Source organism: Microtus oregoni, unplaced genomic scaffold, assembly GCF_018167655.1.
Source record: "Microtus oregoni isolate MIOR12 unplaced genomic scaffold, Mior012 000007F_ref0000211, whole genome shotgun sequence".
Lineage (NCBI taxonomy): Eukaryota > Metazoa > Chordata > Mammalia > Rodentia > Cricetidae > Microtus > Microtus oregoni.
Window position 1 is genome coordinate 5,668,856 of NW_024543066.1, and position 144,179 is coordinate 5,813,034.

The following is a 144,179-nucleotide window of genomic DNA, read 5'->3' on the forward strand; positions in this document are numbered from 1 at the left end:
TGTAAGGACCAGCTCTCCTAAAGCAGTGGCACCTTTCACGTCACGTGGTACATCCCTCCGTCGCTGGTCTGTCTAGTTCAGTAAATGAGAAAGTCCTTCTGAAAAAAAAATTCTTCGGCAGTTCTTAAGCCAGCATCTTCAGATAGGTTTAGGTTGTGAGGGAGAGAGAGAAGAGGGGGAGGGAAGGTGGGAAGAGTTAGGAGAGGAGGAAGAAAGAAAACAATGACTCGGTCCTAACTTCTGTTACGCGGGGTGGGGCGCAGGTGAACTAGCATCTAAGGAGCAGTGACACAGAGCTGAACCTCCAGAAACGGTTCGGGGCTGGGGAGGGCGTCACTTACGGGGCTCCAGGCAGGAGGCTGATTTCAGACCTGGTTCACAGCTCCCCCTCCCTCCGAGGACATGACTCCTCTAGGATCTCCAGGAACGTCTCTCTCTCTCTCCTGTGCAACCCAAACTCTTCCGGTTGCAGCTTGTACAAGAAATTGGAAGGTGAGGCGTATATTGAAGTCCTGGCTTGTAATAAAGGAACACAGAAGGGCACTGGGGGATGGGGCGGGGGCACTTGGGTGCCAGTGACCAGAAGTAATTTTGCCAGCAGCATCTCTGAACAAAAAAAGCAAACAAACCAATAGAGAGGCGGTACCCGTAGTTCATAGACATTGCTGGAGAGAGCAGCTTGGACTTGAAAAGAGCATTCTGAACAATACTATAACTTAAGCGTTTGATTTACTGAAATGGCCAATCACCACCGAAACTTTGGGGAACCTTTCAGTTAAACAAAAACAAGAACAAAACAAAACCCACATCAATTTACTGGCTTCCATGGGGGTAGGAGTCTTTACCCAGCATGCTACCTTCACCAAGGGGGCTGTCTGCTCTGGTGTCACCGACCCCAGAGAGAGACTTGATGAGTTGCTCTTCCTGGGTGTCCTGGTCTAGTAATAGTGTATTTATTTGTATCTGGCAGTCACAGCACAGTATAGAGAAAAACACAAAACAATACAACAGCAAAAAAAAAAAATAGACCAAGAAAATATCCCCCTCCACTACTTAAAAATGATGAAAGTTTCCATGAATGCTTCTGTTGTCCAGCGTTCATTGCACGCTGATGGAGTTCTGGTCCTGCTCTAGCTGAGGTTTACTTCCTACAGCCTGATGGTGCATGGGGACTGTTATGGCTTGGGAGGTCCCTAGAGCCTCAGGACCGAGGCTGACAAGTTTTGCATGGAAACACTGATGGCATTTTAAAACTGTTTGCTGTTCTTGTTTACAAAGAGGGTTACTGAACATCCAATCTGAGGTTTCGAAGACACAGCATTCTGAGGATCCATTGGGATGGGATCGCCCCTTTGGTCTGAGGATTCAGCAGAGGTGGTCCATGGAGACAGAAAAAGAAAACTCTCAAGGAACTCAGACCATGAGGACTTGTTACTGGAACCAACTTGAAGAATCCAGTTTGTCTGGTCAACTGCCACTAGAAAAATGAAAAGTACGGCACCCGTGAAACACTCCTCTGGTCACGACAGAAGGGAGAGCCACAGTTCACACCCCCGGAACTCCTCCCCAGAAGACAGATACGCAGAACAAGCAAGGTCGCCCCAAATAGAGATTACTGTGATTACAGCTTGTCTGTGAGCGTTCAAGAAGAGGGTGTTCTTATGATGATAGCATAGAGTCAAAAGTAGGGACTAAAAAAAATGCAGAGAAAGAGATGCAGATTGGATTAGTCCCGGAAATCTTCAGCTCTTGGAAAAGGGAGCCCAGAGAAAGCGTTAACCCAGAGTTCTACTCAAGAAGACCTTCACAAGAAGAAGGATGAGAGGGGTTCGCTGCTCACCTCAAGAGGGGGAGCGTCTGTTCCTCCCGCAAAACTCAGGGTGATACTGGAGATCACAGGTGGAAACGGCCTAGCCTATCAGAGGATGAGCTGGGAGGCCCTGAAGGGATCAATCAATGGTCTCATGAACAAGATCAACATCTCCAATGTAAGTGTGATTATCCAAGACCAAGAGCTCCTTCAAGTAAACAGAGGCAGAGGACTGCTGTCCAGGTCGGTCCTGTAGGCGCCGAGTGCTTCTCCAGTCTTCACTCCTGTTTATGCAGCTTTGGTGGCCGTAATCAACTCAAAACTCTCAGATTGTGGGGAACCAATCCTCAAGAGACTAATTCTTAAGTTCTGGGAAGGATGCGAAGGAATGGTAAGCAACTTTGTCTGACCGCTTCAAAATTTGTGGCACATCTTATTAACCAAAATGTGGCCCATGAGGTTCTGAGCCTGGAGATGCTCACTTTGTTGCCAGGGAGACCAGGACATGAGAGTTCGGGTGAGCGGCGGCTTCTGCTCATCCTCCTTCTTGGGAGGGTCCTCCTGAGTAGAACTCTGGGTTACTACTTGTTTTGGGACTCCTTTTTACAGATGAGAATTTTTTTTTCCCAAATAAAAATAAAATAGTTGCTACTTTAAAAAACAAACAAAAAACCCAGAAAGTGATCATTAAAAGTGGATTTTTTCTTTTTGTCCATTTAGGATATTCATCCTCTTGCTATTTATCCCCCATTCAACTCATAATCCTGTTTAGCTCACTATGATTAGTTGCTATGGAAATTCCCTCCAATGGAAGTGATGCCAACGTGATTACTGAATATATCTTTTCATGAATAATATCAATAACAGACATCAAACCTTACTCAAAGAGGGAAATCTAATTAAAAGATTGAAAAAGGATTAATTCTGAAGATGACTACGGTCAACTTTTCTGATACATTTTAAATCTGTCATCTGCTTTTTAAAATAAGTACTAAAGAAAATTTAAGACGTGAGCTACTTGCCTCCCCGAATTCTGGAGGGCACAGTGGGGATCATCACCATACAGCCAGCGGAGCTGAGTGGGCCATTTCCTATCCGCTTCCCTCACTAACAAGTGCTCTGCCTCGCTGATGAGCGACAGAGTCAACAGGATTTCAGGGCTCGTCACGGAAATGACGCCGAGGAGCAGATTACAAATTCCCTTTAAAGACAAAGAATTTAATATTCTAAAATTTATCCCAGGAATTTAAAAGGTCAAGCCTGTAAACCACCAAGTGAAACAATAGAGAGGAGGCAGCGGACCGTCAGATGAGGATCCCAGAGAGCTCAAGGGGAAATTTTCCTGGGTGGATTCGGTAATTTGTGATTTGAATAAAACCTTTGAAACATTCCATTAAGTATTAAAATCCTCACAATGAGAATATGGCTTGTCTTTAGCACATTCTACATTACTAGACAATCTTTCTCCAAAAGAAACATCAGTGCTTTCTCCTGCCTACTGCTTCTTCACCGCCTGCTACTAACTAAGGAATAAATTAGCCCTCCCAACAATTAGGATACTGTCTAGAAACTGCGCCTTTGCTGGGGGTGGGGGGATCATTTATATTCTGGAAATGAGAAGTAAAAGAAGAAATTCAATTTTCTATTAAAAGGTGCCTTCTGTATCTAATAGCTTATTAATGGTTTATGGAAATTGCTATGGTCTTTACCTATACAATTTTATAACATTACACACATAATGCCTCTGACCCGAGCTTTACAGCTCGATTTAGACAGTAGAGACTGTCTATACTTGTGTTTGCAGCCATGATCGAGGGTCCAGAATGTCTCTGATGGATTTCTGCCTTGGAGCCGGCACTGGCTTGTCTTCTAAACTGGTTTTTGTGTCTGTGTGCTCACCATCAGCTGAACTGTTTTTCCTGGCAGGGGGAAGTTTGCGAGGGGCAGCCACTGGTTTCTGGAAGGAATGCATTTGTGACGACAGCCTGGGATCTGAAGGCGAGGCTGCAGAGATGCTGGCCTGGGTCCTGCTGTCCTTGGGTTGATCTGTGTCACCTTGTGTCTTTATGCTGAAGGGAGGCTGGTCAGTAGGAGGAAGTGGTGCTCGCCTCTTTTTCCTTTTCCCATCAGGGGCCGGGTGGCCTGCCGGGGACACCACTTTCTTCTGGATGACCATTTCGTGGTTGCCATCAAAGACTGCGGCCCACGGGGGTGGTGCGGATTCTTCATCCTGACCAATGAGGAACTGTCCGTTCGTCTCTCCAATTTTTTTCTGTATTATGTCAGTTAAACTTTCAAGTTTCACAGGTGAATCGATGCCTACAAGAATTTTAAGAAGAAACTTCATAGGGAAAAAAATCCAACAGTCACATGTACTTTATCCAAATAAGTTATTATTATCTTCCAAATCAGCATGCTGCTTACAAGGACTATCAAACGCTTGGGAGCATAAATAATAAAAACATGTAAAACTAACCTTGTGAAGAGGGCCCCCAAACAAGGCTGTCATGTACTGTACTATACACTAAATATATATACAACACCCATAGTATATGAGAAATACATAAGTTCCTACATACACAACACAGATGGACACATATAAGCACTTCTTAAATTCTTTAGCTTAAATATTTATTACATAGTAACTTTTCTGTATAACCCTGATTTTGCCCACTAGGAAGTTTGTTATATAAAGAGGGGTGGAGGTGATGAGTCATCAGTTTTATCTGTAGACCTCTGAAGTCTCTGCTCACGGTCAGAGACAAAGACAAAGCAAAACGTGACGTCCCCCAAACCAAAGCCCCAGGGCAAATTGGAAACCCTCACATTATTTTGGTGATAAGAATGCTGGGTAAAATTTTCCTTGGGAAAAATAAAGAAACTGAGATAAATGTCTGCTGATTAAATCTGTGATGTGATATTTTAAAGTCACCACTTGGAACCTAAGATCGCAAATACACACACACACACACACACACACACACACACACACGCACACACACATGCACACACACACACCCTTGCAAGGGCATTAGCAGTGGGATAAACGGACACGACAGTCCAGATAAGCATGCAGCAATCACCCCGTAGGCCACCCTACAGGATCAAACACCAATTCAAAGTGTTGGAAGTGAAATAGAAAAATTTAAGACAGACAAACTTCTTAAGAACTAGATCTAAATAGTTGTTTTTGATCGGGAATGAACACTTCCACCCATTAATATGTCCTCATCAGTAATACAAACAGTGAACAAAGAACAAACCCGGAAAACGACTGAGCGTGACCACATCTTAGATCTGTTTGTTCACATTTTCTGAACCTCATAAAGCTAAGTACTTCATTCTTTTAAGCCTGAAGTTTTCTGCTTGATTGTGAGCATTTGAACTATGAAAAATATGAGTTCATTAATTTTGTATTAATTCATCTATTAAACATGAGCTCCTCCGTCTACAATCATAGTCTTTTTTTTATTATTCAATTTGATTGTGCCCTGAAAATTTTAGCATTTTAATGTCAACAGAATAAGCGGCTGGTGTGTGGACAATGCTGGTTCTGTCGCCCTGCGGCTCAGAAGAGGCAAGCCCTACTTACTCATATCGTGGTACACGGAGGTCGCCTCCTTTGTCAGGAACAAAGGTGGTTTCCGTGGCGACATAATCTCAATTTTCATAAGTTCTTCACAACAATGCTTCCATTGGCCTAAGAGAAAGAAAGAACTAGGCTAGTTTGAAATCTAAACGTGAAGCCATGTATTTCATTTTCCGCCAATATCGTCAGCACAGTGTGTGCGTGCGTGCGTGTGTGTGTGTGTGTGTGTGTGTGTGTGTGTGTGTGTAGGCGTGCGCGGTGTTGGAAATGTATCAATGAAGTCTAGCTTTCAAGAAGCTTGCATATAAACCTGGTACAATCCAGTTTCCAAAGTTGATTCTTCATGAGTGATTCCTTAAGAAAAACAGTTCTGGGGAGAGAGTAAGAGTCCCAAGGCCGTCAGCTAGTGCAACACCACGCACAAGCATCAGCAACCACATTAAACATCGTATTCACTGTCAAAGTGCACACAACTTCCGCTCTGTGTGTTGGATGAAAACATCCAGGAGTCAAGACATTTGAAAGACAAACCCCATTGCAATCCAGGAGTCAGACGGAAAAAGCAATACAGAATTCAAGTCCTCATACAGCTTTAATTTGGAAATTTTAGTTAAGAAGCAAGAATTATTTAATAGCTCAACTATTAAGTTAAAATACCAAAGTGTGGGCATTATCAATGTTTATTTTCATTGCTTCGCTATTTAAAACCTTAAGGTTTTCAGACTTTCTTCTCTGTGGGGAAAAAAAAAAGATTGATATTTTCTGACTTGCATTCTTGCATACCACGTGAGCATCCACTGACGTCACAGAAGTCACGGGGCTCACAACCCCGTATCTCACATCACTAGAAAGGCAGGGAAGACACACTGTATGCCTTCTACGGGTGACTTTTATTTCTTCCTTTTTCAAATAGTCTCAACATGGATATTCAATCCGTCCAACATGACAGTTTTCCATGGCTGAAAATGTTAATGACATTTCAGGTTTACTTAATTACATGGCACATTGTGATAAACACCTACATTTTGAATCCATTACCATAACTAGTTAAGACACATCGAAAGCCTTCGGGGGGGGGGGGGGTGTTACTATGATGCCGATTACCACACAGCAAACCAACAGGAAACAGACCCCCCCACACACACACAGGACAGGGCTGCAAAGGTTCCTCCCCAGGGTCGCAATCCAGAAGCTGGAGCTGAACTCTTACACACTTCCTTCCTTTCTAGATAAATATATAAGACTAATTTTTTTCTTTCTTGTGGCAGTGAAAGAAACATCGTATTTAATGAAAAATAATGATTCATTTGAAATGGACCAGCATTTCTCTTTCCACGTTCTTAGATGCACCATGATTTCTGCACAGGGAGCTGAAGATGAAGTGGTTCATAGCTATACAAGAAACAGCACTAGCCACGCTGAAGATGGGCACACAGCCCTGTCCCACCCCACGTGCTCCTGATGTCAGAGGTGGTTTCACACCGGAAGCATTCTGCCATGACTAAGTCTGTACGTAAAAACACATGATAGCCGCTGTGTTAACACGGGGTAAATATCAGGCAGGATGCACTGTGTTCACATAACCTGCTCTAGAGAGAAGGGGGTTTCCCACAATGCTATGTTACCAATCACACATATTCAATGTGTGTGTAAGCACACATGTGTATGTAAGCATGTGCATGCCGTGGCCTCTGTGGGGGTCAGGGAGACAGCCTGGAGGAGTTGGTTCTGTCCTACCACGGGGATCCTAGGAATGGAACTGCGGTTGTCAGGCCGGATGGTGAGTGTCACTACCTGCTGGCCCCCTGGCTGTCTCCATCACACTACTCATGGTCTCTAGTACAACGATCTATTGTGCTGAGCTGTTCCTATAACTCAGTATTTATAGTAAATGTTTGGGGAAAAAAAACCCTGTCTGTTTAAACATTCTCTCTTTGGTCTACCATTTCTAGCTACTGACTATGTAGAACAAGGGTCATGCCTCTTTTTTAAACTCTCGAAATACTAAAACAGCAATTCTATCCCCTTTGCCCCTCACCTTCATACCATGGCTAGTCCGGCTAAGCACATCGACATCCATCACCGCTTCTTCATGAATCCTGATTAGCTCGGTCTTAGTTTTCCACTCTTAAATTAGGCTAAAGAACTGAAATTTTACTCAGAATATACGCCGTTACCGAAGTCATGCATGCACACACGGTCTGCAGTGACTTCAGAGGAAGAAACTCAGGACAGCCGCAAACCCGGAGGAGAGCTTAGGCCTTTACGACGTGCCCTCAGGATGGTGCTTAAGGAAGACGCCTTGAAGGGCTCCCCCAATTCAATGCGGCAACCACAGGCTTCTCTGGGTCTCACTTTTCTAATCATGAGAGTAAAGCCAAGCAACTTACCTCCTGAGGACCTCGAGAGAAGCATGCAGGGCCCTGGAGCCCCCGAGCTATATTCACACTCATGGCCTGTTTGTCTCCTTCCCAACCTACCCCCCCCCCCCCCCGCACCTGCACAGCAGAGCAGGCCTGGGAACTGCTAGACGACAGCAGGTGCCCCCTCTTTATAGCCGTCCAGAAATCACTCTATGGCACAGATCTGTAGCATTCTGTAGACGTGGAAGACTACCTGACTCCAACAGGAGGCTTACATGGATCAGACGCAGCCACAGTCAACAGACTCCATTTTCAAAGTAAGATCACAGATAACATGCAGGCTGCTTGGTTTATCATTAAGACCAAGAATCTCCCTGTGAGCAAGACTCCCATGAACAGGGAGTAAACCCCGAGACTCTCCCGTACTTTAGGCACCGCACTGAACTGTGCTACTGAGATGGAAAAGGACCTTCATGGGGCTAAAACTCGTCTCTGGATGAAGCAAGAAACGCCATCAAGAAAGATCTGCAGTTAGCCGGTGACTAAAAATGATACTCTTTTGAACATTATGATCTCAGGATGGATGATCGTTATCTGAAAAAGGTTTGTGGTACATGACCAAGGTTTGCGGGAGGAAAACATCCCTGGCACAAAAACTCATTTTAATATCTGGACCACTATTGTCCAGCCCCCCAAGCCTCGTGAACACACTACTAGAAAACATGAATATCTGCTTACTGAGATCAAAGAAATGCTGCCGGAAGGCGCCCATCCATTCCTGAAGGTCTTCTAGGCTGTCCGCGGCAAAGACGTGAGTCATGGCTCGCCCAGCCACAGTGTTGACTATAGAGAAGTGATAGACTTTCCTTGGATCCTTCTCTATGGCCTGAATTTTGGTTTCCTAAAAATTAAGATAAAATTGGTGGTTTATCAGAGAATAGTTCTGAGATGGTCAAATATTTTATTGCTTAGGCACCACATTTATGCAAATTGTATAATATTACGGCTGCCGGTTTGAAATTTAAAATATGTCATTTCAAGAATTTTCAGGGTTCAAGCTCAAACTAGAATGTTTCTTAAAGACATTTTTTATTAAAAGAGCTTTGGATATGCTGTACACATATGGTATGTTCTAAATTACATGTTCTTAGAACATAACTTCCACTAGGATCTCAGCTTCCTGCCTTTAATATATATCTTGAAATAACTGTAAAGCAAGTGTAACATGCCATGGCTTTAATGTGGATTATATATCAATTACATTTCCAGCAGTCATAAAATTCAGCCAGTCAAGTCTGTTTCTTCCTTATTCTGATAGTCATACATATTATAGTGTTATTTGTCAAAGTAGCGAAAATGTAACAGTTTACAAGACAACAACAGGTTTTCTTCATGAACATGCATTTCATACATGGCGCTCCTTGTTAATGCTGACAGCTCAAGGCCCATGAGGGTTTTTAGACATCCCAATATTCAAGTTATTCCTTCAATGTCGAATACAACATTCTACCGTAAGGGCAATGGTCTCATTCCTGCTGGGAAACTCAATTGTTTTTCTGAGTGGTATCAGGTAGGATGTTGCCATGACATTCACGGTGTTAGAGGCCAGGCCCCAGGTTCCAATCGGGCAAGTAGTAACAGCAACCCTGTGCAGTTTAGATGGAAGAATATTGGGGGAATGAAATCTGGGACAAAAGATTCATTTTCCATCATCTGAGGACAGAACTGTCTAGTAGAGACATGACAGGAGCCACAGAGGCAATTCAGAAATTTTCACAAATGTATTTAAAAAGTAAAAATGGGTGAAGTTAGCTTTAGTGGCAAATTTGATAAAAAATATGTTGTTATTTTTTTACAATCCCAGTTAAGTAATCATTTATACAACATAAAATTTTTTTAAAATACTGCTTACTAAATGGAATCCTTTAAAGCCAAAGCCACCAACAACAATAGCCAATCATTCAATCCACCCAACCCCCCCAACCACCACCCAATCAACCATCAACAGCCAACAAAAAAAAATAACACAACAACAACCAACCATGCAATCAACTACCCAACCAACCAAACAACAACCAAGTGATCTCTTTGAAAATAAAATTTGGGGCTGGAGAGATGGCTCAGTGGTTAAGAGCATTGCATGCTCTTCCAAAGGTCCTGAGTTCAATTCCCGGCAACCACATGGTGGCTCACATGTGGTCTGGTGCCCTCTTCTGGCCTGCAGACATACACACAGACAGAATATTGCATACATAATAAATAAATAAATAAATGTTTTAAAAAATAAAATAAAATTTGTTATCATCAGTAGAGGGTGACTGAAGCTCTAGAAGAATTTTCAGGATGCTTCTATCAGCCTAACTGAAGCCTGAATTCAAGTTGGGGAGAGGGGTAAAGAAATATTCTTGTTGCTGAGACTCTGACTTCCCCCAATCAATTTCACTTCAACATGTTTCTGATTACTCTTGTACAGAGATTAAATAGATTTCAACTTCTAAATACAGAAAATGCGATTCTTGGTATATAAGTGTTTTACTTTCCACAAGGTATTGTTTCTAATGAAGCCACTAAGCAGAGAACGATGAAATAGACCATTTATATCCTAAGAAAATTCAAGTTAACAATATACAGATAAATACTATGCCCTTCATTAACTCCAATAGCCATTAAACATTTCTATTGTTTTTAAATATCCCAAGGAAGGGCTTTTATTTGTTTTGAGACAGGATCTCACTACATAGACTTGGCCTGAACTCACTATGTAGACCAGGCTGGCTATGAACTTAGAGAATATTGGGGTAGGTCAAAGATTTTATTTGCTTTTTAACAAGTGAAAATAAAATGCCGAGTTGAGACTAAATTACATTTTATCATCCAGATTATCTGACTAATTGGAAATATTTATAATTAAAGATTGTGTGTCAAAGAAAGAAGGATTTGAACAAGTGAGGCCTGTCAAGTGTTAAAGTCCACTCAAGCTGCTTGTTGTACTGGAGACATCAAAGCAGGCTGAGCCCTGTCCTCCTCCAAAGATGAAATCATAAGAAAACAGCAGGGTAGATTTCAGAACTTATATTCTAAACACTGCAAGGACAGGCAGTCAATCACTCCTAGCAGGGTGATCATACCTTGGCTCTATGCCGTTTAGCAGCTCTGAATGCTTGGGACAGGGTTGAAGAATCAGAAGAGGATCGAGTCATTTACTAAAATTATGAAGCCTTCACTGATTTTGTGGGGAAAAAAAAAGATTGATTTCAGCTGTAACTTCAACGATAATCAGATCCAGAAGTTGGAAAAATACTAATTGAGTCTTTGGCTTTTGAAAAAAATGCTAATTCAGAATGTCAAAGAGTGATTAGGCCTTTGAAGGCAAGATCAGCACCAATAGATGAATGGACACAAAATAGTCAATATTGGGTCTCATACTTATGATACTTGGATAGGAGGAGTGATTTCTAAAAATTTTAATAAAAATCAAAAGGCTAGATGTTTGAACTGTGGTAAACCAAGTCATCTGAAAAGGGACTCTAGGCAAGGCATTTTCTAGGAACGTTTTTTCTAGAGCTAATCCAAAAAGAAAGCCCCAGGTTTCTGGTGTATGCGGGTGTGGCAAAGGCTGGCACTGGAGAGTAATGAATGAAGATCAACATGAGACAGGCAAGGTAACCCTTTGCCATCACAAAACACCTTAGGGGGCCTCTTGCAAGCTACTTGTCGAATTTGGTTCAATCACTCCCTGCCACCACCGGGGAAACTACTCCATAGAGTAATTAAAAGACTTAATGCCTGTTGTGAAAAACAATAAATGACAGAACAACTTCAGTAGCTTAAAAAAATTGAGGGGAGACCATAAAACCATAAAACAAGTATTTTGGCAACTTCTATAAACGATCAAAGACCAAGCTAAAAATACAAATAAATGGCACTGTGGTTGAAGGTTTACTAGACACAGGCATGGATTTAACAATAATTTCATGAAAATCTTGGCATCCAGATTGGCCTCTTCAAGAGGTAAATGATCAGGTTTTAGGGCTTGGAACGTTCTCTCAGGTAAAACAAAGTGCAAGACGGGTCAAGTGTATCGGGCCAGGAGGACAGACAGGAAAATTAAAACCATATGTGGCTGGCAGAGCAATGAGTTTATGGAGGTGTGATGATTTGTTGCAGCAATGGAAGACACAGATTAACATCCCCCTAATCTCAGAAACAAATGAGAAGCTAACACATGCTTCTGAGAAAGATACTAAAAGGTACTATCAGGAACAGTCACCGAGTGTTCTTTCAGAGGCACCAACAGCCCTACTTTTAAAAGGGTTAACTGTCAAACCCATGTGGGTGGAACAATGGCCTCTGACATCAGGAAATTTACAGACACTAGAACAAGCTGGTACAGGAGCAGCCAAATGATCAACTGAAGAATCGACCAGTCCCTTGGAATTCTCCGGTATATGTCACTAAAAAGAAATCTAGGAAATGGAGAATGTTAACAGATTTAAGAGCCGTAAATAAGGTGATTTGGCCAATGGGCTCCTTAGAGCCTGGAATTACTCTGCATTCTCTATTACCTATAGGATGGTCTATTAGAGTGATTGATTTAAAAAGACTGCTTTTTTTTTTCTTAAAAAACTAAACCTTTATAAGAATAGGAGAAAAACTTGCCTTCACAGTGCCTTCTTATATTTCCCAGTCTGTTTTTATCAGTAGAAAATTTTCCACAAGGGAAGTTAAACAGCCCTACCCTGTATTAATATTTTGTACAACAACCATTGGAAATAATTTGTAAACAGCTTCCTTAATCTATAATTTTCCATTATATGGATGACATCTTACTAAGTGATTCAGACTCAGATACCTTAGAAAACATGTTTGAAGAGGTAAAGAAAATTTTGCCTTGCTGGGGACTACGAATTGCTCCCGAAAAAAATATAAAAAGGATATTCTATTAACTACCTACGATATAAAAGAGATTACAAAAAAAATTCAACCATAGAAAGTACAAATCAGAAGAGATCAAGTACGAACTCTTAGTGATTTTCAAAAATTGCTGGGAGGTATTAACTGGCTACAGACCACAGTTGGACTGACAACTCAAAAACTAAGTAATTTATTTCAAATCTTACAAGGTCATAAGAACTTAAATAGTCCAAGAAAATTATCAATTGAGGTTGACAGACAATTGGCTTTGGTAGAAGAGAAAGTACAGGATGTACACACATGTGATTGCTTGGACCCAGGGTTTGATTGCATCCTGGTCATACTACCTTCTATGTATTCTTCTACAGGAATTTTTATGCAGGGACAAGATAATATCTTAAAATGGATATTTTTTTCTTACCACACAAACAGATTAAAACATGAAAGATCTATGTAGAAAAGGTTTCTGAATTGATTCTGAAGGAAAAATTGAGACTTTGTGAATTATCAGGAACAGAAATCGTGGTACCTTTCACTAATGCTGAATTTCCATCATTATGAGCAGAAAATGAATATTGGGAAAGAGCCTGAAGTAATTTCTTGGGAGAGATTAACAAATATCCTAAAAGAGATTTTATTTGATTAAAAAAAACTAATTGGATTCTTCTTCACATTGTACGAGGAATACCAATTTCTGGAGCCCCTACATTTTATACTAACGCAAATAAATCAGGAAAGGCAGGTTATAAGTCAGTAAAGTGGCTCAAAGCCCTCATGATTCTGCTCATATATTGGAGCTATATGCTATTCTCATTGTATTAGATTTTCCAGAACCTCTTAATATACTTTCAATATGCAGAAAGTTGTTTTACATATTGAAACCACTGAACATATTCCAGATGATTCAGAATTAATTTTGCTATTTATTCAATTACAAGAAATAATCAGACATAGAAACCATCCCTTGTGTATACCACATATCAGATCCCATACATGTGTCTACCAGGCCCTCTAGTACAAGGTAAAAACGAAACTGATCAGCTATTGGTAGGAAATGTACTGGAAGCCTCAGAATTTCCTAAGAAATACCATGTTAATAGCAAAGGCTTGAAGAAAGATATTGTTTTTTATTACTTGGCAATAAGCCAAGGAAGTTATAAGGACACGTCCTACTTGTTCTTTGAATAACAAGTTCCACTACCTGTGGGAAGTCATCCAAAGGGTGCTCAAAGAAATGAAATTTGGGAAATGGATGTGTTTACTTTGCAGAGTTTAGAAAACATGTCACACGATCTGTGGTAACTGGGCTTTCTAAAATTCCTGATAAATACAATAGTTAAAAGCATTTTTAAAAGAATTCAATATAATCTATCACACCACACCAACTAGAGTTATTGATTGGTTCAGCAGATACATTATTGAGACGACTGATGTATAGGAGGGTGCTAACCAGACAGTCATGACGACAGGAACTCAGTGCCCAGTACACAGGTGAGTGTCCCGTAAGCGCCTGGAACTCTAGCCCCAAAGGATCAGATGCCTTCCAACATCATGACTGCACACAAGCACAAACATGGGTACACAAGCTCAAAAGTGAGCACGCACGCGTGTACTCCCACACACATACACACTAAATAAAATCTAAAACCCACCATTTGTTTAGACTACATTTTATCTTCGTTTATGACTCCACATTCTATGGGACAAAACAAAAGGAAATCTTGGCAGAATTCCATTTTTTTTTTTTACCACACAGCTATTGAATGCAAACCAACTTAAACACATAATCATCTGCAGTGTATCTCTAGTCAAAATTACTTAATCTGAATGTAACAAACCAATTAGTCACGTACACCTCCCTCCCAAACATGGCCTGCACTAAGTAAAAAAAAAAAAAATGTCAGTGTCACAAAAGAAAAACAAAGGCAGGATAGAACATGATTAGATAAAGGACTTAGTGCCTAAGGGGCTTGGACCAAAGAAATAAATCAATGAAAATTAGATATGTCAGGGACACTGGGGCAACCCGCTGTGTGTACAGCAATACAGTGTCAGAAACAAACTTCCTACAAGTGATGTTGTTATGGTTATACACAAAAGTACCCTTGATGTTAGGAGAAAGATGCTGTTTGCAACTGATCTTCAAATGATGCAGAAAATAAAACAATAATCAGGAGAAAGCACATTAACAGCAGAACACCCAAAGTACAGATGAAAAGGAGTTCCGCCTGGCCAAGGGCATAGGTGGCTAGCGTGCTGTCTCAACCTTTGTGGGAATTTTCCCAAGTACTAAGAGGTTAAAGAGCAAAACAAAAAACCATATGAGCAAAACAAAAATACAAAGTTGGCAAATAATGAAAAACTATATGAAGTCTTCATTAATAAAATTATATATTCCATAAACCCAATTTTCTAAACCAAGATAAATTCATTATGTTTTAATATTGAGGCATTACTTATTTATACTCTTAAAGAATAGCCCTAAACTTTACTTTTTTAATTAAAACTTTATTATGAAGAGCTTGCGAATAAATACATTAAATTAAGTGGACTTAACTACGCAATAAAATGTCCTGCTACAGAATTCCCTGTGGGTAAAAACCAAAAATTTCTCAAGATGGGATAGACAATAAGACTGCTGGAAAAGATGACAGAACGGAATTCAAGTCCACACAGATCAGAAGAAAAACACAAATGCCACCCCTTCAAGAACTAGGCTGCTGTGTGGAATCACAGGTGACTTCATGCTCCTCTCCAGAGCAGGGCATGGACAGCTGGACAGATGTGGCGGCTCCCATCCGGCCACACAGTGCAGCTCCCCCTCTCTACGGGGAAGTATGGAAACAGATAAAAACAACTGGAACTTGGCTACAGAAACATCACTGGAGGAATTCTAGGGAAGGGTGCTGTCAGGAGAGGGTGGGGCACGGTAAACACGACCCTTGGCAAGAGATAAAGTTCAGACTGCCTGAAGAACGGTCCATCCTGTGCTCACTCAGGTCCCTGCAGAATTTATGCCAAGGATGTGTAACTGGGTCACAACCCTACTTTGTTGCCACAGACCTGGATAAAACCCGGTGGCAGAGCTTCAGTGGAAAGGTGGAAGTTCAGCAAACACCCTCACCTGCTCAAAGGGCACTGCCAGTCTTTCCTGGCTGGCAGAGGTCTGGACAACTGTCCATTCATCCCACAGGTAACAAGAAATGCATAGGTCTTTACGAACTCATCTGAATATTAACTAGAAAGAATAATGCCATAACACAGGCTGATGATATACATTTACATATCGTCCCTTAAATTCACAAAAATATACCTTTTAAGAAAAACTTTCAAAGTCTATTTATTCCTTTGCCTCTATGTGTATGTCATGTGTATGCTTGTGCCTTTAAGAGGGTCAGAAGAGGGTATTGGATCCCCTGGAGTTGTAGTTACAGGTGGTTGGTGAGTTGCATGATGTGACTGCTGGGAACTGAACTCAGACCCTCTACAGATGGCAGAAAGCCATCCCAACCAATCATCTAAGTCTCCAGTTCCCACAAATTCCATTGTGGGGTCTGGGCTGCAAAAGCTGTCTGCTAGCATGCATTTCCACCATGATGTGTTCTTAGGGAAGAGATGGTGTTCTGTCCCATCAATAACCCCTAGCATGCAAAGAAAGAATGTTCAGTTAGTAAGGCATCTGTCTCCACAGTCCTTTCCTCCATTCTATGACTCCACGGATGTCAAGAACATACGTCAACACAAGCGTCATGCACCGCCGTGCCCTTGGGAATGCAGCATCTAAAATGTCTGGGCCATGGCTCAGCGGTGCGGTGCTTATCACAGAAGAGCAGGCTGCTCACGCTCACCTTGTCAATGGAAACCACCAGAATGGGCTCCACCTTCGCTTCAATCTCTTCTGGTCCGTAAAAACAGTGGAGTTTACCCCCTCTCAGAGCACAGTACAGCCTTCTCCAGCCAACCAGACCTTTTACTGTTTGCTGGAAATTAAAAAAAAGTCAAGAAACCATCAATCTAAGTCACTACCACCTCGACTCTAATCTCAGCTCGGTTTTTACATAATCAGTTAAGGCTTCAGAACTTTTAAAATGTGACGGAATTAGCCATTCATTGGCTTGACAGTAAGGCTGAGCACCCCAAATCCAAGAGTGGGGAAGTCTAGAATTCTCAGAAGCATTAGGCAAAATGAAGGTAATTATTACCACACAGTTTTACACACACAAAATCATAAATCAACACAGATTTGGGAAAGCTAGCCTATTAAAATCTAGTGCTTAGAATTACACAGCAATTCATCAAAGGGCCCGGGGAAATTATAAAAATAACTCTCTCTGTACTGAAAATAATTCCCCTTCACTTCTTTCAGAACACTAGAAAATGGTGACTACCTGCTAAGAATGCAAATTTTCTTTCCTCCTAATGGAATCTTTTAGAAAAAAAGAAGCTATTGATTCATCGAAGCCCACGATTAATTATTTACTGAATATAAATAACTCTGGCTATAAATAAATCAGGAGTAAGTGGTACAGAGGCAGCTCTGGAAGCCCAGAGGCCCAAACTGCGCCAAACGCAGGCTGCCAGAGGGGCCTTTATGGGAAAGGTGCTGGGCAGCCGGAGTAGGTTTCCACACGACAACCGTTGCCAGGGTCCTGTGCCTGTGGGAAGGGTGACCTGAGGGAATTGGAGAGGCAGCTCCTTAGTGAGCCAGACTCCAGGAGGCCCTCTTCGGCAGCCGCTCTTCCCACCCCACACCTTCCGCAGCTCATGTCCGGTAAACGGTACAAAGGCTAACATTTCCAGAAAGGCCGCTGGAGCAAGAGCCTGCGTAGTAGGTGTCTAATTAGCACTCCGCAGCTGAAGGACAGATGTGAGGTCCTCTACCTGCTCGTTAAGGAATCCCGCAAATGCATCTTCGGCCATACAAGCAGGCTGGGCCACTAACCGGCAGCACACGTTGCCATACAAGGGGAGCCAAAAGGAACAGTCCTCTGGTTAAGGAAGAGAGGGAGGGAAAAAAAACAAGTGATAAATATACATTTAAGATTGTTACACATTCCAGAGTTTTCCTTTCTATGTTTCTTTCCCTTTATACAATAACATTTTAAAAGTTTTACATCGTGGCTCATCTACCTGAATTCTGTACTACTAAAGGACACGGGAGCGTGTGGAGAAGCCGGGGCAGGCCCAGACCAACAGTGTGGCCAACTGGAGGAAAGGTGGCAGCATAGTGACCTTTCGTCTCCTGACCTCAGAAGTAATCATTCAAGGGAATTCTTCAGAGTTTAATAGAAAATAGTCTAATAAAAGTGACTTGTAGTCACCAAATTTCATTTCTTGCTCTAATTTTCACTATAATTAGCAAGGTGTGCCTGTAAGTGGAACATTATTTCACCCGAGTTAAAGACATTTAAACACTTCAGCCCAACTTCTTAGCCTTCCCCTATTGAACAAGTAATCACGAGCCATGAGAAGCGGCCTCCAGTGTGAGCCTGCGTGTGCGGGCAGGGAAGGAACTGTGAGGTCTGCGCCCAGTGATGGCACCAACAGGATGAAGAGGGACAGGATGAAGGGGAGGGAGGGGGAAGGAGGAAAGGAGGAGGAGGACTGGGGGAGAAGGAGGGGGAAGAGGAGTGAGAGGAGGGCCACCAGCATCAGACATCAAGAGTTTCAGCAAGCCGGTTAAGGGGAGTTCACACCAAGGCAGAGCTTAGCTACAGCTCTGTCTAGCCTAGAAAAAGCAGAAAGAGAGGTGTGCACATCCCTGAAGTGACGCCACGAAGGGTGGCCAGGTGTCAGGAGACACAACCAAGCCAAATAAAGAGTGACCATGTTCCACGGGCTACCCAGCCACGGGGAGCAGCGAGAAGACTCCGTGACGCAGTGGCTGACCAGCGTGGGAGCACTAAGCCTAAGGGAGGAGAAACCAAGGTTCCCCCATCAGGAATGGAGTGGCCTGGAAAGTGCACGGTGGGCTGGAATATTCCAGGATATTCCAGGGGGCAAGAAAGTGCTCCCAGAGAGGCCTTAAAACGATACGAAGCCTCTTGAATAGCTACGTCTGCAACAAATGCAACATCCAACTGAACAAGGACATCGGCACAATGCGATGCTCTGACTGACGGGAAAGGAACCAGCCCCCAACAGGCAGGGAGCAGAGCCAGAAAGACACACTCGAGTCACATAACGAGCCAACACCCAGCAAACACAAAGGAGGGCAATCCTACATCACCAGCGGTTCTCTCTGAAGATGCCAAGTTGGTGAGAGTCAAGAGGGAGGCTTAGGAACAGAGCAGAGGCCCTGCAGCCTTTGGACAGAACACCCCCAGAGCAGGGCAAGAGGCATGGAGTCTGCACACTAGAAAGGGCCTCGCGTGCTGAGGCGGCTGGTGGCGATGACACGGCCAAACGGCTCAACAGAATTTAATACATGCTACGATTCTTGGGGTTTGTAAAGCATGCGGTAAGCAACTTGGTATCATGTGTTTGTGTGCAGGGGGAAGATCGAATGAACCTGCAAGTTTCTTGTTCGTTTGAGATTATTTTTAAAAGTTCTTTCAGAAAGGGACAGAAACCTACAAGATGGCATTCCTTTGGTGCAGGACACAGTACAGCAGTAGGCATATCCCTTCTACCCATACGGAAGGAAAGCATGGGTAATTTACTCTGGGCATTGGGGTGTAAACATATATCCGGCACATGCTGTCACGTCAGGCTGTCTCACATCGACAAGGATTTTAGGATGCTCACTACACCCTGATAACTAGCTGTTGGCTGCAATCACTATTTACTTAGAGCCTTAGGAACCCTGAAAAAATACTGGTTTGGATAAAAATACAGTTACTTAGTGTTCTAGTTGGCTTTCTGTTGCTGTGATAAGCACCACGACCAAAAGCAATTCAGAGCAGAAAGGCTCGTTGCAGCTTACACTTCCCGGTGCTGGCCCATCGCTGAGGGAACTCAGAGCAGGAACCCGGAGGAATGCTGCTTACCAGCATGCTCTCTGGCTTCTGCTCAGCTCGGTTTCTTATACAGCCCGGATCTCTCTCTCTCTCTCTCTCTCTCTCTCTCTCTCTCTCTCTCTCTCTCTCTCTCTCTCACTTTCTAGGTCTGTAAAGAACCTAACCAGGACACTGGGCATATACTAAGATACATGGCAGCCGAAGTTTAGTAATCACTCAGGGGGAAAAACCAGCCTAAATAAAGAACAGAAACGAAAACTAAAATGGATTCAAAACTTGCCTATGCGTCAGCCTACTTTAGACTACCACCTTCCGGGACAAATCCAATCTTTTTATTAAGACCTCAGTAAAGGAGACCTGGGAGGATACACACACCTATACAAAGCACAGTGATTCCACAGTGCACACACAAAGAAACAAGTGGGAGTCACCTTTCCTAAAACAAGCAGTAAACAAAATAAATACTCAACACAGCCAAGTGTCTCAGGAACACATAAATTTTGTATATAGGAATTTCAAATTTATGAATGGCTGATGTTGTAAATATCTGTAAGTTGCTTACTTTTAAGTTAGAATGTAATTCCTCAAGACACAGAATCATAAATGATTAGGTTCTCAGACAAGTCCATAAAGTTTGTGCAATAAATAATATATTTGAACGTGACACACCACAACTAATCATGTTCATCTCATAAGATGAGTTCAGATTTCACACGAGGGAGGGAAAATCCTTCCTTCCTGCAGTATCCTTGAGGGGCGATGCCAGACACAGAATCCCTTCCTATAGCATCCTTGAGAAGGGATGCTGGGTGCAAAATCCCATCCTATAGCATCCTCGAGAGGGGTTGCTGGATGTAGAATCCCTGTCACATCCTGGAAAGGGGATGCAGATGTAGAATTCCTTCCTGCAACATCCTTGAGAGGAGATGCTGGATATAGTATCCCTTCCTGTCATATTCTGGAAATGGGATGCGGATGTAGAATCCCATCCTGTAGCATCCGAGGATGCAGATGTTTGGTCCCCAGCTCCACATACTCAACCATCACCTGCGATTTCTTACCAAGGCTTCGATAACTCCAGATTACTGAGGAACAGCAGAGTCACAGCTTCTCTGTGCCTCTTGCAAAGAAAAGGACCTCCGGGACACTCACTCAACATCTGAGCACTAATTCTACACTTAAAAACGCCACCTCTCTCAGGCAGAGTTGTCATGTGTGAAATACGTGCATGGCATCGACCATGAGCCTGGCACATGCCAACTGCCTCCGATTATATCCCAGGGCAGCCTCACTCCCGTAGTCCACTCTGTCCACGTGGCAAGGCTACTCTCAATCCTAGTGCCCAAAACATTTGTCAAAATACTTAATCATTCCTTTCTAGCCAAAGGGCACACGAGGACAGGATGGACAGGAAATGAAAGTGCCACCGACGGCTCATAAAAATGGCTTTCAAAAGTGAAGTCAAAACTGCCAGCCCCCAAGACATGAAAGTTGAGTAGTCCCTACGGACACACGGAACATGGGGTAAGACCAGGTCAAGAGACGAAGCCCAAAGTCTCCTGTGATATTTAAAAACAAACAGAATTATGTTCTACATCAAGAACACACCGATTACGGGAATGGAGTCCGACTATTCTAAAGCTTTTACACTGTCTGGGGAAAAGAGAAAACAGGCTCTTTCTGTTTACTTTGGTGATTACAAATTTAAGGGTAATTTCTACGATATTACAACATAATGTGTAATTTTACCAACAGAGGAAAATTTGAATGATAAAAGTAATTACCCCTTGTTTGAAGAGGCAGGCCTATAACACGAAAAAATGCATGTTTTGAAGTAAAAATAAAAACGCGGTTTAAAAATTATGTACAACAACAAAGGCTCAAATTAGACAAAGCAAAATCGAATAGCCAAGAAGACTGGAATGCAGAACTTGACTCGTCCATACCTCCTGCCACACAGACTATGCACACTCACCTTTAATAACAAATTATTAGCATGCTAGTAAATAAGGCAGATGGGGCTATTTCGAGAATGAGCATTAAAATAGAGAAGATAAAAAGACGTCAATACGAGAAATAGATTGGGGGCAGACAGAACTGCAGGAGCTGTGTGATATAAAGTATTGAAGGAGATTCCGTGCTCATAAAACTCATATCCAGGCCGAGTCCACAAGGACTTGTGAAAATACTTTCTGGAAATGACTCAAGACACAGGAAAGCAGAGCCTGCAGCTACCTGAAGACAACTCCGTTGTAGGGGCGTGGCAGCGCACAATATGGGGGAGCAAACGCCCACCACCAAGAGGACTTAACACCTCTGTCCACACACGGTCCAAATCCTAGCATCTGGGGAGGGACATACAGATGGCAGAGCCATGAAAGACCAGCAGGGAAGCAAACACAACCCATGTTGGGACTTCCACACCCATTGTTCCTAGGGGACGTGCTGCCAGTGAGGAGAGCTGTGTAGAGATTCCCCTTAAAAAGGTTAAATCACATGTTTCACAGCCCATCACCTTTCCCTCTATTTTTGGTAAATTTTATTACAACTTTGCAAAGTCACCATGAAATCACCCATCCCAGGAGCATCGGGGCCTCTGGCCTTTACAGCCAGAAAGCACGAAGTAGCCGTACACACGCTTCCATTCCCTTTCCCCTAGGAAATGGATGAGTGTGGAACTCAGCTCCTCGCCCAACACTGCTCTGTATTTCCCACCCCAGGTACAGCTGGCAATGCGCTCACAGACCTTCCCTACCGCCTGAGCTTCTTAGACACATTCCCATAAATTCCTTTCAGAAAAAAAAACCAAAACAATGAAATTAGCATTACTATCCAGGTGGGAGTTAAAATGAACAGAAGCCCGCTTCCTCCCTGCCCTCACTTTCTATCAGCAGAAGGCGTGGCTTGTCCTGATCGTTAACTTTAAACCCAGGCACATCCGACTGTCAGCCAGCAGAACCGAGAATCATCAACTCTGAGTCACAGAGAAAAGGGCACAGAACACTTCAATTTTTTCTATTGGGAGTCAGGGTTAGCCACAGCAGCAACAAGAACCCTTTATCTTTCTCCTCTGGGGAAGAGAGACACAGGGTGGAGAAAACCCAGACTCGTCCATGTGTACATTTGTAAAGCCAATATCCCCTCCAGGGGAGCGCGCTAAAATTAGGAGTCACCGTCACCACAGGCACACACCCAACACACGTGATTAAATCACACACAGAGTACTCACCATTGCCGTGAACAGATAGATTATGGGTCTTGAAGCAGTCTCCCACACTTTCCAAGGTCAGGGTGGCATGAGCTAGCAGATGGTACTTCGCACCCCTGAGAACGAGATAGAAGGCATCCTTAAGTATTCTTACGTGCTGTCTCTATGAGGCCAGCCATTCAAGTGTCCAGCAAAATGAAAACAACAAACAACCTGTTCTTAGAGAATAGGGCAAATGACTCGGACGACATTTCTCTAAACACACACAAGAGGCCCCAACCAATGGCAAAGCCATGTTGAACATTTCCCAGGGTCAAGCGACCACAGAAAGGTACCATCTAATGTTTACTGCTAGGCGAACTGACCACCATGAAAACAAATCTGGGGTTGTGGGTACGGAAGAGAGGAACACTGCCTGGGGCGAGGAGGATATAGAAGCTTGCACAACTGCCAAGCGGAGCAGAGGGCAGCAGCTGTTGAGAATAATAATACAGTGGTTCCTCCAAAAACTAGGAAAAAGAGACCATCCCAGGGAGATCCAGCAGTCTGGCTTCTGGACGCACACCCACACGGACAGAAAAGAAGGACGGGAATAAACACGTGAGCACTATGTTCACAGAGGCATTACTTTGTAAGACCTGAAAGGCTAAAAAACTTAAGTGTCTATCTAAAGTGCTGGCTTAGTGGCCGCACATGAATCTACTGGTATTTTAGTTATCATCTGCCACCCCATAGTCCCTCAGTCGGCACCCTGCTGGCTACTTAAACCGTGGACCTGGTGGGGGTCCCATGCCTCAGCTCTGCTCCGGTCACAATATATAGGTTTACGAAGTCTCTCGTTCTATTTATCAATAAGACGTGGGATTCAAAGGCTGGGGTGAAAATCTACGAGCTCAGAGGCTGAGTAGCAACTAGCTGGCCTTGCTTTTTGGCCACAACACACCATGAGACACATCTCTTGCCTCGTTCTAGAACCAAGAGAGCTCAAACTCTAGTCCCCACCCGTTCCTTCCTGTGCATCTTCTCTATCCAAATTGTTGGCTACTCTATGGTCAGTTTCCACCTAGGAATGGATAAAGGGCATCGACCTACCTATCAATCTACCAACCATCTATCCAAAGATTGTAAAGAATTATCCAACCTTCAAAAGAAAGCAAATTCTGACACATTTTACATACATACAACATGGATGACCTGTGAAAACATGATGCTAAGTGAACTATTTCTGTCACAGAAGGACACATCTCATACGACTTCACTTCATCCCAAGCATCAGAAGCAGTCAGATCCTTGGGTAGCAGAACAATGGCGGTGAGAGGCCGCGTAGGGAAAAGCAGGGGGCAGGGGTGTTAGTGCTGAAGGGGTACAGCATTTCAGCTCAGGAAGATGAAGAAGTAGTAGAGACAGTTGGTGGGGATGGTCACCCAGAATAGCAAAGTAAATCTACCTTATACCTCTCAACTGTGTTCTCAAAAACTGCTAAGACAGTCAATTTAAGTCACATACAATCTGACATAATATGAAAAAGCTCAGTTATACAAGACACACACGATGGTACACCCCATGTTCTCAGCATGTTGGACACAGAGCCAAAGACTGTGATCCTGAACTCCATGGTAGGGTCTCCCCATCCTCACATTTATATATCATGATGACAGATTTATATCCAATACACATTATTAATCAATTTAGCATCCTTATCACTTTATATTTTGGCAATTAGAAAAACCTGTAAGCTTTTTAATAACACAGATGTCTCAGTGAAGGGTCTCGTTTGCTCTAAGCACATTTACTCAATCCCTATAATGTGTTAGCTAAGTCTTGTGCTAGGTGATGGGCATTCAGTTGTCAGTAAGATCCAGTGTTATGTTCTGGGTGCAGGCAGGAGCGGAAAAAAGGGAACAGACAGCAACAAACACAAATAACATACCAGCAACTTCTAGCGGTGCTAAAACCTTTGCTATGACAGGAACAAAGGTGAGAAGTGCCATGCTAAGAAGGTAAAGTAGAGAAAGCGTCTCCGTGTCTCCGAGGAAGCAGCACTGATGCAGTCACAAAGAGGTCTCAGGGCTGGAGAGATGGCTCCGTAGGGAAATGACCTGATGTGCCAGCATCAGGACCCATGTGAAAATCAAGCAGCACATGTCTGTACAGTGGGATCACCCTTCTGTACGCTGCGAATAGATGTTGCTCTCATTGGCTGAGAATAAAAGCTGCTCGGACCTATGCCAAGGCAGAATATAGCTAGGCGGGAAAGCTAAACTGAATATAGGGAGAAAGAAGGACCGAGTGGGGCTGGGGGAAGGACACCAGCCAGGTGCCCAAGAAACAAGATGCCAGAAGACTGGTGACGCCACAGCCACGTGGCCATACACAGATGAGTAGAAATGGGTTAATTTAAGTGTAAGAGCTAGTTAGTAATATGCCTAAACTATAGGCCAAATATTTTCTAATTAATATTAAGCCTCTGAGCGATTATTTCGAAGCAGCAGTGGGACCAGGAGAGAGAGAGAGAGAGGAACCCCCGTTTATACCTCTGCACTCTCTGCACTGAGTGGGAGAGAAGGGTGGATCCCTGGAGGTTACTGGCCAGTAATGCTACCTGAATGGGGAGCCACCGCGATGGGTGAGCTCCAGGTTGAGTGACAGACCCCAAAATGAGGTGAAGAGTGATCCAGAGACACCCAGTATTCACCTTTGGCTGTGAGAAATGCACGGAACGCATGCATGCATACATATTCCAGACCTGGATGAGCAAATGATTCCAGAAACTGAGGAGACATGGCCTGCACAGGGAGAGCTGGGAAAGCAACTTCAACGCCAAAAGGAAAGCAGAAGTGTGGCTGGTACCCATGGGGGCAGGCTGAGGCTGGACATGCAGGCAGAGGTCAGAAGGCACTGGGCTTCGTGAGGCCTAGAAGGAGGGTGGGCTTCGTGAGGCCTATGAGGAAGGGGAAATCACTGCAAGTTGAGAGGTGGATAATGAAACCTAGAACTAACTGGACTTTCCAGGACAAAGACCCTCTTTAACCAAACCCTAGCCAGGCTTCTTTGGAGCCTTCTGTTGAACTGGGTCTCAACCTGGGCCTACATAGGCTGCGCGAAGAACTGCACACTGGTCCCAGCCCACCTCTACAGACGGGTGGGTCCCTGTCTCCCAGTCTGTTTGGACAGCCTCACTTGCTGATGTCCCAGCTGGTAAAACCAGGTAAGCTGCACCCAGACCCACTCAGGACTCCCCTTGGGGCTGTGTGGCATTTCCATGTCCACGACTCTGAGCCCTAGCTCGTCACCCCCCGCCCCTTCCTTCCCCCCCCCCCCCCGTTCAAACCCCTCAATATAAATTAGAGTGGAGAACCATTCTTGCTGGCTTCTGCTCCCTGAGCAAGAGTAAACTGTTAGCACCTGCCTTGACCACTTTATTTCCTGCCAGCTTTGTCTGACAAACGCAATCTCCTTCCTTCCGGCTGTGGACTAGAAAGGTCTGGCGTTTCTACCTGCAGCGTGGGGAGCAGAGGCTGTCCGGTCTCACAACTAGCACACTTGCCGGAATTCTTAGACAATATGGCGATGAAGTTAGTAAATGGTTATAGAAACTGAATTTGGGACTGGGGTAGTGTGGCTCAGTGGTAAAGTTGTTTGCCGAGTGTATTCAATGCCCGGAACAGGACCAAAAGAAAAAAGAAAATTCACATAAATAACAACTGTATTTTCTATGCCAGTAACCTCAGTCTTATGAGTTTTCATGGTTTTATTATTTTTCTCTCCAAGTGCTGAGGAGTATGTTAAGGGTACATGTGTGCACACAAACCCCGGATAACCCGGGGAAAAGACAGGTCTGATGGGAATCTTTCACTGTGTCAGGTGACGTTTCACAAACTTAGCTCCCACTAAATCTTTGATGGGATCTCTATAATAATAATATGCACACGTTTAGCAAGCACATAGCATTCTTTACTGGAATCTCTGCAATAAAAAAATGTGCACACAGCAAGCGTACAGGGATGCATGCACGTCCTCTAAAACAAAAGGATGTTCCATAGAAGGTTTTCCAACAAAATCTCTTTTTTAAAAAAATTATGTTTTACATTTTGTGTGTGTGAGTGTTTTGCCTGCATGTATGTCTGTGCACCACGTGCATGCCTGGTGCCCACAGAGGCCAGAAGGGGGCATCAGATCTCCTGGAGCTAGGGTTGCAGATGGCTGTGAACTGCCTCGTGGGTGGTTAGGCATTGAACCAGGGTCCTCTGCAAGAGCAGCCAGTGCTCTGAACCGCTGAGCCTTTGCTCCAGCCCCTCCCTCGGCTTTTCATTTTGTATAATCCTTACGGACCGACCAGACTAATTTTTAGCACACAGTGTTTCAGGTTAAACTTTATGTAGGAAAACTTGTTATTTTTATTTCCATATTTCAACCTGACAACGTCATCAGCGTGAGGCCTGAGTACAGTTCTAGAGGGTCTGAACAGGACATCAGATTTACACACTTAGGTCACTGCGAATCATATCACCACTACTGAAGCCACTAACCTCATGCTCTGTGTGAGTCAGTCTGCTAGCACTGCCTGTTCCATGTGGGCTAGCCTCTGCTAGCACTGCCTGCTCCATGTGGGCTAGCCTCTGCTAGCACTGCCTGCTCCATGTGGGCTAGCCTCTGCTAGCACTGCCTCGCACTACGCACGTTTCCACGGAGCCTTTCATAATTAGCTTTCATTTTCCCCTAGCATCTACGTAAGTTCCCCCTACTCCTGCAAAATTAAGGAAGCACAGGAGACAACTGGAGAATGAACCCAAGGAACCAAAGACCACAAGCACAAGGAGCGCGCTAACAGCACACAAGGCTGCCTGCTAATACGTCGCCAGCTGTGTGGTAACAAGGTGTGATATATGACGTGCGCTCCCGAGATGCTCATTTGTTTTATGGAAGTACATTGTTGAATACTGTAAGCGCTTTAAATTGATAAAGCAGTATCATTTTCCTTGCGAGAAAGAAAAAGAAATAGACTGCCTATCGGTGATTGAAGGCAGAACGTGCTGTCTTTGGGAGAAAGATCGCTGACAATGAAGTAGAGTTGTCTGCGTCTGTCACGGTGGCTGCAACAGTCAGCAAGGAAGAGTGAAGGCGAGCGCTCTCACAAGGGAAAACTGAAAAATATGTAATTATATTAGGTCGGTGAGGCTAAGGGAGGCGCAGGAGGAGGATTAAGGTGAGGAGGGGTTAACTTGGGTGAGCAGGGGAGAGGAAGCCCTTCGTGCACAGTCAGGCTTGGGCAGAGACTTGGGTGGAAGCAATGAGCCATAGGCAGAGACGGCAAGGCCATGGGAGTGAGGCCAGGCATGGCTCACACACCCAGGACTGTGCCTGGGCTATTGTGAGGGAGCAGAGCGATGGCACCGGATGTCCAGCGGGCCAGCAAGGGGCAGAAGCTACACACAGCACTGGCCGGAGTGCGGGATCAAGAGCCCAAACTGTTCTGAGTGACACAGGGAGAGGCAGCTGCTACGGTTGTGTGGAGGACAGACCTCGGGGACTGACGTGAAAACAGAAACGTCAACTAGGGTGGATGCAGGCTGGGGACAGTGAGGAAGGAGGTGACCTTCCTCACGACCTCTCGAAGCTGACCCAGTGTGAACACAGCTCAGGAAAGAACACCAGGAACAGCGCCCAGGCTTTGTGTTCAAGCCACCAGGAAAAGGGACTCACTAGTTGAGATGGGGTGGACTGAAGGGGGTTAGGTATGGAGTTGAGTTTGGAACACTCAATTTAATTGCCCGTTATTGGGCAGGAGGGCAGTAGGTGTTGTGTCTAGAGGCAGAAGACACCGAACACCAAAATTTGGGAGGGAGTTTTCGGTACCGAGATGAAATTTAATGAAAGTTAGAAAACCAAGTAAAGGCCAATGATCAAACACAACCCCTTGGATTGAGCTGAAAAGCAGTGATCAATGGAGACAGGCAAGGAGCACTCCCTAAGGTAGAAGACGAACCACGACAGCGGGACCCAAGAAGACAGTCAACGGCTTACTTCACGGGCAGTGACCAGCTGGGCTTACACCAATGAGCCAACAGCAGCTGGGGCAGAGGGTGGCTGCCTGGATGACCTCAGCAGGACTTCCTGTAGGCTGGGATGGAGGAAGAGATAGGAATGAAAGTCAGCTAAAAAGATTCAGGAGAATGGGAGAAGAGGAAGGCGAGACAGGACTATGAAGACTGTTTCCTCAGCCAAGAGCTGTGGAGGACCTGCAGAAGGTCGATATATTTGGGAAATAAAAGAAAAGAAAAGCTGATGGTTCGGGGAAGTGGAAGGGGGAAGGGATCCATCTCAGTCACCGAGAAGACAGACCAGTGGGATCCGGTGCTCAAGCAGATGAGCCCTGGACAGAGAGAGGCAAGAGAAGCAGGCTGGTGGGTCCGACGGGGCGAGGACGTGCGAATCCACCGACAGTCAAGGATACCAACAGCATTCGAAACACAAGATCAGCTCTGAGCAAGAAATGGAGGGGTAGGGAAGAAAGCAATTATGCAAAATCCTTTAGGAGGTAAAGGGAGACACTACAGCAACTAAAGATCTGCCCAGCTGTACCGAGTGCGCCCATGCGTCCATGCTCACTTGGAGCAATCGGAAGGTGGTAGAATAGGCAAAAATTATACCAAGACTGAATTACAGGCTTAATTTTTTTCTCGGGCTTTGTATTAGGCTGTTCTCTGATGCTGTGACACATACCACAAGAAAAAGGAACTTGGGAAAGGGTTTATTCCATCTTATAGGAAAGGAAGTCACGGTAGGAGCCCGGAGGCAGGATCGGAAGGAGAGGCTTTGGAAAGGGGGCAACTTATTGACTTAATTCACATGGCTTGCTCAGCCTGTTTTCTTATAGAAGCCAGGACCGCATGCCCAGGGGTGGTGCCACCTACACTGGGCTGGGTCCTCCTACATTAATCATTAGTCAAGTAAACGCCCCACAGACTTGCTTACAAGCCAGTCTGATGAAGGTATTTCCTCAACTGCAGCTCACTCTTCTTAGACGACCCTGGCGTGGGTCATGCTGACAGGAAAAAAACAAACCAAAACAAAAAACTAACCTGCACAGGCTTTAAACCATGATCGTGCCCAGAATCCCTTTCTCCAAGTACTAAAAGGTAAATGCATAGATTATTAACCTCCAGGTTATAGAAAGGGAACACCTAAAAATAACATGAAAAGGAAAAGTACTAATCAATAATCCCTTCTAAAATGGGTGTGCTAGAATCCAGCCAACAGACGATATGGCCAGGGACAATCATTGGCTAAACACCGTGTGACTTCAGAGCAAAGCGGTGTGTGTGTGTGTGTGTGTGTGTGTGTGTGTATGTGTGTGTGTGCGCGCGCGCGTGCAGCCTAAGTAGGAACAGGAACACAGCACAGGGAGGAGCTTAAGAGCGTGGGAGGAAGATACTGCCCAGAGCACACGGCATCCTCTCCGAAGCAGCCGGAACACTAAACTTTATTACTATTATTTTTGTTGTTTGTTTGGCTTTTCTAGATCCTAGTCCTTAAACTAGTGCCACTTTCCTGACGAGTGGTTGGTGTGGTTAAGCGGCGGTAGCTGAAAACCACGGCTGCGTATCAATTGCCGGCAGAGGTCTTGGTACGGTGTCTGCTTGAGAACGGCAGAACTGTGACCACTTCCTTTCCTTAAAGACCTGCGAGACAGCATCTCTGGGGTAGGGGTGAGCAGGGTGGATACTCTCAGCGCACCTGTGCAGATAAGCGCATGATGTTCAGAGAATGTGGCAGACTTGCTGGTGGCTAAGATGGGGCCCCTGCTATGCCATGCTGTCTTCATGGCTCTCTTACAATTAGCTTACAATTAAAGGGCTCGTCTCAAAGGAAACAAAACGTAGTAGCCACGTTTTACGAGATGCAAGAATCCTGAGGGACAAGCAAGCTCTGAGGCCCAAGGGCCTTCAGGACTGACCTGCTGCGTGGTCTTTTCCAAGGCCAGTTCCTCAGTGAAGTTCAGAACCTATCTTAGCTTTCACACCCTCAAATCTTTTAACAGTATTGTTCCAAACCACAGATGCCCCATTTGTGCTGGAGATGTGTTAGGAGCGTTGTTTTATACCTGCATTCTGATTTAATTTCAGCACAGTGGCTTCTTGCGGTATTTCTTTTCAGTTTATATGTGCAGTGTTTCACCTGCTGGTACATCTGCGTGATGTGTGTGTGTGCAGTACTCCCAGAGCCCACAAGAGGGCGTCAGGTGCCCCAGAACTGGGGTCAAAGACAAGTGTTGGGGCTAAAGGCTACTGGTGCTCCTAACTACGAAGCCAGCTCTCCACGAGTAACTTGTTGTTGTTATTGTTTTTTTAATTTAGTTTGTCTTTTAGTCAATTAAATTATCACAAATGAAACTACACGCTTTGACAGGAATTTTTTAAAGCATGTTTAAATTACAAAGAACATTGTCCTAGCCACCGAGAAGCAAAAAAAAAAAAAAATTCAGCTGTTAGAGGAACTGGCAAGATCTAAAGAGATTTCAGTAAGCCTAAATCCCACAGATAAAAAGAAAAAATGAGTCACATCGGGGACATACTTAAAAAAAAAATACCAAAAATGTTCACTGTCTTCTTTAGCCCAACAATACCATTTTATGATGGTATTTGAAGTCGCTTCATTTTTAGCCCATGACTAATTACATGGGAATCTTCCAAACCAACAATGATTTCATTCTTCAAGCATGCTGGTCAGGATAACATTTTGTTTCTAAAACACTGCACTCATTCCCTTGCGCCAACCCTAACACCAAGTTCCCAAAAGTTTAACCAGCTACATGTCTTTTATCAAGTAGGCCAATTGCTACAATACTGGGGCAGGGGCGGGGGGAGGTCAAGCAATATGAAAAATAATAACTACTTAGATGGTAGTGGGGGGGTGCATTCTTGTCAGGAAAAAATAGCTATATTTGGTCACATACCATCTCTTAGACACACTATTTTATATGCACTCATTTTGGTTAGAGACTAAATAAGACCTGTAGTGGGGGCCTCAACACTGAACTTGATCTGTGTTAGAAACGTAAAACTGTATCTTCTTGTGCTCTCTGAATACCAATGCTCTCTTCCCAAGGGCCAGAGTGAACATTTGAGGCACGCTGTGGGTTGTGTGTGAGCCAGATACTCTTCAGTCAAGCCTGAGGGCTGAGCAAACGCTGGTACTCAGAGAAGGTGACTGTGTAAAATGCCGTCGAGGGTGTTATCACATCTTCTGACGATCGGAGTAGTATAAAATAATCAAGGTTTCCTGGAACATGTCTATAGAAAAGCTTAGCACCTGAATTCAGGGGCAAAGCGTGGAGGCCAGACGTGAATAGAAGAATCAAGATGAAGATGCTTTGTCCCTCTGAGTGATAACGTAACAAACAACACGAGACGGCCAAGAAAACCACCAGGCTTCTCAGAGAAATGCAGGCTGGACAAAGGGTCTAGCCTCATCTACATCATCTTCTGTGAAATTACAAAGGGGGCTGGCCATGAAAGCACATGTACGTTGTATGGTGTCATGACAAGGTTTTAACTGGAGAGCTCCTGCAAGAATTCAGAAAAAAAAAACATGGAAAAAAAAACAGTAACAATAACGGAAAAGTGCAATTATTAAATACCTATCGTATACAAAGTCCAAGAGTTAACTATTGAACTTCATAATGATGATTCTATAAAATTAGATATTATTGCATTATTATTCTCTTTGTGTGGGGCAGGACAAAGAGTATATTAATCTGCCTTGGGTCACACAAGCAGTAAGTGATAGAAAATTTTAAAAAATTAAGTTCTCATGGCCAAGCAACAAAGTTTTCAAGTGTTTAGAACTAGAAAATTAAAAAAAAATTAAGTTCTCATTGTCAAGCAAGAAAGTTTTCAAGTGTTGAGAACCCTGTTCATTGTCACTTGATTTCAGGATAACCGAAAGCCCCCAAATGTCCCTGAGAACAAGGGCTGGGTCTAAGCACCCCTGCCTTCCAGGAGAGGAGACAAAGGCCCAAGGGTAAAGTCGCAGGCAGGTGCAGCTGGAAGAGACCCGAGTGATTCTTCCAGTTCCTAGACAACGGCGCTCTTAAGACACGCCGCCACAGTGCTGGGCAGCTACCCCCACAGTCTCTTTCCATTCTAAGGTGTCCTAATCTGAATGTGGATTTACGTAATCTCTGTAAAGAAGAAAAGCTTCTACTACTGTGGTGGTCTGAATGAGATGTCCCCCATGTCTAAGGCCAAACCACCTGAATGCGCCTGATCTCGTCTCATCTCGGAAGCTAAGCAGGGTCGGGCCTGGTTAGCACTGGGATGGGAGATGTCCCCCAGTCTCTAGCACTTGAATGACTTGTCCCCAGTTGGTGTGGCTGTGTTGAAGTGTGTCGTGTCACTGAGGGTGGGCATTGATGTTTTAAAGCCTTGCGCAGTTCCGGATGCACTCCGAGATATGAGCTCTTGGCTTCCTGACCCCGCCTGCGTGCCTCTGCTCGGCCATCGTGAGCTCAGACTCCACAGGACTGCAAGCCCAAACAAACTCTTCCTTCTACAAACTGCCTTAGTCATGGTGTGTCATCACAGCGACTGAGAAGTGACCAATACAAATACCTTGTGACATGTGACAGAGTTGAGACCCAATCCAGCAAACGCCCGACAGGATCCCGGTGTAAATAAATCTCTCAGGGAAGAAAAACAAAGGCCCCCTGCCTCAGTTTTAACATCTGTCTTGAAGGAATTTTTTTTTTTTTTTTTTTTTTGGTGGGGGAACTGTTTCTCAGACCTCAAATTGAGGTTTACTCATGGATCATAAAAGCAATTTAATGCCTCAGAGATGGATGGCATTTTGGTAAATCCAAATGAACTATAATAAGAAATATACCTAATACTTTATTGCAAACACCTAGTGTTAAGAGCGCTACCCTTTAGGCATGTGTGCAGTCAGTCATGCATGCGGTACAATTCTTGTTCCAGTCTCTATCAAAACCATCAAACAAGCAAACAAACAAACAGAAAAGCTGAGCAGTGGTGGCGCACACCTGTAATCCCAGCATTCAGGAGGCAGAGGCAGGTGGATCTGAGTTTCAGGCCAGCCTGGACTGCAGAGCAAGTTCCAGGACAGTCAGGGATACACAGACAAACCTGTCTTGAAAAAACAAAAACCAACCAACCAACCAACCAACAAAACACACCTAAACACCACAGCGGAAGGCCACCAGGACACCTGGCATGGGAAGCATCCTTAGCTCTATCTTGATGACTGAGGTTACTGGGATCAACACCTAGAATATCTCATGTCTGCAATTACAGAACCGTCTTGACATGCTGAAGAGCCAGCTTGATTAGCCATGCAAAGAAATTCCAGGAATGTGCCACCTCAATGCTTTCCCAATGAAACACAGACACAAGACTGCGGAGAAAAACACAATGTTTCAAGAAAGCGCACAAAGGAAGTCAGGGCTCTGGGCAGAAAGGCCGATGCCCAGCCCAGCAGGAAACAACACAATGAACAAGGGAACAGCCAACCTGCAGCCTGCGGCAGCAAAGATACTCCAAGGGCCAGCATGTGGGAAAGACGGCATGCGTCATTCTGAAGGCTTTATCCAATAGAGAAGGGAGAACGAGAACTATCACAAGAAAACACAAACGTGTGTTCAAATAAAACATGGTCCGCTTCCATGCCTGTCACCAACTCGCAAGTAAGTCTAAAACCTGATAAAGTGTAAAAGTCATATAAAAGCTGAGTTTCTTTCTCTCTTTCCTCTTCATTGTCTTGCAGTGGCAGCATTGCCTTCTCTGCAAGACTGCTGTCTTGGGGAGAAAGACAGAGCAACTGAACAGGACATCTATACCGTACCCCCCTCCCAAGGCTCAGAAGTCATTGTAGAAGCCCGGGTGAGAAGCGACCAAGAGCTGAGGCAGTAGATGAACACAAGGAAAACAGCTAAGGATGCAGCAGGACTGCTGCTCACAGGGACTCAGGGTGGCTGTGACAGCCATCACAGACCAGATCCCAGCACGGAGAGGAAGTGGGACACACGGCCCACCGCTAGCCGTGGAGCGACTGCAGACTGTCGGCTGCTGGTGAGAAGAAAGACGCTGCTCTCTAAAACTGTATCCCCTGATCAATCAACCAGGATCCACACATCCAGGAATACTGGGGCAGCACAAATTGGTCTTGAGTGATTTGGAGGGTTAGGGGGGCACAGATTGGATGGGTGAGGAGTGGGGGACGGGTCGGGGGAGAGCTGGAGAAGAGGGCAGAGGACCAATCTCATCAACACATTATATGTGATGTTCAAAGAAGTAATTAAGAGGAACAAACGCAGAACAAATCTAGGGATCCATTGCATTATAGTCTTGACTGAAACAATGAATCGTGGGTAACAGCTGCTAAAAGCCTCAGCTAGAAGACAGGCAATCAGCTTTAAAATAGACACATCAGGCTGGAAACTCCTGAACTCAGAAGTGGAGCGGTGCCTCCTACAGAGAAAAATGCAGTGAAAATATTTCTAACGAGATAAGAGGATCAGAGCCCTAAGGAGAATGAGCCAACCAGTCCATCAGATCCATTACGAGGGGACAGGAAATACAGGAGCACAGAGATGCAAGCAGCTAGATTACAAATACAGGCACCCTACAAAAACCTGCTTTCCTCAATAAGTAAGGCCAAGAAAAACCAGCGATGGAACTGGATGAGACTAAAATAAGCCTTAAATTTGGACTCACTCAAATGTGTCATTACCCACTTTGTTTGATCCTGATTTGTACAATCACACCTCAAAGGGACTTTTTCAGGAATGTACAATTTGAATATAGACTACCAGGTTACATAAGCATAAGGACTTATTTTTAAATTGTTAGATGTGATAAAATACCGTATTGGTTTCTTAAAGCGATAAAACATTTTAAATAAGAAAGCACAGCACACGTAAGAAATCCAATTAGCAGAACGTCAGGAAGTGGACACATAAAAGCCCCTTCTGGGAAAAACAGTTCGCCTTTCTGGTAGACGTAGAATTCCAAACACCTACAAAGCAGGTCACCTGACTTTCATCCTTCAGAAGACGGGGCTAAGGCCATCTCAGCTAGGTAAAGACCACGCAGCCGAGGCTCCCTTCTCTTTCCAGATGCTGCACCGCTGGAAATGCAAACGTGCACACTCTAAGGACCGCACTCTGCCACAGCACACGCGCTCTATCAGAAAGCTTACGCGACGGGGCTGGCGAGCAGGCACGCCTCTTGGTTCTCTTCCTGGAGCATGGAACTTATCTTCCTTCCTGCAGCTTTACTGATGGATGTCTTCAGCTTTTTAGCGAGCTTTTTGGGGGTGTTGGTTATGGAGGAGTCCTCGGCACCACAGCTGTACACGTCGATCTTTATCCGGAAGTCCGGGCCCGCTTCGTGGCTAAGCACAGGAGCAGTTAGAATGCTGGGAGGCGAATTCAGTAGACGCTAAAACTAACTCACCTTGGATGTTTTTACGATAGTAAAAAAAAAAAAATCAACATTTAAATCATATATAAAGGAGATGCAATTTCCACAGTTATTTAGTTTCTGAAGAGCTTTAGAGGTTCGCTGTAACTTTTAGAGCTGTTAGCTTCTAAACTAGAGTCTTGGAGATTTGGGGAGTGACTTCTTTTTTTTTTTTTTGGTGAAACACTTGCCAAGCACGCATGCATACCTGGTCAGGCATGACCTAATCAGTGAGCTGTAGGCCAGCAGAAGACCGTCTTGAAAAATACAGCAGAGAGGGCCCACTGTTGTCCCCTGGTGTCTGGATGCTTATGCATTAACACCCCACAGACATTCACAGCACACACAAGAACATGTGTGTGTGCACACATACACAAGACACGCAAGCGAGCACTTTACTTCACTTGAGCCAACACACACAGGCACAGTACTTAAAAAGCGTGAACACGCTGGCTTTGCTGTTTTTCCCTCACAGTCCTTCACCACCAAAATGTGAAAGTATCTATTTATATTATATCTGGAATTTCATGAAACATCTGTCTCTCCTGAACAGAGTCCACGGAAACTCCAGTTCCCATTTGTCCTCATACCCAGTCAGTCCACCGCCTCACTGCGGCCAACAGCCATCAGCATTCCACTGTTTGGTCAGAGAGAGAGAAAGGCCCACAAAACCAAGAGAAGGGGATAGACTTCACAGCCTGGGGCTCCCAGAGGACAGGCACAGCCTTGATGAAGGCTGTGGCTTCACAAACCATGCCTGAAAGGAGATGGGACCGGAGAGGCTTTTATTAAAACCTATTCAGGGCCGGGCGGTGGTGGCGCACACCTTTAATCCCAGCAGTCGGGCAGCAGAGGCAGGGGGATCTCTGTGAGTTCAATGCCAGCCTGGTCTACAAGAGCTAGTTCCAGGGAGGCTCCAAAGCTACAGAGGAAACCTGTCTCAAAAAACAAACAAACAAACAAACAAAAAACCCAAAATACCCTATTCAGAAATTCTCCAGTTTGGAGATGTTTTGGTTGGTAGAGGCTTGCTTACCAAGCATAAGGGCCTTAGTTTGGGTTCCCCCACCCATGAATCAGATGTGGTAGCCTGTGTCTGTAATCTCAGCAGTTCTTCAGCAAGATTGGAGGCAGACCCGGGAGACACCCCGGGAGCCCGTGGGCCAGCTTGTTTGGCATATGCCAGAAAAAACAAATCCTGGCTCACACTAGGTGAAAGGCTCTGGGCTACCCTGGAGGTTGCCCTCTGACCTCCACACCTGCTGTTTCACAACTGTCCTCATGCTCTCCCACACAAACATGCGCACAAAGAAAACAAACGGATAAATCAACTGTTTAGCAAGCACAATATGTCGGGCATTACTCTTTCTAGGCACAATCAACTACCATCAACACAGAAACCCAAGGTGTTGTTACTAAGAGCAAGACACACTTAGGACCGCATCCATCTCCAGACGTGACCGGAAGACAAAAGGGAGTCAGTCATGGGGCCTTAAAATTCAAATGGCCAATCTAGGGTTTGAATAAATCCAAGGACCAACTTCCAGATATTTTTATAGTTTCTTACTTGGCAACTTCCAAACATACAGTATTCCTGGTAATGAGTAACAAATGTCAATATTTAGAAGAAAACCAGAGATTCATAAATATTGAAGACTTATTAAAAACAAGCATCATAACAAAAAGCACATTTTTTAACATTGAGAACACTTGTCAGCAGTTATTTTTAGACCAATTTGAAATATTTACACAAAAAATACCAATAAATCATATGCTGTCTTCCAAGTCATTTGTATTGTTCTTCCTGCGGGGGGAGGGGGGTCCATCTAACTTTTGTCTTTGTGGCAAAAAAAGCAAACAATGGCCGAGTGATGTGAAGAAAAGAGCCAATTAGCCAGTGAGTGGGATAATTTTGGCAAGAAACAAAATATCATTAGCAATGTCTGAAAATAGAAATGAAGATAGAGAGATAATGAAGGAAATACACTTTAGCCTAAATTCTACAAGAACTTGGGACACTTCCTGAGGCGGGGCATCACTGGATTCCTTTGGCTTAAACGCAGCTTATAAAATGGCCCGTGTTGCTGCTAATAGCCCAGGGTGCCATGTTGTTTTGTCCTATACAATCACGCTGGGGACACCAGCACGGAAGCCACAGATGCTGTCTGTGGCCGTCCCGTCGGTGTTACCTGACTGGCAAAGGCGGGCCTCTGAGGTCTCAAGGGTCAGTGGACGTGGCAAGGGGCGGGCGGCTGGCTCCACGTGAGCCGCCCCACTGCTATTCCCACTCGATAGGGGAATGGCATCTTGAAAACGCCCAAGAAACAAATCCCACGAGGCGACGGCAGAGTCTTTGAAGGAGAGGACAGGAAAAACTCATGGTGATTAGAAATGATCTCCGGGGCTGCCCAAGGAGCCGTTTCTGCCTCTCTGTATGATGGCCATAATACAGTGAGCCTGCGCAGAGCAGGGCCGTAAAACAGTGCTTTAAGATGGCCAGGCTGTTCACTGAGTCCGTGAGGAATCCACTGTAAGGGAAAGAATGGCCGAGCACCATGCTAGGCACTTAGAGAATGGCTTGGAAGCAAACCTGCTTCGCTACTTTAGTTCTCGTGTCCCTAAACTTCCTGTGAAGTTTTAAAAAAAAAATCAGCTTTATGCCTAAATTCACTGTACAGCAAACATAAAGTGAAATTCGATTATATTTATAGCTTGGTTAATGATAGAAATATAAATATTTATAAAGAGTTTATCAGAGCCAACAAGCCAACTATTTGCTGCTTATATTAATTAGAAGATTTCTATTTTATTCTGAATCCAAAAAAATGTATCTTTTAAACATTTAAAGCTGTTAATGCTTTGAAAAGGATCCAAGGACCATCAGGATGTGGGCCATCAGAAACCAAAGACAGCAGTCGGCCCTCCTTTACCGATAAGAAAAAGAGGCAGGGGCTGGAGAGATGGCTGAGTGGTTAAGAGCAATGACTGCTCTTCCAGACGTCCTGAGTTCAATTCCCAGCAACCACATGGTGGCTCACAGCCATCTATGAGACCTGGTGCCCCCTTCTGGCTTGCAGGCACACATGGAAGGAATGCTGTACACATAATAAATATTTAAAAAAAAAAAAAAGAAAGAAAAAGAGGCAGACTTCCAAGTTCATTCTTTACAGATGAAAGATACTTACAATATGGTGACGTTGTCAAAACATATATCTGTGACTGTCTGATCCACAATCACCATGTCGGTGTCAAACACTTCGGCTCCCATTCTGAATAAACAAAAGATGGCGTAGCACTGTGTGCCTAAAGGAGAGACAACGGTAGAGGAGGCCATCACAAGCAGGACAAATCAGGCCCGAGATGCTCGCCTAGCACGCACGCACGCACGCACGCTGAGCACTGAGTTGCCATAGCTCCGGCCACGGCTTCCTGTGTTTGCAATGGTCCCTCTCCCAACTCAAACCCAACCTCAAACGAAGGACCAAAAATGAACATCAGCCCCGCAGCTTCCTGAAGAGATTCCCCAGAAACCAATCTGATCACTAACCAACTCGTGCCCCACCAGGAAACTAAGCACCGCACATAATGATTCCACACCTAAGGAGGTCCAAGTCTTAGGAGAAAGCGACTTTTAAAGGCGGGAACACCAGCAGCAGCCAAATGTCTTCCACCGCGCTGAAAACAGGAAGAAACCACCTGAAAGCCCCAACGACCAAAAGGCAGGCAAAGCAATGAAAAGTAACAGGAGACACACAAAGTGGGACTAAAACAGGGGGACACAAAAACAGAGCTGCTAGGCCTTGCGATTTGTTGATGCTCTAACAAATGCCAGGGGATTAAAGAGCTGGTTTATTAAAGACTAGCCATGATTTCTTCATTACTGAGAAAATGTAGCTCTTCAGGAAAAGTTTATTCTCTGCAGTAAGCAGGAAGATTGACTTAATTCCCACATGCCTTCCTTGGTGAAGTAAATTATATGGCCTAATTGAAAAACAAACACTAACTTGATTTAAATTCTTCATATTAAATTAATTATGCCTGATACCATTCATCTTTTGGAATATGAAGAATAAAGCCACAATAGACAAGACAGATAAAGGACTATCGGATCACTCGGCTTTGCCTCGCCCAGGCAAAAGAGACATCTGAGGTTAATGACCGTCATCCAAGCAATACACAGACTTGTGAAGACTGCATACAGCCAGTAAAATAGAAGGGGAAAAGAAGATCACATCTAGTTAACAACCTCTCATCACATCCTGTTAAATAACCCAACAAAGCAAAGCCGAGACCTCACTCCAGACAGCTGTTTAGTGTGTGTGGGGGGGGGGCTACCTTCCTCCCCCACCTCTCCACCTTGAGCCCATCACTCAGGTTCCCATCAACGAGGGAAAAGTGTATGTGGTATGTGCCATCTACTCTGAATCAGGAAACTGGCACGCAGACCCCTAATCGGAAAACAACCCTTCACCAGCACCGCGCTTACTGCCAAACAAACGGCAGCGCCATCTCTCAGTGCCGAAGGAGTCTGTCCTCAGAAATCACAAACTGGGATCCTGTGCGCTAAAGGAAACACTTCCGACTATGAATGGAACCCATACGTACGTTCTTTATTACTGAAGTGATCAGAGTCTTTCCACATGAGTGGGATTCGGATATCTGCAAAGGCGGCAGAAAAAAAAAAAGACAATTATTTTGATAATTTTTATTTCACCATGATGTGAACCTCTGAATTCCATAATAAACAGTGCCTATCAAAGATGGAATATACACATTTTCTAGTTGTTCACAGCTGGTTTATGAAATATTTTGTTCTTGTATGTATACAGGTGTTTTGTCTGCATCACTTATGTGCCATGTCTGATGGCCACGGAGGGCAGAAGAGGGCACGAGATCTGAGGTTGCAGGTGGTAGTGAGCCCTCATGTGGGCGCTGGGCCCCAACTCAGGTCCTCTGCAAGAGTAATACATACTCTTAGCCACCTCTCTAGCTCCATAGGTGATAATTTTAGAAGTTATTAAATATATGTAAAATTCAGGGGTATTTGAAATAAAAATTCATTCTTTTAATTTATGATTTTAGCCCCACGTCTATGCCTTTTCCTCCCCGCTCCCCGGCTTTATGATGCCTCCCTTAGCAGCTATGCCATTCTGAGTCCACATCTGTCCCTGGTCCAAACACATCACGGATGGAACCAAATCATTAATCAGCAATTATAGATCCCAGTGCCAAACGTGCTAGAATTGCTGTCTTTCGGAGGCATCCGATTGTCACTGGTTTTTTACCATTTGATCAAAATCCCTCTCAATTAACTTAGGAGCTCAAAACATTTTTACACGCCCCCCATCCCCGTGTGTGTGTGTGTGTGTGTGTGTAGGTCAGAGACAACTTATAAAATTTGTTTCTCTCCTACCATGTGCACCCCAGGAATTGAACTCTGATCATCAGGGTTGGCGGCAAGCGCCTTTATCTGTTGAGTCCTCTCATTGGCCCAGGGAACTAATAACGTCTTCGATATTTTATCTTCACATAGCGTATTTACTTTTAACATTTTCTCTAACCTTGGCTTTTGGTTTGAGGGCTGGAGCTGGGGTCCACAGGCTCAGCAGAACCTCCCACTGAGCTAGCCATGCCTGCAGCTCCCACACTAACATTTTAATTACGGTTATTCTTGTATATTTAATGCTTGAGGGTAGTTGCTGCCTTGTTGTAAATTACACTTTTTTTTTCATTATATTCTGTAGCACGTTATTGCTGGTTTTAAGAAAAACTACCACTTTTTATTTATTTATCCTAAATCCAGTCACATTTTATTGAATGCTTTAATTCAAGTGTCTCAGTGCCTCCCCTTAGGTCACATCCATCTGCCATCCATTAGCCTCGAAAAGTCTCCAATCTGCCTATTCATTTTCAATAGCTTCATTTTTCAGTCATTATTTTAGCTACAATTCCAGACCAGTGTTAAATTATGTTGACATAATAGACATTGTTATTTTGTTCTTGATTTTAATAGGAATGTCTTTGTCTCATAACTCTAACTCGGCTGATGGCCTGTCAGGCCTTGCTTCACAATGGCTGCCTCCTTCCCTTCCACGATGGCCAACGGTTTCTCACTGCAGCTGCCCTGGCTGTGGTGTGGCAGCCTTAACTATTCCCACTGTCATGGAGGGACCCTGACCACGCTTCCTCAGGTGCTTCCCCACAACCAGGGTCAGTCCTGCTCCTTCTCACGCCTCATCCCAGCTCCATACAAACCTAGGGAGAGCGAGAATTTCCCATCCGTTTCCCAGTTGGCCATGGATTCCTCAGATAGCAGAGGGTCCAGCTCTGACCGACAGAAACAACCACCCACCTGGGTTTAGTTTATTGTACTCCACACCTTTGCTTTTCCTGTATCCTCATTGACAGTTTACAGAAACTGAGACTGCCTACACAGCTAGCGAACCGGAAGTATCCGGTGCCAGCCTGTAATTTGGTTAAGAGAAAACTAGGGACTGGGGCGACGGCTCAGGGGTTGAGCACTGGGTGCACAACCACAGTTTGGATCCCCAGAACCCATTACAAGCAGGATGGCTGTGGCAGCCACCTGTAATTCCAGCCTGGGGCGGGGTGGCGGAGGGCTTCCCAAAGAAAGTTGGCTCTAGAGATTGTCATTGCTAGGGACCTGTGAGTTTGACTGACAGACCCTGCCTCGAAATTAATTAAAAAGTGGAAGAATGACTGAGGATGACTCCACCTCAGGACGCGTCTACATACATGCATGCATTTGCTCACGTCTACATACATGCAAACATGCATCCACACATATGAAAATGGGAGAGTGAAAGCACTGCACTTAGTCGCTGAGTGGGGAGCCGGCGAAAACACAGGGCGATTGCCACAGGGCCACTGCTTGCTGTACAAAGCATGCGGGCGAACCCACTACTTTCATAGTTATGAAGCTCTGGCCAGGGGAAGCAGGTACAAGAAACTCAAGGTCTGTCTTGTTTATAGCGCAGTCTTAGAAACATTCTGACCCTGGGCTGCCAGTGTCCAGCGAGCCAAGACCGTGCTAATGGCACATGCATCCCATCCTCTGGGTTTCATTTCCTTAATTTCATTTAAAAAAATGTCTTGGGAAGAAAGACTATGTTTTGGGGAAGACGACCTTGGGTTTTGTACAAAGTTATCTGCGATCATGAAAAGACCCCTCCCCCACACGTATACCTTTTTTTTTTTTTTAAAGGATCCCTTCTAAATGCGGTAAACAAGCGCTCTCAAAAAGACAGCAGATGACGGCAATCACAGAGCTCACACGACAGGCCACTTACCTCATTTGCCTACAGAGTAGAGCCTTACTAGAAAGCAAGGGAGGGAGAACAATATTTAAATGATGGTGGAAAAAAAACTCCTCTAAAGATCTACAACAGTTAATCTACGCGTGCTAAACTGTATTTAAACAGAAGATGTCCCATGTTTGGCAGCAAATGGACACAGGCAATGTCACGGGCCTTGTGTCGGCCGCACACTGGAGACCAAGCATGAACGCCAGTAATCACAGAACCAGCGACAGGCTTTGGCGCGGCTCATCTAATTCTCTGGAGCACTTTGGGCAATTTCTCCAATCAGGTCCTAAATAAAATATCTGTTCTCCCGGCACGGTAACTTGTGTCTAGCCATGATTGTGACCGACGGAGGTGGAGAACGGTCCCTTAAGCGGCAAGCCCGGTGGTATAGCGGCTGGACACTCTACCTTAAGCCAATGGAAAAGCCAGCCATTCCTGGAGGCCAGCATAGGACACGCTGCTTTTCTAGGGTGTGCTGACGAGATACCTGCCAGCCTGCCATGCTAATCCTGAGGCATCTCTACGCCATTGTCTTGGATGGCCCTGCCATTTTGGAGAAACTGAGACTACACAGCCTAAGCGCCATCTAGTGGCAAGGCGTCTTCCAATGATGCGGACAGGAACCATGGTTCCAGCCTCAGTGATAGTGGGAGGGTTTAGAGATGAGCAAACAGATCCTGGAGAAAACACCACAGTTTCACAACCCAATTAGGTGTCTCAACCAAGGCGTGTGTTAACAAAGGAAGGAAAAAAAAATCTGCCTAAAGCACGTGACTTGTGTAATGGAAGACAGAGCCAGAAAAAGAACTGGGGCAGAATGGAAAACTTGGCGGGGCTGGGGCAGTTTGGTTTTTACAAGCTGAAAGTGGTCAGTCATCTTCCCAGCATTCACTGAGCAATCACAGGAGCCAAGCCCAGGGACAGCGGCTTTGATATAATGTGATAAACACGGACCCAACTCCCATGGAAACTGTATCTTAGAAGATCCGTAAACAGAAAAGGCGGGGAGAGAGAGCTTGTGGGTTTGCAGCCCACCTTGGGCACCTACAGCAGGCAGGTCACTCGACGCGCCTTCTGCACATTCCACAACCTGAACAGAGGGCAAACCTGTACCATGTCTGTAAGGCGCAAGTTTCCCCCACACTGCGATGTTCCACGCGACTTCAGGGAATAATGGTTAAATATTTAGAATATATATTCTGATGGAGGTATGAACAATGGAACGGAGAGACCGGAAATACCGAATACACGAGGCCGGCAACGCCAGCCACTCTACGGACACACCCAGCAGCACCGCCAGCACCCACAGCCTACCTGAGAGGGCGAGCCTCCCTCTGCAGGGTCTTCGTTCTTTGCTCTCACAGTTCACGTCGCTGTCAAGAGAAACACACATCAGCACCAACAAAGGTCTTTCTTAAAAGAAGCGACGGTTTCAAGTCTTTGGCAAACAGCTGAACTTTAAAATAAATATACACCTATGAATACTAATAACTAATGTGGAGTATTTGCCTCAAAAGATGTTTAGTCGACAGCTAGCTACCTTTCAGGGAGTTTATATAAACCGTTCAACTTCCTAATAATGTGTACTTGGTGACACTCTGATGGCGGCTTTGCTGACCAACTCAACATAATGGACAGTATTGTTCCTGTCCCTGGGACTGCAATCACAAAACCTACATTTCGAGTCTGTTGGCTGCACTGGCCTGAAGGAGTCAGGTGTTGCCTAAGTCAAGCTGTGGGCTGCTATCCCTGAAGAAAGCCCCATCTCACCTTTGGCTATAATTTCTATGCAGGTGGCATAATATCTCATCTCTCCTAAGTTCCAACGAACAAGCACACAGCAGATTAGTATGAGAGAACAGAAAGCAGAGAAGGAAACGGAAAACCTCTTTCAAGGACATTCTGAGATGTAAGACAACCTCCCTCCCAAAGTCAGGACTTCCTATCACTCAAAACAAAATGAGACACCATTCAAGCTGAAGATCGCGCATTCAAGGCCAGCCTGTGCTACCCTATGAAGACCCTGTCTCACACACAGAGCAAGGGAGGGCGAAGTGGCTCAGTGGATAAAGGCGTCTGCAGGCAAACGTGGGGCCTGAGGTTGATCCCCGGAACCCACGTCATGCAAAGAAAGAACAGATGCCTGCCATGTTATGATATAAAAATATTCTCAAACTATAATATAAATCTAATTAACCATAAAATTTTGCAGAATTAAGTCTGTCTTTAAAAAAGGAGAAAACTCAAACCTCAATTTTCTGAAGCCTCAGTCATTTTCAGTTTAAATACTCTCAAAAATGTTACTTTGGGTGCAAAAGTGGGATGTTTTCCCAACTCATCCAGATTAACCATGAAACTGTTGAGTAAGGCTGTTTGATTTAGTTAAAGATGCCTGAAAGCTGCCACGGTCACATCGACTCTGAAAGCTGCAGTTAAAGAGTCAACCTGAGCAAAGGGCACAGGTACAAACAGTGCACCTCCTCCAGGCAAACCAGGTCACAGCGCTATCTTGGTTAAACCTGCACACGTTAATCTGCTTTTCAGAGCCGAGGACCAGACTTAGGGACCAGTGCTCTACCACTGAGTCACTTCCCAACCCCTAAATGCTAATTTAAGAGATAGACACATAAAAGACAAACTTGACTTTTTTATAGTGTAGGTCCAGAAACTGAGCAACAGAGGGCGCCAATCTGCCACTCTGTTGCTCAAAAATCCATAAGAAAATGCTCTGGGTAAACACAGCTCGGCCTGTTTTATGTTGTTACATATGGGGGGAGGAGGGGCTTTAAACACCATTTCTGTGCCAAAATTGGTGCTTTGTAACAATAGCATAATGATAACAATATTTTACATTTTCTTAATGAAACAGTTACAGGATTCTAAGTGGTATTTGAAAGTATTTTATAAGAACCTCCACCTTTTATGCAAATAAAAACTAAAACGCCCAGAAATACACAGTGCAGAATTTAAAGCCTAAAACTACAATGTATGATGGTGATAGATTCATGATGCCCTAGATTATACCAAGTGTGATACAATCAGCCCCTTTCCATAGACCCTCAAGCTGTGTAAAATTTAAGAAATAATTTCAGCAGAGTCTTTAAATACATGTTTCATTACAGAACTACAACAAGCACTGATTTTTTTTTTCTTACCATCTAGGCTTTTTCTTCTTTTAACTTACAGTACGTAAGCAATAAAGTCAGAGACTGGAGTGTGAAGACTGGCAATCACAGCCAACTCACAGGGTTATTTCGGCACTATTAAAAACTCACAATTATGTTGAATGACACACATAATTAAATCCTATAAATGACTCTAATTAGCATTATTATTTTTTTCTTACAAAGCCAAATAAAGCATTTCAGATTTTTAAGTCGAGAAGAGATGGGATGGCCGGGGTGGGGGATGGAGGCTGAGGGAGGACAGTGTTAAAATGTGAGCTCTGTGAGCGTGGACGAGTGCCTCACCCAGCACAGCGCCCCACCAGGCCCTGGGCATCTGGGCCTGCTGCTGAGAAGGGCAGGAAGCACGGGCATCCGGGGAGCTGACCTGGAGTCAAGCTTTGGGCTTCAGCACCACTTCCCTCAGTGAGTGGCTGAGTGGCTGACTGCACCCACAGAGAGAGGAGGGCCATATCTCGTTAGCTTCTGCAGCTGCTGAACCAATTGACAACTCTCATGTGTCTGTGGAATTCTTTAAGGTGTCACACAAACGGATGCCTGCTTTGTGAATACAGATGTGTGGGTTCCAGGGTTGAGCCGAGGCTCAGGGAGAAGACACACTGAGTCATTTGCTCACGGATCAGAGTCTAACTGACAGTTCCTGTGACAGTCATCTGAGACTTCCTACACAGCCCATTAGAGTCTTCACGTCAACCAGAAAAACAGGGTCTCCTGTAACGCCCGCCAGCAGCACAACCAGGAAATGGGCTGCCACAAATGCCACTGTCTTTGGAAGACATGAAAGGCAACTCCTGGAGACCTCGTCCCACACAGCTAGGTAACCATTAGCTGAAGTTACACTAGCCTGGAAGGAAAGAGAATGTGCATAGAAGGCTTGAGAAAGCTTGTAGAATACTGATACTAAACCCTGGGGGGTTGAAATGTACTCAGCTTCAACCATTGTTAATACTGTGGAGGAGAAAGATGGGTGGTGGTGCACGCCTTTAATCCCAACACTGGGGAGGCAGAGGCAGGCGGATCTCTGTGAGTTCGAGGCCAGCCTGGTCTACAGAGCAAGTTCCAGGACAGTCAAGGCTACATAGAGAAGCCCTGGCTCGGAAAACCAATATGTATATGGGAGGAGAGAGGCATGAAGTATGAGTTTGGCATAAAAATAAAAAGAATGCAGTTAACCTTAAGAACCCCAAGAAATATCGTCATGTCCAAGAACCAGAAAACCAACCCAATGTCCCCAAAGCAGCATTATTAAAGGTATGGTCCACTATTCCAAAAACAAATCACCACTGAGTAAGAAACCACGGAAGTCCTTTTAGCAATATCCCACTTAGACCTCCAGGGTCTTGGCGCAGGAAAACGTCACTAAATCATTAAGGACAACAATAACAATCACCAAAAAGAAACCCTTGCATCCAGATGCAGTCACTGCAAAGTCAAGAGTCAGCTGATAATAGTCTAGCAACCACATCTTCACAAAGGAGAGAAAAAACAACAACAACACTTGAATGCAATACTCCAGAATGAATTACATGCAGTTAAACAAGTCATCGCACATGCGACAGAGGAGGTGGGTGAGGCTGCGGGAATCCAAAGGCCAAGTATTCAGAAGGAATAAAGCAGAGGCAGACGCACGGTGAGAAGGATGAAGAACAGAACTGGAAGGAGTAAGGCCGGTGCTGGGATCAGCATCGGAAAGCAAATTCGGGATGAAGCTGGCAAGAGAAAGAACCAAAAAAAGGGAAAAAAAATTAATTGAGTGCTACGAGATCGCAAGGATGGGCACAGAAGACAGGGCCGGTGTCCAACATGTATGTAAGTGGCAAGGGTTCTAAAGAAAAAAAGTAAGATAAAATTAACAGTTTATTTCCTGAAATGAAAATTTTCAGTAAATAAAAGAATTGTGTGTGTGTCCCTACCTAAGCCCAAGAGTCCACCTTACACACATTCAGCTTCAACATTAAAAACAAAACAAAACAAAAACCAAATAAACATTACTTTCAGTCTCCAGGCAAAAAGGCCAAGCTGTTTACAAAGGAAAAATAATTAAATATTAGTCAAAAAAAAATATCAAGACATGGAAGATTTTCAAGACTCAAGGGAAGAAATTACAGCCCGAAAGTTTGTAATCAGGGAAGCTGCCCTTTTAAGTAGCAACTCTAAGGGAAAACACTTGTTTATGCAAGAATGTGAAGAAGAGAAAGAAAAGCCACTCAGGTGTGGCATTTGCTAGCTCGTGACAGCACTGGCCAGCACAATGTTCGAGGTCATTGGCCAGCACAATGAAAAGCAATGCCTGTTATACTGTGTAACAGACGGGACGACTCAAGTCTAGAGCTCAGGTGCAGATGGTCGTCTTGAGATATAAATATTATCCACTCTACCAAAATAGAAATATCACAATTCAAAATGCAGTGGAGAGGGCTGAGAGAAGTTGGTAGAGCACTCGAACACACGTGAGGACCTGAGTTTGTAACCCCAGCACTGGGGAGGTGGACGCAGTAGGTCTCTGGGGCTCACTGCCTAGCCCATTCTGGCCTAACAGGAAAGCCCCAGGTCAATGAGAGAGAGACCCTGTCTCAAAAAACCAAGGTGGAGAATGCCCAAGGAACAGCTGGGATTGACCTCTGGCTTCCAGCTGCACACTCACAGGCATGCACGGAAACACACAAAAATAACAGAGAGCAAAGGGAAAACAGGATCGACTTAGTATTTTTTTTATATTTATTTTATTTATTTATTATGTATACAATATTCTGTCTGTGTGTATGCCTGCAGGCCAGAAGAGGGCACCAGACCTCTTTACAGATGGTTGTGAGCCACCATGTGGTTGCCGGGAACTGAACTCAGGACCTTTGGAAGAGCAGGCAATGCTCTTAACCACTGAGCCCCTCGACTTAGTATCTTGACACAAATAATAAACAAAAGAATTGCTTAAAGCAGAAAAAAAGAAAGCCTGAGAACCCCCAACGATACATGGTATTGCCACTGCTCTTGGTCACCCACCAGAACCTGACAGTAAGATCCTATTTCTAGAAACATCAGGCATGGATCAGTCAATTTGTTCCTGACCAAGCATCCCCCTAACCACTGGCTAGCTCTACAAGCTGCTGAGAGCCAGGGCTATTAACGGTCTTAACCAGCTGTGAACTTGTGAGCAATTATGACTAGCGTAGGAAGCTACACCCATGGGTGCCACAGGGGCATGGATGTTATGGGGATGAATGCTATGGGGGTAACTGACTTTCTACTGGATTTAACGTCTGCTCTGCAAGAGGAGAGTCATGCCCGGGACCGTAAATCTGGCTAAGAATCCATTGTTCAGGAACTTGGGGCCCTGGTTGTGAACCTACTACTACTTTGCTAAATGGACATAGTATCTGAGAGAAGTTTCTTTTTGCAGTGCATGGTGGTGGTGAATGTAGTAATCACAAATTAAAGTGCAGAGATTAAGTGTCTGCACTGTGCTCAACCACAGGATATATATATATATATATATATATATATATATCTCACAACCCCTCTCCCGAGGCTCAGGAATCACCCAGAAACGGAGGGAGGAAAAGACCGCTAAGGTCAGGCAGGACCCAAAGCCAAACAGTGTCCTCTGGACAAGACAGGACCCTGCACTTATGACCTCATGGTAGCTAGTAGCCATGGTTGCCTGCACAATGCTTGCATAAGATGAAGCCAGTCGACATTCCAGCACAGAGTGAGACCTGCCCGAGCTCAGGAGCTGCCCTGCCAGCAAATGATGCTTCTGAGGGGAAAAGAATCAGTTTTTATTCAGGGCGTGGCCATGTGGGCCAACCGTAGATGACCACACCCATGATGGCAAAGACAGCAAAAAATGGAGTCAGGTGGTTAGTAAAAACGGGCAAACTCAGAAGTCCTTGATGGAAGAATTTTAGCCAATGGGGACTGAAGGGAAAGAATCGAACAACCCCTGTTTACAAACCTCTCTGCAATAAGCGATTTAAGCGAGGAGTAGAGATGGATGGTTAAGCCACTGACGTCGAAGCTTGCGGGATAATATACTCACCCAGTCCCAGCACTCAGACGTCACTTACAAAAGGCAAAGAGGGGAAAAGGAGACAAGAAGCTGATGTCAGCTCCATTTGAAAGAGGTTGCGTGAGGCCTTCAGGCACAGGCCTATAATCTAGCTGCTGGGAAGGCTGAGGCAGGATCCCTGTTCAAGGTCCACCTGGGCAACTCAGTGAGACCCTACTGCAAAATAAAGAGAAGAATAAGAGCTGAGTAGGGGGCTTAGTAGTAGAGCTCTTGCCTACCAAGTGCAAGGCCATAGGTTCAATCCCAGAGGACCCCACAGTCAACTTCCAGCTATAGTAAAGAAGAGATGGAGAAGGCTCTAGGACCACTTAAGGAAACTACCAGAAAAGTGCAGAATGTAGGGTATTTATAAGTATTAGTGTCTAGACTCTTCAAAGCATTAACGAAGGGGGAAATTTTAGAACAGGGGAATTAATAGAAACTACAGGGATGTAACCAAGTGCACTGCGTGAAACTAAATTAAATTTTAGTGGGAAAAAGAAAACCCAGACAAACAAAAACCGTGACTATGAGGAGATCTTGAGCCACTGGATAAACGTGAATATAGAAAACTGTTAATCCTGTGCATACAACCATATTCAGACTATGCGGAAGAAGGTTCTTAAAGACAGATGCATGCCAGACTGTTGAGGTGCGCATGCCCCACTTGCAAACTCCTTTCCAAATGCTTCAACAGAACACTGTGTTCACACGCACACGGGGAGAAGGCAGCGGAGGAGCAAATGTGCGTGCCACGAAGTTAATGGGCGTTTATCTGCGAAAGAGTTCAAGATGAAGAAGTGGTTTTTCAAAAGGCAGAAGTAGGCAAACCGGGACCCTGTGAGCAGCAGGAGGCAGTGAGAGCCTCGGAACACGAAAGAAAACAAGGGGAAGCCACATGCAGCTAACTGCTGTCCCAGTGAACCCTAATTTTCACTATAAACTCAGGAGGAGAACCGGGCAAGTGGTTTCCTCCTCCCAAACTGCAGAGTGAAGACTTTCTGCTCTCAGTTCTTCCAAACACCACTCGGGTAGACGGAAGTTAAGTCGGTGCTCACAGTGCAAGTGTCAAAGGCTTTAACAAAGTGCGGCAACTTGGCCATTTGCACCAGCTCTCGGTGGCGGTTTACAATACAGACCATGGGAACATGGGAAGTGAAGACCCAGTCAGTGGTAAGCTCAGAGGAACTCATTCACTCCAGTCATTTCAGGGACTGGGGACACTGCTCAGTTCAGAGCAGGTATGGTTCTTGCAGAGGGTCTGAGTCAGGTTCCCAGCACCCACCGCAGGGTGCCTCACTACAGCCTGTAATTCCAGCTCCAGGGAATGGCCTGGTACTGTTTTCTAGTCATCAAGGGCACGTGTACTCATGTATATACACACCTACACAAAATTAAACTAAACCTTATTTAAAAAAAATCATTTCCTGCCAGGCATGGTGGCACATACCTGTAATCTCTGCACCAGGGAGGCATTGGCAGACGGGATGCTCAAGGCTAGTCTGGTCTACACAGCAGGTCATTACACACTAAGGTCCCGACTTTAGGAAGCACACACAAAAGCTATTTCATTATTAGATACTAGATCACCGCTGTGTCTGTGCCTCCCTGTCTTAACTATTTGTGTTAAAATATGGTTATTTCTGTTACTTAACTCAATCCTCTGCTTCCATGCAATCTCCCCAAACACTATTACATGGCAGATTCTTTTTGCTTAAAACAGTAAGAGGAACTTTTTAAAAAGATACACGTTAAATCTTGCAATTACTTGACAGTTTTGAGAGGTAGGAAGAAGGCTGATTTCAGGTGAAAGTGGGAGGATGGGGTGCAGGGTGTACGGAGCCTTTGAAGTCCTCAGGTCCCTGGCCTAGCTCTGGGAGCACTATGCACCCTGGACAGGCTAACAGTCCTGGTTTCCAGATCTTAGTGAAGATGGGCAGCCCAGGGCTTGGGGGCCAATCCCAAACCTGACCTAGCGTCTGGGTTGTCTGCTGGTAAACCCTACACAGATCAACACATCCCTTCTGTGTCCTCTGCAGCTCGTCCTTCACTCTAAGCTTGCATTTGCTATTTCTTTTGGGGGAGCGGCTTTGTTCCTTCCTCCTCATCTGGTGGGACTGTTTTTCCTTCAGTCCACAATATCCAGTTCACATTAGATGTTCCTCAGACACACCACGGCCCTCAGATTTGATTCTGCTTTGAAAAAACCTAGAGCAGTGGTTCTCAACCTGCGGGTCACGGTCCCCAAACCAGCAGAAAACGTAGATATTTAACTTTACAATTTGTAACAGTAGCAAAATGACAGTTATGAAGCAGCAATAAAAATAATTCTATGGTCGGGGGTCAGCACATGAGGAACTGTATTAAAGGGTCACAGCATCGGGAAAGTTGGGAACCACTGCTCTAGAGTAACAATGTAATAATTTTTGACATTTTATTGTAAGATTTTAGAAGAGTTAGACCAGTGTCCTTCTCATTAAAATGGTATATGTATATACATTTTTAAAGCTACTTTTTCTCCCTCAGAGACTAAACTAAGGAAGAGACATGGTATCTAAAGGGAACACGTTTGCGACAGATTCTTACTGAGAGACCCTGAAATCAAGCCTCTATGAACAGGGAGTTCACCCAAGGTCCAGGAAAGACCTGGCATTGTCTGTGGGATAGGAGACAAATGCACCAACTGTTCCACGAGGGCCATGTGGAGTGACAGAGACCTCAGGACCAGAAACTAACCAAAAGCCCTGCTGGGAACTCGTTGGCAACACTTCTGAGAATGCTACTCCCTTCCCTGGAACTTGCTTAGCATAGGAAGGGCTGTGCTTGTCTGTTGGGGGTTCCTTCCACTTGTGCGCTTGTAATCTGTGGGCCCATTCAATTTATCTAAGTTGCTGCTAGTCTTTGAGTGTTTTTAAGCAATTAATTTTTGAAAAAAGAGTTATTTTTATTTTCAGGCATGGGTGTTTTGTATGCACAGATGTATATGCACCACAGGCAGGCCAGGAGCCCAAAGGAAGCCAGAAGAGGGCACAGCATCCCCTAGTACTCGAGTGACCTATGGCTGTGAGCAGCCACTGAAGCCACCTCTCTAGCACAGCAATTAGTTTCTTAAAGACAATTTTCTATGGATTTCATTCTCTCCATCTCTGCCCTTTTTAAAACGCTCTTCACTTTCCCACACTGAACAAGGAATTGCTCCACGGAAGTGGCTGTTCAGTGAACGCACTTGAGGCTATCCCGTTCACACAACCCTTATGCCGGCTGGCACTTCCACGCTTGCCATTAGAAGGTTTAGTGATCTGACATTTTTTTACGTCCACTTAAATGACACCGTGTCTGCTATTCAAATGCCAAACTACAGTAAAGTGTAGGTATACTTCAGCACTAACCGTCTTCCAGTCTGACTTGCAATCTGTTCTTCTAACTTCTGGAGCTCCGCCGTGTACGCCTCTATCCGAGCATGGCACACCATGAGGTTCTTAACTGCACGTAAAACCTGGTCTTTTTTTGTACTCAGGGAGAGCAGCTTCCATATTCCTTCTCGCATGCGGATTTCTAGGTCTATTTTCTCTCGTATGCTGCAGTCCTAAAATAGAGAATCGTTTGTATGAGGTAGTGATCGTCTAGAACTGCATTTAAAACAGGCAATGGGGAGTGTACTAGACATTCATTTATTTTCATATCATTCCAAGAATAAAATAAGAGTTTTGACTTGTCACACTATAAAAATACAGCGACTTTAAAAAGTTATTTGCCAAATTCTTAAATTTCTTTCATTATAAGGAATTCTTTCCAACATACTGGCTAAACAAAACAGAAACAAAGCTGAGAAAAATAAAGCTACTATTAGCACCATTAGCATAATAGAGTTCTCAACATTCTTGTCTACCTAGAACCCTAGAATGTGCGGTTATTTGGACACAAAATTTTGCACATGTTATTAATTAAAATAGGGTCACACTGGATTAGAATGGGTCTCAAATCTTAACAAGGTCATGTAAAGATACAGATTTAGGGAGAAGGCTAGGAAGACACAGACACACAAAAGCCACATAAAGACAGACACAGAAGCCACATACAGACACAGAGGCCACGTAAAGACATACACACCCCAAAGCCGCGTAAAGACACAGAAACAGAGGCTGTTGGGGAATATTATTTTCATGTGTGTGACTTTTATGCTGCATTTGTTTAACTCTGTGAAGCTGTGTTACTGTGCCTGTCTAAAACACCTGATGGTCCTAATAAAGAAATGAATGGCCAATAGTTAGGCAGGAGCAAGGATAGGCGGGGCTGGCAAAGTATAAATAGAAAGAGGACATCAGGGGCCAGGCCCCCAGCCAGTTACGGAGTAAGATAGAAAGGTATACAGAAACAGAGAAAAGATAAAAGCCCAGAGGTAAAAGCTAGTCAGGATAAGTTAAAAAAAAAAAAAAAGCTGGCAAGAAACAAGCCAAGCAAAGGCTGGGCATTCGTAAGCAATAAGCCTCCGTGTGTGATTTATTTGGGAGCTGGGTGATGAGTCCCTCAAAAAGCCAAAAGAGTAACACATCCCATGAGAGGGTACATCACAGACATACAGAAACATGACAAGAGGACACACACAGGGCTGGTCTTCTGAAGACACACAGAGAGAAGGCCCGATGATGGCAGACACATGAGGAGACCACGTGAAGACAGATGGAACACAGGAGGTCAGCAGCAGCAGCCAGAACCCAGAAGAGGAAAGGAAGGGTCTGCAGAGGGCAATGGTGCTATCCATATGATGACTTCTGACTTCTGGCCTCCAGATCTAAGGGAGGATGTGCTGATCATCTGTTATGTCTGTTACAGCAGCCTTAAGAAATACACAGTAAGCAGCTGGGGAAATGACTGGGCAATGAAGAACCAGGCTGCTGCTGCTGTTGCTGCTTCTCCTCTTACAGTGGACCAGAGCTCAGTTCCCAGCACCCACATCCGGCAGGTCAAAATTGCCTTCTGCTCCAGGGCAACTAACACCCTCTTTGTTCTATGGACAAGCACGTACCCCCTACCCCCCTGCAAAACACAAAAATATTTTTAAGTAAATAACTGAGCAACAAACTACAAGCATGCACAGATCGTGAGTGCTACAGGAGGCTGAGGGACACTGAGTGCACCCAGGAAAAACTATCTGAAAGAGCAGACAACTGAATAAAGCAAGCGAGGGAACAAAATGTAGAAGCCAAGGCTAGGAGCTCAGGGCCAGGAAAATGCTAGAGGCCTCGGCTGCCGGGACAGAGACTCAGCTCTGGATGGGTTTATTTTGGAGTCACTAAGAAATGTCTTTGTAGTTTAGTTCTGGTTCTTGGTCTTTTGTTCTCTTTAAAGACAAGGCAAAGGGCTCGTTCATATCATTAAAAGTCCGTAAACAAGGTGCGCAGTTCTCAATTCACTTTGTAGAGACTGTAATACGTGAAGGTCCTCTTTATGTACAAATACGTAACCTATTTCTGTGTCTATTTCTAAAAGTGATGATCCCAGGTTTGGCAGTAAAAACTATTGCTTTCTTATTGTACTGGAATATCAGTTTAAAAAGTGTGAAGGGAATCTAGCGATGAAAGTGGCGAACATTAAAAGGACAATCATTTCATAAGGAAGAGAAGCAGCCAGTGAGGAGAGCTGACAGTCTATGACGAGCATCCCCAGAAGCAAACCGCTGGATGCTTTGATTTGACTCTCTCCAAGACTAATCAGCTGAGACATTCACACAAGAGGACTATCTGATTAATTACCCTCAGCCATCACACTGTAGAATCTACATGCTAACTTCGTCATGTAGTGTGCACTGACTCAAACTGGGGCACCGCATAAACACTGTTCCTTGCCGGTCTCCTTTGCGCGTGACTGTGTTTCCTCAACTCTTACTTTGTCTGTGTACGACTTGTTGGCCCAATGACTACTCTCTTTCCATGCCTTCTGCAGTTAACTGTAAAAAGCGTCTCTGGGACCCGTATGTCTACAGTGACCAACGGCGGCAGGCTGGTGAGCGCTGGCAGGTGCATGCTGGGAGCATCTAAAGCTGGAATGAGCCGCTTTATGCCACAGTGCAAATGTAAATAAACACCAACTGGTGCCTCAAAACTCAGGTTTGCCTGTTAAACACAGCAAGGAGAGAGCTGACGGAGCTGACAGAGGTCCTGAAAGCTGGCTACATCTGAGGATCAACTGAGGCACAGAGAAAGAGCCGTATTAAAGCACCCGACCCCATGGTTCTCAACCTGTGAGTTGTGACCCCCTTCAGGGGGGAGGGGTCACATCGGATATCCTGCATTAGATTTACATTAGGATTCTTAACAGTAGCAAAATCAGTTATGAAGAAGCAATGAAATAATTTTAATTTTATGGCTTGGGGGGTCACCACATGAGGGACTGTATTAAAAGGTTGCAGCATCAGGAAGGTTGAGAACCGCTGACCTAGTGCTTTAGTGGCTCAGATGGACAGCTATTGTGGGACCCTCAAGTTCAGCCATCATAAAATTGCAACAACCCGAAGGAACCAGCAGGGGGACACAGCCACACTACTTACTAGCCTGGACTCCCTGGCCTCTGCCTGATCTATGAGGAGAGCCTTTCACTGTCCTGTCCTCAACAGTTGAAAAAGACTCAAATAATTACAGAGGCTTGGGAAAAAAGAGATAAGAACTGTAAATTCCAAACAACAGCTTATAGATGGGATTAAGCTAATGTTCACTAAGGAAATGAGGCATCTGGGGCAGTTATGACTGGAATTTCATCTTTTACAGCAGGAGTTAGCCAACGAGGGCCCGGTTGATGCCCGTTTTTATAAATAAAGTACTGAATTATACTAGCTCATCCTGGCTGTGGCTACTTCCCAACCACAGTGGCCGAGATGAGAAACTTAGAGTGTAGTCAGCAAAATGAACAATATTTACCATGTGGCCTTTTATCCACTCCAGTGGAAATACCCTATAGTCGAGGACCCTACCTTCTTTGCCAGGGCTCTTCCAGCAGACAAAAGAGGAATGACACACAGGGTGAACTCACTGCTCAGTGCATGCACACGTTGGCTTTGAACACTCTCAGTTAACAGCGTCCCCGATGGCAGCAAGTCTGTGTTTCCCACACAAGTTGTTAGCACACAAACAGTCTACAAGGAAACCTCTGATCAACACCACTAACCGGCTGTAGGCAAGTCATGGTTTACAGCGCCAAAGATCAGCCTTCACTGAATAGGTGCACGTGGTACCGTTGGGGAGACACTGATGTCTGGGGCGACCCAATGGGAAGGCAGACTGTGGAAGGAGGGCGATGCACTGAGCAAACAGAGATGCTGACTGTTCTCCAAGAGGACCGAAGAACTAAAACCATCACCTATCACTGTCTGGGCCCAGGCAGAGTAAAGGATGACTGTGGCCAACGAGAAAGGATGCTCTGTGTGCACCCTGCTGGAGTGTGGGGAAGCGGGTCCAAGAAGAATGAGTTAGTCCTCCTCTTCCTCTGGGTTCCGTCTTCTGAATAAGGGCCTGCACGGCCTGCATAGAATCAGGTCAGACAGACACTCCCATCAATGTCCTGATACGATAAGTAGTTAAAGTTAGCCGCTAAGAAGGAATGGACAGAGCAAAGCAAAAACACGGACTAGTTGGACCCTTTAGAAAGTAGAAGATGAGGGCTGGAAAGATGGCTCAGCGGTTAGGATGCTTGCCTGCTTGCCGTTCAGAGTCCACAACGTGCAGCTCACAACCGCCTATGACTCCAGCTCCAGGGGATCCAGAACCTTCTCCTGGCCTCCCAGGTACCCCCACACACATGTGCATATACACACAAACATAAAAAATCTTTAAGATGCGTAAAAGTAGAATTGGGGAACTAGGGAGATGGCTCACTGTGCAAGCATGCGGACCTGAGTTCACCCACCGAAAGCTGTGCCCCTGAAAGCCCAGGGATGGGGAGGGGAGGACATAGATCCCAGGCTTACTGGCAGTCAGTCTAGCAGAAAATGGAAAGTTCTAGGTTCAATAAATATTCCTGCTCTCTCACACACACAGAGAGAGAGAGAGAGAGAGAGAGAGAGAGAGAGAGAGAGAGAGAGAAAGAGGGGGAGAGAAAGAGGGGGAGTGGCACACACCTTTCATCTCCACCCAGGTGTGGCAGAGGCAAGCAGATCTGTGATTTCAGGCCAGCTGAGCCTCCTCTACATAGAGTTTCAGGCCAATCAGGGCCTACATGATGAAAACTTGTCTCAAAAACAAACAATAAAAAAATAAAAAACAAACAACAACAAAAATAAAACAGTGGAGAGTCATAATTTATGAACGCACCAATGCTGACTCTGGCCTCCGCGTGTATGGGCCCAGACAAGCATTAACTTGATACACGTGTGCACACAGAAATCAGAGCTAGAGCAGCCGTGTGCTGCCTCTCTAGAAGGCAGAGGGCCTGAACTTGATCTCTAACACCACAGAAAAATGATAAAGCAAGTGATCAGGATCACAGAAGAGAGACATCTGAAAAGGCTTTAAGAGCCAGAACAGCACAGAGACAGACAAAGGCCTTATTGTTGAAAACAAGGATGGGGTGCTTGGTAAAAGGAGAGAAACAATCCATAAGTAATTCTGACTGAAATCACTGCCTACCTACTACCCTGTAACTATGCCATGCTGGCAAAGAGACCAAGGGGACGGTAAAGAAAATTATGCTGGAGAGGATGTGGGCTAAAGGAAACACTCCTGCATTGCTGGTGGGAGTGCAAGCTGGTACAGCCCCTTTGGATATCAGTATGGCAGTTTCTCAGAAAATTAGGAAACCACCTACTTCAAGACCCAACAATACCACTTTTGGGTATATACCCAAAAAAATGCTCAATTGTGCCACAAGGACATGTGCTCAACTATGTTCATAGCAGCATTGTTTGTCATAGCCAGACCCTGGAAACAACCTAAATGTCCCTTGACTGAAGAATGGATAAAGAAAATGTGGTACACAATAAAGTACTACACAACAGAAAAGAATGACATCTTGAAATTTGTGGGCAAATGGGTGGATCTGCAAAATATCATACTGAGTGAGGTAACCCAGACCCAGAAAGACAAATATAATATGCATTCACTCATAAGTGGCTTTTAGACATAAAGCAAAGTAAAAGCAGCCTACAATATACAATCCCTGTGAACCTAAACAAAGAGGACCCTAAGAGAAACATACATGGATCTAATCAACATGGGAAGTAGAAAAAGACAAGATCTCCTGAGTAAATTGGGAGCATGGGGATCAAGGGAGAGGGTACAAAGTAAGGGGGTAGGAAGGGAGGGGAACGGAGAAAAACATAGTTCAATAAAAACAATAAAAAATATTCTCGGCTACACTAAGTAAAAAAGATTTGAACACATTTTACATGGCTAAAAAAAAAAAAAACCTCTGAATTTGTTTGCAACTCAGTGTCTTCCCCTTTCCCTAGTATTTGTGCAAGAATCCACGTTTAAACTTCTATCTTCCTGTAAAGCTAAGAGAGTGCCATTTGAGCGTCCATCCCGCCGCCCCCCACAATTTGATGCACGCCCACACCTGCACAGCTGTGCGGGACACGGGGGCGCTAATAGCAACCCGGGCACCCGTTCACGGGCTATCACCTCGGCTTTGCAAGCCTCGGGAGGACCGGCAGGTGAGAAAGGCCCCGGTGTCCTTCTCCAGCCCCGGCCTGTCTCCTCCTTGGGTGCAGCCTACGGGCGTGCAAACCCACGCTGCACGCTCGGCTCCCGAGCTCTCACCAGGCTGCAGCTTGCCAGTCCCCCGACCTCGCTCACCTGCTGTGCAGGGAGGCTCCTCAGCAGCCGCCCCTCCATCTCCGTGCAAGTCGGGGACAATTTGAAAAGCGCGCGCCGGGCTGCAGCTGCCGAGCGCACCAACCGCCCGGCCGTACCAAGTCCGGGCTGAGGGGGAAACCCAGCCCACGACGCCGCGCAAGCGCACTAGCGGCGCTGAGGCCAGGGCCGCCAGAACACGAAGGAGACCCGAGGGCTCTGAACAGACCCTCGGCAACAACCGGCTTTAAACGCGGGCGGGGCCTAGGAGGGTGGTGGGCGGGGTCTGAACAGCTTGCCAGCCTGGATGGGCGGGGCTTGAAGGAAGAGTACGTGCCTGGGTGGGCTGGACAAGCGCGCAGGTGGGCGGGGTGGGGTTCCTGTGGAGGCTTTCCCTGTAGATTTGAGGTAAGTTTTCTCCAGCATCTTTAAAAGAATGATTGAACCCCATAGATGATGATGTTGAAGATGGCTTCAAACATGTCTTCACGCAGAGATATGCTCTTAGTACGGCTGGGGAGACAGACAGTACAGCAGACATTTTTGTGAGCTCTGTCCCTGGGTTTTTTCGCTTCCAAAGTGGCAGCAAACAACCAGAAGCCTGGTTGTTGGCACAGTCTTTCCTAAAGCCAGAGGACGGGGAGATGCCGAAGGATTGAACTGGGGGCCTCAAGCATGGCAGGTCTACCACTGAACTGTCCAGCTCAAACACTAATTTTAATTGAAGGGTGTATACACCCTTGTAAAGGGTTTAAAATCATCCCTTAGCTTATCGTGTTCAGGAAATGTTTAGGGCTTTGGGCATTTTCCTCCTGAGAGAAGACTCTGCCAAATCAACCCTCCTACCTCACCTCATAAATGGCTTTGGGCACTCTTCCCTCTGTGTACAGCCTGACTGTATATTTATTTACCTAGAACTTCCCCTATTGGGTTTGTTGTCCTAGTGTTCCACCTATGTTAACCCTTTGTGGACTTTAAATTATATGGTCCTCTTCCTCACAAGCCTCTTTGTTAAAGCAAATTGGAAGATGTACGGCTTAAAAATAAAGCATGGACCAGTGAGATGCTCAGCAAGTAAAGGTGCCTCATGCCAAACCTCCTGACCTGAGTTCGAAACCCCAGGATTCATATAGTGTATAGTGGAAGGTACACACACACACACACACACACACACACTCCTTCCTTTCAAGTGGATAATTGCCTCGTTGAGGTCCTCAGGACTAGGTGATTCCAGAAGCTACCCAGTTAGGAAGGTGTGGCTCTCATATTAGCAGCCTGCAATGACCCACAGTTGTCAGGTATGTGAAACTCAAAATTACCAACACTCAACTCACCCAGTTCCCTCCGAACACAGGCCTGAATTCCACTGTCATGAGGTGCCCCTTGCCCTAGCGCTCAGCTCCCTTGTGGCACTACTTTGGGGTGTAATTATCCTCAATGATCGTGAGCTGCAGGAGCCAGGCATAACACCTGACTCACAAAAGAAGCAAACACAGAGAACATCTTCAGGCACACGCCAGCGTTTGCTGTGTAACACATACAACTCTCAGACATGGATCAAAATACGTGCCAAGGGCGGCACCTTGGAAGAAACAAAAAGATGACCAGTTTCAAACTGAACACTGGTGTGTTTGTGGATGAGTACTGTAGGTGTGATAATCCTAGGAAGAAGTCTAGAGAAGGCCATGTTTAGTACTTGCAGTAGACTGTGGATAGTGGCTGTTGAAGACCTTTCTCTTTGTAGAAGAGATGATGTGGGCCTATCCCCTTCTTAGTCATCGAGGGATGTGTCCCGGAAGTGCTTAAAGGCTTACCCTCTAGCTGGTGATTAGAGTAGCTTAGAATAGGATTTCTGTTTCCTTATTTATCCCCAGGTCCTTTCTGGTTACTGCTAGCTTCATCAAACATAGTTCTCTTTGATGTCTGCAATGTATACAAAAATAGAACCAGTCTCCGAAACGCCAGAAGGTGAAAGAGTGGTGGCTGAGGATTTGCCCTAGTTGGCAAGATGCTTGCCTAGCCTGGCAAGGTCCTGAGTTCATTCCCCAGCACACCGTAACCTGGGCATGGTGATACATGCGGGTCATCCTTGTACTCCAGAGGTAGGGGCAAGACAATCAAAAGTCTCAAGTTATTGTTGGCTACAAAGTGAGTTGAAGCTAATGTAGGTTACAAGAGATGCTGTCAAAACTAAAATAAAATAAAGAGCACACAAGTAGTTGTATTAACTTGAGAATTTATTTATCTAGCAATGTATTCATTGTACACCTAGAAGAACATAATAAGTACTTTTTTTTTTTCTATTCGAGGGCTAAATTGAGGCATCCTTCAACTCTCTTTCTTCTGGCTCCCCCAGAGATGTTAGATACCCACCCACCTTCCCAGGTTTGCTTCAGCTGGAGGTTGAATAATGGGATCATTTCAGTACTAATTACAATATGGACATTATTTATATGAACTACAACAAATGGAGGTTAATTCATAATTAAGTGGAAAGTGATAGAAACAAAGCGATCAAGTAAGACAGTAAGTGGTGTTAAAAGTATATTTTCCTATATTATTCTTCTTAACTTTCGCTGCCTGGAATTCACTGATACAATTCTGCCTATGCCTCTAGAATGCTGAGATTCAAACACATCCCCCTGCACCCAGACCCATTGCTTTTCTTTTAAAAAAAATATAGTTTATTATAGAACAGGCAACTCTTGCTAATCTTTATTTCATTCAAGACCTTCAAAAAATTCCAATTTGAAAATTATCTTGGAGAGTCAGTGAGATAGCCTGACAGTAAAGGAGCTGCTTGCCAAGCCTGAAAACCCAAGTTCATTCCCTAAGACCTACACCACACGAGGACAGATCTGACTCCCATAAGTTGTCCTCCGACCACACACAGGTTGCTGCTTACAAACATTCACCTTATCCTCACAATATACAAGCTAACTAACTAATTAATAAAAAATAAATACTTTTTTTAGATTTAGAGAAAATTGTCTATAATTCAAATAATGAAATTAAAATAAAATGTAAAGAGGAGAGATGTGTGTTTGTATTATGTACAAAAGAGAAGGAAAGTGGAAGGAGGGAGAAGAAGGAAGAGAGGAGAAGAAATGATGGGGAAGAGAGATAGGTAACGATGCTAAGCAAAGAGGTTTTTTTTTTTTAAAAAAAAAAACATAATCTACAAACAGCGGAAGCATCATCTAATCTTACAAAGGATATAGGATGCTGAGTCTGAGGACTTAGCCCTGCAGTTCTGGGAAGGCTGCTCAGTTTCCTTACCTGTAAAACAGAACTGCTAATAGCTAGCTTGTCTTTAAAGTTGAGACAGTGACAGCCAGTTGAGATAAGATTTCGAAAGTACCCTATAACTGTCTCATTCTACAAATACAGGCCATGACTCATAAAGGAAGGACACACCAGTACCTCAAGTCAACCATTTTAGACCCAAAGAACTCTAAGAGTGGATTAGGAAAAAACATATATATTTAGAAATATTCAACATATATCACCTACCACTGACAATATTGAGAATATGTGTGAAGGAGGTGGGGATGGGGGATAGGCCTGCCTACAATCAGCTGTTCTGAAAGCTAAGGAAGGATTAAAAGTCTGAGGCCACCTGAACAATTTAGCCAACTGGTCAAAATAAAAAAAAGGGTTTGGGGATATTAGCTCAGTGGCAAAGTACCCAAGAAACATAAGACCCTTAGTTCTCTCCCCAGTACTGAAAATCAATACAGTCACAAAAATCCAGCTGGAAAATACCCAAAATGTGTGTCAGACGTAGAGCATTGAATCCATACATAAAATAAAATATAAGTATTACTTAGGTCTATTATTAGTCTATCAACTGCAGATGAAAGATTGAGGGGGATAAGATTTTACGGTTAGTAAGTTGATCAATACTAATTCAATAATGCTAAGGTTTGGAAGGTAGGAATTTGTCAATACAATACTTTGGCAGAGACAATGTAAATGTGCCTAATCAGTTGAGGGAGAAAGTAAAAATATAAAGTCAAAAATGTATGTGTGTCTATATATAAATTCTTCACCCATAGGTATATATCCTTTTCTTTTAAAATATACTTGCAAATCCGTACTGGCAACATTGTGCTTGTAATAGAAAGATACCAAAATAACACAAGTGTTTATTTCAGGAGTGTGAATAAATTATAGCACTCTACCCAGATGACACACATCTTTAGAAAGGAATGTACCATAGCCGTGTCCTATCTGGGTAAACTGGTCTTTCTCAGAATGAAGGAAGCTAATTTCAGAAGACTGCAACTGGATATAATATTTTTGCATTGCAGCCACAAGAGAACTGAAGCTGTATTGTTCGTTGAAACCCACGTGATAAAAGTCTACATTTCACGCAGAAGAGGATGCTTTGGAGGGTATGTGTTTGAAGCGTTTCTCAAAGGCTCGAATGCTGAAGGCTGGGGTTGGCAATAGTGTTCGGATTAGACTGGGGGCGCTCTCTCCTCATCAATGTACCAGTCCATTGATTAATTTGAGGGCTCACCATAAGGTAGTGAAACCTTTAGGGGATGAGGCCTCGTGAGAGGACATAGGTAATTGGAGCATAACCTTGGTGCGTTCGGTTACTCTTCTGCTGCTGTGATAGAACACCGTGACCCAATGTGTGTTGGCTACGGTTCTAGAGGGTAAGCCTAGAATGGCGGGGTATGCATGGCAGCAGATGGCTGGAGCAGGAAGCTGAGAGTAGATGCTTCAGCTGCAAATAGGAAGCAAAGAGAGGGAACTAGAAATGGAACGAGGTGACCCAAATGACACTGCATACCCTAACACAAAAAGAGCAACGTTGGGGAGAAAAGAGTTTATTCAGATTATAGCTCCCGATTATAGTCCATCATTTTTGGATAAGTCAAGGCAAAAACTCAGGTAGCTAGTTACTCATGTCACAGTCTCTGTGAGTTCATATGTGCATCGGCTCCGTTCTGTCTAGAAGGCCTTGTTTCCTTGGTGTCCTCCATCCGCTCTGGCTCTTACAATATTTTTGTCTTCTCTTTTGCAAAGTTCCCTGGACCCTGAGGGGAGAGATTTAATGGAGAAATCCCATTTTGGACTGAGTGATCCAAGGTCTCTCATTGTGTGTACATTGTCTAACTGTGGGTCTCTGTATGTATTCACGTCTACTGAAAGATGACATTTCTCTGATGAAGCCTGAGTGAGATGCTCATCTTTAAGTACAGCAGAGTGTCGTTGGAAGTCATTTTATTGCTAGGTTCCTTTAGTAGAACAAGTAGTGTTTGGTTTCTCCTAGGTCTATTGTCTGGATCGATCTCAGATGCTTGACCACCTGAGTAGTGTCAGACATGGGTTCAATCTAATGAATGAGTCCTTTGTTGTTGTTGGTAGTGGTGTTTTGTTTGTTTGTTTTTTGGGATAGGATTTCTTTGTAGCTTTGGAGCCTGTCCTGGAACTAGCTCTTGTAGATCAGGCTGGCCTTGAACTCACAGGGAGTGAATATTATTTCTATGTTAGCAGTCATCATGAGATATGTTGATTGTGCAGAGTTCCTGCCTCTGCTTGTGGCAGGCTTCACAGACCCTAGGATGGGAGTTCTTTTTTCTTTCATCCCTATAATTTCCTTACCTTTCTGTCCTACCTCATGAAGTATCCGTGTGAAATTTAGTGATAACAAGTGGAATTGGCCAAAGTATTCACTTGGCAAAATAATGAGACAGTTTGGGGACTACCAAAGTTTGTCTTGACATTTGATCTATTTCTAATACTTTCTTTTAAATCTGAAAGCCTGGGCAGTAATACTTGGTGCAAAACAACTGGCTATGTATCCCACAGCTTTGGTACACTGGGGAAGTGACTATCCAGAAGAAGTCCCAAGAGGATGAGTTCTCCCCAACCGGGGGCAAAGTTAAAAATACTATTGTAGAATATTAGTTAAAGGTATGCTACATTCTTTTATGCTGTGGAGGAATATTTATTTAATGATGCAAAGATTTGCTGTAATCCTTTATGTTGTATTTGTTTAACTCTGTGAAGCTGTGTTGCTTTGCCTGTCTAAAACACCTGATTGGTTTAATAAAGAGCTGAACCGGCAATAGTTAGGCAGGATAGAGAAACAGGCAGGAGAATAAACAGGGAGAAGGAGAAAGGGAGGAGCTAAAGAGGAGGAGAGAGGACTCCAGGGGCCAGTTGCCCAGCCACACTACTAGTCACAGAGTAAGAAGGAAAGAAAAGAATATAGAAAGGTAAAATCCCAGAACCCAGAGGTAGATGGAATAATTTAAGAAAAGCTGACAGAGAGTCCGGTTTTATCCCATGCTTTTTCAGTCACAGTCCAGCTGGCCTTGGTGAGCTCCCAATAGATCAGCTCCACTGTCTCAGTGGGTGGGTGCACCCCTCGTGGTCCCTACTTCTTTGCTCATGTTCTCCCTCCTTCTGCTCCTCATTGGGACCTTGGGAGCTCAGTCCAGTGCTCCAGTGTGGGTCTCTGTCTCTATCTCCATCCATCACCAGATGAAGGTTCTATGGTGATATGCAAGATATTCGTCAGTATTGCTATAGGATAGGGTCATTTCAGGCAGGTCATTGGTGCTGATGTTGCTATAGCAATGAACCAGGAGCTTAATGCTTATGTTTATAACAATGAAACCCAGATGTGGAATTGAAGAGGAACCCTGCTGCATTCTAGCATAAGTAATATTGACTCATTGAGACATAAATAATCAAAAGAGAAGGGATTTGTCAATTCCATAAAAGTGGGAAAGTGTGTAAGGTTTCAATTTACACAGATACGTCGCAGGAAAATACAGCAAGGTGAGCAATAAAATTCTCTTGTTCTTAATGTATTTTACATTAGCATACATTTTGGGGGAGTGGAGTAAAGCACATATTTTAGGAATGGCGCTGTCCACTTTTAGGCAGAGCCCCTCCCAAATCAATAAAGGTAATCTAGAAAATCCCCCACAGACACACCCACAGGCTATCCTGATCTAGACAATTCCCGGACTCTTTTCCTATGCGGCTCTATATTGTGTTGTTTTGTTTTGTTTTGTTTTTTCGAGACAGTAAAGTTAGCAACTGGAAGTAACAGTCAGATAGCCCAAAGTGGGAGAGGAAGAATTTCAGTGTAGCGTTAGCTCAGCTACCTAACAGCCATTTGGCGGACCATTCCGCCTCTCTAAATCCCAGTTTATTAACCTACAATGTAGAAATAAAAGCCCTCCTGTCTGCTCGCCTGGCTTGTTTTGGGTGTGCCGTCTGGGTGAAGGTGTTTGAGAAGCATAAAGCATGGGCAAATACTTGCCTAGAGTGCCTCCTGCCACTTGGAATTGTGGACTTCATATGCTTAATGCCAGCCTCACAAAGAAAACACCAGAGAAGCTACAAACCTCATGGTCTGTGAGATAACTGTGGAATGACGGGCTTGAAATCTTCAGCACCCAGGGGAGCTGCCGCCATCCGAAACATCTCAAGGACCACTCATGCCCTCTCTTACAGCCCAACTGCTTCAAGACGCCTCGAAGCTTTCAAAATCCTAATATAAGTTAACAATTTGACCAATAAAAATAAATCCAGAGACTATTTTAGAAAATAAGAGTTTATTTCAGTGTAGAAAATATTAGCTTTTTATGCTTCGTGATGGCAAAGTGATCATGGATCTGGCTTAGCTACCTCAATTTCTCCAGGCAAGCTCACTAAACCACTTCCAGCTCCAAGTGCCTTTCTTTTCCGAGCCCCTGGAAGGTTGCTCCTTGTCTCTCAGTGAGACCACCTAATTAGAAAAAAACAAAACAGAGTCTTGGAACACGCCTTTTCGGATATTTTGTGACCAACGTAAGAACGGGAAAACATGCCATGACTTCTTATAATAATTTGGGAGGCTGGTTAGCAGGCTCTACCTTGGTGGCAAGGACTCTAATCCCATCACATCACTTCTACTGTCAGCAAGAGGAAACACTGGGCCTTGTGACATTGTTGTTTTTGGCTCTCCATTTGCTGTGATGTGAATGTCCAAACAGGTCAGACAGGGTTCCATGGTAGCGCTCGGAAGTGCTGTGCTGATGGGCACCACCGTAAGGATAAGAATGGATAATTACATACCAAAAGACATGCGCCTCCTCTTATTAAACGCCTGGGATGGATTACCCATCTCTGTCCTTTCTAGTTTTGCATTCGGAAGTCTAAAAGATCCAAATTGTGGTTTTGAGCTGTCTATCAACTTCACCGGCCAGTTGTGTTCGAATAAGCTGTTAAGTAATTTTCTCTTAAACTTATGATCTATATTTCTTTTTAAATCCTGAAAGCTGTGCTTTATTTTTTTTTAACAGAACAGTACAACTTACATATTAAATAACACTGTAGGATAATTCATACAGTTTTTAATGGAAAGATAAAAAAGAGAAATTTTCAGGTTACAAACACCTTCCCACCAAAAGAAATCTCTTTTTCTTTTTAGAGTGATTGGGGTCACCGCGGCAGACGTACTCAGTGGCTCGCCATGCCTAATTCCTATTGTCCTAAAGGCCAATGGAATTAAAAGGCAAGCCCAGCTTTCGAAATCACTGCCTCAAAGGAATCATATTCTTTTGAATTACAGAATGGTTCTTGCTACTTCAAACCCCAGAGAGTCGAATCCACTCATCCACCACAGGCAGGGGTGTGTGGTGTGGAAGAGGGTTGGGGGGAGGGGATTTGGGGGGGAGGTAGGAACCGGGGGATGACCCACAACTGGAAGTAGGAAAAACTTAGCTTTATCTCCCCTCCGAGTTAAAGTCTGAACTCTTAAAACTCCCCCCCCCGCAGTTAGGCCCTGGTTAGCTGTTTAAGTGATGTTTTAATGCACACGAAAACCTGCCTTTTAGCTGATCTCTGCTCTGATTCCTTTCTGCCAACTTACTCTGCTGTGAACGTGACGATTTCAGTTTTTCAAAGCCTTTCTTGGTTACATAGAGAAAGGTGACCATTCGTTACTAACCGACACATTCTAATTTCCAGTTGAACGAAGTAATCCAAGACTAAAATGGCATCTAATAGCGACGTGGAATTTTTCATCCCTTGTGGTCCCGGTTCTGATCTTTGGAAACGATGTCTCTGTAAGCTGAAGAATGTAGTTGTCAGATAGTGTCCTTTATTGCTTCGTGTCCCGACAGTATCTCAGCATTAGAGTTCCCTTTGCTGTTGTGCAGACTGGCAGAGCTCCCTCACCCCCTGCAAGCTTAAGGAGTCCTTCCTAGTGTGGAAATTCCATGGTAACCATACCCTTGATGGACATTTGAAAGTGTTAAGCCAAAGCTTTCACAACGTTACCATACTCTCAGATAAGCAGCAAAGAAATAGTATATGAAAAAGGTCAAGAGATTTCCCTGCTAAAAGACTTCCTTCCCAAAGTACAGTATCTTTGTTGAAGTGAGCTTGGCTGGCATTTGTTTACAGGAGTCTTAGTTCAAGGTAATTTTTAAAGTATTTTTTCATACTTGTGTGTGTGTGTGTGTGTGTGTGTGTGTGTGTGTGTGTGCAGGCTACAATGTGCATGTGGAGACCAGGAACCAGGAAATAACTTGTGGAAGTTGGGAGTCAGTTCTGCATTTCCATTATGTGGGTTTTGGGGATCCACTGCACATCCTAAGGCTTGGAGACCAGTGCCTTACCTATGGAGTTTCTGGCCACTAATGCATACTTCTCTACACAAAATATTTCAAAATATGCAGAACTACACATAAGAAGCATGTCCCACATAATTTAAAATATTCTGTGTATGTAGTAACCATCCCCCGCTTTCTGTTTGAAAGTGTTATTAGGTACTCTTAGTATGCTACTTGGGCAATTACTAATGATCTTCACAAATACTATAAATTGGTAACTCTGTTGTCTATCGGGGTAATGATGAAGCCTCTGACATCTTCTAGCGCCATCACTGTATCACATAAGAGAACATTTCAGGACATGTGCTGATATGGCCCCTTGGGTGGCAGCGTCGCCTGGAGGGCCTGGATTGGAATTTGCTCCCCCCAGGAGCATTACCTCCCTGGGACCCTTGTCTTGCGTTCTCGTCTCTGCTGGAAGGCTGGAAGGCTTTTACTGTGGCTTCTTTTCCCTCTTGGAGGTCAGGCAGTTGAATAAGAAGGAAAGAGTGAAAAAGAAAAGATGCACCATGTGTAGTAACTTCTGTGTCTCTTGTGTTTCGGCCTTACATACCTGTCAGTATATTTGACATTTTTTTTTTTTTTTGATCTGCTAGAACCCAGAGGTCAGGAGAGTCACTGGTGACATTTTGTCTGTGACTACTACGGCAAAGCATTGCCCATCAAAGAACAAATATATTCTCTCGTCCTCTGACACAGGATGTTTTTTCTTCCTTGCTGATAGTGGCAACACTTTTTGGGACCCAAGCAAAGCACTCACTTTTAAGACAGATCTTGAACAATAGTCGCATCTGTTTCTCCGAAGCCAGTAAGGCTCAGCACCGCAGAATTCATCCTCAGCTTTGAGTAGAAAAAGGGCATTGTTCGAAGAACAACCAGACAGGCTTTCATCTGCTCGACTGCAAGGCTTTAATTTTTCAGATATAAAGTATAATAAAAAGCCTTGCGGTCCCCTACCCCCAATTCCATTCTCCTATAAACTGTGTGAAATCCTACATGTTGAACTAAATGGTTTTGAGAGCCACCGTTTCTTCCTGTGGCTACACTGTAGATTTCAAGCTAACAAGATGAATATCAAAAGATTGCGTTGCTCTAGGAACAATGTCGGATATCAGAGTAATTTGTTTAAGAAATGAGGTAACATGTCTGAGTCTGTTGTTATGGCCAAGATATTTATGCCTATAAGAATAAAGTTATTCATTCCAGAATGGTAGCAAGGCGTCTTTCATGGATCATTAAGATAACCTATGTCAAACACTTGGTAAAATTATTGAAACCATTTCAATATTAATAATTTATTATAAATATCTAGCAAGAAAAACAGTAAACATTAATTAATGATCAATTAGATAGATTCTTTCTCTTGGCTCTCTCTCATTTGACTTCCTAATAACCAGTCTGCCTTTTTTTCCTAAAATAGATCAATATGAAATGAATCCAAGTCATCCCATACTTCCATTTTCTAATAAACTGAAACTCTTTAAAGAAATTAGTTATTCTCTTGCAAGTTGTTAACCCTCCTGGATGTTATAAATCATGTTTTTATCCCATAGATTTTGCATACTCATTTTCTCTTTAATTACTGCACACTAACCCAATAGTTCTGGGCTAATTTTATTAGGTCTAACATATTTTTAAATGGATTTATTCTAAAATTAATCGTATTTGACTTTATAGTACAAACATCCCCTCGTTACACTACTGATTATGGGAGACTAATTTTCAAAATCTTTAATTAAAAGCATAACATGGAGAACATTAATCTTTGATTGCTTAATCATCTTGGCCCTTTGTTTGCTTGTTTGTTTTTGACTCAACATTTGGCACACAGAGTTCCCATTAATTTAAGCTAGAATCTGGGAGACTGAGAATCTGATTCTTTGGTGTTTTTCCCTAGCACAGGACCCAAGTGAGTCTTGTGATCTAGCGCATTACATGGGGCATACATTGGAACAAGAGTAAGACCTTCGAGCCTTCAGCATATTGAAGAGATGCTGGGCCTGTGACAAAGGATTAGACCTCTCCTGTGAAAGCCACGTTCATGCATCTGTGTAATTTACCACTTCATTTAGCAATCGCTAAGTTATAAGTGGATGTTAAAATGCGGGAGAAAAAGGCAAAAATAACTGCAGAACAAAGAGAAGGAGTATCGTTATCCTAGAGACACAATTTGTTTTGAAAAGTTCCACCATCCAGTTACTTTCTCAATGTACAGATTATTATTCAGCTTGATTGGGGTCTATTCTTCCTTCACTTCTGCTACCGAAAAGTCAGTCTTATTTCTCCCCAATGGTTTCAGCGTGGTAGTTTACACACCTATCATAGTTTAGTTATTTTTTGACAATAGTACAAACAAGCTAGAAGCGGCTCATCTCTTTGAGTGTCTTCTTCACTCTTTCAGCAGACTCTGCATTGAAAATTGGAACACAGTGCTGGGATGGTCCTGCGTGTTTGTAATCCCAGCCCTCAGGAGGTGGAGACCAGTGTGGGGGGGGGCGTCCTGTAACTAAGGTTATTCTTTGCTACATGGTGAAGTTGAAGCTAGCCTGGACTACATGAGACCTCATCGCAAACAAAACAAAATAAAAATAATAAAATTGAAATCTCTGGACAAGGGGAATCTAGAGAGATTACTCAATGCTTAAGAACACTGACTGTTCTTTCAGAGGACCTGAGTTCAGTTCCTAGCACTGACATAGCAGCTCACAACCATTTGTAACTCCAGTTCTAAGGGATCTAACATCCTCTTCTGGCTTCCATTGGATACCACACATGTGGAACACAGACATATACTCAAATACACACCTATGCACATACTCAAAAATTTAAGAAAAGAAATATTTTTGCTTTTATAATGGTATTGTTTTCAAAATATAATAATCTTTTCCATAGCAGTATGATATGAAGGAAGAAGTAGATACTTGGAAGAGAGGACAACAGCTAGTGCTTTGTATGTTTTATTTAATGTAATCCTCGCAATGCAAAGCAGGGAAATCCACAAAAGGAAAGTTGCCATTACAACTTACATATCCTGCCTGGAGCTGCAAGCAGATCTATCAGATTCTATTACCAGCTGTGTCGCATTTTCAGATAGAATCGAATGGGGTGGCATAGAACAGATCTCCATTTGTTAACGAGCCTGTCTTGCCACCCAAGCTCTGGCTTCCCCAGAATACTAGCACACAGCATTCAGCCAAGGTCATTGCCACTCTGCAACAAACATGGCCTTTCTTTCATGTCTGAGAACTCACCAGAATGGCAGCCATCATCTGTACTTCCAGCCACGTTCTGACCACAGTCACTCAGGTGGGTAATCTCTAAGAGCGGGGACAGGTCCTCTGTAACTCCCTTCTCCTGTGACACGGGTTCATGTCAGCAGACACAGGCAAATTCATCCTGCCTCTACCCAGTGGCAAAGTGGTTGTCACATTTCTTTTTAAGGTAGTATAGAAACATCCCACTCTTGACACCAGTTTCAACATGAGTCTGTATGTCTGCTATAAAGAACAATTTAAGTAATTTAAAAGTTATACAGAGTTATCTTTTGGAGCTGGAAGCCTGGAGGTCCATGGCCAAGTTGTAAGCAGACTTGGTGTCTATCGAGGATCTTTCCTACAAGCTGTGCTTTCTCTCTGTTCGCAGATGCTGACAACAGAAAGCATCTCCTTTTTTATTTATTTTACAAGGATGTTAACTCTGTCCACAGAGATTGAGCCATCACTCACTTCCCCAAGGGTCTCACTTTAATACGATCGACTCAACTCATTGACTACTAGACATGAGCTGGGAAGGTAGCCATCAACATTCAGACTATAGAGATTACGTTGATTAAAAATAATGGACACTAAACTGGTATTTGTATATTATGGTTGTAAAGGCAATTGTAGAACAGTTAAGATGTGCACATTTCTGAATCAGCATTAGAAATTGTTAATAAAATTCAGACTTATTCAAATTAGAAAAGGAAACTACTGTTTTGTTTTGGTTTTTTTCAACTAAATACCTTGCAATGCCAGAATGTTCTTTTCTTTATTTCATTCAATAATGATTGCAGGGGTAACTTGACTCCTTAATCTTGGGACTTTTAAGTTTATATATATATGCAGATAGTTCTCCAACCTAGGTTGGTTTGTTTGAATTTATAATCCTTCTGTCTTTATCTTCTGAGAGGTGGGATTAGAGTGATAGGCAACCATGTTTGGCTCCAAACTGGGTTTTTTAATGACAATTTCACAATCACTTGGAAAATATCTAAAAGGTGAAATTTAAGTGAAATATTTAGAGTTGATGGAATAGCTCTCACTCTGCCACCTTAATAGAAGAAGATAAGGGCTTGGCAATAGTGTTGTAGGTTGATCAATAGATCCATTCAATGGATATGAAAATGCATTGTGGTTGTCTCTGTATACTTAAAATAGTAATTAGTAACTTAAATAGCTCTTTCTTTAAGAGCTAAGCTGTTATAAAGGGGATAAAGCCTAAACGTGTTAGAAAGGCATGGAGAAGTATTTTGTCATGTGCTATTGTGACAGCTACAATGATTTAAAGAGGATAATTTAATGGGTTCTCACACCTGTCATGTGATTTCAACACTATCCACCCACATCCAATCTTCTTTCACTCCCTCCCCCAGCCCTCGCAGTGTATCCCGAACAGCATATCCCTCCCTCTGAAGTGCTTCAGTGGGCTCTCAGATAGACAAATGTTTTTATAAAAGACATTACCTCAATCCCATAATCCGAATAATATCTTACCATCAGCTACCTGGTGAGGGAGTGCATGCTTCTCATGCAACATCATTTTATCCTTCATGGGTTTCGGGATGAAAATACAATTCACACATTTCAAAGGGATAACGTCTCTCTAGGAAAATAAAACCAAACAGGTAATTGGATCTGCAGTACAGCTCTGATTCGAGACTTTTTGATTGTGTCTCTGTACTGGCTGGTTTTGTGTGTCAACTTGACACAAACCAGAGTCTTCATAGAAGAAAGGGCCTCAGTTGAAGAAATTCCTCCATGAGATTCAGTTGTAAGGTTTTTCTCAATTAGTGATTAAGGGGGCCGGCCTAGCTCATTGTGGGTGGTGACATTCCTGGGGTAGTGGTCTTGGGTTCTGTAAGAAAGCAAACTGGGCAGTCAGGGGAAGTAAGCCAGAAAGCAGCTCCCTTCCATGGCCTCTGCATCAGCTCCTGCCTCCAGGATCCTACCTTGTTTGAGTTCCTGTCCTGCCTTCTTCAGGGATGAATAGCAATGTAGAAGTGTAAACCAAATAAACCCTTTCCTCCCCAACTTACTTTTTTTTAGTCATAGAGTTTTGTCACAGCAACAGAACCCCTAATTAAGAAAAATTGGTGCCAGTGTAGTAGGGTATTGTTTGTGACAGAACTGACCATGTTTTTGGAAGGACTTTGGAACTTTGGGCTAGAGGAGCCATTGAGTGCTAAGAGCTCTCTGTGGGATGTTCTGTGGGAACTTGGAAGATAGGAATATTGAGAGCAGGACAGAGGATAGAGGCCTGGCTTGGGAAGTTTAAGAGGGAAGTTTAAAGACTCTGTCAGGGCCTTTTGCTGGTTTGATTTAAGATTCTGTGGTTCTTGTGGGCTGGGGCTGAAGAACCAGCTGTGATGAACAAGATACCAGAACTACTGATGTGAAATCTTTGAGTTATTGAGACAATTGTTGATGGTCAACTGGAGCTAAGAAATTAGTGATGATTAAGGAGAGACCGGCATCGCTGAGGTGAAATCTTCTGGGAAGTGTTTCCTGAGAACACAGAGAAGCTGTGTTCCAGAGGTGGTCAAGGTCATGCCTTGTGCTGGTATCCGGACTTGGTAATGTAAGAGGTTACCCAGGTGGTACCGGTTTTAAAGGCATGAAGGGGTCATGGAGAGCAGCTGAGACTTGGCACTGTGAGAGACCAGGAGAGGCCATCGGTGAAGGTGCAGCCTCGGTGGCAGTTGAAGGCTCAGGACCGAAGGGGCCATATAAAGAAATTGAGGCTTGGTACCATGAAGAGAGCCTATGGGAGGGTATTGGTGAAAGTGCAGCCCAGTTGCAGCAGAAGACTCCATACTTTTGGAGATGCCAGCACCATGGGATGATTGCCAAGATCAGTAGCAACAGTGGAGTGGAGCAAGTCAGAGCAGAGAAGAAAAGCTGTGTGTTCTACAAAGGGTGGAACTGGAGAAGTGACCCAAGATCCTTGGAGGAACCCAGAAAATCATGGGAGAGCCCCAGATAATTGAACATTGAATTATTTATACTGTTGCAATTTGGTTTTGCTTTGTTCAGATTGTGGCAGTACCCTGGTTCTTCTCTCTTGAAAAAAAAAAGTTCATCTTTATTGTTAAAGGAGCCCACAGATGAAAGACTTGAACTTCTTTGAAAAGAGACTGGCTATTTTGAGGACTGATATTTTAATGTGTTTAAATTTGTAAAGCCCGTGGGACTTTTAAAATCATGATCTGTAATGTGAGGTCTTGGGGATGAAGAAGAAAGGAAGGAAGGGTTGTGACTTAATAGTGATGTGTTCATGTCAAGTTGGCAAGGGGTCTGTTGTACCGGCTGGTTTGTGTGTCAGCTTGACAAATACAATGTAGAGTCATCATAGAGGAAGGAGCTTCGGTTGAGGAAATGCTTCCATAAGATCCAGCTGTAAGGCATTTTCTCAACTAGTGATCAATGGCCATTGTGGGTGGTGCCACCCCTGGGCTGGTGGTCCTGGGTTCTAGAAGAAAGCAAGATGAGCGAGCTAGTAAACAGCTCCTCTCCATGGCCTCTGCATCAGCTCTTGCCACTAGATCCCAGCCCTGCTTGAGTTCCTGTCCTGACTTCCTCCAATAATAGACTAGGATCTAGAAGTCTAAGCCAAACAAGCCCTCTTCACTCCTGTGGATGGCATTTTCTTTGGACCAGCAACATCTCCCAAATAATGACATGGAGTCTTCTTAATAATTATGAATGCTTGGCTTTAGCTTAGGCTTTCCCCACTAACTCTTAACTATATTAACCTTTTTCCATTCATCTACATTTTGCCTAGGGATCTTTTTAACTTTCTTTCATTCTGTATGTCCTACTTTCCTGCTTCCTCCGTGTCTGTCTGACTGGCCCCTGGAATGTTTCTGGTGTCTCCCTGGTATCTCTTTTTCTTTTTTCCTTCCAACCCTAAATTCTTCCTCCTACTTACTTTCCCTACCTGGAAGTCCTGCCTATACTTCCTCCCTTGCTATAGGCTGTTCAGATTTTTGTTAGACTCATCAGGTGTCTTAGGCAGGCAAAGTAAAGCAGCAACACCTCTTTACATAGTTAAACAAATATTCTGCGGCATAAGCAAATACAAAGCATCTTTACATAGTTAAACAAATGCAACACATCTTTGCATAGAGATATTCTGCCACACTCCCCTACTGGCTTTTTGGTCATGGTCTTTCATTGCAATAATAGAAACCCTAACTTAGAAAGTCTCCAAACCACCTATACTCTGAATTTCTTAAATATTGGTATGAAAATTGCAAGTAATAGTCTTCCATTGGAATCATTTTTGTCCCTCAGGACAGTGTCTCAAGGCATTTTTGGTGGTCACAGAAGGGAGAGGTGTTATTGACGTGTAGAGAGGAAACTAAATGAGTTGTCAAGACAACTCTCTAAGACTTAGACGTTAAGGAAATGCCATAGGGCCTAAGGAATTTCTCAGCCCAAAGGATCATCCTTACACCTTGCACAAAGATCCCTTAGACAAAATCCCACTAGGAATCATCCTTACTGAAGTGTCAGTGGACCTGAAGTCAATGAACTTTTGAGGCATGGTCAACCTGAGCTTTGACTCACTCCAGCCTCCCCCCGCCTTTTCAGTTTGTTGACATATTTTGCTATTCTTCAGATTTTAGGTACTAATTGACTAACATCAATTTTAATAATTTCACAAAACATTTCACTTTGTGTGTGTGTGTGTGTGTGTGTGTGTGTGTGTGTGGTGTTGGGGAGAGTTATGTGCAAGCCTTGCAGGTCCTCATGGAGTTCAGAAGAAGGTTTGGTGCCTTGAAACTGGAGTCAGGTGGTTGTGAGTTATTAACTATGGGTGCTGGGAACTGAATTCAGATCTTTTATGAGGTCAGTGTGTGTTATTAACTGCCGAGTCATCCCTTCAGCCCCTAATTTTTAATTATATTTCAGCATAGGAGTTGAAATACATCACAGGTGGAAAAACTATGCCCCAAAGTGCAATTAGAACTAACCTTACCTCTTCCACCAAATTATGTTTTGACTAAACTAAAATAGTCAGAAGTTGATATTCTCAATGAAATTAAGATTGGGGTATATATATTGGGGTAATGTAAGTCTCATTTTATGTACTGCTTATTCCAGATTAGTTCAGCTAGCCCAATAAATGTCTCCTGGTAAAACCATTATGAAAATTGAGAAAATGTGGTACTTACAAAATTATCTGCAATTTTTTTTTATAAGATTGGTGTGAAAGGCAGTAAATGTGCCTCTCACATACACAGCTATAATTAAAATGGAAAATAGCAGCCATCTGTCCTGTCTTTTGAAAAATAAAACAGCATTATTTAGGAAAAATGAAAAGGTTATCTAATTTCAAAATGATTCAAGTCATTAAAAGCAAGTCACTTAAATTACACTAAAGAAATACATTTTTTTCCTAGGATCAGCCAAGATTACTTTTTTAAAATAAATGCTTAAGTCCTAGTATTCCAGTCTTCAGAGAACAGCTTTCAGTTCAATGCTTTCTTTGTAAAACCATCTAGTTTTTTGATGTGTGTGTGCATGTATGTGTGTGGTGTGTCTGTGTATGCATGTATGTGTGTATGTCTGTGGTGTGTATGTGCATGTGTGAATGCATGTGTGTTGTGTGTATATGTATGTGTGGTTATATATTCAAGTGTATGTGTGTGTGTATGCATGTGTATGCATGTGTGTGTGCATCTGTGTGTGTGTGTATATATACATGACATGGTGTGCATGTGGAAGCCAGAAGACAGTTCTCTTCTTTTACTGTGTTGTCCCTGAGGATCAAACTCAGGTCGTCAGGCTTGGTGGTAAACACTTATCTACTCAGCTATCTCTCTGGCCCTTAAAATTATCTTTTAAAAGAGAAAAAGTGGCCAATAGAATGGCATACACTTAGAGAATGTGTAGTGGGTAAAAGAACATGTTGTTCTTAAACTCAACATATTTTGAACTCCAAGATTGGAAACAGGATAAGGTGAAGAACCCTATGAAATATGAAGTAATTCTACTTTGAAATTACACCAAAGCTCTGGCTGTGAGTTAAACAGCTCAAATATTTTCTCACTACATGTGTTAATGCCTCTGCTCAGCCTACATTAATGCTTTGGTCCACATATATGAATGTTAAAAAAAAAATCACCCCTTATTGTGAAAATGAACTTGTGCAACTATGTATTTATATGACGACAGTGTCTAATTTGTAAAAGATTGCTTTTGAAATAGTTTTAAATTTGTAATAAAAATATAAATTTAAAAATAAAGTATGGTGCTACATATGATTGGATACACGGGCCAGAAACTTACCTCCAAGAAAATTAAATAGTGATTAAATAAGAATCCAATGACCAACCGTTAACACTGTTAATGGTCTTCCTCCATCTATTAATACGTTCCCCTCTTGCTTAAATAGCTTGACTTTCACCATGGAGATGGTAATAGATACATCAAAGTCAATCGAGGGTAACAAAAAGTTGGTACAAAACTTAAGAATAGGAAGGATGACAACCGAGTGGTAGGAAGTGGTGACAGTAGTTAGTATACACCAGCAAAATGAGAGGGAGAAGTGGACTTGGTTAATCCTAGTGCCAGCTCTACCCGTCTATCCAAGAGTTCTCTAAATACACTGTAGGCAATTTGGGAAATAGTGAGAGGATAGCCTTTTACTGAGTTCCTAAGTTCTTTTCATATTTAGAATCTAATTATTTTCATTTATTTATTTAATGTATGCATATGTATGTGTGTGTACATGTGTGTATGCACATGCAGGTGACCACAGAGTCCAGAAGAGGGTTCAGATGGCTTGGAGCTAGAGTTACAGACTGTTCTTCCACGTAGGTGCTGGGAAACAAACCTGGGTCCTCTGCAAGAGCAGCAAGTGCTCTTAACCGCTGAGCCATCTCCCCTGCTCTCGAGTTTCTACCTTACAAGTTCTTGGCACAAATTTGTCTAATTCATATGACAGAGACCTAAAAACGCAATGTTTCATTTGCATGAATTGTGTAATTAAGTGACAACTGGCCCGGTTTTCTAATTATTACTGGAAGAGATCTCCTGAGTGCAGCCACCGGGAGTCAAGGAGATGGTCATGTTGGGAGCACATTCGGAAGTGAACAACATCTTTGATGGTGACGTCCTACCATTTCCTGTCAGTGAATCCCCAGGAATCCCTGCTGTTAAAGTTCAAAAGTGAATTTGTAGTCATTTCTGGGTTACCTTGCTTCTCTGAGATATAGTTTGGTAACAGTCAAATCATTAAAACTAAAACTCAAATTATCTTGGCTTTCTTTTCTTAGATAAGGCTTCTGATATTCATTGATTTTCAGTGCCCCAGTTGCTAGGATGTTTGTAGGTAGGTGTGGTATGTGGAATCTGGCTTATTGTGCCTTTACTGTGCCCATATACTGTATGTATGTATGAAGTATATACAGTGTGGTCATAAAGAGGGAGTAAAGGGACAGAAGCTACCAAGGTAGATTAAATATGATCAAAGGTTTCTCCCAGGGCGGTTCCCATGGTGACAGGTTCAGAATACAGGTCAGATGGTAGTTCCTCTGGACCTATCCAAAAGCATCACTTTTTCTTTGAATGCCTTTCATTTAATAAATTTTGCTTTATTCTTCATCTTAACTTTTTTGACTGTGTCATTGAAGTACTTTGCCAGGTAACCTCTTTATATATTTAAAATTTAAATTATTCTAAAATTCTGTCCCGGTGTTCATGCAAACCTGGAACACACCCATCTTGATCAACAGCACCTTGGCAGTTGTATGTAACCATGAGCCATCTCCCCAACCCTGACAGATGACATCTTGAATTTCATCTTAGAAAACATCTTTCAAGCCAGGCGATGGTGGCGCATGCCTTTAATCCCAGCACTCGGGAGGCAGAGGCAGGCGGATCTCTGTGAGTTCGAGACCAGCCTGGTCTACAGAGCTAGTTCCAGGACAGGCTCCAAAGCCACAGAGAAACCCTGTCTCGAAAAACAAAAACAAAAAACAAAAAAAAAAAAAGAAAGAAAACATCTTTCACTATAGACCTACACTGGGTAGTTTTATTTGTTTTGTTTTTGCCAACTTGACACAAGCTAAGGTCATCTAGGAAGAGGAACCCTCAACCGAGAAAATGCCTCAATTAGAACAACCTATAGGTACGTCTGTAGGTCATTTTCTTGATTGGTGCGCAAGGGCCCAGGAGGCTGTGCGTCATGCTAACCCTGGGGAAAGCGGTCCTGGCTTGTGTGAGAAAGCGGATTGAGCTAGTTATAGGGAGCAAGCAGTAAGCAGCTTTCTTCTGTGGGTGCTGCTTTAGTTCCTGCCCCAGTTCCATGCCCTGACTTTCCTTCACAATGGACTGTGAGCTTCACTGTGAGCTGAAATAAACACTTTCCCAGTAGTTGCTTTTGGCCGCAGAGTTCCATCACAACAATAGAAACTAGGACGGACCTGAAGAGGATCCTGATCTCCCTATCTCGATTTTCTCACTACTTTAAAACAGCATCCACAGCTGCTATGGGAATTCTTGTGTCTACGAAACTCAAAACTTGAACTTGAGAGAAAAGTTAATATTTGTTGGGTAAACATTGGGAGATGTCAGGCCTGTGGCTTAGCATTTTTGGTGCCAGGTATTTCTCGTTAGATTCAAGAAATTCCACCGAGGAGAGAAGTCACTTAGCATGCTTTAGTTACTCTTTCAGGAATTAAATTGGGAGAAAATAAAATGAATTATATTAAAAAATTGGAAATAGTATAGATGCAGTCTTCCACTAAGGGTCTGCTTGTTTCAAAGTTTGACGGCGGAGGTATAAGAAAACATCAATGCCTTAAATACTAATGTTGTGGCACACTGATTTGAAAGCACTCATTGTGACAGACAGTGAGAGCAATGGAATTCCTGTTTCCATGACCAGGAAACTCATTTGGAGGAATAATGGGCTGTCTCTGAATTCTAACGTAGAAATCTATGAAAGGGCAAACACAGCTTATTTAAAATGTATTTGTTGCGTTTTCTTTTATTGGGAAATTTCAACCTTTTATAGATGAAGCCAAGCCATTATTTTGGAAGACAAGAATATTCTTCCTTCCATTGAATTAACTGGCCAGTCAGCCACATAGTCAGTAGAGAAAACCCGGTAGCTTCCTATGCAGTGCAATGAACAGAGCTCTGTGGTTTAGCACCAGGCATAAAAGGAGCCTTTCCCCTGCTCTGGCTTCCACAGCAGTGGGGGAGTTCTGAGTTCACCACTGCACTGATGTGATGGGTTAGTGGATGAAGTGCTTGCCTTGTAAGTATGGGGCCCTGAGTTCGATCCTCAGAAACACTTGTAATCCTAGCATGTGGAGACAGAGACAGGAAGATACTGGGGCTCGCTGGACAGGCAGCCTCACCTAGTTGGTGAGTTCTGAGCCAGTAAGAGATCTAGACAGTTCTTTTTTTTAAATTGATTTTATTGAGGTATACATTTTTCTTTGCTCCCCTCCTTACCTCTTCTCTTCCCTCCCCTCCCCTCCCCTTCAACGCTCTCCCATGGTCCCCATGCTCCCAATTTACTCAGGAGAACTTGTCTTTTTCTACTTCCATATAGATTATTAGATTATTACATCCATGTATATCTCTCTTAGGGTCCTCATTGTTGTCTAGGTTCTCTGGGATTGTGAAATGTAGGATGGTTTTCTTTGCTTTGTGTCTAAGAGCCACTTATGAGTGAGTATATATATTTGTCTTTCTGGGTCTGGGTTACCTCACTCAATATGATTTTTTTCTAGATCCATCCATTTGCCTGAAAAATTCAAGATGTCATTATTTTTTCTGCTGTGTAGTACTCTGTTGTGTAAATGTACCACATTTTCCTTATCAATTCTTCGGCTGAGGGACATTTAGGTTGTTTCTAGGTTCTGGCTGTGACAAACAAAGCTGCTATGAACATAGTTGAACATATGTCCTTGTGACACGATTGAGCATCCTTTGGGTATATACCCAAAAGTGGCAGTGCTGGGTCTTGAGGGAGGTTGTTTCCTAATTTTCTGAGAAATCGCCACACTGACATCCAAAGGGGCTGTACCAGCTTGCACTCCCACCAGCAATGCAGGAGTGTTCCCTTTACCCCACATCTTCTCCAGCATAAGTTGTCATCAGTGTTTTTGATCTTAACCATTCTTACAGGTGTAAGATGGAATCTCAGAGTTGTTTTGATTTGCATTTCCCTGATGGTTAAGGATGTTGAGCATTTCCTTAAGTGTCATTCAGCCACTTTAGATTCCTCTGTTGAGAGTTCTTTGTTTAGGTCTGTACTCCACTTTTATTAGATTATTTGTTCTTTTGATGACCATTTTATTGAGTTCTTTGTATATTTTGGAGATCAGCCCTTTGCCTGATGTGGGGTTAGTGAAGATCTTTTCCCATTCTGTAGGCTGTTGTTTTGTCTTGTTGACCATGTCCTTTACAGAAGCTTTTCAGTTTCAAGAGGTCCCATTTATTAATTGTTTTTCTCAGTGTCTCTGCTACTGGGGTTATATTTAGGAAGTGGTTCCCTGTGCCAATGCATTCAAGTGTACTTTCCACTTTCTCTTTTATAAGGTTCAGTGTGGTTGGCTTTATGTTGAGGACTTTGATCCATTTGGACTTGAGTTTTGTGCATGGTGATAGATATGGGTCTATTTTCATTTTTCTACATGTTGATATCCAATTATGCCAGCACCATTTGTTGAATATGGAGCAACAGTTGAACTCGACTTCTGGCCTCCATATGCGTGTGCTCAGAGTGCTTGTGTGCCTGTGAACATATGGGGACACACACACACAGAGGATCTAATTTGATTGTCATACACTTGCCGTTACTATCTGCTATCAATGGAAAGGAAGCTAAAGAAGGGAGAAACACCATGAACAAGCTTCCCTAATTGTCAGAGAAACATGGCTCTGACCATGTCAAAAATATCCATATCCCTCAGTAGACAATGCATGGATGTGGATCTGAAAGCCCCCAAATTTATGCTGCTAAAAGTACCGTTCCCTGCTGGACAGTGGTGGCACATACCTTTAATCCCAGGGTAACAATTACCTAAATTGTTCCAGTATAATAAAAACTCAGGAGTCAGAAATTGAGATAAAGATATTTTAAATACAAGGAAAGTGGAGAGTTGATTAACCTATGGAATCAGGCAGCACATTTTCAAATCACCTGTCCTATGAAAATATTCATATTCTATGTACAGAAAGCATTCTTAAAACTCAACAGCAATGGTTGGTACAATAACTCAGTGGGTAAAGACACTCACAATCAAGAATAACAACCTAGGCTTTAATCCCTGAACCCCATATAGCAGAAAGAGAGAAAACTGATCCCCCGAGAGAGAGAGAAAGAGAGAGAGAGAGAGAGGCATGTTTGCCCACACTAAAATTTTAAATTCTCAATAATGAGACAATAAGTTCCCCAACTAAAGAACAGGTTACAGACTTGAATGTTCACTTCACCAAAGAGAACATATTTGTAAAATGTGCTCGTGCTAAGAGCTTCAATATCAATGGAGATGCCAACCTAAACTACCATTCAATACCACTTTAAAACCACCAGTCCGGTTCATAAGGCCAAAATCAAGGGCTTTGCCAAAATCCAAAGCTAACGAAGTTCAGTGTGGTATGCTACACAACACAACTGCTCTAGACAACTGTACAAGAGTCTTCCAAAATTAAACATTTACTTAATACCCAGCCCATGCATCCCAATAAAATGAAAAGATATTTTCACCCCTCCCCCACAAAACACACGCTAATGTTCATAACCATTCTCTGTAATAGCAAAACAATAAAACTCTGGAAACAACCCAAGAGGGGAACGTGTAAACAGAACTAGTACCACCATCCAACAGTGTAGCGCATGTAATAAAAAGAGCAAGGACTTGATTCGCACAACCACTTGGATGACTGTCAGAAGCCTGGTGCCAAGCGAAAGAAATACATTTCAAAAGGCTGCATGTTATGCGCTTCTGTTTACGACGACTTTGCCACAAAGGAAGAGGCACTAGCAGTAGAGGTGTTTTGATGCTCGCCTGAAGATGCTCCCACAGAGGGACAGTATGAGCAAGCATTGGCGCTCAGGAATTGTGCGCATCCTGGCTTCCTCTCCAAGGCTCAAGACTGTAGCTCTGGAATGATATGGTCTGGTTCTAAGAACTGGATAAAGGAGGCCCCCAGAACAGATCAAAGCATGGGACTAGGTCTGCACACGTGGAGACTGAGCTTATGTGGGAGATGGCCTGGGAAAGCAATGGAGGAAAGATGGCTATGTCACTCAACAGCACAGGGACAGCTTGAGTATCCATAGGAATGAAACAAATCTTCAAACCTGCTCTCAGCAAAGCTTTCAGAAACTTCACATGCAAACGTGTTCAAAACCTTAGTGGGGGAGTGTCTTAGGTGGGGTTTTGTTGCTGTGAAGAGGCATCATGACCATGGCAACTCTTACAAAGGAAAGCATTTAATTGGGGTTACTTACAGTTTCAGAGGTCCATTGTCAGCATGGTGAGAAGCATGGCAGTGTGCAGCAGATGTGGTGCTGGAGAAGGAGCTCAGAGTTCTACATCTGTATCCACAGGCAGCAGGAGGAGAGAGCCTCAGGGCCTGGCTTGGGCTTTTGGAACCTCAAAGTTTACCCTCAGTGTCACGCTTCCTCCAACGAGGCCACACCTACTCCAAAAAGGCCACACCTCCTAACCCTTCTCAAGTAGTGCCACTCTCTTATGGTCAAGCATTCATATATATGAGTCTATGGAGGCCATATTGTTATTCAAACCACCACAGGAGAAAACATTTTTAAACAAATATGAATCCAAATGACAATCTTCATCATGGTTACATAATGGCAAGAAAATCAGAATTAATCAAAATGTTTGATTATTGTTGAATGTTTAAATTATGGAACATACCTATACATATGTAGGTATATATGTACACAAATATCTATATCTATCTATATCTATTTATATCAATATCTATGCTTTCTCTTTCAGCCTCTACCTACTCCTGCTCCTTGACTGTTATGAACTGGTATTTGGGATGCAGGTCATTACTTATCTAAAATTCTGCAAATACACATGTATATGTGTACCCATGGATGTATACATGTGCACATTTGTGTGCTTGTGTGCCTTAGTACACAAGTACACCCACAAACGTACTCACACATAGCCTGTAGATCCCGACTGCTTCTCTATAATCTAGGAAAAACAACTGGGGCTGTGGGTGAGAGACAGCAATGGATAGCAGAGCCCCACCCCCTGCTCGTGTGGAACATCTGTTTCGTTCCGTTCAATGGAAAATCAGACCCACCGCAGCAAGGCAAAACAAATTCTGAGCTGTAATTGAGTCGTTAAGGATCAAAAAAGAATAGTATACTCTGAAAAGAATTTTTTTTTTTGTCTTGGAATGTTGGTTGTTAGGAATTTTGTATGAGACAAAATACCTTCGTCCTACCATCTAACACTGAATTTTACAACAGAGTTGGAAGTTTTATACTCATTTGGTTTTAAAATATTGGACTGGAGGGAGGGCTGCGTACTAAAGAGAGCTTGCTGTTCCTGCAGAAGACACAAGTTCAGTTCTCAGCATCCACACTGGGTTGCTCACAACTGTCTGGAAATTCAGGGGTCTACCACCACTCTGGCCTCCTCAGACTTGCACACACATGGAACATGTGTGCATGCATGTACACACACACAAAATGAACATGCTATCTTCTGCTTCCTCTTTGGGTTGGTCAACTCAAGGCTTCAGTAAGACTGGATGAGTGAACTGGGAAAGTGGGTTGTTTCTTCCTCTTCCTCCTCCTCTTCCTCTTTCTCTCCTCTTCTTCCTTTTCTCCTCTCTTTCTGGTTGCCCACAGATTGACTGCGTGTTTTACCACAGGCCTCCCTGTGTACTTTCTCTGAATGACTCCCCAAGAGCCTTTCCCTTGCAGGGCAATACTGTGGGCAGTTCCTTATCTACCTTAATCTCCCTGCTATGGAGATTAACACTATTCTATATGTGTTAAAAATAGTTTTCTAAAGAACTCCAAGAGAAACATATATAGATCCCCCTGGGAAGGGGAAATAGACAAGATATCCTGAGAACATTGGGAGCATGGGGGTAGAGCAGAAGGGAGGGTGGAATGGGAGCAGGAGGGAATAAGGGGAGAGGTGTGAAGAACTTGAGGGAACAGGATGGTCATGACAGAGGAACAACAGAGACTGAGCACATGGAAAGAGATATCTTGATTGAGGGAGCCATTATGGGGCTAGCAAGAAACCTGGCACTAGAGAAATTCCCAGGAATCCACAAGACTGACCCGAGCAAAGACCCTAAGCAATAGTGGAGAGTGTGCCTGAACTGGTCTTAACCCTATAGTCAGATTGATGACTATCTTAAATGTCACCATAGAACCTTTATCAAGCAACTGATGGAAGCAGAGGCAGAGAGTCACAGTGGAGCACTGGGCTGAGTCCCAAAGTCCAGTCAAAGAGTGGGAGGAGTGAGAATACAAGCAAAGAGGTCAAGGCCATGATGCTCTGAACTGTATTCTGAAAGCTAATACTTAAAAATATATCTGCTCTCAAAGAACACACACACACACACACACACACACAAGGGAGGGAGGAGCAAGTTAATAAAACCCTTAGTGAAAGGCCACAGAAGAACTGAAAAGAAGTTTTCCTTGAAAATAGGTATTAAATAGGTATAAACCAGGTATTAAAGGTATGAGCCACGTTTAATCCCAGCACTTGGGAGGCAGGGGGAGGCAGATCTCTGAGTTGGAGGCCAGCCTGGTCTACATGGCATCCAGGGCTATACAGATGAACCTTATCTTGAAAAAACAAAACAAAAAAAGAAAGAAAAGAATGAAAAAGGAAGGAAATAAAGAGAACCAGGCTTGTGGAAGAGTTATATTTGTTTGAATTTTGTGTGAAGTACATGCTAGTTTTTTAACATTAAAAGAAATACATGGACTGTTTGTGGTACCTTATGCCTTTAATCTCAGCACTTTAGAGGCAGAGGCAGACAGGTAGATCTCTGTGAGTTTAAACCAGCCTAGTCTACACAACAAGTTTTAGGTCAGCCAGGGTTACATAGAGGGGACCCACCCCCCAACACACACACACACGCACGATCACATACACACACACAAGGATTAGAACATGTTTAGAACAAAGTATCTAGCAAACCAAGAATTCTAAATGTTATTTTTCCTCTGAGAAAAGTCAACTGTAGAAGACGTCAGAGTCTATTGGGAGCAGCTTCTGAATGAGACAAACAGCTAATATTTGAGAACAAATGTCAGTTAGGTGGTCCTGAGAGGGATCAGGTCTTTAGAGACAGATCTCAGCTCCCTGGCTCCAGCAGTGGCTGTGCCGTTTGCCCAATGCCAGCCCCTTCTGAGGGCAAACAGGCGTTTGGATCCTACTGGAGCTTAAGGGTAGGAAACAAACTCGGCAAAGAATTTCTGTAGTGTTTGCCATACTCAGCAAATATGCATTGAATTTCCACTCTGCAGAGGGTGCTAAGATGAACTCAGAGTGTGAACTGAATATACTTGTATTCAACTTATTTCCTCCCTGCGCTGTGGACTTGCAGCCAGGTTGGAGAGAAAGACAATAAACAAGCAATGTATGGAAATACCAACCATAATAGGTATTGTGATGAAATATTCAGTGCCAGGGGATGGATGGATGGATGGACTTTTACTCTTACACTACCCCTTTATTTTGCCCACAATATAGTAGGCACAAAAACCGAAAGTCTTATCTTTTCTCCCGCTGTGAGAAGGGAAAGGGTTTCATGGTAGTAAATGGGTTGAGTCCTAGTTCCCCCCACAATACTGAGGCTGTAAAACTGACAAACTTCCTCTGCCTCAGTTTCTAACTGAACCTTCCCGCTCAGAAAAACAAAACAAAACCAAGCTTACCCGAATCGGCAGTTTCCCATCCCTGGTCTCTGGTGCAGGAGATTGTACAAATACTGTTTCAAGATGCAAGCAGGCTGGGGTCACAGCTCAGTTGGTACAGAGCTTTCTATTTATAATCTGGGGTCCTGAGTTTTGATCCCCAGTATCTACCTAAAAGGCAGGTGTGGTAATGCCCTTAGCATCTCAGAGGTGTGAAGAAGAGATGGGGGAACCCCAAAAAGCTGGCTGGCCAATCAGTCTAAATGACAGGAGGAGTTCTAGCTCAGTGAGTGACCACATCTCAGAAATGAAGCAGAGAGATGGGTGGTGGTGGCACACTCTTTTGATTTTTATAAGCTCTACATTTTTCTTTACTCCCCTCCTTTCCTCTCCCCTCCCCGTTAACCCTCTCCCATGGTCCCCACGCTCCCAATTTACTCAGGAGATCTTGTCTTTTTCTACTTCCATGTAGATTAGATACATGTATGTGTTGAAATAAGAGTGGCGAGGCTGCGTCCCCGGCACCCAGCCGCCCGCATGGCTAGCTCTAGCTTATGCCCCAAAATAATTACACGGAAACTGTATTCTTTTAAACACCGCTTGGCCCATTATATCTAGCCTTTTCTCAGCTAACTCTCACACCTGGACTAGCCCATTTCTTATAATCTATGTAGCCCACAAGCTGGCTTACCAGGAATGATCTTAACCTGCGTCTGCCTGGAGTGGGAGAATCATGGCGACTCCCTGACTCAGCTTCTTTCTCCCAGCATTCTGTTCTGTTTACTCCTCCCACCTATGTTTTAACCTATGAGGGCCAAGCAGTTTCTTTATTGCTTAACCAATGAAATCAACAGATTGATATATAACAGTCCCACATCACGTCCCCTTTTTCTGTTTAAACAATAAAGGAAGGCTTTAACTTTAACATAGCAAAATTACATATAACAAAACAGTTATCAAGCAAGAATTACAGTTACAATATTTATATCTATTTTATCTTTTATCATAACTAAGGAAAACTATATCTATTCATTCTTCAACTCCATCAAAGACTCCAGAAAGATATAATACTACCTAAGTAAACAAGAAATCCAAACTCTAGAAATGACAGAGACATCTCGCTGCCTGGACAGTCACCCAAAGTTCCTCTGCACTGTTGGGGCATCCATCTTCGGCCTATAGGCCCATAGTTTCCAGCAGACATTTCCATGAAGCAGGAAATTCCAAAGGCAGTTCAGTCACTATCTGCTGTGTCCTGCAGAATGTCTCGCAGACTCTTTCATGAGTCATGAACCCCAAAAGACTGTCTCACCTTTAGGCAAGTTCATCAGCCCTCTCTCTGTGGGTTCTCTGTGTCCATTTTATGCAACAGTCCAGGCAAGAGCAGTTTCTTGCCCAAATGGCTATCAAACTCCATAAGGATCCTCTTCGATGTCCATCTTCTTCTTGAAGTAGATTGGTGCTGCCAGGAGCAGAGTGTCTCATTGTCATGAAAAAACCCTAAGTTATTAAAACATTAAATAGCATATTCCGTAGTCTTTGAAAGATATGAAGAATGCCGATCTAACTGAAATATATATCTATATATCTAGAAAATCTAACTAACATGACTACAAACTTGACTATTATTAATGATTATCCATTAACAACCTATATACATTACATTTTTAAATGAACTACACAATCACAATACCTTAATAAAGATCAAAAATACATATACATATAACAAAATTGACCTTAAAATCCATACCAATGCAAATTATTCATACCTATATCATTTCCCCCTTTAAATGTAAAAGAACATTTATAAACAATATTTTGGGAACATGGGCGCAGTTTTTTCACTCCAATCTGCTTCCTGCTGAATGGGGGCGCTGTTAATCAGATCATTTAGGGTGTAACCTGTGTGCCAGGTTTATCTCAATTGGCAGTTGAGTGAAGTAATTTTTTGAGGGTGTTCACAGGAACTTTTCAGGAGGTCGTGATCTATCATACCATATCGGGATAGATGCAATCCACAGGGTCTGGTCCTCGGTGAAAACAAAAGAAGACCCTTTCCAAAGCATCATATCCTTAGACCCAAATTTTGAAATCGTAATACCCTTATATCCATTCTGGTTCCACTTGGCAGCCCATATAATGAAATGTCTCTCTGTACTTAGCTCCTTCACAGTCAAAAATTTTAAAGAAAACACAATGTACATAATCCAGACTCTCTGTGAATTTTCCATTTTTATGTGGCTTATTTTTATTTTATTTCTCTTAATCTATAACTATCTGTATTCTGTCTCTTTAAAGACTTTACTTTTTTTTTTAAAAAAAAAACCATTAACTTTATTTTTTATATTCTTTTTCTTCTCTCTCTCAAGCCTACGTACATTCATCCAACAGTGTGACTCATTTAGTGGTCTGAATCTGTCCTATTGTGATTCTGCAATTTTATACTATCCAGGAGCACTTTTGATTTGCGCCTTTAAATCATTAGGCACTTAAGAATCTAAGCTGTGACATTCCTAGATCAAAAACAGGTACTGCCTGCTGGCCCCGCCCAGTCCAACATGGCGGAGCCGCTCTGTGCCTCTGATCCTTGCACATTGCACCATTAGCATGGCGGAGCTGCTTGTGCCTCTGAGCTGTGGCACACAATGTCCCCCTTTTAGGCATACAGCAGTCTAGTTGCCATCAAACAAATCGTAGCACTTTACTCCAAATGTTCCATTCAAAAGCTCTGTCTCCCGCAGGAGCCAGACAGAGATTGCAATGGCGGCACAGCCCAGAAAGCCGGCATTTTAAAACAGCCAGTTTTTTCCTGCTGCTGAGTCAGGAAAATTTCAAAATGGAGGACGTACATACCATTTTGTGCTAGCTCTGGGGCTTTAATTCTGAGACTGGGTGTGCAGCACAGAAATTCTTTTCATCCAAGTTACAGCCAAATCTGACATGCAGAGCACTGCACAGTCTGAAAACACGCCATGCCCTTCCGCCTGCCTAAGCCTGATTCGGCTGTCTGCCCAGGTGCAGTGGGGAGCATGGAGCCATCAGCACAGTCTCAGAGCACTCTCCTTCCGATCCCAAGCAGGAACACAAACATCCAGTCCCATAAAAATCCATTGAAACGCTTTAAAGCCAGAGTTCACGCTGGCAGCACAGCCCCAAGAAGCCGCGTTTTAAAATGACACAGCGTTTTTTCTGCTGCTGATGCCAAATCAGGAAATCTCTCTATGGCACGCCACCAACAACGAGCAAAACTCTGCGTTAAACTCTGTTTTTTCTCTGTTTAAAATTAAGCTCTCTCAGGTTTTTAAGTGGATTTAGCCCATCACGTCTAGGCGCCACCCAGTTGAAATAAGAGCAGCGAGGCTGCGTCCCTGGCACCCAGCCGCCCGCATGGCTAGCTCTAGCTTATGCCCCAAAATAATTACACGGAAACTGTATTCTTTTAAACACTGCTTGGCCCATTATATCTAGCCTTTTCTCAGCTAACCTCGCACCTGAACTAGCCCATTTCTTATAATCTATGTAGCCCACAAGCTGGCTTACCAGGAATGATCTTAACCTGCGTCTGGCGACTCCCTGACTCAGCTTCTTTCTCCCAGCATTCTGTTCTGTTTACTCCTCCCACCTATGTTTTAACCTATGAGGGCCAAACAGTTTCTTTATTGCTTAACCAATGAAATCAACAGATTGATATATGACACTCCCACATCATGTATGCCTCTCTTGGGGCCCTCATTTTTGTCTAGGTTCTCTGGGATTGTGAAATGTAGGCTGGTTTTCTTTTTTTATGTTTAAAAGCCACTTATGAGTGAGTACATATGATATGTGTCTTTCTGGGTCTGGGTTACCTCACTCAATATGATTTTTTCTAGATCCATCCATTTGCCTGAAAAATTCAAGATGTCATTATTTTTTTCTACTGTGTAGTACTCCATTATGTAAATGTACCACATTTTCCTTATCCATTTTTTGGTTGAGGGGCATTTAGGTTGTTTCCAGGTTCTGGCTGTGACAAACAATGCTGCTATAAACATAGTTGAGCACATGTCCTTGTGGTAAAATTGAGCATCCTTTGGGTATATACCCAAAAGTGGCATTGCTGGGTCTTGAGGGAGGTTGTTTCCTAATTTTCTGAGAAATCACCACACTGACATCCAAAGGGATTGTACCACTTTGCACTCCCACCAGCATTGCAGAAGTGTTCCCTTTACCCCACAACCTCTCCAGCATAAGTTGTCATCAGTGTTTTTGATCTTGGCCATTCTTACAGGTGTAAGATGGAATCTCAGAGTTGTTTTGATTTGCATTTCTCTGATGGTTAAGGATGTTGAGCATTTCCTTAAGTGTCATTCAGCCACTTTAGATTCCTCTGTTGAGAGTTCTTTGTTTAGGTCTGTACTCCACTTTTTTTTTTATTGGATTATTTGTTCTTTTGATGACCAATTTCTTGAGTTCTTTGTATATTTTAGAGATCAGACCTTTGTCTGATGTGGGGTTAGTGAAGATCTTTTCCCATTCTGTAGACTGTCATTTTGTCTTGTTGACTGTATCCTTTGCTTTACAGAAGCTTTTCAGTTTCAGGAGGTCCCATTTATTAATTGTTTCTCTCAGTGTCTGTGCTACTGGGTTCCATATTTAGGAAATGGTCTCCTGTGCCAATGTGTTCAAATATACTTTCAACTTTCTCTTCTATGAGGTTCAGTGTGGTTGGCTTTATGTTGAGGACTTTGATTCATTTGGACTTGAGTTTTGTGCATGGCAATAGATATTGATTTATTTCATTCTTCTACATGTTGATATCCAGTTATGCCAGTACCATTTGTTAAATATGCTTTCTTTTTTCCATTCAATATTTTTTGCTTCTTTGTCAAAAATCGGGTGTTCAAAGATGTGTGGATTAATATCTGGGTCTTCAATTTGGTTCCATTGACCCTCCTGTCTGTTTTTATGCCAATACCAGGCTGTTTTCAGTATTGCAGCTCTGTAATAGAGTTTAAAGTCAGGGATTGTGATATCTCCAGAAGTTCTTTTATTGTACAGGAATGTTTTGGCTATCCTGGGTTTTTTGCTTATCTATATGAAGTTGAGTACTGTTCTTTTGAGGTCTCTGAAGAATTTTGCTGGGATTTTGATGGGCTTTGCATTGAATCTGTAGATTGTTTTTGGTAAGAAGTGGCACACACTTTTAATCTTAGCACTAGAGAGGAAAAGGCAGACAGATCTCTGTGAGGTTGAGACCAGCCTAGTCAACAGAGCCAGGTCCAGGACTGGCTCCATGTCTACCTGTGGAGGCCATAGGTAGACATGTCTACCTCCATGGGTTGACATGGACTGGCGTGCACAGATTAGCACTCTTTAAATAAAACAACTCTTTTTTGTTTGTTTTTGTTTTTTAATTAATTAATTTATTATAAATACTGTCTTATGCTGGCATGTATACCTTCATGCCAGAATTGGGCACCAGATCTCATTACAGACTGTGAGTCACCATGTGGTTGCTGGGAACTGAATTTAGGACCTCTGGAAGAACAGCCAGTGCTCTTAATCACTGAACCATCTCTCCAGTCCCACAGTAGCCATCTTAGATACACACGCACACATGCACACAAGCACTCACAATGACATAATGCTTCTAGCCAGAGCCACAAGCAAGTCAGCTTTCTTTTGGGGAGATCCATAAGTATATGTTGTTTCATATTAATTTAAAAAATATTTGCACGCACACACACACACAAAGTCGAGTGCGTGTGAGTGTGTGTATGTGTGTGTATGTGTGTGTGTGAATGGACACCATGGCACATGACCAGAGCTCAGATTTTCCATCTTGTGAGTCCCAGAGATTAAAATTAGGTCATAAGGTTTGGCAGCAAATGCCTTTATTGGCTGAGCCATTTCACGGACCCCATACTAACATTTTAAAGGAGGCTCTATGGGAAAGAAACTAGAAGGGAAAAAAAAACCTCACAAAGTAGATTGCTTTTAAGGGCCTTTTATGTTTTTTTTTTTCCCCCAGTGCATAGCAGAGGCATAATCCACTACTCGTCATCATTTATTTCCATTCTGGAGATAATGGCAACAAGTGCGGTGACGGCACCGCCCGTGTCACTGAAGCCACCACGATTAAACTCATCAGGAGATGTTTTGCGAGATATTCTTGTTTACGTCTCATGGATAGGACAGCTAGCCATTCATAGAGAATAAAAATGAATTCTCACGAGAATTCCAGCTCGCTATCGGACTCCATGTTAACAATGCCAGAGAAATGAGCTGTCTCCACTGAACGGAGACAAAACACGTTTTTAGTTTAAATTAGGAGCCATGAAATGTGACGCTCGTGGATGAATTGCAGATGAATTTACCAAAATTGGAGTCATTTAAGAGGAGAGAGGGAGCTGAAAAGATTGTTCTTGCAGCTTGGATTCTCAAAACTTGCAGCAGATGCTTCCTCTATTTAAGCGAACATGAAAATAGAAAGTTTAAAATATACCTTTTGCACCTTCAAAAATGAAGACTACACTGTGTCGGCGGGTGATTGGCAGCAATTTGGCTTTGTGCAGGCTCTGCAGCTGACGTGCCTGGGAGGTTGGATTTGGGGGTCTGTCTTGAGGTGGCTTGGCTTGTTGTTGCTCATCTTCACAAATCTCCTCAAAAGCCTATTTCTGTTTGGAAACTTCTCTCTCATTCCCACTGGGGTCCAGTTTGAACTTTTGATGGAATGTTATATTTGATGCTACCCGGAACGTATGACGTTTTGGGGCATCTCTGGAGCTCCCCCTAGACAAAGCTGAAGAAAGACAAAGTTCATGCACTTTGTTAAACGTGTCTTGACAACTTGACACAGCCTATGTTGTTCTGTGCTCTTCTATGCATGACCCTGCTGTCTAAGGAGGAGGGGTGACTCAGCTTCTGGGTTACTCTAGTATGCTGCTTTCCTTTTTCTGGTTGTGTCAGGGTTTCACTGTGTAGCCCTGGCTGGCCTGGCCTTGAACTCAGGGAGATTGAGCTCAGGTCATGCTAGTCTGGGGAAAGTGTCTTTTCCTGACGAGTTATCCTACCAGCCTAGGACTCTTTTTCTTCCTCCCTCCCATGTTCCTCTCTCCTTTTTCCCTCCTTCTTTCCCTCTTTCCCTCCTTTCTTTCTTTTCATATCCTAGTTTGAAATTTTCACAACCAAAAGGAAAAGATGTTGTCATAAAAGAGCAAACCATTGTGACTTTTGATTCCATCTCTTAAGTGCCTGATACCGCTCTCTTATATCTTTTTTTTTTTTTTTGGTTTTTTGAGACAGGGTTTCTCTGTGGCTTTGGAGCCTGTCCTGGAACTAGCTCTTGTAGACCAGGCTGGTCTCGAACTCACAGAGATCCGCCTGCCTCTGCCTCCCGAGTGCGCTCTCTTGTATCTTAACGCTGTGTGGAGTAATGGCTCTCTAACTTGCTGTGTGTTAGAGCCTTTCATGAGGGTTAACAGTTCAGCATGGTTTCTCTGGATTTATTTTACTCATTTCTCTCTGTTTGCCTGATGGTATTTACCTGGACAATGAGCTAGTCTGGAAGACTGAAGTCAGCTTTACTCTATCTGTGTGGTTGGCTGGGATGGCTGACTAAGAATCTTGCATCCACAGTGATTGGTAACCCAAGGGCCTTCCTAGGCTTTCACAGCAAGGCAAACTCAAAGGCGGTCAGGGTCTCACACATGGTGAATCAAGGCTCCAAGAAGAAAATGGTCCAGGAAACAAGGAAGAGGATGTGTGACCTTCAGTGGCCAAGTCTAGGATGCTATGTTTGAGCATCCCTTCTGCCATGCCCTACTGGCTTAAGCTGTAACAAACTCAGCACCAATAGGACACGGGAGAGCAGAGACTCTTATCTACTTATCTGTATCTCAGGGGTGCAGGTTCTTGAGCTCAGTTTGTCTTTCAAGTTTATGAAACACCTGAAAAAAATCCATGACTGGAGAACAAACACCTGTGGGCTGGAAGAAGAAGAATGAACACTCATCTAACAGAAGTGATGTCTGACTCTGAAAGTCCTGTGAAAAACATTTCAAATATGGACTTTGCTTACACTATGGTCCCACTTTTAGATGGCCAATCTCTCGGTGTCTGCATACTTGAGCAAACCTACTTCCAAACAAACTAGAAGGACTTCAATACAGACAGAAAGGAGTGGTGTCCTGGAGAGAGGATAGTTTTTCCCTCCTCCCCTGTACCCCTCCACCTGCCTGAGGTAGCCCCTGAGACACCCCTTTTACAAGCCTCACACAAAACCTTCTAAATATCACCGTGTTCAAATTCACATCTTGAAGGTCCTCGAGAAATGGAAATGGCCACTACCTCCTTAGACAGCCGGACTCCAGGTCCCACCTGTAGGTGGTGAGGGAGAGCCCTCAGTGGTGGCTCAGCCATTCTGACCTTCCTGTAGCTTTAGCAGAAATTCTGCATTGACTTTCTGCCCCTCTTCCCTGACGCAATCCCTCTGGGCTGGGGACCCACGACTCTGCGTTTTAAAAAGACTACTGCTCTACCACCAACCAATCCATCTTACATCTGCCAGGAGAGGACCTGGGAGGAAAATGGTCTTTGGAGACCACTATTCGCAATCAAATTTTGCGAACAGGAAGTTGAGGAAAAAAAACATCATCTCACATTTAAGCCAGATTGTTAAGGGGTTGGATAACGTAAAGTTTCTTTACATCCACCAGCTGACCCAGTCGAAATGGATTCTAGAGGTAATTCCGCAGGGCTTCCTGGGGAGTGGCGATAACAAACAATTTCATTTGCTATGGTGTTAACTTAGACAGTGAAACAGAACAAACGTCTTTCTCCTAGAAAAGCAAAAATTTCTCGCGAGTCAAAGAGTCCTTGAAAGAGACATTTGTTCTAGGATCACTGGAAAAATTATGACGCATCGCCAGATTAGTAGGAACTGACGGAAGGCTTTGTTCACATAAATATAATTCACATAAATGTCAATACTGTCTTCTAAGAGGTAAAGATGATTTTTTTTTTAATGTTTAAGGGCTGGAGAGATGGATCAGCTGTTAAAGGATAAGCTCACAACAGCAACAACAACAAAGACAAGGAAGGTATTTGAAAGGTTTGCAGCCTAGTTGCTGTCTAATTGAATCAGCGCTCAGTTCCAACTTTGCATTCCCCTAGAACAGCACTACGCTGTTTTCAATAAATATTTTTAACTGAATGTATATGGAAATGAGCGTCATCATTTTAATCTTGCCTCATATTTGCTTAATAATATCAAATGATTAATTTTGTAATTAAGGAAATGGAATTGATTTGGGAAAGTTATCACACGGTATTCATGGTTGAAGTAATCGATATTTTACTGTGACATTTACCCCAGTTTATTAAAAATTCCTTCAGCTGTTATTTAAAACAGCAGTCCCAAAATGTGGTGCAAGAGGTTAAAAAAAAGTCACATGGATAAATCATTTCTGTAATATGGAAGTGCTTGGAGAACAAAGTATGCACACTGATAAGCTTGGGTTTGAACTTCAAATACGACCCAGATTCAAGCTCTTAGGATTTACTGTTGTAACAGGTTTCACCTCAAGTTCACTTGCAGACTTGGAAAACAAGGCAGAGGGGTTTTGTTGTTGTTTGTTTGCATTAGTTCATCTTTCTCATCGCTGTGACAAAATGCTGGACAGAAGGAACTTCTGGAAGGAAGGACATAAGCAGAGGGGATACAACCCATCATGACAGGAAGTCATGGCAGCAGGAGGTGGCGGGTCACTAAAGCACACACAGTTGGGAAACCGAGAGAGATGAACGTGGGCACTCAGCTTGCTTGCTTGCTTTTTCTCTGTTTTTATTTAGTCCAAGATCCCAGTCTGTGGTATGCTACTGTTATGAACCATTACATAAATATCTGATATGCAGGATATCTGATAGGCCTCCCTGTGAAAGGGTCATTTGACTCCCCAGAGAGTTCGCAACCCACAAGTTGAGAATCGCTGAAACGGAGGGAGAGTACTTTTGCTGTCTTACAAGTTTCCCACTCAGTGACTTCTGCTAGCCTTGCTCATATGAGCATGCCACTTACCCGTGTTAGTCACTTCCTCTCTGTCCAATCTGCTCCACAACCTCCACCACCCAGGAAGTATGCCGATAAGCTCTGGGTTGCTCTTATTCACCGTGAAGGAGTAATTTGAATACTGATTAGTGTTTCTTGGAGGAAGACAAACAAGAAGTAAATGATGGTTGGCCGACGCTGTGTGAGAGTCGTCAGCACACCCAGCTATGATAGTCAAGAACAGCGCTCCGCGGCCCTTTCATCTGGCCTAGTTAATGAGGGTGAATCGTTACCTTGCTCCGTGTAGAAAGATGTTTTCAAGATTTAAGTGAAGTGCACGTGTGTGTGGACATGTGTGGGGGTGTCTGAGGGGGCCAAAAGAGGGCATAGGATGCCCTGGAGCCCTGTGGCTACCTTAACTTTGGCTTCCAGAACTGTAAGGAAAAAATTCATTTCTGTGACTTGAGTCACCCAGTCTGTGCCAATCTGTTGGGGTAGCCACAGGAGACTTCACAGGAAGCCAGGAGAACTCACTTGTGAGGGCTTAGCTCTGCTACAGCAGAGACAGACAACATGGAAGCAAAAGGGCTTGATTTGTTCCCATAGCAACAAGTTACAAAACAGTAGGTAAAGGCTATTCATGTGCCTAACTATGTTTAAATGTAGCGGTTGGTTCCTGTTTTGGTTTCTCAGTCTGTTTTCCTCCTCTTTGAAGGAGTTCACTGCCGTCATCCAGTCAGCACCTGGCTGAGGATGGCTCACGTCCCTGTGTATACTCTGAACAGCAAGAAGAGGGGAAAGGAGAGGATCGCAGATCCCTTCCGTTCAGAGAGGAAACACGGACGTTGTTCATACACTTTCCATTTCCATTTGGATGGGAACCGAATAGCCACACTCAGCTGGGAGGATGCTGAAAATGCAGTCCTTATTCTGGGTAGCACTGGGTAGCACAAACAGATGAAATTTAATATAGTCAAAGGAGACAAAGATGGGGAAACTGAGCGCACAGTGGAAGCAATGACATCACTTACATGTTGAGAACAGTAGAAAAAACTAAGACTGTTTCACAGGTGAGATTTTTGTCAAGCCAATGTTTTCAGTGCATCAGAGAGCAGAGATCGGATACTCTGAAGTTATTGCAGTTTGCAGGGCATTGGTTAGGGGCTGGAGGGATGGCTCAGTAGCTAAGAGTACGTGTTGCTCTTGTAGAGGATTCACGTTTAGTTCTCAGCATCTAAATAGGGCAGCCCATAATTCCCTAACTTCAGTTCCACAGGATCTGATGCCCTCTTCTGGCCTCTGGGAGCATCCCTCCCACACACAATTAAAAAGCAAATTAATCTTTTAAAAAAAAATAGATAAAGACTTGGTGAGCTGTGAAACCAACAAAGTATATCTGTTTGGGCAGACCCAAAGATAAAAATAACACAGAGAAGCGAATAGTCTCAGAAACCTGTGAGTTACCATCAAGGGTACGTGGTGGGATTCCCAGGGCTGAGAAGTGGGAGAGAACGCATGTCGTCAAGAAACTAAGAACAGAAATGTCTCAGAGCTGACGAAAAACATTAAGCAACAAAGTGTGACGCTCAACAAATCCCAAGCAGGATCCATTTAACGATCCCACACCCAATCCGTCAATGTTAATCAGTCAAAAGACAAAGAGAAATTTAAAAGCAGCGAGGAGACAGTGACTCATCTCATAAGAAGAACTTGAAATGACATCGAAGGCTGGGGGTGGACACACTCAATAAAAGACAGACTTGCTAAGGGAGCTCTGTCAGAGAGGCGGCATTCCAGCCTGCGCAGGAGCTGGACTGCCAGGTCCCTAAGGGACCGTGTGCTGCTACTTGCAGGCCACCTAGAGCTCAGGATGATTTTGTACGTGCTCCCCTGACACACAGAAAGGCTGCAGCCCAAATAGCAGACACTGGACCCAGGAGACAAGCCACCCGCTTCATCTGGCTTATCCAGCACACACGATGGATGAAGCCTCATGCTGTGTTTATTGCATGGGGAAAAGGCTTATAAAGAACTCTACCAAGCCTTATGAGCACACACTCATAAGGCTGATTTGGTTGTGAAATAACACATTTATGGTACAGGGCTGTGCTTATCCTACATGGGTTTGTCTTTAGGCGATCTGATTCAGACTTCACTCTAGAAATTGAAAGTAACCGAGACATGTGTGTTTGTAGGTTTTGCTGAATTTGAAAAGTTTAGTCATGACTTCGTATTCCTTCTTTCTTTGTTTCCACTCCCTTCTGGGACTCCAACAACGCAATAACTGGTGCTTATCCATCTCACAGGTCTCGGAAGTCACGGAGAGTTCTTAATTCTTGTCCCTGCTTTATATCTGTGTATTTTACATAACTAGGTCTTTATGTTCACTGATCTCTTTTTATTGTTGTGTTTAACTGTAGAATAGCTTTATTCAGCGAGTTTATATTTCATGTATTGAACATTTCAGGAATAAGGGTTATATTTGGCTTGTTTTATAATGTCTGTACTTTTCCCCATTATAGCTGCGTTAAGTCCTTGAGTGTTTAGTCTTAAGGCTTCGTAGTCTTTAAAACACCAACCCTACCTTCTCATGTGTTTCTAAATCTGTTTCTGCTATTTCTCTTGGTTATCACATTTTTTCACTCTTCTTATGTCTAGTAAGTTTTTCAATGAATGCTGAGTACCATGAGGGTTAATTTCTTAAGCATCTGTTTTTTTTTTTTTTGTAGCCGTTTGAATAAAACATCCCCCATTGGCTCAGGTATTTGAACACTTGGCCCTACTTGGCGGTGATGTTTAGGGAGGTTATGGAACCTTTAAGAGATGTGGCCTTGAAGGAGGAAGTACATTTCTGGTGGCTGGCTTTAAAACCTTGCCTCCAGTTTGTTCCCACTGCTTCCTCACTGTGGTTGAAGCTGTGTTCTCTCAGCCTCTGGTATCAGCGGCCTGTGGGCATTCCTCCTTTGCTGTTCCAGACTCTCCCTCTGGAACTGTAAACCAAAATCAACTCTTCCCTAAATTGCCTTGGTTATGCCGTTTTATCATATAAACAAATAATAATTAATGCACTTTCTTGTGTTTAAAACTTGTTTCAATTTGTTCAACCACATGTTTAAATTGTTTGCTCGTCGGCTTGGCTAGTTTGAGCTCTAACACTTTAGTAGAGTGGCTTGCAGTAATCTGTACTCTGAGGTTGCCTTAACCTCACTCCTGAGACTTGATAATTTTGATGTTAGTAATGAATTCCCTGAGTATTTAAATGAATTTTTTTTTTTAAAAAAAACTCCATTCTGGAAGTCTTAAGCGAAAAATACCATCCAGTTTTATATAAGTTCTGAGGATTCTGAATTTTTTAGCATCCATATTTTTCCTTTTTTTTTTTTTTTTGGTACAATTTGGCCACCCCATTCACCTAGTCTCACATGCCAGTCAGCATAACTGTTAACTCTTTGTGTTCTGTCAGCTCCTTTCTGGACCTTTGGTCTTCGCGTCACAGTGGCCTCAGCCTGCTCCAATCCCAGCATCCTGTCTCCTTAACCCAGTGTTAAGATTAACTCAGGGTTCTCTTTTTCTGGAAAGAATCTCCAGACTGGAAGCTGGAGACCGGTTAAGGATTACATCATCAGCCTCTCCATCTCTCCCTCTCACAGTACGGCCCCGCCGTAAACATCTGTAAACACCAATGTGCTGGCTAGTTTCATGTCAACCTGACACAAGCAAGCAGCATCTGGGAGGCAGGGGTGTGAACTGAGGAAAGACCTTCATGGCCTTGTTGTGTAGGCAAGACTGTAGTTCATTTTCTTAGTGAGGATTGGTAGGTAATGGTAATGGCTTAGGCCATTGTGGGTGGTACCCCCTGGGCATGTGGTCCAGGGTGCTATAAGAAAAACTGAGCAAGCCACGGGGAACAAACTAGTAAGAAGCACTCCTCCATGGTCTCTGCTTCAGTTCCTGTGCTGAGATCTTGTGCTCATTTCCCTCAATGATGGAGGCCTGTGAGTTATAAGCTGAACAACTTCCTCCCCACATTGGTCTTGCTTATGGTGTTTTATAACAACAATGAAAACCCTAAAACAAATAATTTCTCACATTTTTGTCAAGTCCAAAATAGCAACTCCCTGTTATTGTCCGCTATGACTAAGGAGTTGTTCTGTAATACTAATATATGTCTGTAACTGAAAATTTAATTTTAAATCCAGCCCATCTCAGACTGTTTAAACATCACAGGATGCAGGGGCAGGTGGAATTCCTGGCTGTGAGGTCCTGATTCCTCTCATACAGCTTTTAGAACCACTTCTGTTGATCAGAATGCCTATGGGACAATGGGGGTGGTGTTAGACTTCCTAAACACCCAGCCTGCAGTAGCAAGGCAGGCACATCCAAACTGCTGTAAACCCTCCCAGGGAAAAAGAGGAACAGGAGAAGAAGGCAGAGACCACAGGTTCATGGGAATTCTGAAATCCACAGTACAACACGTTGCCAGGTCATGTATGAAGATTCGGCTCCAGCGCACCTTGCAAATGGCTCTCTCTGGCACTTCTCCACTCTCTGGACTCTCGATTCCATGTAGCCTTTGGTTCACTCTCTGGATTTAAGTTTCTGTGACATCTTTGAACCATTCTTTGGATTTCTGGTTCCATGTTCTTTGGTCTACTTCATATCATATTGATATTGTTCTATCTTTGGCCCACTCTCTAGATCCTTGGATCCATGCTATCTTGGATCACTCTCTGAAATCAAAGACCTTCTGCATTTCCTGTTGTCTGGATGCCTTCCTGCCCAAGTACAATGTCAGCGAGTGTAATTCTGTTAACATTTTTGCCTGAGCCTCCCTAGAGTTTATGAACGGAAGCTCTACTCCTCAGAGTCTTTCTTGGAAGAGCCTCTCAGTCTGAGCTGTCTTCCGAGTTTGGTGAGGTGGTATAACTTTCAAATTCTTGCACAACTTTTTTTTTTCTCCCACTGAACAATTCCCTGAGGCATTGCTTTCCACTTCCCCCAATTCTTCACAGAGAGTCTTACAGTTCCACCATCTGCTTCATCGGCAGATCATGTTTTCCCTGATTGTGCCCTAGATTGATAAGTGCCTGAAAGTTATTTCTTAACCTCAACATTGTTTGCCATCTGTAAACTCTTGGACTCAGAACTGCTTTTGATTTCAAAACTAGCACACCCTGGATTTGAATCCGTGTCAGTTCTTCTAGTTTCTCTCTGTACTTGTCTGTTTCACCACGAGCAGCCAGTAGAAGCCAAGCAACACACTTCACTCCCTGGCTTAAACTTCTCTTAGAAATCGTACTACATTTAATGGCTGTGTTTTCCATTTTCTATGCTACCCGGGACAACAATACATCAGGCTTCCCACTACTCTACAATAGATGTCTTCTCTTTCTTTCCTCGCTCCCAATAACATTTTCTCCACTGTAATTTTTTACCACATATCATCAGCTGCCACCACCCAGACCCCACTAATGGTCCCCAACAGCACTCACATTCACCAATCACCTCCTCCTCAACTTCTATTCAGGTTTTCCAAATGCTCAGTATAGTGGTTACTATGCCATTGCTGTGATGTGCACTCCCACACAATCATAGACAAACACACATGTACAAACACAAATAATAAATCAAAGAAACCTAAGAATGATGAAAAGATATGAAAAAATTAGCATGAATTAATTTGCCTGGAAGGATGAAATGGAAAAATACCTAGAAAAATGCAAGTTTGTTGTTTTGTTTTTCGTGGGTTTTTTTTTTTTTGAGATAGGGTTTCTCTGTCATGGAACTAGCTCTTGTAGTCCAGGCTAGCCTTGAACTCACAGAGATCTACCTGCCTCTGCCTCCTTAGGGCTGGGATTAAAGGTGTGCACCACAACCGCCTGACTGAAAAAAAAATGCATGTTAACAAAGGATGAGAAATAGAGAATACTTTTGTATGCATTAAAAGCACTTGCCTTTCACTGGGAACTCTCTGAAAGAGGTCAGGACAGGAACTCAAACAGGGAAGGATCCTGTAGGCAGGAGCTGATGCAGAGGCCATGGAGGGGAACTGTTTATTGACTTGTTCCCCTGACTTGTTCAGTTTGCTTTATTATAGAATCCAGGACCAGTAGCCCAGGGATGGCTCGACCACCATGGACTGGGCCCTTCCCCATTGATCACTAAATGAGAAAATGCCTTACATCTGAATCTCATGGAGGTGTTTCCTCAGCTGAGGCTCCTTCCTCTATGAAGACTCCAGCTTGTGTCAAGTTGACACACAAAAGCAGCCAGTATAGAAAGTTCAAGATTAGATGGGTTTACTTGTAAGTTCTTTAAAAAAAAGTATGTAAGGAGTAACCCAAGACTTCCACAAGATTGTTTGTTACAAAAAAAAATAGAGAAAAATTTTTTTTCTCCTATGTCTTTTATGAGACAAATGCAACTTCAGTAAACAGCTTTATCATCTCTTGTAAACACAGACGTGAGGATCTTTAATGACATCTTAGACATCACTTAGACAAGTGAACCTAATGATATAATGATAGATAAGTTGAGGGCATTCTAGGAATGTAAGATTGGGTTAACATTTAAAAACAAAGATGACCTCACTACCATGACCGAGAGACAGGTTGTGTATGAATATCTTAGTGTAGGTGAAATAGTCAGACGAAATTTGCCCTGCACTCCGCTTTTCCATAATTCTTTGGAAACTAGAAATCAAAGATCACAGTATTTTTCTCTCATGTATCCTGGGCTGGCCCCAAACTGGTTGTGGAGCCAAGGATGACCGTGAATTTCAGGTCCTACTTCTGCCACCTCTTTGTGCTGGAACTCTGAGTATGTGGGTTCACTGAGTTCAGTGGGTGCTGGGGATGGAACCCAAGGATTTGTGTATGCGAGGTAAACACTCTACCAAGCTACATCTCCATCCCCTAACATTTAAAAATAATGAACATTACAAAAATCCAGTGGTATATCACGTCCAATAATGAAATTTTGAAGATTTTTCTACATGGACTGAAATTGACGTGGGTACTAGCTATCATGCTTACGTTCAGCATTTAACAAGAGGTTCTAGCCATGACAAGAGGTTCTAGCTATTTAAAGAATAGGACATCTGGAAGGAAGAAACCATGCTGTCATTATTCACAGACATCATCCTTATGGTAAGAAAATACAGAATAATATACAAACTATTTGAGTTAATAATTAAATCTACAATGGGACTGAATACAAGTTCATTATTTTTTAATAATATGTATTTTATTATTAAAAATAATGTGTCTATGTGCTTATCTCTGTGTGGGTATTGTGTGCGAGTCTTGGTACCCGCAGAGTTCAGAAGAGGGCATCAGATTCCATGGAGGTGGAGTTAGAAGCAGTTGCAAACCACTTGCCGTGGGCACTGGGAACTGAACTTAGATTCTCTGCGAGGACAGCACATACATGCTCTTAACTTCTGAGCCATCTGTTCTAGTTTTTTTCGGCTGTTGTTGTGATAAACCATTTGGACTGAACGGAAATCGGAGGAGTAGTGTTATTGCATCTTAGAGGTTACTACTATCCTTCATCCAGGAAAGCCAAGACAGGAACTTAAGCAGGAATCTGAAGGCAGGAACCATGCGGAACACTGCTACTGGCTTGCTTTCGGGCTCATGTCCAGCTATCTTTCTTACACAGTTCTGGACCCGCCACACTGGACTGGGCTATCAATCATGCTCTCAGGTCCACTGGCCAATCTGATTTGGACATGTCATCAACTGCCATTCCCTCAGATGACTCTAAGCTGGGACAAGTTGACAGCTGAAACTAACTAGGAAGTTATGTCTCCAGCTCTTAATTTATATTTTTCTATACCATCCAGATGCAAACAGAAAATTATATTTTATTCACTTATTTTTCTACTCATACTGGGGATTTCTACCCAAATTAGGTCCTCACACATACTATTTGCAGTCTACCACTAAAGTACAGTCCCAGTCCTGAAAGTTAGATTTTTAAACAATATGATTTATGATATCAAAGTAAAAATTACATTTTGTTAACTCTACAAAACCTGGCTTCACTGCAATGTTGGCAATAACAAATGCAAATGTCTGTTTGTTTGTTTGTTTGTTTGAGACAGGGTCTCACTATGTAGCCTTGGCTGGCCTAAAACTCACTACGTAAACCAAGCTGACCCCAGGATCAGAGATCTGCCTACCTCTGACCTCCAAATTAACCATGTGCACAACCATGTCATGCATGGAAGATACAATTTTAATTCTTGGAAAGTTAAAACATTATAAAGATTTAGATATTTTTGTTTAATTTTTGTACAGTTTCATGCATGTGTATGACATATTGTGATTGCAGTCCCCCAGATTCCCCTCTGTTGGCCCCTTCCACTCCGGCTGATCCCTTCTTCCCGACTTGTATCTCTTCGACTCTCAAGTGTTCTGAGTCTATGGGGTCTTACGAGGTAGCCACATCTGCGGTGTGTTTATATCTAGAAGGCAGCTTTTTATAGTATCCCTCCCCACCCATCATCTGGCTCTTACGATCTCTCCATCCCTACTTCTGTGATGTTTCTGGAGGCCTGGAGGGGAAGCTAGAGATGTTCCAGTTAGAGCCGAGCATTCGATAGTCACGTATTCTCAGGACTTTGAAGTTTCATATCTCTGCATGTACCACCTCCCACTACAAAAGGAAAGCTTTTCTGGCCAAGGCTAAAAGGAGCGTGAGTCAATGGGGGTATAAGCATAAATATTTCGGAGGCATAGGGTAGTTTGGATCCATGTCCATTTAGAGTACCGTCAGAAGGACATTCGACTCCGCTACTGATCTCTCTAACCAGTGAGTTTACAGTACCTAGAACGTTTACCTTCCAGCGGTGAAGGTCTCAAATCCAATCAGAAAAGGTTAGTTAGCCCCCGAACAATCAGGACACCAGTGAGCACATCTTGCAGTAAGCTGGATATTTTATTCTCTAGATCCATCCCCAGTGGCTCACTTCCTTCAGCAAGGCCCTAGCACCTAAACCTCCTTAAATAGCGCCATCAACTGGGGACTGTGTTCAGATGTCTGAGACTACAGGGGCATTTCTCATTCAAGCTACTATAACAAGGATGTTGGTGCCTTTCTTCCCCAAAATAACCCGTGAAGCCCCTTCTGGCTTTATGCTTGTTAGTGGGCAGAAAGGAAGTTTCCGGTCTGCTTTGTCTGTATCCTGCATCCCAAGTGTGTGGTGGCTGGAATGTTTAGCAGCAGAGTCTCACCATCCAGTTCTGGTAAATGAAGATGTTAATACTTTTAATTAACTATAAATTACCTATTATTTTTCATTCATTATAAATTAACTAAGTAATTAACCTATAAGTTTAATATTAATCCAATAAAATTCCATAAGGAACGGGGAGGGCAATAAGTAACATCTGATTCTAAAATTCATATAGAAATGCGAAGGGCCAAGAATATCCAAAGCAATTAGAGGGGAAAATCAAAGCTGGCAGATTCATGATGAGAACATAACCCATTCTAAAGAGAGCATCAGGATCAGCACAAAGTTAGGTGAACTAAGCAATGAATCAGAAAGCCTACACAGAAACAGTCACTGACTTGTGAGAAAGCCTATGATGTATTGGAGGAAAGAAGTATACTGTCAAAAAAAAATTGCTGGATAAGTTAATTCTAACAAAAAAATTGACCATAAAAATACCATTTCCAAACATTATTGCTCATTACTTAATAACAGACGGATTGTAGATCTAAATGGCAAAAATGACGCAAGTTTCTAAAGGACACATGAACTAACCTGATGATCCCAGACTAAGATGTCTTAGGAGCCAGCTAGATGACTTAGTGAGCAAGAGACCGTCGACTACCCAAAATTATCCTCTGTCCTTCACACGAACGGTGTGTCATGACCTCACATGTGTTGCTATGAGATTGTGCACACATACACACACACACCTATGTAAAAGATGTCTTAAACATGGTTCTGAAGGGCTGGGTACATAGCGCAGTCTATCATGCTCTGAGTTTGATTCCCAGCACCACAAAATCTGTGTGGTGTCTCAGTCTTGGTTTTGCTTTGTAGGCAAGGCTGACGTGTAAGTTGCTATGCAGCCCAGGCAGTCCTTCAGTTCATGATGAATTTAATCTCCTGAGTGCTGGCACTATGGTGTGCACCTCCGGACGACGGCTGTATTTTGTCATCTGTTTGCTGCTTACATGGCTCTGTCTAGTTGTGAAAGCTCAATGGTACTTACAATCAGGACACAAGACGTTCGTTTTTCAATAAAGCTTAAAGTAAGGGGAAAATTAATTTTAGGGTAAAATTGTATTAGAAAATAGAGACTGAAGAACGCCATAATAATAATGTTCTAAAGAAATTATATCTTAAATTAATTTTTAGTGTATTATGCCTGGTAAAATGCATTGCTTTGCACAACCTAAGGAAACCAGGTTGGCACTGATGAGGGTACCAGAGGAGATTCTTTTGCCTTTTTAGTCAGAATAAATATAACAATGAAAGTTAATATATATGTATACATGTTTTATATATAAGGTTAAAGTGATTCATCTCAGACCGTACTCCTGGGGTATGAATTAATCACGTTTTCATGTGTTCCACTTGCTTCATTTCCGTGCCAGGGAAACGTCTATATATGTTTATTTTCAAATTCAATTCTCTCTTACCTATGGTAAAATGCTCTGCGTCTAAGAACACAGGCAATTTTTACCTAACATAGGAATAAAATTGCCTGTGTGTTTTAGGTCCTAGAAAGCGGGTTTTATTTTGACAGGGCATCAGTTCCGTAATGCGTGCTCCACATTGTTGCATAATTGAAGCTCAGTATTTAGCAATCCCCACGTTTGAACAGTCTCCTCTTTGCTATACTTCATGCCATAGCAACAAGTTCTCTAGCTTTTCCCGCAACCCTTTTGCTTAGAGAGTATGTCTCAAAGGTTTTGTCTTCAGATTACAAACTGCCAAGAAAGGAAGGGGCTTGAAGATCTGTGAGCATGGGGACTTCTCTAGGGCACCAACCACATATTGCATGCCCAGTGGTTACTTTTCTAATGTCCTTAGGAAGCTGAGGCAGGAGGACCTAGGCGTAGGACATATGATGGAACGATCTAACAGTCTGTGGGCTCTCCCTCTCTCCCTCTCTCCCTCTCTGTGCATGTGTATGTGGGCGGGGGAGTGGGTGACAGTGCTGGTATGTGTAGGTGTGTGGGTGGGGAGCGTGAATGTGGGGGAAGATGGGTGTGCAGGTACGCCTGCAGGTGCTAGAAAGAGAGGGTAGCATCTCCTGGAGCTGGAGTTACAGTTGGTGTGAGCTGCCCAACAAGAGTAGGGGGCTTGGAACTGAACTCTGCTCTTAGCCGATAAGCCATCTCTCCAGCCCCACATTAGATGCTTAATTTAAGGAACCCCGGGTTCAAATCCTCGCTATCTAAGGCACCAGCTTTGCAAAAGTGAGTTATTTCCTCGTCTCTGAGTAAATTGGCTCATTTTGAACGAAGGATAGCGGTCATCCCTTTCTTCTAGCCTTGTTAGGAGAGCCAAGTGGTACAGAAAGCGAAAACCACGGAGAGTCATCCTTGGCATGATGGAGGAGGGTCATCTGTCTATGTGTTACTTTCATTGGTTCATAAAGAAAACTGCCTTGGCCCTTTGATAGGACAGAAAATTAGGTAGGCGGAGTTGACAAAACAGAATGATGTGGGAAGGATTCATTCAACACGTGGATCTTTGGCCCTAAGAAGCAATGTCTGGTGAGTTTGGCCAACTTTTCTATCAGCAGAACACTATCACTGGCTTTGTTCTCTGTCTTGGCCACCCATCCCGGCTGTCACTGGGATAAAAAGGAGTGACAAGAGCCATCTACGAGGAGAAGGGCACTGGAAAGACGTCAGTCCATCTAACTCTGGCCTTTTGCCAATGAGAACACGGAAGCCCAGGGAAGTTGCCCGGATTAAAGCAAAACTCCCACCGCTAACTAGGGGCACAGCCGATATTAGATCTGGGGCCTTTATGTTTAGCCCGAGCACTGTTCTATGGAGGCCTACAACATGGAGCATTGCCCCGTCTTCTTGTCCGGCTTGTCTTTGACCCCACCAAAAAGCACAAGTACCTCATAATACCCATCCTAGGTACTGGGGGAAGGAGGTTCAGCTTGCTAAAAGAGGTCTATTTCTAGCCTTTGTGGATGGCCTACTCCCTGCAAATTCACCCGGGCTAAGAGACTGCTGCTGCTTTTGAGACACTTTCCAGAGTGTTGCTTGGTGGTTGCCATGACAACAGAATGCAAGGGAAATAGAGTTTTCTAGAGGATTACACCGGTGGAGGCTTTAAAGCCAGATTACAGTTAAGACTTTGAAGCTTAAAGACTATCAGCCAGTTGTGCTGGCACACAGTAGGTGTACTGGAACACCGTGGAAGGAAAACATACAGGCCCATCGTTGGGGTGGAAGCTAGACCAGCAGGGATCTGAGCCACTAACGTGAATGTTTAAGGCCATGTGGACCAGCTTTCCTTGCCCCTTCCTTGAGAAATGACAGTAGAGGATTTTCCTAACTAAAGTCTTGCTGTGTGGGAAATGACTTATCATCAGAATTACGAGGAAGGCTTGTCAAACCTTTGCAGATGGCTGGGGATCCACGGATCCATGCTCACGGTTTCACATCCCTGCATCGCTAGCAACACAGATTTCTATGTGTATGACACATCACCAACAACTCACGTTTCTAACAAAGGTCAGATGCTCCAGTTGCTAGGAGAAAAGTACCACACCCATATGAGCTCTTCAGAAACCACTGGGTTAAACTGTAAGGCCTTTTCTGCCTATAAACCAAAGCCACATCTCCCGTAATGTCTGATTCAAGCCTGTGCACAACCTCTCTGTGTTCTTTTGTTTTGTTTTGTTTTTGAGACAGGGTTTCTCCGTAGCTTTTGGTTCCTGTCCTGGAATTAGCTCTTGTAGACCAGGCTGGCCTCGAACTCACAGAGATCCGCCTACCTCTGCCTCCCGAGTGCTGGGATTAAAGGCGTGTGCCACCACCGCCCGGCCTCTGTGTTCGTTTTTAAGTATTTGAAGAAGTGTTCAGCATCTCTAGTCTTCAGGAAAAAGCCAACTAAAACTGCCTTGAGACACCACGCCAGCCCCAGTCAGAATGGCTACCATCCAGATACCCAGCAGATGTTGGAGAGGATGTGGAAAAAGAGGAGCCTTGGGTCACTGCTCATCCAAGTCCAAAGTGCAAACTAGTACAGCCAAATAGAACTACCATATGGCCCAGCTATACGACACCTAGGCATACACCAAAGCATTCTGCATCCCACCAGAGAGACATTTGCACGTCCTGTGTGTTGCTGCTCTCTTCGTGACAGCAAGGACACGGAACCAGCCCGGATGTCTATTAACCAGCAGAGCATACAGAGACGGTATGGGCTACTGTTCAGCTATAAAGAAAACAAAATCATGACATTTGCAGAAAAATGGATGGACCTGGAAAGAATCTTAAGCAAAGTGATCCACGCTCAGAAATAAGCAAGCCCCAGCCCATAATGTGCACACATACAAATATTTGGGGGGAGGGGTCTATTCTAATTTTCAGGAAGGGGCCCAAGAGAGGGCAATACTGAGGGATTAGGACATAAGTCATGAAAGCGGATATGAAGTTGTTTTGTTTATGGTTTTGGAAGTTTTATCACTGTCATAGTTTATTTTTCCCCCACGGTGGATTTGTACATTCAACTCTCTGTGTATTGAAGTAGCAAGCACGCATGAAGTATATGCATTCTAAAAGATCCAGCATGCACTGTTCTCTTGAGGCAGGGGGTTGTGGAAGTTGGCTTTATTTTAATGTCACTGATCCTTAGTACAACATGAAGTAGCCATGACCTGTCACTGATGCCTGTCACATTGACATACTTAGAGGTAATTTTTTTTTAAATTGTTCTGGGGATTTTTTTTTATTGTAAAGATTTTCCCTATTTAAAACTATATCAAATCATTCAACCATGGTGTTATTTAATATAGAAATCGTATTGTTATATGTAAATTATGGTTTAATGAAGAATTTGATACTATTTATGCCATTATTGGAGAAAAGGCCCCAGAAAATCTCCACGGTTTCACCTGAAGTGGAGATACTTCGGGACCAGGAGATGTGAACAAGTTGCCTCAATGATGGGAAAGGACTGAGCCCTACACCTTTGTGTCCCCTCTGTCCCCCAGATCACACTTTCCATCCACCCCAAAGGCAGACTGGGTGAGCTTCCTGCTTGCTTAAAGTGATCCATGCACTCTCTCATGGGTGCACCCTCAGACTGGAACTCTTTTTTCTTTTTCTTTTTTTAGCTTAATAAACCATTGTACTAAATTTACTCAATAAATAACCTCAGTGAAGAATAATATTTTCCAGGAGAACAGGCCCCAGCGCAGCTGCCAACACCCGTTTCTTGGGAGTTACTCCCTGGCTCTGCTTTTCTGAATTTTCCAGCACGAAGGCTCCTCCTGTGAAATTATTGGTAATTTTAAATGAAATAATATTGACAGCAGTAGCTGATTTCATCAGTGTAGGTTCTCTGCAAGACCAGTATGTGCTCTGAACTGCTGAGCCATCTCTCCAGTCCGTCAAAGCCCCTACACACACACACACACACACACACACACACACAGAGAGAGAGAGAGAGAGAGAGAGAGAGAGAGAGAGAGAGGCTTCAATTAAGAAATGACACTTCTCAGAAGGCTAAATCTCCCTTCCACTGAGAGACTGGAGTTGAGGTTTGCCCTTAGAATGCAGACCTCAGGATGCTGAATATAAGTGTTTGTTAACTTCTGCACTTTTCCTAGCTTCACTTCGGTTTAATTTAGCCCCAGGACACTCCCTTCCCGGGCTGGAGTAGGGTAGTCATGTGGTCCCTCCTTGCCAGGTTGCCTGCATGAAGTTCTAACATAAATACCAGGGCCTTCCTGCTGGCAGCCCTCTGCTATGGTTGGCCAGCACACAGCTCCATCTTTATGCCCACTTTCCCTGGCCCCTGTTACTGGGAAGCACTTTCCTGGGCCTGCAGCATCGCAGCTGGGCAAGGCTGGCATGCGTCCCCGCCTCCCTCCCGGGGGACCATCCTGGATCCCTCCCCGTGATGTCAGCGGAATCCTGAGCTGGATTGAGGGAAAGGCCCAGGATCTCCGTTAGAGGAGCCCAGATGGGGTGGACCCAGGGGTGGCCGCCCGGGGCCGAAGCTCTAGCCTCGCGTCCCCGGGCGCCGCCCCCGTGTCCCGCCCGCGCCACGCTCCGCCCCGGTCGCCTCTCGTCCCGCGTGGGAGCCGACCCGGCTCAGCCTGATTTACGGCTCTGCTGAAAACCGCTCGCGCGGCTCCCGCACCATCAGCACAGGCGGCTGCAGCGGCAGCAACAAGTCGGGTAAGTGGGCTCGGCTGGAGCCGTGCGCCCGCGCCCCCTACCCCACGGATACGCAGGGAGCTGGTCCCTGTCGCGCAGCGTCACGGGGAGTCGGAATGGCCGGCTTTCCCGTAGCCACCTGCACGAACTCGCGTGAGCACGAATTCATGCAATCATCAGTCGGAGCGGGGGCTAGGAAAGCGGGGACCCCAGGCAGGTTCTGCCCAGCTTGCCCAGCTCTGCACAGGAAATCGCAGTCCTTTTTGCTAACCTGTGTGTGCCCTGGGGTTTCCTCTGCGCGAATGGAAGCCTGGAGCTGGGGAGTGCGTGGTTATTCCATCTCACCCATCCAAACATGCCTCTCTTCCTACTGCCGCTCTAGAAGCATCTCTTCCTATCCCTGCACCCCTTGCCAGCCTTCAGCCCCGGGCTGGGTCAGGGATTGCATCCTGTTAAACATCCCAGTTCGGTACAAGAAGGTTCCCCTTTGCTGAGATCCAGAGACTTAGTAACCTGGAATATGTGCCTGCCTGGCCAACAGGGTTTCCATCTCAGCTTCTGGATGCCACTGAGGGTGTAACACAGATTCTTCACCCTAAAATGTTATCCGGGCCCCTTCTTAGTGGGACCCAGTGCTCATGACCATTCTTGGAGGAAATGGGTACAGGGCCCCTTGCAAAATTGGGTTGTCATAGGGATCTGTTGCGAGGGCAAATTCATCAGAATTTGCAAAGGCAACAAGAACTTCCTGTTTTTGGAGGAGTTATGCTGGCTGAGGCCCACCCGGTTCTAACACTCTAGAAGCTGTGCCAAAAACAGCATCATAGGCAAGGCAGATCCACCTAGAACATTCTGTTATCAGCCATGGCCCCGTCTATATATCAAATGATATCTGACATTTTGGGTTCCCAGATTTCAGTCGTGTTGGGCCATTATTATTATGTTAACACTTTGATTTTTGTCATCACACCAGTAATTAAAAATGTTTAAGTCATGGGCAGAAAAGGTGGCTCAGCAGGTAAAGGCATGTGTCACCAAGCTGGATGACCGGAGCTCACTCTCCAGGACACACATGGGGAAAGACGAGAACTCATTGAAGTTGTCCTCTGACCTACACACACACACACACACACACACACACACACACACGGAGGGAGAGAGAGAGAGAGAGACAGAGAGACAGAGAGACAGAGACAGAGAGGAATAAGGAAATTTTATTTAAAATAAATACTATGCAAAATGTGAGGTTGAATTTTTTTTTCAGCTTATGTGCTTAAAGCCAACTTGAGAAAAGATTGCCAAGCTTGCTCTCTTAAGACCTGTTTGTCTGGGACACATTTCCATGTAGTATTCCAAATTCAGGAGGACAGAAAACTTGAGTTCTGTTTCTGGACCACTCTCTTCCCTTCTTGGGGCCCTATCACTTCTCCTCCCTGCTCTGTTTTTTTTTTTTCATCTGTCTAAGAGTGTTAGCCACCTTCACTCAGCTAGGTTGGAGCTGGATTAGAAATGTTTCTGCCTCTGTAGGCCCTGCCCTCTGTAACCCACCTGCAGTGATCCTGTGCAGCCGAAGCACTAGGCGATACAGAAGAGGGTAGATGTGGCCACATTTGGCATAGGGGTTTAGGTTTGAATTTCAGCATAAAAATCAACTCTAAATACTAACTGCAATAGTTGCTTAAAGCCCAAGAAGCTTGAACTGGTATAGTCACTATGGAAATTGGCATGGGGATTTCTCAGGAAACTGAAAATAGAAATATCATATGGCCCAGCTATACCACGCCTGGGCATAAACCCAAGGGGCTCTATATCCTAGTACAGAGATGCTCACCCAAATTTATTACTGCAGTGTTCACAACAGCCAAGCCTTGGAACCAGCTCAGGTACCCATCAACATAAGCGTGGAGAAAGGAAATAGGGTACAAACACAAAATGGAGTTTGACTTAGCGATTGAGAAAATTAAAAGTATGACATTTTTGGGAAAGCGAGCGGGACTGGGCAATGTGTTCAATAAGTGAGACTCTGAAGACAAGTAGTGTGTTTTCTCTCAAACAAGGGTCTTAGAATTTAACGTGTGTGTGTGTGTGTGTGTGTGTGTGTGTGTGTGTGTGATGAAATAAGGATAAAAGGACATCTCAGGGAAAGAGAGAGGAGTTCATCTCCAATACATGTGACTTGAAAGTGGAGGTGGGATATTGGGACAGGAGGAAAGGGGACCCTCTGAAGGGCAGGCGGATGTAGGAGAGCACTGGGGGAGAGGACCAATAGGAACAAAATAAACACAAAAAGCCCCAAGAAACCAGTTACTTGATTGATACTAACAAGCTAATTAAAAACAAAAAGCTAGCGCCTCTCTGGAAAGGGGCAGCCATCGTTGTCAGTCGGTGTCACTTCAGAAGCTTTTGACAGACACATAAACGGCTGTCTTCTCCCCCTCCCAGGACTTTCAGAGTGATGCAACAGACGACTTTTGAGGAAAGCCGGTACCCTTGGCAGGACTCGCTGGAGAATGTCGCTGTGTGCCTGCCATTCCGCTGCCCGAGGTGTGGGGACCATACCAGGTTTAGAAGCTTGTCATCCTTGAGGGCCCATCTGGAATTCAGTCACAGCTACGAGGAGCGGACCCTCCTGACAAAATGCAGCCTCCTGCCGTCTCTCAAGGACACAGAGCTAGTGAGGTGCGCAGAACTCCCGAAGCAGGGAAAACTGCTCCGGGGCCACGCAAAGGTGACCAAGCAGAAGCCAAGCTATGTTAACTTGTACAGCATCTCCCACGGGCACGCCAAGGACCCGAAGCCCTTTGAGATGGTGGCAGAGAGGCCCGTGTCCTATGTGCAGACCTACACGGCCGTGGACATCCGGGCTGACTCTCTGGAAGCTGCCCGCTCGAGCCCCGGACTTCCCACCCCGGACACCAAAGCTGCTTTCGAGGCCCACGTCCGAGAAAAGTTCAATCGCATGGTAGAGGCGGTGGACAGGACCATCGAGAAGAGAATCGATAAACTCACCAAAGAGTTGGCCCAGAAAACCGCTGAACTGTTGGAGGTCCGGGCAGCCTTCGTGCAGCTGACGCAGAAGAAGCAGGAAGTTCAGAGGCGAGAACGGGCCCTGAACAGACAGGTGGACGTGGCCGTGGAAATGATCGCAGTGCTCAAACAGCGCCTGACAGAATCCGAGGAGGAGCTCCTGAGGAAAGAGGAGTAAGTGCTGCTGAAACTGGATGCTAACCTCTGCATGGGGGACCCCCTCCCCAAGTTACAAGCAGATGTTCATTGCCGTGTGTCACTGGCACAAGTCTTGGCTGCATTGGTTCCTTACTGGTTCACTAGTGCCAGGATGCAGAAAACTCTGGCATTATTCACCTTCCGTGGAGATGGTGGCCAACCTGGCATCATTAACCTAATTAATATCTAACTCCTGGTTACCTTGGAAACTCAGATGGATGACGTTAGAAGGATAGCACAGCTGGTTTGTAAACCTGTGCCCACGGCATGTGAGGGTCCACTGATGTGTGTAGATTATATAGTCAAGAATAGTCAAGAATGAGACGAGGGCTTGTTCTAATATAAAATATGTTCCAAGGACTCTTGGCTTGTTTGCCCGAGATACTTTTCTTTCTTAAATTATACTAACTAAAATGTCCAGGGACATTTTACTACTAAAGAGAGCTCTGTTTGCTATCGCTAAATATTTACGTTCCCATTGAAGGGATGCCCAGGTATTGTTTAGTCACGCTAGACATTTTAAAAATTTACGTAGTTAGGGTGACTTTGAATCAGCTATTGTATTAGTTCCTTTATACGCTGCTGTGATGAAGTAGTTTAAGGAAGGGAGAGTTTAGTGTGGCTCGCAGTTCAAGGTCACAGTTCATTATGTCCGGGAAGTCATGGTGGAAATATGAGGTAGCTGGTGACGTTGCATGTATAGTCAAAGAGCAGAGAAATGAGCGTTGATGTTCAGTTTGCCTTCTTCTTTTTATTCAGCCCTGGACCCAGCCCATGAGATTATGTCTCATAGTTAATTAGCTTGAGTCTTCCTGACTGTGATTAATTTTAATTGTCAACTGGCCCCAGTTTAAAATCATCTGGAAACAAGAGTCCCAGTGAGATGGACCGGTGGGCATGTCTGTGGGGGGATTGTCTTAATTACTTCAATTGGTGTGGAAGAACCTCGCCCACAGTGGGTGGCTCCATTCCCTATGCAGGACGTCCCACACAGGCTGTAAGTGTTCAGTGCAGAGGGGGACTGAGCACAAAGAGGCATGCATGTCTTCATTTTCTCTCTGCTCCTGACTGGATATGACTAGCTGCTTCACGCTCCTGCCACAGTGGCTTTCTTGATATGTTGGACTTGTGACCTGGGGTTGTGATCTGTATAAATCCTTCCTCCCTTAAGTTACATTTTTCTTTTTTAAAATCACAGCAGCAGAAAGGCAAATAGGACAGCAGCTCGGGTAAAACGTTCTGGTAAGAGCTTCAGGGATGCACCATCAAGTGTGTTTTGTGGTCATTCTAAACCACATCCAGCTGACAATCAAACCTGAGCATCCACAAGTCTTTTTTCGTGCTTAGGAAAGTGATCTCTGATGGACACATCATTTTTGTTGCCGTGTTTTGGCCTCCGGGTGCTTCCTGGGAGGAAGTAGGCGTTTGGGTCCACAGAGACGACCCAGATGACCTACCCTGCGATGCTGTAAGGTGGAGATGGGGAAGCTGTAAGAGTAAAACCTAGGCTGACTTCCTGATGCTTTTGTTTGATTTAGTAGCTATAAATTAAAAGGGCCGCAGATCATTGCATTCCTTAGTTTATGGTTTATAATTTGCTCATAGTACAAATAATAATGGATATGGGTTTGGGGCTAGTGGCTGCATAGATGTGGGTTGACGGCTAATAGAAGGTGGTTCCTGTGGTCAGATGTCTGCTATTGTCAAGGATTCACCTTCATATGAGATGGTGGACTCAACCAGCGATTTAGTCCTCGAAAGAGTAGATTAATGCCTGGGTAGGCAGACACTTATTTGGTGGAGTGTTTGCCTACCTCGCACAAAGCCATAGGTTTGACTGCCAGCACTTATTAAACTGTGTGTTGGTGCACACCTATAATCCTATAATCCAGCACTAGGAAGGAAAGGCAGGAAGATCAGGAGTTCAAGGGAGTCATCCTCAGCTCCCTTGGGGCTTGAAGGCCAGCCTAGGCATCTCGAGACCCTTTCTCAACATTAATTAGTTAATTAGTAAGTAACTGTGGTCCATCTGCGGCTAGAGAGTGGTGGTTTCCGTTCATCCGGAACTGCCACCTGAAGAGAGGCTCGTGAAACAAAACATCCCGCCAGATGGAGGGGCGCATGTTCTCTCTCCTCTCTGAGCCCACCCCTACCCAGCCTCAGGAGAAAGCATTCCTTCCAGGTCTATCTTGTGCGCACACTACTGTTGTAACTCAAGCACACACTCATAAGGTTCCTCTGGATGGAACCCTGACACTTGCCGCTGTTCCCCTGGACCTTACAGGTGCTTGTGCTTTCACGTGGCCTGCCTCTTGGGTGTCTTTGGTACAGTACGCAGAGTTCCACCCTTCCTGCAGGCTGTTGTATGGTAGTCCTTGGTGTGGCTACGTTGTTGCTGCTTTAAACAATGCACGATTGAGTGCACCACTTTGCTGGAATTAAATGTCCCGTTGTAGCTGATTTCTCGTGACATCTTTGTCCACATTCCTGTGAGTTATACTCTGGCAATTCTTTATCTGTTGTCAGGAACTGATGCCAGAGACTCATGTTTGCTAAACATGCACATGACCACGGAGCTACTACAGCCTTGGCATCATTGACTTTTAATATGTCACGTTTGGGATAAAGGGGGGAGGAATATTTAATTTAAAAAGAAAAAAACCCACTAGGAATAAAAATATAGAGACATTGCCTTAAACTTTGAAACATAAAGTCGTCATTTTTCTCAGTTTCCATGTGAGGCCATCTTAACAGTTTCTATGTCCATGCCTTAAATAAACACATTCTGTGTACATGAATTGGAACTGAAAGGGTCTTATTCTTCGAGACGACACTGAATCTCTTGGGCAAAGTGCAACAAAGATAAAGACAGTCCCCTCTGTCCCTCAGTATCTGCAGATCCTGGTCCCTGCCCTGCCCCCACCCCCCCTCTGCCATCTGAATGGGAACACAGAGACAGCTGCCCTTCAGCCACATCAGTGGATCCCAACTAAGTTGGTTTGATTGTGTTTGCCTGGCTGGGTCCCTTCCCATGGTACCATTCTCTCAGAGGACTATACCTCCCAGAGACATGGCCTTTCTGATAGGAAAGATCCCTCCCAGCCAAGGAAGCCTCCAGATAATTCCTAATAGATGTCCCATTGGGAGCTCTCCCGGCTCTAGGGTCTAGGCTAAAAGTTCATTTCTGTGCAATTATAGGTTGTTACTGTCCCATTTCAGATTCACTTAAATCTTGGTAAACTTTAAAATTCAGAGAGCAGATTTCATCAAGACAAACGAACATGTAAAAAAAAGCAAATGTAATTAGCTTCTCAACTGCCTTTCATTGAAACGGAAATTAATAGCTCCAGGGAGAGCTGGACAATGGTACTATATCCCTGCAATCATAGCACTTGGAAGGCTGACGCCAAGGATTGCCTCGAAAATCCAAGGCTAGTCTGGGTGCCCCGGTTAGCTTTAACTGAAATTTGACACATGCTAGAATCGTCTGGGAAAGGAGTCTCAGATGAGCGGTTGCCTAGATCAGGTTGGCCTGTGGGCATGCCTGGGTGACTATCTTGATTGTTAACTGACGTATGAGGTCCTAGCCCACTGTGAGTGGCACCATTCCCTAGGTCGATAAACCCGAATTCTGTAAGGATAATTGAGTACAAACCTGCACGCCTGCCAGCAGCATCCTTTGTGGTTCCTGTCGTGCTTATTTGGCAGTGAATTGAGTTCCTTGTTTGGGGGTCATGCTCTGTGGATTAGGACACAGGTCTGCCTTCAGGATTCTGCCTTGATTTCCCTTGGTGATGGACTGTGATGTGGAATCATAAACGGAATGAACCTAAGTTGCATTTTGATCAAAATATATCTATAACAGCAACGGAAAGAAAACTAGAATGAGTTTTAGGCCAACCTGGGCTCCAGAATGAGACACTGTTCAAAAGTCTAGTAAACTCAAAACCAAACCAAACAAGCAAAGCCCTGGAGCCACCTCCAGGCTGCATGAATCCAGCTCCCAGCAGTGACACAGTCCTTCACGGACTGAGTAGGTCACCTTTGGGGCTGTTGCCTTTCGTCCCCTTGGCAGGGTCTACAAGCTCTGCAGTGCAGATGGGAGAAAAGAATCCGCTCATCATCCTCTCAAAGTCAGTGTGACTTTAAAAGCCCGGGAGATGGGAGATGTGTTTACTTATCGACAAGCAGTCTTAGCTGTGCAGTTGCCCCGTCTCTAATCAGGTAAATCAATCCAGGCCACCTTGCAGTAAGGGATCCCTAACCAGAACAATGGGGCTAGATATAACTTCTGTGAGTTTCTTAGCAATACGGTAACACCAAATTTGTTACACGCTTTCAGCCTGTATGTTTGGAACATGCTACTGGGCTATTTTTAATGTGCCTAGTGTGGTGCTAGGGATGTCTGGAGAGCATAAGATTCATATTTTTCTCTAAATGCAGAAAGTAGAAAGCATATCCAGAAGCAGATCCTGTATGAACACAGGGGCAGGACTTTGTTTTATATATAGACTTATACATGCATATATATATACACTTATATAATATGTGTGTGTGTGTGTGTGTGTGTGTGTGCACGCACACACACAACTGTACTCTTTTTCTTCAGGAAAAGTTTTAAAGCTATCCCTTACTGGTCTGGAACTTGCCAAATAGGGTAAGCTGAGCCTCAAGGAGTCTCCTTTCTTCTCTCTCATTACAAGCAAGTGCCACCATACCCATCTTTTTTGTTTGTGTGTGTGTGTTTTGAGACAGGGTTTCTCTGTGGCTTTGAAGACTGTCCTGGAACTAGCTCTTGTAGACCAGGCTGGCCTTGAACTCACAGAGATCCGCCTGCCTCTTGCCTCCTGAGTGCTGGGATTAATGGTGTGCACCACCACTGCCCAACCATACCCGTCTTTTTAAAAAGTGAGTTTCAGGGATCAAATTCAGAAATTCAGGTTTTCATGTTTGCAAGGCAAGCCCTTTACTCACTGAAGTATCTCCTCAGCCTCCCCCCCCCCCATTCCTTTTTGTTTGTGTGTTTTTTGAGACAGGGTTTTTCTGTGTAGCCTTGACTGTCCAGGAAGTCACTGTGTAGACCAGGCTGGCCTCAAACTCAGAGATCCACTTGCCTCTGCCTCCCAGGTTTAAAGGCATGTACCACCACTGCCCCCTCTCCTCTTCTTTTTGTATTTTTTAAACCCAGGGCTTTTTTGAGTAGCTTTAACCCCTTCGTGCTGAGATGACAAGTGTGTGTGCCACCATGCTTGACGACAGGGCAGCTTTTTCAAGTGCCTAAGTGGAGGCCACAATTTTAAGCTAATAAGACATTGAAGAGTAGACCCTTCTGCCTAGAGAGCCCATGAGAAGGGAAGGAAGATGAGGCGTTCTTTTGCTGTGGCAGGCAGGGGCCAGTGACATTGAAAGCCAGAGTCCCTAAATGCACCCTGTGGTTGGTGATTTTGGAACTGGAAGGTGCCCTGTGCCTCCTTCAGAGGGACACTTTTCTTTTTCTTCAGTTAAAGAAAAAAAAGCCTGAGAACCAAGAAGTGACTTGCCTAGGAACAGATCCCGTAACAAAGCTGAGTGTGAAACCCAGTTGCCCCATCTTCCTACCGAGGTTCACTGTGTCCTTGCTAGACTTCTGACGATGTGAGATTTATCCAACGCCTCGGGACTTATATAATCCCAAGCGTGGCCCATTTTGGAATAGCTCGCTTCTCAGCTATTTTGAGACGGCTGTAGCGGTGACATCATTTATTTTCTGATATGAATAAAGAGAGAGTCAGCTGACATTGGAGGTGTCGGAGGCAGGAACCTGGTGGTATTGCCGCAGGGTGATGATGCTAAGTTTCTGGAATTCCCAGCTCAGAGCTTCCAGCTAGGCTCGCCAGATGCCCTCACCCAGTCAGGGTGGGGCATATGCCACTGTCGGCCTGGAATGGAGTTGGGGGCCTCTGGTTCCGTCCCTGCTTTCCACCTGTACTTTCTAAGCTCAAGTAGACAGACCCCCTTTGCCGCTTCCCTCTGTCACTTGCTGTGTTTCCAGTCGAGAGCCCTGCAGGAGATGGATATTTCCAAGAGAGCCTGATAAGTGTCGGGTTCTGTTTCAGGGTCTGGGCATACAGTGGCAAGCAAGGTGACGTCCCTACTCTCGGGGAACCGATCAACCAGAGAGAAAATGACAGAAACCCAATCCTAAGAGGGCAGTCTGAGTCAGCGACACCCATTTCCCTGTGGAATGTGGACCTTATACAGGCAAGCTTGGGGCTGGGGAGGTGGCTCAGGGTCAGAGAGCACTTGCAGTACAAACCCTGAGGACCAACGCTCCCAGAAGCCACATTAAAAGCTATGTGTGGCTGGCTGCACACGTGCCTGTTACCACACTGCTGCTGGGCTTGCTGGCCACCTCCCTGGCTCCAGCTTCAGCAAGAGACCCTGTCTCAAGGGAATAAGTTGGAGGAACATAAGAGTGGGAAACCCACAGTCAGCCTTTGGCCTCCATGCACGCACAGGCATGCGCGCATATGCTACACACATGCACAAGGGCAAAATTGAATATTTATTGATGCTATTCTCATTTGGGGATCAGCTACCACAGTGAGTGGACAACATAGTGTCTCTGCCAGTTCTCATCTTGGAAGGTGGCCGAAAGACATCTCTCAAGAAGGAGAGGTCACGGGGGCAAGGAGGGATCTGTGGGCTTCACACTATTAGTTCATTTCTACGATTTGTTGTTAATTTATGAGTGTTGGCCTGCATGTGTGTATCTGCATCGTGTGGGCACAGTGCCTGCAGAGGTCAGAAGAGGGAGACACCTACCTCCCCCCACCCCCGCAGGACTGGAGCTGCAGATGGCTGTGAGTCCATCTCCATGTGGGTCTTGGCCACCAAACCCAGGTCCTCTGCAAGAGCAGCCCTCGCTCTTTTCCTCTGAGTCATCTCTCCAGCCCTTAATTCAGTTTCTATAGGTGATCTCTGTTGCTTTCAGACATACGGACTGAAAGCAGAATGAACAGGACGTGAAACGGGCTTTCTTAGGTGAAGTACATGCGACAATCTAGAAATACAGGAAGAAAATTTCAGGTTCTGCCTTCCTCTCCGTGTTCCTCCTCTTTTCTCTCCTTGCCTGAGTAATTTCAGCTGTAGTATTAATCTGATTAGAATCGATAAATTAATTCAATTTTCTAGTTAGAAAAACTTAAAAAAATTGTGTGTGTGTGTGTGTGTGTGTGTATGAGAGAGAGAGAGAGAGAGAGAGAGAGAGAGAGAGAGACATGCTTTTGTGGATGTATGTAGTTATATGTGTGCATGTGAGTCTAGAAAGGCCAATGTTGGGTGTCTTCCTTTAGCATTCTCTACCTTATCTTTTAAGACAGGGTCTCTCCATGAACCTGGAACTCATTGTTTGGATGGAAGCCCTTTCTTGGGGGGGGGGGGGGGGAGGCGGGCAGAGTCTGGAGTGAGGCACCTTCCAGGGGTGGGGGCTGGGTTGGAACTTCTACCCGAACACTCATCAGTCCCGCTAGGCTGACTGGCCAGTGAGCTCTAGAGATTCATCTGTCTCTATTCTGCTCACCACTGATGTTGCAGATGTGCAACCAAGTCAGCTTTTACGTGGGTTTGGGGGTATCTGAGCTCAGATCCTCGTGCTTGCAACAGGCATTTTACCCCCTGAGATATCTCCCCCAACTTAATGAAGAACATACTTGTTTATCTGGAAGCCAGAAAAAAAATAAAGAAAAAAAGAAAAAGAAAGGTGGGGCAAAAGGCCACAAAACCAGAGAGTAGCCGGTTTCACGATCGCACGACTCCTGTGGAGTGCGGGGCTATGCTCTGGCTTCTGAGCTTGCAGCTCGATTCCTGGTGCCTGGAAGGGGGGACTCTTGCTTCTCAGTTTGCCCCATAGCTGACATAACAGACCATCTGAGGTGCTGTGATCACTAGTGGGGCTATTTTTAGATGGAGGTATTTTTATCATTTCATATACTCTCGAAAGGGCTCATGGATCAGTCATGTAAAATGACACTTAAATGATGCCATCGAGGCTTCCTTTGGGAAGGAGAAGCCAGCCAGCCGAAAGTACTTTTTAAGAGTTGAAGACGGGAACCCGTTGTTCATCCCACCCTACTCCTCTCGGAGGTGTCTGTTGTTTGTTTTTTGGCGTATGGCCCAAGACTGGTCTCGAAAAGAACAAAGGAACCCAAGGGTCTTTCTGTTGGCTGTATGCTCAGCTAGAGCTGTGGTTGTACATTTTGTACGTCATTAAGGATCTGCGAGGTCTCTGTTATCTCCTAGACTCCCGCGGACTCCACACGGTGGTGGTTAATCTTCATGGTCAGCCTTATGGGATTTAGAATCACCATGGAAACAAATCTCTGGGCGCATTTGTGAGGGATTATCTCAATTAAGGTCTATGAGTGGAAAGACCTAAATGTGGGCAATAGAGTTCTATAGGCTGGGGTCCTGAACTGAATGGAAAGGAGAAAGTGAGCTGAGGACCAGCAGGAGTCCCTCTGCGCTTCCTAACCACAGATGCCATGGACCAGCTGCGCCTCGAGTCTCTGAGCCAAAATAAGTGTTTTCTGTATTAAGGTGCTTTCATAACTTTTTTATATATATAAAAAAAATCACAGCAAGGAGAGTAACTAAAATGCCCCCCAAGTCAGTGATTTTATGATGAAGTGGGTAAGCCCCACGACTGGTCTCCTGTGGTGTGTTCCCTGACCGGCTAAAGGTTCCGTGGGAGTCCACAGCCCTCCATCACTATGCTTGGGGGTGTGTCTGGGAATGGGTCCTCCAGGGAGAGTGTTCAGACAGGGGACTAGGGAGAGATCCTGACTGAGAGAATAGCACCACACAAGGCGAGGCTCTGACTGGTGCTGGGATGAAGAAAGTTAGAATGGTAAGAAATGGTTTTTGATGCCAGTGTAATAGGTGATACATTGCCCCTCCTTTGAAAAATGCAGTTCAATGAATGCAAATTGCGAATATCATAATACATTATTGTTCGCTCTGTCAGTCTCCCCACCCCGCCGTGTGTGTGTGTGTGTGTGTGTGTGTGTGTGTGTGTGCGCGCCTGTGTGTTCAGCCTTGGGTGTAGTTCCTTAGGGGTCATCGACCTTGTTTTATTTGAGGCAGTCTCTCATTGGTCTTGAATTCACTACGTGGTCTAGGATGGTGGACGAACCATTCCCTATAGATCCAGTGGCCTCTGTCTGTCTCCGCCTCTCCAGCGCTGTCATTATAAGCGGGAGCCACCACACCCAGCTGATGTTTCTCACTGAGCCATTCCTCACCACCTCTGTCACTTTCTAAATTTGCCGGTCACATGACAGGCCATTTTGATTTCTCCAAGGTTAGCTGCCTTTAACTCATCTCCGAAGAAGTAATCCGGGGGCTTCAATCTCTAACAACGCAAATATAACGGGTTGGTGAGATGACTCGGTAAAGTAAGGGTATTTGTTACCAAGCCTGGAGACCTGAGTTTGAACCCCAGAATCCACGTGACAGGGAGAACTCACTGCTGTGTATTGTCGGCTGACCTCCACATATGCACTGTAGCATGTGCATGCATGCATGCTTGTGAGAGTGTGCATTGTGTGCATGCGTGCGCATGTGTGTGCATGCCTGTGCATGTGCGCGCGCGCACACACACACTAAACAAATTCAGAAATAAATAAAACTAATGTTCATCAGGCTGCGGGGTTTATGGTTGTCCTATAAATGAGCGAATGCATGAGTAAGCAATTTTATTTTCTTCATTAAATTTCTGGCTGCATAGACAGGACCTTTCCGAACCCCGTGCCTTTCTTGGTTGTGTTGGTTTCAAAATGCCTTTGAGTCCTGGGGCTGAATCAAGAGTCCCGGGGCTGCAAATCGCTCTGCATAGAAATGAGCTTCCATAGCAATTTCTTATGCTGTAACTGGTATTTTCCCCTTCAGGAGTCAAATGTTGCTTTTAATAGACATTTTCATAAAATCTTGGATTTAATAATACTTTACTCTTCTTGATAGGACAGGAAGTGACTTAGGAGTGCTTTAAGAGATTGTTTCCCCTGTATTCTGATTGAATTCCTCTAAGGCTGGCCCTTGTCTTTGCCTCTGGCCTTCCATAGCTTCTTCACACAGTGTTCTAACTCAGCAGGGCAATAACCTAAATTAAAACCATGACCAGGCTTCACTGTTGTGTGAGATTATGTCATGTTCTTCTTCTCAGCCAATAAATCTTGGTTGTTGGATATTTCAGGATATACCCCTGTAATGTCTGCCTTAACCACCACACAAAATGTATTTCTGTTAGCACAAACCACAGGTTTTATGAAACAATAACTATTTCCCCCCAGACAATTTAGTAAGAAGAGGGATATTGTTTTAAATGTCGCACAAATACTGCTTTACCTTTAACGTTTTATTCATTATTATTGTGTGTGTGGATGGTGGCATGAAGGTCAAAGGACAACCTTTGGAAGCTGGGGTTCTCCTTTTTTTGTGGGTTCTGGAGACCAAACTAGGGTGCAGGCTCCTGCTGCAAGCTCTCCTACCCACCCAGCCTTCTCACCCACCCTGCGAATACTTCTAATATCTAGCTTCTCCGAGAACAGCTAGACTTTTGCAGTTCTACGTTTTATTGTTTGGGTGGAAATATGTGAAAGAAGTGTGGGATCACGCAGAGACCCAGTGAGACAGCTGAGGGGCATTTTAATATTTCCAGACGACCACAGATGATACTGTGCCAAAACTCAACAAGTGGCTGTTTCTAAAAGAGCAACTACTCTGTGGAATCAGAAGCCAGATCATAAACATTTTGTTCTCTTACCTTGAGGTCCCTTGTTCTGTTGGGTACCTTGAGCAAGTGTTTTATGGTCTGGTATATAATTACTAAAGACGTTATAAATGCATTACCGTTAGCCTCTTCCCCATGCCATTGGCACACCCCCCCCCCCCCCGCCTTTTCTTGTTTTAGAGACAGAGTCCCATGTAGCCCTGGCTGGCCCTGAACTCACTAGGTAGTTGAGGATGACCTTGAACTTCTAGTCCTCCTTCCTCCAGCTTCCAAATACTGGGCTCACAGGCAGGCACCATGGTACCCAGTTTGTGTGGTTCTGGGCATCAAACCCAGGGCTTTGTGCATGCGAGGACAGCACTCTAGCGACTGAGCTACTGCCTTGGCGCTAACCTTCTGTCTTCCCTATCCAGACTCCCCCTATCATCCCCTAGGGACATAAAGGGGTGGGTCTTGGTGCTCAGTAAGTCTGGGGTCTGAGTCTCTTTCTCTACACGCATATCCTGGCACTGGTCAGATCCATGTGCATGTATCTGGTTTACAATTCCCAGGTGTCCCAGTGGCTTCTTCCTCAGGACTTCCTTCAGGTGTCTCCACCTAAAAGGTTGATTTTGACTTTGCTTTCTGAAACATTGCCCCCAACCCCGAGTCACTTTGTCACCTTGAGCCTAGTTTCAATGTTGTTAACCTACCTTCGGACATACGCCCTTATTTTGGCATTCTGTGACTGTCTCCCTCTGTTAAGATGAAATCTCATTCCTTTTGTCGTTGCCATGGCCCTCACCACTGATGTCGGTGTCTGTCCGTAGGCAATGGACGAGTGACTTCCAATGTCTCTTTGTGTTTTGTCCTTACAGAGAAGTTGTCACATTCAACCATTTCCTGGAAGCAGCTGCCGAGAAGGAGGTTCAAGGAAAAGCAAGGCTCCAGGACTTCATTGAGAACCTGCTGCAGCGGGTAGAATTGGCGGAAAAGCAGTTGGAATACTATCAAAGCCAGCAGGCCTCTGGCATCAGCCAGGATGCTAGCGAGCACGTGGTGAGTCCAACCCAGCCAGCCAGCCTCCAGCTGTAGCCCCCTGAGTCCGGTGGGAATGGATCCAGAAGGAACTAAGATAGAAGAGAGGGGAGCTGTGGGAGTCACAAGGGCTTCCTAGGTGTCACGTTAAGTCCTGGACCAGGTCGTGCCTCTGCCTGACTGGTACAGGGCTCCAGGGAGAAAGCTAAGTCTGGGGCACACACTCACTTGCTCCTCAATGACCTCCATTCCAAGATAATTGTTAAACATATTTTTTGCTTGTAAAATAACAAAGCTGGAAATATCCAAGTTCCAGTCTTAGTTTCCAGGTAGATCAGAAGGTATTTTGTCAAGGCAATATTTTGAGGATTACCATTTCAGGAAATCAAGATCCAGCCGTATACACTCAACTTTCTTGACAAGGGAGGAAGATGCTCGTCAACAATACTCATGGGTAAAACTTGCTTTGAGTGGCTATTCAAAAAGAATCCATGGCAGGTGATAGGTGTTGCTATACTGTGTCACCCAGGGCCTTCAGAGGCTTAAGAAGTCCCCGTGGGTGTTAGGGTTCCAGGAGTCGTTAAGAGACTTAATCAAGACTCCTGGCTTCTGAAGGGCAATGGGATGTCTGATCACTCTCCAGGCAGGGCAAGTGGATGCTCAGATCTGCCTGTTGGACAGTTCAACCTTCGAAAAATGGAAAGATAAATAAAATAAAATATAAAACAGTATAAAACCAGATCCCCTCCAACACACTCAGGCCTCCTTCTTTTTATATTCCTGTGCTCATGCCCTTGGCTCAGCTTTTTTTCCCAGCTTGAAAATCGAGTCTTTTGAGAGGCATAGCAATAAATATTTCACATAATTTAATCTTATAATTAAAAGTTGAATAATATCCTTTCTCTTCTGGTCAAATATACACATGCAACATATTTATACTTACACAGATATATACACACACATTAAACATATGCAAAGTCACATAGTATACACACATATATATTTACACAATGTACACAAACAGACTCATTCATACATAGTAGGAAATTAAGTATTTATGTTTGTCTCTTTTATGGTTCAACCACATGGTCTCCTTTAAGCCAGCTGGCTCAGCCTAAGGAAGCATTGGCTAATCCAAATGCTATTAAGTGCAGTTGAGATTGTAATGAGCAATTTAGGTAAGAGAGCTGTGTGACTAGCATGATCAGGCTGTAGTGAGAGAAACGGCCTAATTGTTGTGGATTGGAGCTTTGACCTTGGAAAGACCCAGAGTAAGGGATTATTTCAGAAGGAATTAGGCACATGTATTAGTAGTTCATCCTCTTTTGTTTCTTCTCAACCTTTTCTAGGGTCAGGTTGGGCAGTCTACAGACCCTACAATGGGCGCTCTCTCTCTCTCGCTCTCTCTCTCTCTCTCTCTCTCCCTCTCCCTCTCTCATTGTAGTCATATGCATCTGCCTATAAAATGAGGAACTCTGCCTTTACTATAGAAAGAGAACTCTGCCTGCTCTCCCACACTCTCTGCGACTATGGAGTGTTGTGGAATATTATTTTAACTGGGCAAAGATGTGTCACATTTGTGTATGCTGTATAATATTACTTTAACCATATGAAGATGTGTTACATTTGTTTATGCTGTGCAATATTACTTTAACTATATGAAGATGTGTTAACATTTGTTCTTGTTGCTTTTGTTAACTATGCAAAGATGTGTCGCAGTTGCATTAATTAAACAAAATTAACTTGGACTGAGAGTGGCAAGGTTAGCAACTGGTTGACAGGAAGTAGCAGGGAGGAGCTTAGCTTGTTGTTGTTGTTGTTATTGTTATTGTTGTGGCATTGTGGAAGATGGAATGGCTTGCTTCTGGGAACACCAGCAAAGAGAGAAAATTAGCCAGTTGCTGTTCTAACTCTCTGAGTTCACAGGTTTTAACCCTAACCTTGGAATCTGAGTATTATTAGGTCAACAGAGATTTAGTAAGAACTACCTTTAGTGGCTGTGACAGAACCCTCTTCTGGGGAAACAGAATCCCCCCCAGGCTATGGCTTAGCAGCTATTAGCTTAATGCGCAACCACTGTAAGGAAGGTAAAACAGCCATGGAGATGCAATAACTTGGATGTGCTCAGGAAGAACGCTGAATCAGATATTTGGCACAGTTTCACGGGTCGCAGAGCACCCATCTGACCCAGGCTTCTGGAGTCACCCAGAATAGTTACTTCCTCCGTGACAGCAGGACAGGCAGCCATCTTGCCTGACTCTCCCCCTTCTCATCCCTTCCTCCTAGAACCTCCATGTCCCTCCTCCAGAGTGATTAGGAAAATTGCCCCCCCCCGTCCTGCTCTCACCCCTCATTACAGGGGACACACTATGGACCCACCCACTTCTCCCCCACTATCCACTCCTCTTTCTCTTCCCCGCGAAGCACTCCTGAGAGAAGGGCAATTCTTACCGTGCTAAGTGGCTTGCCTCCCCTAGAAGGTGACTATTAGCGTTGTGTCCTTCTGTGCCAGGGGAAACTTCCTTCCCCTCGCCTTTGGTGCTTTTTCTGAAAGAATGTTTGGCATCCTGCATCTTTCCCTGAATCCCCTTGAGCATTTATGCTCTCTTTCACCTGGCTGATTTCTAAAAATACAGTATGCTTACTCAGATACTTTATCTTTGTGCTCTAAGAAAAATGCTGTCAAATCAGACGCAAAGTGACCTAATATCCCATCTGCCAAAATCCGTTCTCAGAACTACTCAGATAGGGGATCGGGAAACAGCTTGGATAATCTTGTTTTAAGTACTGTTTCCTCCAGGCTGCTAATTGAGAACTAGCAGTAATTCATTTAACATCTATTTATTGAGGGCACAGTGCTCATGAGGTGCCAATGCCATGAGCAAGACCAACAAGGTCCTTTTTCTCTTATGTGGTGGGGACAGTGAGCAAATCAACAATAGCCCTCTTGCATGGTGGTGACTGCTGCAAAGGTGTGAAGTGCTCAGGTTGGAGGGATGCTTTGGGGCGAGGGGCAGGAGAGCTCTACCCTGCACCGTGGCCTGGATAATGTGAGGATACAGCTCTGTGGAAAGTCAGAGCAGGATGCTCTAGGCAAGGACACTGTGGTATGATGCTAGGAAGGAGCGAGCTTGGCATGGTTGAGTGGTGGGAGGCAAAGTTGTCGGTCACAGTGTGTGTGTCGGGAAGTTTAAATCCATTCCCAGTGCACCGGGAGGCTATGGAGAGGCTTCCAGCGTGGAAGGGCATCAGAATGAGAGATGCTAGGAGGCTGTTGCGATTGGAGGCAAGAGGTGGTGGCTGGGAGGGAGCAGCAGAGGAGTACAGAGGTGATAGCTTGGGGAGCGTCCTGGAGTAGAGCTGAGGAGGCCAGTGGGTGCTGTTAGAGGATCATGCCAAGAGGATCAGGGGATGTAATTGGAGACTGCACTTTCATTTCCCCATCACTCAGACCCTAGTAATCACACAGAAACTATATCAATTCCAACACTGTTTGGCCAACAGCTCAGGTGTATTCCTAGCTAGCTCTTATATCTTAAATTGACCCATTTATATTAATCTGTGTATTGCTGTAGCTTACTGGTAAGGTTCTGGCATCTTTCTCCTTTGGGAGCTACATGGTGTCTCCCTGGCTCTGCCTTCTTTCTCCCTGCATTCAGTTTAGTTTTCCCACCTAGCTATTTTCTGCCCTGCCATAGGCCAAAGGGGCTTCTTTATTAACCAAAGGTAATAAAACATATTCAAAGTATACAGAGGGGCATCCCACATCAAGGAGAACAGGGGGATCAGGAACAAATTGCTGGAGATCACCTGAGAAGATGGCCTGAAACGACGTGAGACCGAATCCTCCACCGAAATTAAACGTGTCATAATCCCCCTGTTCCTAATCCCAAGGAAGCCTTCCTCCCATAGTTTCTCCATCGTTCTCCTTTTTGAATCTGCCTAAAAGATGTGGCCTGGTTTCATCCTAGTGAGAACAGCCTGAGGGAGGTTGGGAACCTAGGGCTGGCAGTACCCTGGACTTCCCCATATGCGGAATGATGACATCTGGGTCACAATATGATAATCATCTATTCATGCTGCCAAAGAAGGCACTCTGAGCCCAGCCACAGAACGCAGGCAGACATTGGATTGCATGGGCTATTAGGAACGGACATCATCTCGATGTTAGATGGCCTTGGGGACATTTGTTGGGTTGGTCTTCATATGTTCTCAGTTTAGAAATGATATATTTAGGAAATAACATTTGACGCTCATTTCCTCTCCGTTGGTACTCTGTGACTTGCTACAGCTGTACTGAATCAGCTGCAAATACAACCAGATCCTGAGAAATAATGACCCATTGTGCTGGGTTTTAAAGACATGTTTTTTTTTCTGACCTGAATTTATTGGGGAGCTTTTTTAATTTTAGTTTTCATTTTTATTTTTTTGAAAAGTTTTGAGATATTCTGATATGCACACCTTAGAAAACCGAGATAGGTGTCCACAGAGGCCGACTAGGTAAGTCAAGCTGGGCCACTCTTGTTCTTGGATGCAATGCTCCCTAGGTAATGCCACCACCTAGTTACAGATTTCCTTCATGATAATAGCATGTCTTAAAGAAGACAGAGTTTAAAATGCTGTCCAGGAGCTGAGACGAGTCGGTAGGAGAAGTGTTTACTATGCAGTCGAGGAAGCTTGAGTTCAGATGCCCAGAGCAGACATAAGAAGTGGAGCGTGGCTCTGTGTGCATGTAACCCTAGAACTGCAGAGGTGATGGTTCAGGAGACGGGCAGATCCCTGGCACTTACTGGCCACCAGCCTAGGTGAAAACAATACGCTCCAGGTACAGCGAGAGACCCTGTCTTGAGAGCCTAGGGTGGAGATTAACAGAGGAAGACATCCAGTGTCTTTCTCTAGCTGCTGTGGACCCCCACGGGATATTCCATGCACTAGCCCCTCACCGCCACATGCACATACAGGCACCACACCCAGCCTTTAAGTGAACTAATGTTTTCTCTCCTTTGTTTCCCATCAGCTCACAGACATCTCATCGAATAGGAAGCCCAGATGTCTGTACGTATGTCTTTGTTTATACTTGGGCCGTGGGATAATGTTTAATAAGCTTTCCTATTGCATTGTATGTCGATGAGTGGATTTCTCAAGCCAGTTGTGTTTGAGAAGGTAGCTATCCACACATGGAGTTTTAAAGGCTTACCTGGACATTTGCCTGCAGGCCAGTGACACTTTTAAATAGCTACCAGCTGCTCAGTGAGTGATGCTATAGCAACACTGGAGTGATACTCCCAGGACTTAGCTACTGTATCTTTTTCTTACTAATGTATTATACATACATACATATATATATATATATATATCACATATATAACAATTTATGTGAATATAGTATATTACTACTCGATTGCACTATTTCTATAAATCACATACTTTAAATATATTGACACCACCTTTTGCTGAGTCTCCTGATGGTCACCTAAAGCGTTATAAGATAAGAGTTTGCAACCTGCAGGTCTGCACAGTATTCCGGAAGTAATTTACATTTTCTGTGCCTGTTTCATCATTAATAGTCGATATGGAAATATCTCCCTGGGATTTAGCATCACTCAGTTACAGGGACCGTGGGGAATTAAAATACCAGTATCTGTGACTTATCTTCAGCAGGAGCATGATTAGCCATGGAGGACAGCAGTGGTTAGTTATGTGGCTTTTAAGGGGTAAAGAAGCCTCTCTGTGTGTCCCTCTCCTCCACCCTTCTAGAATCCGAGGGCACCCACATTCTGTGTGCAACCACCCAGAGCTGAGGGCCCATTTCCATCTAAGAGGGAGGAGCTACCTGAAGAAAGTCAAGGATGAAAGAGCCGGAATGCAGCCTGCCAAGGCCATTCACGAACAGGCTGAGTCTCCGAGAGAATTCTTCAGACCAGCTAAGAAGGGGGAGCATCTGGGCCTGAGCCGGAAAGGCAACTTCAGGCCCAAAATGGCGAAGAAAAAGCCTACAGCCATCGTGAATATCATCTAAGCATGAGTGTCTCAGACGCATCACCTTGGGGCTTAGGGAATGATGTTCCAGGGGCCAACAGGGTTGTCCTTTTGGGCACATTGCCGTAGGAAGACATAGCAGAGCAAGGGACACATAGGACACCCTGATTAACCAGAATTTAACAAAGGGGGTCTCCGTGAACCAAGATTGTATTTCAATCTACGTTAGGTGCAAGCAAGGCAAAAACTAAGAAGTAATTAAAGCAAAACTTGAAGCGCTTTTGTCCTCTAGTTCTGGTAAACATGAACCTGTAACTTCTAAAACAATTGGCCCCGTTTCCACCTGGGCTTCTATGCAGTGATCATTAGTACTTGGGCCACTCAAGATGCCGGGCTCTGGTGTCTGCTGCTCTCTGAATTATGAGGCAAGGAATGTGACTGTGAAGTTCTTCTACTTAAAATAATATATATATATATTATTATTATTGGTGTTTAGAGACAGGGCCTTGTTCTGTTATATAGCCCTGGCTGGCTTGGAACTTGATATATACCAGGCTGCCTTTGAACTTGCAGTAATCCTCCTGCCTCTGCCTCCCAAGTGCTGGGACTGCAGGTGTGTGCCGCCACACCCAGCTAGGGGGTGCAAATCTGGTGAGAGCAGTGAAATAAGATGTTTTTGTTTTTGTTTGTGTTTAGACACAACTTTGATCCATTTGAAAGTCTCTATAAGAAAAGTTCCGGTTACCCTTGAGTGTTCTGGTTAATCAAGACTTTAATCTCCTGGGTGGCTTACTGGGAAGGTTCAGTTAGACCTCGGCTCTCACTTTGCCAGATGGCCTTTAGGCTTGTTTGATTCAGATCTGGGGTCCTTCAGAGCATATTCGTTCCTATTTGGGCACACCCTACCTGCCTCTTTGGCTAAGCACGCCACACCCTCAGAGCTGTCTGCCAGCCTCTGTCTAGATAGCTTCTAAAACCCTTGGGGTCAGCAGCATCACTGATGTGGTACCCAAGTGCTTGAGGTGCCCGAGGAGAGCTCATTCAGTGTGCCAGGAGCACCCTGGGCATGCTGCAGGGATGCCCAGCCTTCGCTACCACCTGCTTTCCCAGAAGGACCACTGGCTTGCTATCTGCTAACTGTGAGCGAGCATGCCCTTCTCTTTGCTGTCTTCTTTTCCCACCCAGAAGCTCACTTCACCTCCTGTAGCTTCCAGGACTAATGTCCACTTTCCTACCTGTCAGCCACACACCTAGGGTGTTCATTGTGTGGCGCATTCTATTGTAATTTTAGGGAAAAAGAGGATGTATGTGGGGATCTGACCTTTGACACCATCCTTCCCAAATGGTATTGTCCCCTTAAAAGAACTCAAGAATCTCCTCTCCTTAAATTTTCTCTTGGAGGGAATTTTCATATTTTTCCTTAAATTGCACAATACCGTCAGGTCTCTAGAGTGTACACATGCTGACATCCTTCCTAAAACAGGGATAATGTTGTCCATAATTATATAAATATATAATACATACACAATATATATGTCAAGTATATTAATAATTTATTTTTAAATACTCATGGAAAATGTGTGTGTTTGTGGTGGGTGGCTTTAAAACTATATAGCTTTGTTTCTGTAAATCGAATTCTTTTGCTTTACGAGTTAAAACTGTAGCCTAGTTAACACTAGTAGAATTATTGTTGTGGCAACAAGCATCCGAGTAGCATTCCATTAAAACATAGATACTAAAGCAGTGACTTAGGATGCCAGTGAACTGAAAAGGAGAGCTCATCATTTTCCGATATTTCGAGCCTGTCCTCAGGGGAAGGCTGATGTCTGAGTCTCCATTGACTTCTGACTTCTGGGGGCAGATCTTCTGCGTGGTGCCTAGGCGGACGCCTAGTAGGGAAAGAACACAGCTGTAGGTATCACTGTTGAGGCTGACATTGTGGAAATGGTGAAGTTGTCGTTTATTTGGGGTAAGAAATCCCCTCCATAGTTATTTAGCATTGACGTTTATGTCATGATTGCATTTTAGCTTTCTCCACGCTGAAAATGTGACTGGGTGATTGTATCGCATGCCCCCTGTCCCGTAGTGTGTGCTCCACGGCGACTGCTTGGTTTTGAAGCTAGTATAGCCAGATTTGTTTCCCATTTTATTTAAACAAATTCATTTTTGGTGGTTTTTTTTTTAACATGCCTAGAAGGAATGGCAGCCCTCTTTAACAGTGATACACAATCATCTTTGAAAAGCACCATAATGTATCTACTCTGTAGACGTTACACAAGATAAATAGCTTTGAGATATAATTACTAAATTAAAAAAATTCTTTTAAGTTTCAACTGGATTCTGACCCCCATACAAGAAAATGTACTAAGTTCAGTAGACTTTCTAGAGACATAAATCTGCTGTTGAAGTATGGGAACTGGCTTACAGAATAGATCATTCACTCACACCATGGCCAAGTTCCATTTATGTGTTATTTTCAGGTTTTTTTTTTTTGTCCCCTGAGGCAATCAACCTTAGAGTTGAGGCAGTGGCTTTCTGAATAAATCACCAAAGTTTTTGAGAAACCACACTCAAGTTTTCACTAAAGTAGAAATTGAATTTTATTATTTATTTTGGAAGGAGAAAGGATCTGTTGAACTGTTCTTTCCTCTCATCCCCCCTCCCCCAAACTAAAACAGATTCTTATCTGTAAGTGTGGCTGGCCTGGATGCTGTATTCCAGTATTCTGCAGGGCCAGATAATTGTATAGAAGTTAAAATATTTCTGTTCCCAGAATGGAAAAAAGGAAGTTTTTAGATTATGAAATATTATGATAATAAAGCTATATTTCTGACTAACGTGTTGGCCTGTTTCTTCTAGGTCAAGTCTTTTGGGAAAGTCGAGTTGATTGCACCGCTAACAGTGAACAGAAACGGTGTTTCACAAATAAACTCTTCATTATGGACATAATCACCGTGGCCTTACACACCTCTCGGCCTTCAGGAAAACTAGCTTGCCCGTTTGCACACACTCTGGTCGTATATCTCAATGTTCTTTCCACGTCTGTTCACATTAAGGGAACTCATTAGAAGCCTGTTCAGCATCCTTCCCTGTCTTCCTCTATGACTATGAATAGCCTTCCCAACACCTCAGTTTTAAACTTGTCAACTCTTAGCAAAAACCATAAACAGACGTCACAGTGTACCCCAGCCTGGGTCTGCTGCCCATCCTTGTTGCTGTAAATCCCAGAGAGTACTTGGAACAGGTTGCAAAGAGAGGAAGGAACCTTTCAGCCACTGGTCTTCTAAGGAACATGGAGCTGTGGGAACTCAGGGAACTCCAGTTGTTGGTCTGTTAGAACTATTGGTGAACTGCCCTTGATCTGCTCTCGGTATTTAACTAGGGTTAGGTTCGTTGGGGTACCATGTTATAGTTGTTTGTTTGTTTTTGAGAACTAGCACAATCGTCTGTTCCCTGTCATCCAGAAATGTAAGTTAGTGTCTTGAATTCCAGGGATGGCATTCATGTACAGTCCTGAACAGGAGGTTTGGAGAGATTTCAAACAGTGACTGCTGGTTCATGTTAAAAATTGGATTCCTTTACAGGCCTCAGTAGCCCAGCATGATGTCATCAGTTCCATCCATTTGATTCCGTCAGGTCTGAACATGTTTTCTCTCATTTGCAAAAGCTACCAAGCAATGGAAAGGCATGAGACTTTAGGGAAGATGACAACAGGAAAGGAAGGAGAATGGGGGAAAAGAATAATACAGGGTGGCAGGAGACAAAGCGATCCGAGGACATTGGATGCCCACGAAGAAATGAGACAATCAACGCCTTTACTTGAGCTTGGTGTGAAGTCTGTAATCCAGAAGGTCTCCGCCTTCTTGTGGTAGATCAAGAATTCATGGTCATCCTCAGCGACATAAAAAGTTCAATACTGACCCGGGTATACATGAGGGTCTGTGTGAAAGGAGGAAAAGAAAGAACGAAGGACAAAAGGAAGGGAGGGAGGAAGGAAAGAACTTGGTATAATTAATACATGCTAATGAAAAAAGAGACACACAGACGCTTCTAACACTAAATTTCCACAGAGAACACAGTGATGTTCACACTCAAGCCTCACATTTAAACCTTTACATTACAAACTTTAAAGGAAAGGTGGCAAGATCTTGTCAACTCTTCATTGTGTTTGTTAGCTCGGGCATCACACCGTGTGCCACAAGAGACAACACTGGCAAAACTTACTTTGTCAAAACATGAAACTTCATCAATGAATTGTTAAGAAAGTGAGACAGATAGATACAGGTGGGCAGAAATCATTTGCATTTATCCCTTTTGTGGCATCAAGGTTGTAGATGCTTAGGACCTATGTCTTGTGTCAACAAAATGAACATGTATGAAGAACTACTTACCCTGTCCCACTACAAGACATAGGCAGCCGTTTCCTGGGATAGAAAAGACTACTGCGGAGAGGAATTTGATCTATGGGCAGGCTGGGTTCTGCGACCCTGTAATGGGGACACTGATAAATTTTGCATACACAGTGGCAGGTACCCAGAATGGTACATGAGGCCTGGTCTTGTGACAAGACAGGGGTATGATGGCTGCTTTCATGTATCTGTGGTGTCATATGGAGGACTGCCTGCCTTGTGTCTGCAGGAGACGTTGCTGGGGTCAGTCAAACAAGATTATGAAGAATCAGGGGAACATCTTGGTCTTGAAACATTGTTCATGTTATCGCTTGTCCCTCTCTTCCCCCGGAGCTCAGCCCAGTGATGAAATCTTGGTATCTGCTTCCATCTGCTTCTAGAAAACGGTTCTAGTTTCTTTGGGGTTGTGAACTGTAGGCTGGTTATCCTTTGCTTTATGTCTGGTATCCACTTATGAGTGAATACTTACTATATTTGTTTTTCTGAGTCTGGGTTACCCAACTCAGGATGGTTTTTTGTAGTTCCGTCCATTTGCCTGCAGATTTCAAGATGTCATTTTTTTTTATTGCTGAGTAGTACTCCATTGTGTAAATGTACCACAGTTTCTGTTTTCATTCTTTGGTTGAGGGGCATCTAGGTCGTTTTCAGGTTCTGGCAAGACCATGATGAGGAAACCTACAGAATCAGCTGACCCAAATTTGTGGAAGATCACTGACTCCTGACTGACAACTGGGGAACCTGCATGGGACTGAACTTGGCCCCCTGAATACAGGTGACAGTGGTGTGGCTTGGGCAGTCTGTGGGGTCACTGCAGTGGGAGCAGGATCTAACCCTAATGCATGGACTGACTTTGTAGAGCCCATTCTTTATGTAGAGATACCTTGCTCAGCCTAGGCATGGGGTGGGGGAAGGACCTTGGTCCTAACCTCAACGAGGGGGTGGAACAGTCTGGCCTCATTGACCTATCAGGGGAGGTGTTAACCTCTGTGAGGAGAGGATGGGAGGTGGGGTAGGGAAAGGTGGAGTAGAAGGAGAGGAGGGAGGGGGGACTGGGATTGGTATGTAAAATGTAAATAAATTTTAAAAAAGCAGACTTCATTAAGTAATCAAAATATCTTGAGTACAGCATTGATAGGGTTACACTGGGGACAAGTGAGCTCCCTGTGAGCAGCTCTTTACGACAGGTAGGATTTTACAGTGGCGTTAGACTCACTACTTCTAAGGTGGTCCTGGGCTGTAATGACATTAGGTACAGATATTGCATTCATGTAAATGTTGGCCATGTAAAGCAAGCATAGAGGTGACACACTAATCTGGGGGATTTTATCTTGCTGGGGGCTTTGTAAAGTTTTCTGAAATGCAGGTCTGTGTTTGCCTTTCCAGCGTCCTTGGGAGACAGGTAGGGAATATGGATGGAACCACGGAAGCGCACTGTGCTGTTGTGAGCAGGTGGAGAAGCTGTGGCCGGAGTACTGAGAGATGTGAGTTTGGCACAGTGGCTTCTGCACGATGTGTGTCTCTCTTGGCTGAGTGTGGATGCAATGCACTCAGAGAAGGCTCGTTTTTGTTACAACATGGCTCCTGAAGGCAAGCCAGCAGCTGCTTCATCTGCTGTTCCGTTGCATCAACAGCAATCCTTTCCAGCACTGAGGAGAACTTGGCCGTGTTGGACCTAGTGAGACACGGGGTGTGCCATGTCAGGCTCCAGTGTCGTGTCTTCCTCCGGTTTGTCGCATGTCGTGTTGGCTCTATATCTACATTCATATTTGTTATTAAAATAGTTGTGAAGGTGACTTTATCATGTTTTACAGTGGAAGCAGGGCTTACTGTGGTTTGCAGAAGTTTCTAGGGTCCAGGAGTCAGAGTCAGTCTGAATTTTATCCAGTTCTTGTTTCCAGCTTCGAGCCTCTTCACTGCTAAAACTGGAGATGATCATACATTCATACATGGGTTGATTTCACAAAGACTCTGTGTCCAACACCTGTTATTAGAAGATACTCCACATTTCTGGGGACTGAACGGAGGGTCTTTAACATACTAGACAAAGTCTCTACTCCTGAGTTATAAACCCCGCCCCACAGCAATTTTACAGTCTTTGTCTGTTGACTTCATTATTCATGTCACTGGCAGTCCATTTCTGTTGTATTTTATTCTCCTCTGTCCTCTGTTTTGAGTAATATTATCCTTAGTCACTTCATAGCTAGGTTTTTATTTTCAATTAAATACTGATAATTGTCTACAAGAATCACAGAGGCTCCAAATGTCTTTTTTTATATTAATATTTTTTATTTTTTATTATTCATAAGAGAATTAATATGAACTATATTTTATTAGACTCTTGGGTTACTTGGTTTTCATATTGTGGGGGAATAATCTAAAACCAACAGACTTTTCACAAACTCTGACTGACCATGCAAGAATCATACAAATAATCTTTCAGGGAGCCTCCAGCCTTCAATCCACACCTGTTCTGAGGATTTAGGTTTGTGAGACAGAGTCATTATTGCCTTCTCCTCGTGTATCAGTAACTCTAGTCACAATGGACATGACTGGTCCCTGGGATTGCCATTACAATGGCATGGTGAAGTAGTTCTCTGTCTACTTAGAGAAGAGACAGGAAATTGTACTATTAGAGAAGTCTCTGCTATGCTTTCTCATACTCAAACTTCTGACTCTAACGATGATCTTTAATTTTCAGATGTGTGATCCAGATGTGCGATCCAGATGTGCGCTTCAGGTGTGCAGTCCAGATGTGCAATCCAGATGTGAATTCCAGATGTTCATTCCAGAACGAAGATGGCAGCACCCTAACGCAGAAGAGCTAGCTCAGCCAGTCTAACTGAAACAGCCCACTCATGGACAACAAGGATATCTCAAAAGAAAAGACAGTGCACTTAAGGAAAGCACCCAACTCCTGGCTTCCACATGCACATGTGTGCACATGCACCAACACACACACACCACACATATACACATATTACACATACACCACACATACAACACATTATATCACACTGCACATACGCACACCACACATATACACATATTATACACATACATACCACACACATATTACACACACATATACACAAATTACATACACATACACCACACATCTACTCACATTGCACCAACACACACACACACCACACATATACACATATTATACATACACCACACATACAACACATTACATCACACTGCACATACGCACACCACATATACACATATTACACACATACATACCACACACATATACACAAATTACATACACATACACCACACATATACACACATTACACACATACATACCACACATATTACACACACATATACACAAATTACATACACATACACCACACATATACACACATTGCACAATATCTACACATGCACGCTTTACACACATACACACACATTTTACACACGCACACACAACACCAATTGCAAGAGCTCTAATAGTTAGTGCACTACCATGTGTTTTGATCTTACATATTTCATGACAAGCAGAATGAGGGGGACCCGTCACAGTATTAGTGATTTCAGAATTTCTCTGGAATATTTTATTAGGATTTGTGATAATATTTAGTTTCGAAAATGAGGGGAAAAGTATTACATTTTTATTTTAACTTTGAGGAGGATTATAAAAGACTCTCCTCAGATTATTATAAATGACTACAGTTCTTCATTCAAAAGAAAATTTTAACAGAAAATCCTTGCTATGAGGGCAATGTAGGTGATACTGAGAGAGAAGTATGTAAATCAAATTTAATGATGATTTTTTTCCATTTTATAACAGGGGCTAGGGTTACCAGGAGAACGCAGCTCTATGGATCCAATTAGGCTATAATGAAATGCGAGCTTTGAGCTTGCACACCAATTGATTTAGAGTGGGAAATAGTTATAATTACTAGCATGA

At 44.0% G+C, this 144,179-nt stretch overlaps 2 protein-coding genes across 2 annotated transcripts; one reads left to right on the top strand and one right to left on the bottom strand.

Annotated features, from left to right (window-relative positions):
* Nucleotides 1-3,556: 3,556 nt before the first annotated feature.
* On the bottom strand, nt 3,557-60,752 carry Rtkn2 (rhotekin 2). The gene is made up of 12 exons (XM_041656376.1): nt 60,662-60,752; nt 54,266-54,462; nt 44,961-45,019; nt 40,927-40,980; nt 39,507-39,624; nt 36,059-36,253; nt 22,865-22,959; nt 17,558-17,664; nt 16,525-16,656; nt 8,501-8,663; nt 5,403-5,510; nt 3,557-4,129 (listed from the first exon to the last, which is right to left on the bottom strand). The coding sequence occupies exons 1-12, from the start codon at nt 60,698-60,700 to the stop codon at nt 3,597-3,599; spliced, it is 1,800 nt and encodes a 599-aa protein (XP_041512310.1). The 5' UTR covers nt 60,701-60,752; the 3' UTR covers nt 3,557-3,596.
* A 53,771-nt stretch (nt 60,753-114,523) lies between these two features.
* Nucleotides 114,524-138,707, top strand: Znf365 (zinc finger protein 365). The gene is made up of 5 exons (XM_041656233.1): nt 114,524-114,883; nt 117,305-118,063; nt 129,713-129,893; nt 134,890-134,927; nt 135,630-138,707. The coding sequence occupies exons 2-5, from the start codon at nt 117,318-117,320 to the stop codon at nt 135,889-135,891; spliced, it is 1,227 nt and encodes a 408-aa protein (XP_041512167.1). The 5' UTR covers nt 114,524-114,883; nt 117,305-117,317; the 3' UTR covers nt 135,892-138,707.
* The last annotated feature ends 5,472 nt before the right edge of the window (nt 138,708-144,179 follow it).

Coding starts and splice junctions, on each gene's coding strand:
- Rtkn2 (XM_041656376.1), bottom strand. CDS start 60,700: ATGGAGGGGCGGCTGCTGAGGAGCCTCCCTGCACAGCAG. Junction 39,625..40,926: donor TCACTTCAGTAATAAAGAAC/GTACGTATGGGT, acceptor TCTCTCCTTTAG/GCACACAGTGCTACGCCATC. Junction 36,254..39,506: donor TTTGACAACGTCACCATATT/GTAAGTATCTTT, acceptor TCCTGTGCTTAG/CCACGAAGCGGGCCCGGACT.
- Znf365 (XM_041656233.1), top strand. CDS start 117,318: ATGCAACAGACGACTTTTGAGGAAAGCCGGTACCCTTGGCAGGACTCG. Junction 118,064..129,712: donor GAGCTCCTGAGGAAAGAGGA/GTAAGTGCTGCT, acceptor TTGTCCTTACAG/AGAAGTTGTCACATTCAACC. Junction 129,894..134,889: donor AGGATGCTAGCGAGCACGTG/GTGAGTCCAACC, acceptor GTTTCCCATCAG/CTCACAGACATCTCATCGAA.